The 126,418-nt window shown below is 57.2% G+C and overlaps 4 protein-coding genes across 4 annotated transcripts; 1 reads left to right on the forward strand and 3 right to left on the reverse strand.

Moving 5' to 3' along the window:
• Positions 1–5,578: 5,578 nt before the first annotated feature.
• On the reverse strand, positions 5,579–21,165 carry LOC128831363 (uncharacterized). The gene is given in 6 exon segments (XM_054017675.1): positions 5,579–5,769; positions 7,704–7,768; positions 10,474–12,025; positions 12,410–14,102; positions 14,104–14,252; positions 21,059–21,165. Coding segments are annotated over 6 exon segments (3,747 nt in total). The 5' UTR covers positions 21,156–21,165.
• Positions 21,166–38,054: 16,889 nt separating this feature from the next.
• LOC128831365 (zinc finger protein 585A-like) lies at positions 38,055–70,892 on the reverse strand. The gene is made up of 11 exons (XM_054017676.1): positions 68,710–70,892; positions 68,015–68,128; positions 66,287–67,280; positions 57,891–57,955; positions 51,987–52,261; positions 45,804–45,912; positions 45,350–45,463; positions 44,526–44,645; positions 42,489–42,590; positions 41,936–42,043; positions 38,055–40,859 (listed from the first exon to the last, which is right to left on the reverse strand). The coding sequence occupies exons 1-11, from the start codon at positions 68,858–68,860 to the stop codon at positions 39,475–39,477; spliced, it is 3,537 nt and encodes a 1,178-aa protein (XP_053873651.1). The 5' UTR covers positions 68,861–70,892; the 3' UTR covers positions 38,055–39,474.
• Positions 70,893–72,173: 1,281 nt separating this feature from the next.
• On the reverse strand, positions 72,174–85,599 carry LOC128831366 (zinc finger protein 773-like). Its single transcript, XM_054017677.1, has 6 exons — positions 85,588–85,599; positions 84,402–84,528; positions 83,191–83,324; positions 82,694–82,820; positions 82,328–82,426; positions 72,174–74,834 (listed from the first exon to the last, which is right to left on the reverse strand). The coding sequence occupies exons 1-6, from the start codon at positions 85,597–85,599 to the stop codon at positions 73,711–73,713; spliced, it is 1,623 nt and encodes a 540-aa protein (XP_053873652.1). The 3' UTR covers positions 72,174–73,710.
• A 17,854-nt stretch (positions 85,600–103,453) lies between these two features.
• LOC128830965 (transmembrane protein 176B-like) lies at positions 103,454–111,675 on the forward strand. Its single transcript, XM_054016958.1, has 7 exons — positions 103,454–103,588; positions 106,338–106,553; positions 107,740–107,850; positions 108,419–108,475; positions 109,557–109,754; positions 110,562–110,672; positions 111,350–111,675. The coding sequence occupies exons 1-7, from the start codon at positions 103,469–103,471 to the stop codon at positions 111,446–111,448; spliced, it is 912 nt and encodes a 303-aa protein (XP_053872933.1). The 5' UTR covers positions 103,454–103,468; the 3' UTR covers positions 111,449–111,675.
• The last annotated feature ends 14,743 nt before the right edge of the window (positions 111,676–126,418 follow it).

Below are 126,418 nucleotides of genomic sequence, written 5' to 3' on the forward strand. Positions count from 1 at the left end.
TAAACAAGAGTCTGGGTTTGGTATGCAGAGACCTCAGCCTGCTTAATACAGTGGCAAACCCACCATTGGAAAGTCTTCTAACCTTTTCTTAAACATACAGAAAAGGAAAAACAGTTAAAGCCTTTGAAACGGGAAGTGTTCACTCAGGCGTTTGTTTTAACAATACCCTTGTTCCCTTTCCTTGTAGGTGCAGAGACTCTTTAGAAAGAACCAACCCTCCCCCTTGTCTGCCAATCTCTAAGATGGTATTAAGAATGGTTAGAACATAAAAATGGCCACAGTGGGTCAGACCAATGGTCCATCTAGTCCAATATCCTGTCTCTGACAGTGGCCAGTGCCCAGATACTTCCGAGGGAATGAACAGAACAGGGTAATTTTGGAGTGATTCTCCCTTGTCATCCAGTCCCACTTCTGGCAGTCAGAGGTTTGGGGTCCCCCAGACTATGGCTTGCACCCCTGACCATCCTGGCTAATAGCCATTGAAGGACCTGTCCTCCATGCACTTAGCTAATCTTTTTTGGACCTTCACAACATACCTTGGCAATGAGTTCTGCAGGTTGACTTTGTGTTGTGTGAAGAAGTACTTCCTTATGGTTGTTTTAAACCTGCTGCCCATTCATTTCAGTGCATGGACCCTGGTCTTTGTGTTATGTGATGAGATAACACTTTTTCGCCATGCCAGTCATGATTTTAAAGACCTCTATCATATCCCTCCCTTAGTCGTCTCTTTTCTAAGATGAACATGAACAGTCCCAGTCGTTTTAATCTCTCCTCGTATGGAAGCTGTTCCATTAGGTTCGCTTTTTTGACTGCCGCTGCACAACAAGTGGATATTTTCAAGGAACTGTCCACGATGACTCCGAGATCTCTTTCTTGAGTAGTAACAGCTAATCTAGAACCTATTGTTTTGTATGGATAGTTGGGATTATGTTTTCCAATGTGCTTTACTTTGCATTTATCAACATTGAATTTCATCTGCCATTTTGTTGCCCAGTCACCCAGTTTTGTGAGATCCTTTTGTAGCTCTTCGCAGTCTGCTTTGTCCTTAACTATCTTGAATTAATTTTGTATCCTCTGCAAATTTGGCCAGGTAACTGTTGACCCCCTTTTCAATATCAGCACTGGTCCCAGTATAGATCCTTGTGGGATCCCTCTACTGTATTTACCTCTCTCCATTGTGAACACAACCCTTTGTTTCCTATCTTGTAACCAGTTACCGATTCATGAGAGAACCGTCCCTCTAATCCCATGACAGCTTACTTTGCTTAAGAGCCTTTGGTGAGGAACATTGTCAAAGGCTTTCTGAACGTCCAAGTACAGAGGAACCCCGCTATAACGCGCCCCGCGATACCGCGAATTCGGTTATAACGCGGGGCGAGTCTGGCCCCGGCGGCTGCAGCGGGCGCGGGGCGTTTGGGATCCATGCCCCGGTGGCTGCAGCAGGAGCGACTCTCCCTGCAGCCCCGGCAGGCCCCTGGGGTTCTCACCTCTGTCCCCGGCAGGGCTGGCTCCAGCCCGCCCTGGCGGCTGCGGCGGGCAGTCTGGCCGGGAGAGCGGGGCTGCCGCGGTCTGGCCGGGGTCGCAGGGTGGGGCTGCGGGGCTGCCACGCTCCGGCCAGTGTCCGACTGGCGTCACCGGGATGCAGGGATGTGGGGCTGCTGCGCTCTGGCCAGCGGTCTGGCCGGCTTCGCGGGGCTGTGCGGCTGCCGCACTCCGGCTGGAAGAGCGGGGCTGCTATGCTCTGGCCGGCGTCACGGGGCTGCCGCGGTCCGGCCGGGAGAGCCGGGCTGCCGCGGTCCGGCTGGAGGTCTGGCTGGGGGTGGGCTGCGGGGCTGCCGCGCTCCGGCCAGCGGTCCGGCCAGTGTTGCGGGGCTGCTGCGCTCTGGCCGGCGTCGCGGGGCTGCGGGGCTGCTGCGCTCCATCGCAGGGCTGCGGGGCTGCTGCACTCCGGCGTCGCAGGGCTGCGGGGCTGCTGCGCTCCATCGCAGGGCTGCGGGGCTGCTGCGCTCCGTCCGGCGCTCTGGCCAGGGGAGCGGGGCCCCCAAAGGCGACCACCGCCGGGGCGAATCAGCCTAAAGCCGGCCCTGCTGGCCGCCCCCCTTCTCTCTCTCCCCCCGCTCCCTCCCTCCTGCTAGCCAGGGCGCACACTCTGCTGCAAACTGAACACAAGTGCAGTGGAACCCCGCTATAACGCGACCCCGCATTGACCGCGATTCAATTTTTTGGACCCCAATGATCGTGTTATAGCGGGGTTCCACTGAACACTAAATCCACTGGCTCACCCTTCTCCACATGCTTGCTGTTGACACCCTCAAAGAATTCTAATAGATTGGTGAGGCATGATTTCCCTTTATCGAAGCCATTTTGACTCTTCCCCAACAGACTGTGTTTGTGTATGTGTTATGCTGACCGGCTTGTAATTGCCAGGATCGGCTCTGGTGGCTTGCGAGCTTGTGCGGAGATTGACACTTATTTTCCCTATATTGCCCTAACCTATTGTCTAGTTTCTTCCTAATTTATTTTTAATTTACAAGTTTTGATATCAAATTGAATTATAGTTGCTATAATCTAGTTAATTCACTGAGTTTATTCTTGTTATCTGATACTATGTCTAAATTTAGCTATTGAATGATGTTAATGCTTAGCTACTAGTTTATCTGAATTAGGGTAACCAACCTCTTTGAAGCTGTTCAGTAATTAAATGAATTCCAGTGTAGTTAATGGTCATAGTTTTTGAACTTTATACTCAGTTTTATAACACAAGTCTGTTCAAGATAGTTAAATAACCTTGTTTCAATGTACTTTATATTTGACAATTACTCTCCTCTTCATTATTCAAGTCATTAATGAAAAGATTGATTGAACCGGACCCAGGACTGACCCCCTGTGGAACCCCAAAAGATACGTTTTTGCAGGCTGATAGCGAACCATTGACAACTATTCTTTGGATGGTTTTGCCAACAAGTTGTGCACCCACCTTACAGTAATTTCATCTAGAGGATATTTCTCTGATTTGCTTTTAAAAAATGTCACGTTGGACTGTATCGAAAACCTTCTTAAAATCAAGATCTGTCATGTCTACTTTTACCCCCATCCTCTAGGCCAATAACCCGGTCAAAGAAGGAAATTAGGTTGGTTTGGCATGATTTGTTCAATGTAATATGCTATTTTTTAACAAAAATACTGATTTTAAGACAATCTTATGATTTTGGGGTTTCACTGGTGATTTTTGAATGCCTGAAGTTGGCAATGCTGCGCTGTTTTATGTGATCGTGCCTATGCTAAAAAAAGGTGTTTTAACGCATTAACACAAGTTAATGAACATGTTAAACTCATAGTCTAGACCAACGGTTTCCAAACAGGCGTCTGGGGCTGCCTGGGGGGCTGCAAGGAAGTTTCAGAGGAGCCACCAAATAAACCAGAGAGCAGGGCTGGCGTTAGACTCGCTGGGGCCCAGGGCAGAAAGCTGAAGTCTGAGCCCTGCCTCCCGGAGCTGAAGCCAAAGCCCCTGCAACTTAGCTTCATCGGGCCTCCTATGGTGGGGCCCTGGGCAGTTTTCCTGCTTGCTATCCCCTAACACCGGCCCTGGCTTTTAATCAACTGGATATGCAGGAACAGTTGTTGTGGCACAGGTGGGCCATGGAGTTTTTATAGCTTGTTCAGGGATGGGACAGGGACTCGGAAAGGAAAAGGTTGAGAACGCCTGGTCTAGACAAGTCATGCTGTAGTTTCAACACGTGTGAACTGGTTCAGATAAACCTGTGGTGTATTGGGGGACTGTGTGGAATTACAAGCTATCACTTGAAGAGTTGGGGGGTTTCCTGGTCTTGCTTGCAGGCGGGGGGCTCTCTCACTGCACGCTTTTCTACAGTCAGTCAGCAGAGAGCCAGCCTAGAGTAAGGTGGGGTGAGTTGTGCCTGTCTGTCAGGGAGCAGCCTGCTTTGTCTCTGTTATGGATCCACAGGGTCTGGTCTATGCCCAGTCTGTCATCAGTCCCTTGGGAGTCACCCCTTTAGTGTGTCAGGTCCCAGGGACCCACAGTTTCACGGGGACAGCCTGTGGCCCCCCAGGACCCTGAAATTGGGTCTCTGGGCCGAGCAATCCCTGTCTCTGTCTGCAGTGAGTCCAGCCCAGCCGGCGTCCTGGGCGCGGCTTGTCCTGCTCCCCTTCAGGGCGCAGTGCTCTCAGGGAGTATTTACAGCGACACCAGGCAGCCTTTTTAAACACGGTAACAATTTATTGGTCACTGTCCCCACCCATTCTGGAGTCCTTAGGTTAGCACAGAGACAGGGGTTAAGATGGATTCAGACTGGCCAGCGCCAGGCCAGAGCTCCCTTGAGCCATGCTGCCATCAACGCTATCTTGGCTCTCGCCCTGTCTCTGTCCCTGTGTCCTTAGTCCCAGGTATGCATGTGTCTCCCCAAAGGTCAGCTATGAACCCCACTCCCCTTTGTTCTCCACTGGGGGCCTTGGTTCTGCATCCCTGCAGAGAAGTGGGGAAAATCTCCTTCCTCTTGGCTGCTGGCCATTGGGGTGACACACACACCTCATGTCCCCTGCACTGCCTCAAGAGCAGCTATTTAACCCGTTACACGCCATGCACAGCAATGCAAAGCTCAGAGGGAAACTGAGGCACACAGAGGGATCATAAAAAATATTACCAAAATTCCCACTTTGTCACAGCGCCTCCCCTGCGATTTCACTTGGCTTCAGGAGTCTCCTTCCAACATGGCTGCTCAGTGTTGCTATGTGGCTGTTGAACAGCTTATTTGATTTTTAAGGTGTCTCAGGACCTTTGGCATCAATTTTGCACACGTCTCCCCTCGCTCCGAATGTCTGTCTCCCATGATCCCATGGGGCTCGAGCCACAGGCTGACTCAGTCAAGATGGTTCTTTACAGCATGTGCACGTGAGACTGGCCCTACTAAACAGGGCCGGCTTCAGGCACTAGCTTAACAAGCAGGTGCTTGGGGCGGCCAAGGGAGAGGGGCGGCATATGCGGCAATTCGGGGGCTGCAGGTCCCTCACTCCCTCTAGGAGCGAAGGACCTGTCGCTGAACTGCCGCCGCCAATCACGGCTTTTTTTTTTTCCCCCCCAATTGCCGCCGCCAGTCGCGATTGCGATCGTGGCTTTTTTATTTTATTTTTTGCTTGGGGCGGCAGAAATGCTGGAGCCGGCCCTGCTCCTAAACATGGCTCCTAGTGTTTCCAGTGGGACCAAGCCAGGCTGCCCTCCGGGCCCTGTGCTCCATGTCTGGAAACTGGGCAGGGAATGAGGAGTTTGGGGGGGAGGTGGGGGCAAGAGGGAGCCAGCAGAGTGCAGGGGACTATGGGATAGGGTTGTAAATATGGCAGTTGGGGGCAGGTGGGGCCAGGAGATGAGAGCAGATGGAGAGGGACAGAAAGGCAGTTCCCTAAGCTCAGGGGAGGTTAAAGCGAGCCCCATGCCCAGCAGTCAGGAGGGGAGATGGGGATGGGGGGCCTGTTCCAGTTTGTATTTATGGCCTGAAATGCTCCCACACAAATGGGGGCAGAGCGGCTTCCCCCGAAAGGCCCCTGGGATAAACCTGCCCGCTCCTTACTGGGCGCCGGTAACCAGCAGCACAACCTCCAGCCCGCCCGGGGCTCCGTAACCCACGGCACAGGGAGGCCGGGTCTGCAGGGGGCAGCGGGGCCCTGGTGCAGGAGGGGGCCGGAGGTTGTGTGAGGGCAGGAGCCGCAGGCCCGAGGCAGCGGCCTGGGAACTGGCTGTGGAGCCAGGCTGGGCGGCTTAGGAGCGGGAGGGAAGGGTGGCTAGCTGGGCACAGCCTGGTGCCGGCAGGGGCGCAGGGATAGCCAGGGCAGGGGGCTGCTTGGGAGGGGCCTGCAAACAGGAGTGTGGGGTCGGGTCTGAGCCAGAGGGACCAAGGGACTGAACTGCGGCTGAGGGATCTTCAGGCCAGTGCACGACGCCTTCTCCAGAAGGTGGTCCAGGAAACGATATTCCCTCGCCCACCTTGTCTCTCTGAGGCCCAAACACGTGATGCTGATCTTTGGGGGGTGCCCTGAGGGGGAGAGGCAGCTGTGGCCAGCTGGGACAGGGGCTTGGCATAATGTGGGATTCATTCCTTTATCAGCCCTGACGGTTCTGTCACCTCAGAAGAAATTATTACTATGTTAAAAAATCATAGTAATCAACACAGTAATAATCAAAAAATGCCTGAACGGGTGAAGGGTTGATTGAGGTCTGGGGTCGTCCCTCCCAGTGGTTTGGTGTTAGAATGAGGTCTGGAAAAGACAGACACAAAGGCCTGATCCAGATCAAATCTATTTTTATTAAACTATAAAACTACTGCGACATGATTTAATAAACACTCAAAATACATGAACACACAGGGAATGGACTAAAACATACTGAGTGTGGATACACCCATCATCGAATAAAGCTTGTCTACTTACATGGGTTATTAAATGCAGATTGTTACAAACACACGCACTGGTTCTTGATTCTAGGCTATACTGGGAGAACAAGCTAATCGAGAGAAGGTAGAATTTGCTCATAAGAAACACCAGCTCCCCCAGCTCCCCCAGTGCGGTTCTGAACAGAACCAGGTAAATCTGTCCCAGCAGCGCCGGGTCTTATCACCCAGCAATGCAAATAATGAGCACGAGCAGATAAGCAGGTGTGAGTAAAATATCCTCCGTGTGAACGGCGATTTCAGCTGCCAGCGTGACTGGGCACTTTCCACCCGCCAGAGACCCTCGGATGCAGCTGTAGCAATTGGATGCTCTAAACCCCTCCCCGGTCAGAACCGTTAGAACATGAAAATAAATGGTCTGATCAGCCTTCCCGCCACTTCCCTTCCCTCCCAGCTGCCGCTCCTCATCCTAGCGGCCTCAGGCTGTGTGTACACTGCAATTCGACACCCGCAGCCGGCCCGGGCCGGCTGACTTGGGCGTCTGGGGCTGTTTAATTGTGGTGCAGATGTTTGGGCTCGGGCTGGAGCCCGGGCTCTAGGCCCCTGCACGGTGGGAGGGTGCCAGAGCCTGGGAGCCCAAACGTCTGCACTGCGGTTAAACAGCCCCTTAGCCCAAGCCCCCCGAGCCTGAGTGAGTTGGCAGGGTCGGCTGCAGGTGTCTAACTGCAGTGTAGACAGACCCCGAGAGCCCCTTTTCTCTAGTCTCGTGCCCCGTAGCAGAGGTGAGGCGCTAAGGCTGGGCTGTGAGTATCATCTCTATCCTGCTCTTCAAGGGGTCACTGCTCAGCTCCCCCCTTTTCCCCCCGCTGCTGCTATTTGCTGCCCCATCCTGAGTTCTGTAACTCCTGCGTTTCTCCCTGTAACACTCTCACTCTGGGGACTTTCCAGTGCTGGGCTGACAGCAGCTGAGCTCCCAGCCTGGCTAATTCACACTGTGCTTCAGAGCCAGACAGTCCCCCACTGTTAGGGCAAAATTCTCCTTCTGCAAAGGCCTTGATCCAAAGCACTAAATGAACATAAGAACATAAGAATGGCCCTCCTGTGTCAGACCAAAGGTCCATCCAGCCCAGTGTCCTGTCTTCCGACAGTGGCCAGTGCCAGGTGCCCCAGAGGGAATGAACAGAACAGGGAATCTTCAAGTGATCCATCCCCTGTCGCCCATTCACAGCTTCTGGCAAACAGAGACTAGGGACACTATTACCTTAGCTCCCAGCCTGGCCACAGCTCTGGCCTTGGCCTCCTTACCCTGTCCGCGCCCCAACTCCAGGAGCCGCAGCCCTGCTCTGGGCCCCTGTTCCCGACAGTGGCTCCTGGGGGGCACAGACAGGGGCATGGGGGGAAAGTGACTTGAAAAGTTTGGGGACCACTGGACTACACTAGGCCCCCCTGCCTTGTGCATAGAGCCAGGGACCAGGAGTTGATCAGTCTGTTCCCTCTGTCTCGGTCCCCATTCTCTGCCATTCTCTGGAGTGAGGGCAGGGCATGGTGCCAGCCAGAAAGCGAGTTCTGTCCATTTCTCTGCCCCAGACCAGGGAAAATGTGCAGATTGAATAACTTTACACATAACCACCAGGGAGAGATTTCCAAAGTTAGTTGTGTCCAAACCTCCTGTGCAGTTACCCAGGAGGGACTTGGCCCAACAAGGACAAGGTCACATTTATGAGTTGTTGTTGTTGTTGTTGTTTTCTCTGTTGTTTTGTAGCACCAGTAGTGCACTACGTGCTGTAAAGTTCATGAAATCTTATTTATAGGGTAGTTAGTCCAGGGGGTTAAAAGGCCTCTCCCGATCCACTGAGGAGAGAGAACCAGGGGGAAATAAGGTGCAGCTGGAAAAGGGGTCACTTGGGAACTAATTAGGTCCAGTGGCTCCAACTGCTTGTGACCTTTTTAAACCCTCCCCGGCATGGAAGTGGGGGGCGGGGGGAAGAGTGAGAGAAGCAGGGACGTTGCCAGTAGGCTGGGGGCAGCAAGACCCTGAACCCTTCCAGCAAGGAAGGCTGCACTCCCTCCCCAGAAGGGAAGGAAAACAAGCACAAGGGATGGACTGGGGAAAGGAATAGCCAGACCCTGTGCTACCTGTAAGGATTTGCCTTGCCCAAGCCTGGGTCTCCAAGGCTAAAAAGGACTGAGCCTGCTGAGGAGAAGAAGGTGCTTTGCCACACAGGTTATATAAGGTTAATCCTCGATTCCATTGAAGCTGATGGTAATTTGGGGGCAGGGCAAGAAATGCAGAATCAGGCTCTGACTTTTCTATTTATTGAAGACAAAATGCCCTTCCCTCACCGATATTGGAAATCATTCGCCTTGCTGGGTAACCCTGGGGCTGGGATAAGTGGGTGTCCCAGGCAGACAAGGGATAAGATGTTAATGCAAAAGGGAACCAGGGTTTTAACATTAAACAGTTAAATGTGGCCGGGGGTTTCGGGTCAGGTTATCACTGGCAACCCCATTGTAACAACCACCATTAACAATCTCTTTAACCTTTTCCTAAAGACGCAGGTGAAGAAAGGAAAACAGTTAACGGCTTTGAAATGTAGAGGATTAAGTAAGACTTCCATTCCAACCACATCCCTGATTCCCTTTAGCTGCAGAGAGCCTCACAGAGTGGGGAACTCTTGCCTGACAGTCTCTCAGCTGGCATTAAAGACGGGCTTCACTGTACCTTTTGGGGCAGGGGGAAGAGAAAAACTTTGTCCGGATGCTCTGAAGCAGCTGCTGTGATTGCTGAATTCCCATTCTGTGTCCTTTAGAACAAAACAGGACAAACACACACACAAGGGGAGAGAAAAGAACAGGGAAGAGACATTGCAGCTGCTGACAGAGGTGCCGACTTTCCCTTGCCACCTTGCTGCTGCTGAAACACAGCTCCCACCACGCTCTGATTAGCCATTCGGAGACCTGGCAAATCGGTACCTGCTTTGGGCTGTTTAAGGCTTTGCTTAATATATACACTGGACCGGATTGTCCCTTTGCAATAGTTTTACTCAGGGGTAACTCCACTGACTTCAGGTGAGTCGCTCTGGTTTCCAGGAGCGGGAGAGAAGACGGGTTCAGTGTGATCTTCCTTTTGGCTGCGATTACTTATTTCTTGTCATCTTGTTTAGAACTCACGTAAACCTCCAACACTGAGAGTGCTCGGGTATTAGAAAAAGAAAAGAAAAGTGTTGTCCCCACTAGCACCTGAACTTACACTGGTGCAGCTCCAATATGGACAGTGACTAAGGCTTGGTCTACACTGGGGGGGGGGTCAATCTAAGTTATGCAACTTCAGCTACGTGAATAGCGTAGCTGAAGTCGATGTACTTAGATCTACTCACCGCGGTGTCTTCACTGAGGAAAGTCGAGGGCTGACGCTCTCCCGTCGACTCCGCCCGCGCCTCTCGATCTAGTGGAATACTGGAGTCGATGGGAGAGCATTCAGCGGTTGATTTATCGCGTCTAGACTAGACTAGTCGATCCAGCGGGGAATGTAGACAATGGTAATGTAGAGAGAGCACTCGTATAGACAGAACATACGTTTCTAACCCTGATCTGAGAAGTTTCCACGTGAACATTCGATAGTGAAGCAATTTCCTCCTAAGAAATCAAATTAGCATTTTTGTTGTTTTTACAAAATGTTTTTCCCCAGATTGAAGGGGCCAAAGTTACACTGGTATAAACTGACGACAGTGCAATAAAAGTGGGGTAAGTCAGAGGAGAATCAGGTTATTGAATCTTAAAAGAAAATGTTATACAAACAAGCAGAAACACCAATCTTGAATCACGGCTAAGCTACGTGCTTTGGTTAAACTGGCGATTTCTTTTTCATGGGTAAACTGCAGTTAATTTTTATTCAAACCAGCTTTTAACAATATCTACTTTTCCTTTCACATATTTTTTTAATGGATTATTTTTTCCTTCAAGCTTCTCATACATATCCTTCTCTCCTGGCAGCAGAGCCTCCTTATTGGCAATCTTTCTTACTATCTCAGCTACTTCCCTCACTTCCCTCAGTGATTTTATTCTTTCTTGGTACCTGGGCTTTAGTTCCTGTCGTTCCGACGTGATCAGCAGGTCAATGTATTCCGGAGTGGACAGCGGGTTGGGTTTCAAAGCAATTGCTTGCAGACGCTGGAGGCTGCGAGATGATTTATCAATGAGATTCATTAATATCTCTTCCACTGCAGCGTATTCCTGAGACAGCTTCTCAACCACACTCTGTGTCGATAACACCTCTCCAGACGCCTTCTCATACTTTTCTTTCAGTTGTGCATAGGTCTGTTTCACTTTTACTACTTTATATCCCCACTTGTACTTTTGATTGAAATGAACGTTCCAGTCACATTTACCAGGGCAAACTGTGCAACATCCTGTATTCCCATCTATAGCCGCACACCCGCGCTTACCACCATCATCAGGGATTGCACAGGGATAGTGACACGTACAGTGACACTGCTGGCAGTTTGTTATATAGACACCCGTACCAGAGATGTCCTCCTGCACTGGCACTGTTTTCTCTACCTCATACTCAAAGTCTTTATTGGCCTCCATATCACCCTTATGCTGTTCCAGAGCTCGCTGAGTCTGTCTTAGCTCCTCTAGCTTCACCAGACCGGCTTTGATTTGTGGCTGCAGCCCTTCCACAGCCGTCTCCAGCTCCTTCTGCTCTCTGAGAACTTCCTGCGTTAAAGTTAAACTTCTGGTTTCTAATTTAACTAAGGATTCAAAAAATGTCTTCATGCTCATGGCTCCCATTTTCCAGAACATTTCATCAAAATTAAAACTGCCCTCGTCAGCTCCAGCATTACAGGCAAAGAGCGTGGAGTTATTGAATTTGAAATGAATAGGGTTGCCCTTAGCATCTTTAGCACAAGGGACGTCAGCTGTTTTAATGGCCTCTAGAACAGGGGGTGTCTGTCCATCGCCGAAGGTGATCAGGATTTGTATATTGTCTTTTATATCCTTCCCAAAGATAGAGAGCACAGAGTCAAACACGTACTTCTGGGAGTGTGTCAAACGAGCTAGTGAGGCCTGAACTACGACGCAGACGGCGTCTATGTGATCAATGGCCCCTCGGGTGGAGAAAAACTCTTGAATCTGCCTTGTTATCGCTTTGTCTTGCTCTATCCCTCTGGGGTCGCCAAATCCCGGGGTGTCTATTATAGTCAGGGAATAGGGGACTTTGAAACCCTTTTTGTGACTAACTTCATAGGCTGTCACTTCAGATGTCTGGCTCTCAGCTTGGCTTCTGTTTGTAGTTTCATAGATTAGTTTGAATCGGAATTTATCTTTCCACTGCACACCCAGGACATAGTTGATCATCCCATTGATGAGTGTAGTTTTTCCTGACCCAGTTTCTCCCAGCACCATAATGACTTTGTTAGGGATCTGTTGGTTCTCTTTCCCCAGTCTATACTTTGGATGTTTTGCGTTAGAATTGAACGCTGCCTTCTCTATTGGAAGTGCATAAACTGAGGGCTGCCCTGTTTCTATCAGAGTGCTCTTCTGGAAGAAATCTTGTGCTAGTGTCCTTAATTCTTCTGATGTGGAAATTGATACCTCCTCACCTGGGTGACTCACAGTCCCATCTGCACACACAGCCGACACCCGGAATCTGTAGGGCGTCTGAGGCCTCAGTCCATCAATGGTACAGAACTCGGTTCTCTTTCCTGTCCTTCGTTCCAGCCATTTGTCTTTCCCCTCATGACTTTCACCTCCAGCTTCCTCTTTATATTCCACCTTATACTCCCTTATACTGACTCCATCTCCAATATCAGGGGGTAGCCGTGTTAGTCTGTATCTACAAAAACAACAAGGAGTCTGGTGGCACCTTAAAGACTAACAGATTTATTTGGGCATAAGCTTTCGTGAGTAAAAACCTCACTTCTTCGGATGCAACCGAAGAAGTGCGGTTTTTACTCACGAAAGCTTATGCCCAAATAAATCTGTTAGTCTTTAAGGTGCCACCAGACTCCTTGTTGTTTTTCCATCTCCAATGACACTTGGACTCTCCCAGGTGAGAGTTACGGCAGATGAATCTACAGTATCTGTTACAGGCTTCCCAGGAGGGCTGGTTGGAGGGAGAGTCTTCACAGGATCACTCATGTCGCTGCTCTTGCTGAGCCCTGGTTTGCTCACGGCAGCGTATCGGAACTGGTACTCGGTGTTTTCACGTAGCCCTGTTACTGTGAATGTCTCTTGTGTGTTATTTACATCCACAGCTGTCCAGTTCTCCTGCCCTACAATTCTGTACTCTGCCCGATAGCCGGATATCGCAGCCCTGCCATAGGCTGCTGGGTTAAATGTGAGCTGCACACGGTCATGTTTGATTCCACCAATCAGGGCAGGAAGAGGCTTTGATGGAGGCTCAAAGTTGGTGCTGATCAGCTCTCCATCTCCATACAGGTAAATGGCAGTGCCTGGATTGTCCTTGTCTGGAACAGACGCCACAATGAACCGAGTCTTCCCGTTAGATTTGTTGACACTGACAAAATGTGAAAGGGACCTTGCAGATTTTCGAGCTTTTTGATACATTTCTTTTTCCTCAAACCACAGTTTGGATTTTGGTTTCTCAGCGACAGAACTGGCTGATGCAGGATCATGAGTTTCCTTTATATACTGGTTCTGAAGCCATTGTTTTAAATCTGATAAATATGGCTCCTCTTCATGCAGTGAGGTGAATGTAAAGGAGACGATGAAGTCAAGCTCAGGGTCGAGTACTATTTCACGTAGTTCACTCTGAGAGGACACAACTCCTACATTGCTTAGGATCCTAAGGTAGGAATTCACATAATCCATCTCTTTCTCCTTTGTATCCAGAAATTCACTGAGTCGCTGGGTATTGAACAGTGACTGGTTTTTACATGATAAAATATCCACCAGGGCCCCTTCCTCTTCTCCACCTTCACGGATAGATGGCAAGAGTCCTGCTAGCTGTTTCTGGAAAGTCTGTCTGTGTTGCTTACACAGATCTCTGAATTGCTCGATTTTCAGCTTGATTTCGGGGAAGCTTGTGGCGATTGGATTCTTCACCATGTCATTGCATCGCATGTTTAGTTCTGCCAGTTCCTCCATAGCAGTCTGAGCATCAGAAATCAGTGTTAAGCTGATCTCACTCACCAGCCGAGCAGCTCTGGAATCCAGCTTGGTCAGCGGGTACAGCCAGACTCTCACTGGTACGGCCTTCTCCCCGCTGTCACCCAGCAGCTTGGGGAGGGTGGAATAAATTTTCATGGCATCTTGGAAATTAGTTGGATTTCTCTCAAGAGCAAAATCACCATGGAACTTGCAGTTAAAATTTTCAGCATTTAATTTTTCCTTTTCATCCATTTTGACAGCTCCTTCCCCTTCTATGGAAAACAGGGGTAACTTTTTCATCACAATCTGGAGCTTTCCCTCTATGTCACGTACATTCTCAGAAGAAGAAACTTCCCGATCAAACACGAAGAAAGCCTGAGCCCCATACAGCACAGCCGTGACCACATGGGTGGCCGTGCCTTGGTCAAACACAGCAGGATAAGAGACATTCTTTGGTCCCAAATGTCTCACAGTTAGGTGCTCAAACCTTGTTGTGGCAGAGTACTGGAGAGTAACTCTGGCCTGTTGTTTGGATTTTTTGGTGTCATTTAAGTATTTGGCAGATCCACTTACTTCAACCAACCCCCCCCAGGAAACTGGCCTTCAGCGATGCTGTGACATTGAGGGCATTGGCCTTGTCTTCAATGGTGTCGGATGCAATGATCTCATAGCTAGTCCAGGGTTGTGGTTTTGTGTTTACATCCTTGAGAAGCTGTTCCGGGTCCCACAGCATGATCCCTGGAATAGTAGAGACAAACACATGGTAACGTAACTGATAGATGCACAGGACACAGAGTCTATCCATGGTTTAATTGTGTCTCATTTCTGAGATTGAAAAATAACGAGTGAAGGACATCAAGTAAACTGACCTGGTAACGTACAAACGTGCCAAGTCAAGGCTGAACTATGCCCCTAACAACCTTCCCTTGCCCCCGGCTTCTTACAGGACTTTGGAAGACGTGATCTTCTCTGATTTTTTTTAATAAATCCCTCTCCAGAGTGACTGAGTTCACTCCCCTTCAGGAGTACACTGCTCCAGGCAGTAAGTGCTCTAGTTAGGATTGAAATGTCACTTCATTAGAAACATCTGGTTTATTCGATTTAAGAAGCTAGGAATTGCCACGCTTGACCTGATCCGTGATCCATCTAGCCCAGTATTCTGTCTCGGAGCGTAGCCAGCACCAGATCCTTCACAGGAAGGCGCAAGAAACTTCTGTATTGTTGGAAAATCTGTCCTCATGAAGGTCTCGTCGATCTCTAATAGTTGGAGATTGGCTTAAATCTTGAGCATGAGGTTTTATATCCCTTCCTCCACTTTCTTTTCATTGTTATAATCCCCATATTCCTGTTACCCATATAAACTTCCAGTCCCTCTAAATGTCTAATCCTGGCCTCCGGACACATGGCTGGTGAGACGAAGGCACCTGGGAGACTAAGGGAGTAGCCGGCTGAGTTTGCCAGGGAAGGAAGGCAGGGAGGTCGGGTTTTAACTGCAAAAGGAAAAACCTGCAATGGTGCATTGCCAACACTTCTGCTAGCTCTTAATCTGCCTGCAGCTGTGGGGGCCCTGGCCAGACAGCCATCCTGACTGGAGGCTTCTACCCAGATCCTCATCTTCACTTGCTGGGAATGCAGCCTGCATGTCCCTGCTGAAAACAGCCAGGCCGGGGAACCAGCTGGTGTGAGAGGCGTCTGTCTGGGGAGTCCCTCAGGGAGCAGGTAAGAGAGCTGCGGGAGGAGGTGGCTCATCGGTGTAGCATCCAGGAGCGTGAGGACTTCATCACCAGGATGCACATGGAGACAGCCGGGATGGAGGATGCCGGCTGAGTCGGGATGGCTACAGAGGCACCAGAAGAGGGAGGAGACCCGGCTGCTCTGCAGAAAGGAGACTCCTGCTGGTCACCTTAGACAGTAGGCTGTGCTCCACCCCACCCCGCTCCTCCATCCGTCGAGGTCAAGAACTGGCACGTGCTGCACTGGCCACAGGAGGAGAGGAGCAGACCCCAATGGCTGAGGGAGAGGAGCCACCTGCTCCCAAGGCTGGGAGGCTCACGGCCCCCACACCCACCAGGAGGGGACGTAGGGAGTAGTGGTCTGGGCTCCCTGCTGAGAGTGATGGGAGCCTCCATTTGCTGACCTGACCTGATGTCCCAGGAGATGTGCTGCCTGCCTGGAGCCACATCCCAGGTGTTATGGAAAGGTTGCCCAGGCTCATCCATCCATCTGGCCACTGCCGCACACTGCGCATCTACATGGGCACTGATGGTACTGCCAGTCTGACCCTGCACAGTGACTCCTGGGCTCTGGGAGTGAGGGTGAAGGAGTCACGGTCCCATGTTGTGTTCTTGTCCATCCTCCTGGCTGAGGTTAAGGGCCCAGGCAGGGACGCGCACCCTGGAGATGATGCACAGCTGTGTGGGTGGTGTCAAATGGTGGACTTTGGCTTCCTAAGCCCTGGGAGGCTGTTTCGGGAAGGAAATCTGCTGGGAGAGATGGGGTACAGCCGACCAAGAAGGGGCGCACCATCTCCGAGCACTGACTGGCCAACCTCGTGAGGAGGGCTCTAAATTAGGATCAAAGGGGCAGGTGACAAAAGACCACAGGTAAGTATCAAAAAAGTGACCTTCACAGAGGGCGAGATGTTGCTGGGGTGAGGGGGAAGGGGAATGGAAAATTTACAGTCGGGTCATAGGAGCAACAAGCGGGATAACAGAGGGGGAATCTGCTCAATATCTTAATTGTCTATACACAAATGCCAGGTGTATGGCAGAGGTGGGCAAACTACGGCCCGTGGGCCACATCCAGCCTGCAGGACCGTCCTGCCCGGCTAGTCCCCGGCCCCTCCCCTGCTGTACCCCCTCCCCCGCAGCCTCAGCTCACTGGCTCCGCCGCCGGCGCAATGCTCTGTGCTGCGTGGTGGTGGCGGTGGCGGCGGCGGCGGCAGCGTGGCCCAGCTCGAGCGGGGTGGCACGGCTGTAGTGCCACCAGGTAGCGGGGTAAGGGGGCATGGAGCAGGGGGGGTTGGATAGAGGGCAGGGGAGTTCGGGGGGGTGGTCAGGGGGCGGGGGTGTGGATAGGGGTCGGGGGGAAACAGGGGAGTTGAATGGGGGCAGGGGTCCCAGGGGGCAGTCAGGAAAGAGTGGGGGTTGGATGGGGCGGCAGGGGGCAGTCAGGGGCAGGGGTTTCGGGGGAAGTCAGGGGATGGGGGGGTTGGATGGGGCAGGAGTCCCGGGGCGGGCAGATAGGAGGTGGGCGCTGGGCCATGACCCCCACCCCTAACCAGCCCTTCATACAATTTACGAAACCCGATGCGGCCCTCAGGCCAAAAAGTTTGCCCGCCTCTGGTGTATGGGGAACAGACAGGAAGAACTGGAAGTCTTAGTACATAAGCTAATTTATGTTTAATTGGCATCACTGCGATTTGGTTGGATAAATCTCATGACTGGAATATTGGTGCGTAGCGTGTTGAGGACGGAAAGGCAGCAGAAAAGGGAGGGGGGTTGCAGTATACATCAAGAGTATTTACACATATGCTGTGGTCCAGGAGGAGGTGAGAGGCCGACCCAGTTGAAGTTCTGGGTAAAGATAAAAGTGGGCGGGGAAAACAGGGGGGATGTTATCGTAGGGGTCTTCTATAGACCTTCACATCAGGAGGAAGAGACGCATGAGGCATTTCTAGAGCAAATAACAGAAATATCCAAACCAGAAGACCTGGTAGTAATAGGGGACTTCAGCTACCCAGACATCCGTTGTAAAAGTAATACCCCAAAACACAAAGTGTCCAGTAAGTTGTTGGAATGTGTTAGGGACAACTTCTTGTTTCAGAAGGTGGAGGAAGTAACAAGGGGGCAGCCCTTTCAGACGTGATTCTGACTAAAAGGGAGGAATTGGTCACAAATCTGAAGGTAAAAGGCAATTTGGGTGAAAGTGTTCATAAAATGATAGATTTTATTATTTTAAGGAAAGGAAAGAGTGAGAGGAGGAGAATAAGACAGTGGACTTCAAGAGAAAAAACAGACTTCATCAAACTCAGAGAACTGGTAAGTAAGATCCCCTAGGAAGAAAATCTGAGGAAAAAGAGGAGTTCAGGAGAGCTGGTAGTTTCTCAAAGACACAATATTAAAGGCACAATTGCAAACTATCCTGATAGATAGGATAGGTGTGTAGTGGGGTCCTGCAGGGGGGTCTGTCCTGAGTCTGGTGCTAATCACTATTTTCATCCAGGACTTGGATGATGGGGTGGAGAGCACACTTATACAATTACCAGATGACACCAAGCTAGGAGGGGCTGCAAGCACTTTGCAGGACAAGATTAAAACTCAAAATGACCTTGTTGATTTCAGATCAATTCTCCAGTTTATAAAGATGAAATTCAATAAAGAAAAATGCAAAGTACTACACTTAGGAGGGAAAAATCAAATGCACAAATACAAGATGGGGAATAACTGGCTAGACAGTAGTACTGTGAAAAAGGAACTGGGGTGATAGTGGTTCACAAAGTGAATAGGAGCCCACAGTGGGATGCAGTTACACAAAAGGCTAATGTCATTCTGGGGGTGTTAACAGGAATGTCATATGTCAGACATGGGATGTAGTCGTCCCACTCATCTCGGTACTGGTGAGGCTTCTGCTGGAGTATTGTGTCCAGTTTTGGGTGTCGCACGTCAGTAAAGATGTGGACAAATTGGAGAGTCCAGAGGAGAGCAACAAAAATGATAAATGGTTTAGAAAACATGACCTTTGAGGATAGGTTAAAAAAACAGGTATGTTTAGTCTTAAGAAAAGGAGACTTAGAGGGGACCTGATAACAGTCTTCAGATATGTATCGGGGGTAGCCGTGTTAGTCTGTAGCCACAAAAACAACAAGGAGTCTGGTGGCACCTTAAAGACTAACCAATTTATTTGGGCATAAGCTTTCATGGGTAAAAAACCTCACTTCTTCAGATGCATCTGAAGGTTTTTTACCCACGAAAGCTTATGCCCAAATAAATCGGTTAGTCTTTAACGTGCCACCAGACTCCTTGTAGACTTCAGATATGTTAAGGGCTGCTATAAAGAGGACAGTGATCAGTTGTTCTCCATGTCTGCTGAAGGGAGGACAAAGTAATCGGCTTAATCTGCAGCAAGGGAGATTTAAGTTAGAGAATAGGAAAAGTTTCTAACTACAGGAGTAGTTCAGCTCTGGACCAGGCTTCCAAGGGAGGTTGTGGAATCCCCATCACTGGAGGGTTTGAAGAACAAGTGAGACAAACACCTGTCAGGGATGATCAAGGTGCACTTAGTCCTGCCTGAGCACCAGTAGCTGGACTAGAACCTCTCCAAGTCCCGTCCAGCCCGACATTTCTGGGATTCAGTGATATCGAGGGGCAGAGAGTTCGTCATGCTGATCACATTGCTTTACGTCTGTCCTTTTGTTGTTTAAATCAGTTGTATTTTAATTTCATGGTGTCCCCTTGTCTGAGAGAGTAAATAGATCCTGTGTATTTACCTTCTCTAGCCCATTCATTCTTCTGTATCCCTGGAGCATTTCCCCTTATTCTTCTCTCCGTATGAAATCTTTTGTTTTGTCGATCTCTGCTCCTGTGAAATTCTCCCCAGGCCTCTAGTCATTCTCATCATCGCTGTCCAACCCCCCTCGGTTTCTGTTAGATCCTCTTTGTGCTGGGATGGCCGGCACTGAACACGCATTCCAGGGGAGGGTGGCCCATTGATTTCTATGGAAGCAGGGTTTGAATGAGCTCTCCCCTGATAGCTAGCTGGGGACAGGGAAAGGCTTCAGGACCAGACTGTATTGACATGAACACACCCACTCGGCCGAGGTATCCAGCAGACAGAGCCGGGCTGCCAAAGGGATCAGCTCTGGCTGGTGTTGGGTTACAATCACTTTGTGTTGAATGCAGGGGAATGAAACGTTGTTCTCCTGGTTATAGGAGTAAAGGGCAGCAGATCTGTGCTTAGCCTGGCCTGTCTGAGGGGGTCGTCCTCAACTGAACTGAACTCGCCAAGCAGGGGGTTCGGGTGCCAAACCCCCGTGAAAGTAAGAGGGGGCGGGGTCAGGTGTCTCTGCTGGGAGGAGTGGGCTCTGCCTGAGAGTTCAAGCCATGGTTTAACCTGCCCCTTGCCACTGTTCAAAGATAGAGATAATTAACACTCTATTAGGAATCGTTTGGTTTGTTAGGTGATCACTAGATCTGAACTCACCTGTTGTGGGACAGCATTTCTGCCCAACCTGCTTCAGCAATGCAGCTCCCCCACTAAGAGCTGACAGTCACTGAGCGCTGGGTGGAGCCTCAAGAGACTGACCTGCAGAGGTCACAGCAGAGAAGCAGGTGGCAGCAGAAGGGGATGGTGGCATCGGTGGCAGGGCAGCCAGAGGAGCGGTGAGTGGGCAGCCAGTGGAGCAGTGAGGCTGGGGAGCAGGCAACGGAGCAGCTGGCAGAGCAGCGACTCCAGAGCAAGCGCTAGGATGGCAGAGTGAGCAAGATGCCTTTTCTTCCCCCCAATGCGGGGGAGGGAGGTGAACTCACCCAGATGCACCTCTGAAGTCTGGCTCTTCACTGACCAAGGACAACCCCTGTGAGTGGGGTGTGGTGGAGGGAGAAGGGACAGGCACGTTGAAGGAACTTTTGGAACCTGAGGCAAAGACCCTGCCCAATGCACTCTGGGGTGGGGTGTGGGGTGTTTGCTCCTGGTTTAAGGTTTATGAATCCTGCCTGCAGCACTTTCCCAAATGAATGTCAGGTGACTTCCCTTCTTTCAGTCAAAATTTATTTTTTGCACTCAGACTCTGTGCTTGGGAGTGGGGAAGGACAGCCGCTTCCAGGCGCCCAGGGGTGTGTGTGTATAATTGTCCCGGGTTATTGGGTGGGAGCTTGAGCCGGTTCTGTGTTGTACTGTTGAAAGGGAACCCCTGGATATTGAATCCGGCCCTGGTTGCTGTCAACTTCCCCTGGCAGAAGGGTTACCTCTGTAATGCCATTGGAATAGCTCTGGTGGCATTTTCCATCCCGTTCCTCGGGCACCCTGGCACCGTTTACTGCTTGGGCGGCGACTGGACCCAGAGTGGGTGTTTTCACTGAGCTGCCCACACCGATGCCCAGGCCTTTTCCGGGGTGGGAACAGTTAATATAGGACACAGTGATGGGTGTGAATAGCTGAAGTTTTTCCTTCTAATGGGTCCCATCATGCCCCGAAGATCTGTGTGTAGAGAGGAACCTTCTCACCTGGACCTCACCCCTCCCATGTGGAAATGGGGGGATGAGCCAGCTCGGGGGCACCGTCCCCCTTTCCTAGGCCGACTGCGGTGCGGGGGGTGCTGCACAGATACTGCAGTGGCAGGGGAGCGGATGGGGATTTTCTCGTTTCTCCTAGTGCAGCCAGGGCTGTAAGTAGGGTCGGCAGTACCCGGGCAGGTTTGGATGCCCTTTATTTTTCCCCCAACTCAAATCCCAAACCCAAATGTTCCTCAAATAAACAGGTGCCAAATGCTTCTTTTTTCTGAAACACTAAGTTGGGCCCCGGGCTCCTCCCGGGGTGACAGTTACCTGTGATGAGCGAGTCTTTGCGGCAGTCGTACAGCATCCCCAGCTGGAACGGGCGGCCCAGAGCCGGCATCTCAATGGTGTCAGCTGACCCGGCCATTGTTCCACACCCAGACGCTCTCCCCTCTGTCTGACCTGCAAGAAATAACTGGGTTACATTTAAGTTTCTGGGGAGCAGATTTAGAATCGAGTCACTGGCTTCCGTCTTCAAAGTTTTTTCTGAACATTGCCTTGGCTGTAAAAGAAAGACGTATCTTCTAGTCTCCACAGGGGACAGGAGAGGAAGAAAGTCATTCAGATTTACCTCTCCCTTTTCTCACCTCAGATTATGAATTCTAAATGTTATGTTTCAAAGCAGTGCCGTAACTAGGGCGAGGTGAGTGAGGCACTTGCCTCGAAGTCTCTCCTTCAGCGACAATTCGGCGGCAAGCCCTTCCCTCCAAGAGGGACTGAGGGACCCGCCGCCGAATTTCCGCCGAAGAGCCGGACGTGCGGCCCCTCTCCCTTGCCTCGGGTGCAAAACTCTCTAGTTACAGCTCTGTTTCAAAGGAATTGTTCCTTTTAGCAAGAATGGGAAATAGTTATAATTTGACGCAATTAGAGAGATGTGAGCCACAAAGCAAAACTCCTGTTGAATTTTGCAGCTCTCATGTGCGATCCCAGACGTGTTGAACGAATGCTGTGACATGCCAGCAAGCTGGATGTCCTGATAGGTGCTAAGCTGCAGCCCAGGAAGCCACAAATACCTGCTGCCCAATGGTTAAGAAGAGAGGCAACAGCTCTTACTTAACACAAGCCAGAGCATGCCTCTGAAGCAGGGGTGGGCAAACTACGGCCCGTGGGCCGAGCCGTTTTAAGCCGGCCTGCGAGCTCCCACTGGGGAGCGGGGTCTGGGGCTTGCCCCACTCTGGCGCTCCAGCCGGGGTGCCGGGTTGGGGGCCGCTCCAGCTGGGGCGTCGGGTCGGGGGCCGCACCACACAGCTCCTGGAAGCAGCCGCATGGCCCCACTCCGAGGGTCGGGGCCGCTCCACATGTAGGAGTCGGAGAAGAGACATCCCCTCCCGCACCCCAACCCCAATTTTGTGAGCATTCATGGCCTGCCATACAATTTGTATCCCCAATGTCGTACTCCACAATTGTAGCTGAGAGATTTCAAATGATTTAGGAAATTTGTCTAGTATTAGGAATTGTCACTGATTTATAGTTAGCAGGATGAAAATGTGATTGTTAACTTATACATGAGTAAGTCTGCGAGTCTTTCATGGAGGTCATGGAAGTAACGGATTCTGTGACTTCCCAGGACCTCCGGGACTTCTGCCCCCAGGGCTGCCCCAGCACCTGGGTGGCCCCGGGGCCAGCCACACCGGACACTGCTCCGGCGGCCCCAGGCAACTGATCCCGGGCGCTGCCACGGAGCAGCGGTCCGGGAGCAGCAGTGGCAGGGCCCCGGGCCGCCCCCCACCCGGAGCAGCAGCAGCACTGGGACCACGCTCCCCCACCCCAAGAAGCAGCAGTGACTGCCGGAGCACACACACCCCCAGCAGCAGCCTCCGCTGGAGCACCTCTCCTCCCCCAGCACCTAAGATTTAGGTAGGGGTATTTTTAGTAAAAGTCATGGACAGGTCACTGGTCGTGACTTTTTTTTATTGCCCTTGACCTGTCTGTGACCTTTACTAAAAATATCCATGACTAAATCATAGCCTTATATATGAGTATTAAGAAAAGTATAATTAGTTGGTATTAAGCTGTTGTTTGTTTGGGGGATAATAGAACATAGGACTGGAACGAACCTCCTGGGTTGAGTCCAGTCCTCTGATATTGTAGGCAGCCCCGTCATATCGTCCCGTTCATAAACTTACCAAGCACCTTCTTAAAACTAGTCCGTCTGCCCCCACTGTTCCTATTGGACGTCTGTTCCACAGCCTCAACCTCACTCCACTGAGGGTTAGAAAAACCCACTTTCCAACCTGAATTTACTCATGGCCAGTTCATGGCCATTTGTTCTTGTACCAACATCATCATTTGGCTTAAATAGCTCTTCACCCTCCCTCTGTAAGACCTGGGGGTCTCAAACGCAGGCCTGCAACGCAGCCAACATCTCCATGCAGCTACAACCAACTTGCACTCGACTACCCCGACCCTTTGTGATCACAGACCATGGGACGTCCCGCCTCCATGGGTCTGTCAGGCAGAAGCCTCCTGGCTCTTGATTGGCTCCCTGCCCTATATAAACCCAAGTGGTGCTCCAGGAAGTGTCCAGGCAGCTGTGAGGATCTCCCGTAGCTGCCATGACCGTTCCTACTCTTCAACTCCTGGCTTTGACCTTGGCTTGACAAGGACGTCACCTCCTGACCCGAACCCTCAAGCCTGACTTGGACTCTGACCCTCAGTATCAGCCCCGTCCTGGAACCTGACTACAAACTCCTCCGCTCCTCTCTGCCTCAGGTTTGACCCTGATCTGACCCTTGCTCCTGACTGCCCTGGTCAGAATCCCGGCACTCTGGTGCTCACCCTGCTGGTGTTTTATAGAGACCAGTCCCAACCCCTCCCAGCCTTTGTTTTACTAGACTACACAAGCCAAGCTCTTCCAGTCTCCTTGTAAGAGAGGCCCTTCGTTCCCCCCATGATCCAGCAGCCTTCTCTGCACCCGTCCCAGTGTGAGTTCACCTTCCTTGAACATCTCTGACGAGAATTGCACATAGTACTGTATTCTAGATGAGGTCTTACCAGTACCTTGCATTAATACTCCCCTATCTCTACAGGAAATGCCTCACTCAATACGTCTAGGATTACATTTGCCTTTTTCATAGCGTCATCACATTGGTGGCACATAGTCCTTCTGTGATAAAGAGAAAGACCTGGCTGCATTAATTCTTTGTCATTTCCAGCTGATGGACCCTCCACTTATAGCAGAAATTCTTGGTAATAACCTTAAATGCATTGCCGTGCACTATGTAAATAGTATTCCATTTCAAACATGCGTCTGACGAAGTGAGTATTCACCCACGAAAGCTTATGCTCCAATACGTCTGTTAGTCTATAAGGGCCACAGGACTCTTTGTTGCTTATTCCATTTCTATCACTCCAGTCCTCCAGGTTATCTGATTCTGTGTGATATTCCTGTCCTCCTCTGAATCCACAATGCCTTCCAACTTTGTATGCAGTGTTGTTGTAGCCGTGTTGGTCCGAGGATATAAGAGATGAGGTGGATGAAATAATATGTTTTATTGGACATCCGCCTTGTCTTTCCAACTGTGTGTCATCTGGAAATTTCATTAGCAAACTCCTGCTTTTTGGGCCAAGATCATTAATGAAAGTACTAAATAAAATATTTCAGGATCTCCACTAGTAACCTGCCTCCAGCCGAAGAGTTCCCCTTTCAGCGCAACTTGTTGTCTCCACTTTAGCCAGCTCCTTACCAACATTACAGTCCTTGTAGCAATCCCCACTTGCTCGTACTTCTCTAGTAAAGGTAGAGTTGTCCAGAACAAAATATACAGTAGCTAAGAAGATGTGAGATTATTTGGAGTAGAATGTTGAACTTAATTAAGAATTATGGGAAATGATTAAGTAGAGAATCAAAATGTTGGGAATAAAATTCCTGTATGTGAAGCTGCAATAGATAAATTCCCCTTTGAAAGAAAAATTATTAAAATGATGAAGAATAAATATCAAACTCCAGAATTAAAGAAAAACTGTGAGAGAGCTGAACTGACATACCACAGAATGTGAAAAGACGGTTATAACCATGTCGAACTTTGTGAGAATTATCGGAACAACAGACCTAAGAAGACTTTAAATAGATTCTGTTTACAAGTCAGGAAGTTAAGAAAAGGCTTAAAGACAGGCTTTCATGAGTCTACATCGCCCTCTCCTGGACACATACAAATAGTTCTCCTCTCCTGACCTGTCTTCAGAAAGATGCATCACCAGCCCGGTTGCTCCCTCAAAATGTGCAAGTATCCAACAGAAAGGTGACAACATTCGCACCTGACCCGTTTTGGGTAGGACCCACCTCTCCCTCTGCACTTCAATGGGAAACAATACACATGTAAAGATTGGATCTACACAGCCAAAGCAAAGCAGTAACCATAGCAACCAGGGTACCAAAGATCAGTGCTCCTGCCATGAAGAAACTGCCTTGAGTTCTGACGACATGGGACGTGCTCACTTCTATCAAAGTGAATCACCTTAGCCTGCGTCTAACACTTGGGAATCCTCTTTAACCACGTCCTTCCTAGACAAAATCCTTGGAGAAACTTGGGCCTATTCCTGCATTCCTACCTGAAATCCCAGCCTGGAGAAGGAGGTTACTTTCCTGAAGAAACAAAGACCTCGAGAAATCCATTGTTCTCAAACGATCATTGTCTCCAAACTGAATGGTGAGAGAGAACTATCCTGCTTCAATAGAGAGTGCGGTAATCACAGCGAGTTAAACTTCCAATGACAATTGTCAATACCATGAATTCTTTGATCAAACACCATAGCCAGACTTCAGAGACACACACAGACATGGGCAGTGGGTGAACCACAGGCTCAGGGAGGCTGCCCCCGGCCCACCCCTTCCACCTAGGGCCCCGTGCGGCAGCGCATGGTCCTCCCCTCCCCTGTAGCCCTGGGCCACACAGCTCCAACTGGGGGTTCCCCCAGCGCTGGGCAGCATGAGCCACCCCAAGTCGGGGCGGAGCGTGGGCCTGGCCATGCAGGACAGTTTGGGGAGGCACAGCCTTCCCCTGCCTGTGCTATCTACAGCCCACGCACACAGACCAGTGTGCCCAGTGCCAGGGGCTGGTGCAAGGGGGTAGCTCATACCCTCAGGGCTGCCTTAACTTGTGCCCTGCTTCAGTGGTTCCTCTGGGCCATTGCAGAGATGTAAGAACGCCCCGTCATGTCTCCTCCAACCCCTGGCGCTCCGCAGAACATCCCCGATACCCCCCTGTGCTGGGGTCTTGGAGAGGGGGCCCAGGGGCTCTCTGGGGTGGGGGTTTTATCTGAGTGACTGTACATTATAGGGCACCTTTGAACCTGGTCCTTTGTCCATCTCCCAACTACTGTATCAAAATCTGCAGCGTCCCTGATTCACCTCCTTCCCCTCCAGTCTGTCACCAATGCTGCTGCTAAAGTCAGCTCCTCTGCTTCCTCTCCAGGCGCATTCTCTCCTCCTCAGTTCCCCTCACTGACTTCTGCTCTGTTACCACGTCCAATCCAAGTGCTGTGGGCCTGAGCCCCATTGCCCTGCACCTTGTCACTCACCCCAGTGCAAAGGGGATGTAAAGCACTGGCCAGTGGAATGAAAGTGCTTCACCCCTCAATGTGCACTGGTGTAATTCACTTCACAAAGTGCCGAGCGACAGGAAATCAGAGCCAGTGAGTGAACAGAGCCGTAACTAGGTTTTTTTGCACCCGAGGCAAGAATATAAAATTGTGCCCTCCCCCAGGGCCAGCAATTTGGCAGTGGGTCCCTCAGTCCCTCTCAGAGGGAAGGGCCTGCCGCCGAATTGCTGCCGAAGAATGAATGAAGGGGCGGCGGTAGAGCCTGTGATTTTGGGGGGTCTAACTCATGATTTTTGACTGCTTGGGCTGGTAATGTTGCTTCCAAGATGGTCTTTGGTTCCAGTCCAGTTCCAATCCCGAGAGGTACTCACAGGGTAAGGGAGGCGGGAGGTGCTGGATATCAGCAGTGGCCACTAGGGATCACCGTGTGTCCTGGGAATGCTGGGAGTTCGGGTCTGCAGGGCAGGATCAGGGGTGGCAGGTTTGTAGAAATTTTGGTGGTGCCCAGAACCCGCCCCCACCCAAACTCTGCCCCTCCACCCGCCCAAGGCTCTGGGAGGGAGTTTGGGTGAGGGAGGAGGTCTAGGGTGCAGGCCCTAGGCTGGGGCAGGGGATTGGGGTGCAGGCTCTGGGAGGGAGTTTAGGGATGGGAGAGGTGCAGAGGGATGGGGTGCAGGGGTGAGGGCTGTGGGTTGTGGCTGCAGATGAGGGGTTTGGAGTGTGGGAGGGGCTCAGGGCAAGAGTAGGAGTGTGGGGGTGAGGGATCTTGCTGGGGCTGGGAGTGGGAGGTTTGGGGTGTGGGAGGGGCTCAGGGCTGGGGCAGAGGGTTGGGGAGTAGGGGTGAGGGTTCTGGCTGGGGCTGGAGATGAGGTGTTTGGGGTGCTGGAGGGGCTCAGGGCTCAGGCAGAGGGTTGAGGGTGCAGTGGGGGGGTGAAAGCTCTGACTGGGGTGTGGGCTCTGGGGTGGGGCAGGGGATGAGTTTGGGGTGCAGGCAGGCTGCTCCGGGACAGAGGCCAGAGAGGAGGACTCCCCCCAGGCTTTTCCCTGCTGGCAGCAGCAAGTTCTGAGGGAGGAGCCCCCCTTTCCCACCCCCCCAGCAGCACACTCACCCCCACCACTGTCACTGCATGTGCTCCTAGGGCCCCTCTCAGGTCCAGGAATCTCCCTCGCCTCCCCCGTGGTGGGTGCTGGGTAGGGTGACCAGACAGCAAGTGTGAAAAATCGGGACGGGGGTGGGGGGGGGGTAATAGGTGCCTATGTAAGAAGCTCCAAAAATTGGAACTGTCCCTATAAAATCGGGACATCTGGTCACCCTAGTGCCAGGGGGTGCTGCGTGCACCTCCTCCCCTGCTGTTGCCTGCCCCTGACTGTAGCTTCACCGGGGGTGAGGGATGGGGCTGCCCAGCATGGGGCAGGAGCGGTGACTGCGGGTGGGGGGGCCCCCTGTGCTGCTGGAGGGTCCCATTGGAAAATGAACGGTTTCAGAGTAGCAGCCGTGTTAGTCTGTATCCGCAAAAAGAACAGGAGTACTTGTGGCACCTTAGAGACTAACATATTTATTTATTATTATTCTTCGGAAGAAGTGGGCTGTAGTCCACGAAAGCTTAGGCTCTAATAAATGTGTTAGTCTCTAAGGTGCCACAAGTACTCCTGTTCTTTTTATTGGAAAATGAAAGGGTCGGAGGGGGAAGGGCAGGCTCAGAGTCAGTCTGCCCTGGCAGTGGAGCTGGGGGGCACTAGGACCCTGCGGCAGCAGTTGCTGCAGGGGAAAGACAGGGACTCTCTGCCAGTGGCATAGCCAGTTTCTGAGTGCAGGGGGAGCAACCATAAAAAAGGTGCCCCCCCCCGGCTCCTCCTCTGGCCACGCCCCCCTTGGCTCCTCCTCCAGCCGCTCCGCGCCCTCCCGGCTCCTCCTCTGGCCACGCCCCCCTTGGCTCCTCCTCCAGCCGCTCCGCGCCCCCCCGGCTCCTCCTCCGGCCACGCCCCCCTTGGCTCCTCCTCCAGCCGCTCCGCACCCTCCCGGCTCCTCCTCCGGCCACGCCCCCCTTGGCTCCTCCTCCAGCCGCTCCGCGCCCCCCCCCAGGCTCCTCCGGCCACGCCCCCCTTGGCTCCTCCTCCAGCCGCTCCGCGCCCCCCCCCCAGGCTCCTCCGGCCACGCTGCACCTCCCCTTGGAGGGGCGGGGGGTGGGCGGGCGCTGCTTGCTTCTGCCGGGGGCTGGGGGGAGCGGAGCAGTGGGGCGGGCAGCAGCTGGCGGGCAGATCCCCCCTCCCCGGCAGCTTCCTGCCTCCCTCGGCCCGGAAGCAGGGAGCTGCCGGGGAGAGGGGATCTCGCCAGCTGTGGAGCGCTCGGCCGGCGAGCCCTGAGCTGCCGCAGGAGGTGGCCGCGGCGGCGATGTTGGGGCCGCGTGGGGCGCGATGGCCGAGGAGCCAGCCCCTTCGCTCCTCTGAACCCCCCTAGCTACGCTACTGCTCTCTGCTCCTCCGGGGCTAGGAAGGGGCGGGGGAGCAAATCGGGGCCGGGGGCGGGAATCACCTGGGTTATAAATATCTCCATGCCTGCAGCTTTTTTTCTTTTCTCTCCACCACTTTCTGCGCCCTCCCCCTCCACCCCCACTCCACTCCCACCCCCCGCTCTGTGTGCACGAGGCAAGTGCCTCACTACCTCGCCCTTGTTATGGCGCTGAGTGAAACCAGCGTGTTCTATGTATTGTCCCCCTGTAACCTGCTGCCTTGGGTTCATCTCTCGCGCTCGCTCTGTGGCTCTGGCTCGCTGCGTTCTCTTTTTATTATTTAAGTCCCCAGGATGTGCAGGTGTCTGTATGGCTGTATCCTTCCTCCTGCCGTGCCCCCTCCCTCCCTACGGTTGGGTACCCGTATTGGTCACATCGTTCTAAACCCAGACTGGATCCATCTGGGGTGGGGACCAAGGTCTTCTATTTGTAGCCCAAGCTTTTCAGAAGTGGCTAGTGACTGTGGGTGCCTCAGTTTTCAGGTGCCCAACTGGAGACACTTAAAGGGGCCTGATTTCCAGGGGTGGGGGCTCAGCACGTTCTGGGAGTCAGGCTCCTCTGAGCTGGGTCAAGCTGGGCCCCCAGCCCCATGAGTCACTTTTGACAATCTTGGCCATAGTGTGAAGTGCCCAGAACTTTAAGGCTGTAAAAACACCAATTGCTATTAACAAACAACCGATGAGAATTTTCAATGCAGTCACTGCTGTCACAATCCTTCTGTCAAATGCTGTACCCAAGTTTCAAACCCACAGAGAACACTGTACCTTGGGGCTGCTGATTCAGCTCGGAGACCCAACGCGTATTCTTCCTTCAGAGTGTGCTGGTCCCTGCAGCCTGTCCACCGCAGCCGTGGGGCTTTCACGGAAAAGTCAGATGTTTACATGGTTTCAGATTCTATCTGACACAGTTAAACTGTTTCCCTTTCACTTTCTATATGGGGTCACGCCCACGGGCTGTAGGAGGCCGTTACTTGGTCCGTGGACTCCATTGACAGGAAAACAGCTTGGAGCTGATTTACCAGAGTTGTTTTCTCAGATCAGTTCTCAGAGAACGAGACCCCAGGAGACAATCTGGCAAGCGCAGCTCTGTTCATGGTTACTCAGGGGGACGAGTTGTATGGGCCCCTGGTGCCCGGGCTCCAGCAAAATCAGGGCCTGGGGGGGCCCGGCTCCACCGATGTTTGGGGCTGGGTCTCTCCGCTGGCTCCGCCTGCCGTCCCAACCCCCACGCACACCCCCTCCCCCGAGCGTCCACGGCCTCGTGTGCCCCCACCCTCAGACTCCCCACGGAGGTGATGTGACACCTCAGGACTTCAGGCCTCTCCAGGAGCCTCCAACCCCAAGGGTGCGAAGCCTGATTGTTCCCCCTGCCCGAGTGACTCTGGGACCCACCTTAGCTCCCTGGAGCCTTCCTGCTCCTTGGGTGGATGGTAAATCTCAGGCCGTAGCGTGCTGGTCTCCTGGGACTGTTCCCCTTTCCCCTTCCGTGGCCTCCAGGCCTCACCCGCTTCATTTAACCACCAGCCCCCCACGTCCACCCGGGGTGCACCTTGCTGAGGGGGCACTTCTGGAGCAGGGGTGTCCTGTCCCTCCCCCCCCTGCAACCGCCCCTGTCCCTGTCCCTTCTCACCCCCAGAGCTGCTCCTGGCCAAGCTGCTCCCGGGAGCCTCCTGATGTCAGGGTGCCCCATCCCCCTGCCCGTGTTCCCTGCCTCCGCTGAGCTGGGGGCGGGGGGACAAGAGTTTGTGCGGCTGCCTCTGGGGCAGGAGTGGGATGGATCACCTGGTGATTTGCCTGTTCTGTTCATTCCCTCTGGGGCACCTGGCACTGGCCACTGTCGGCAGACAGGACACTGGACTGGATGGACCCTTGGGCTGACCCAGTACGGCCGTTCCTATGAATCAAATTTCAGTGGTTGCCCTTTTTCTTTCTCTTCCACTATGAGCTTATATTATTTTGGTTAATGTCCATATATTGAACAGACAGTTGCAGTGAATACGGAAATTAAAAGAACTTGCATTGCACTTGTACTTTTACTTATAAATACACAAGTACTATTTCCACACTATACGTGTTCTTATAAGTGCACCTGGCACTTATACGTAAGTCCTGAGGACACAGCAAAGAATAATACGAACTCAGAGAAAGATCATTTCAACTGGACTGGAGCAGGGATGAGGCTGCATTTTGAGCAAAGGAAGTGATTTGTAGGTGTATATTGGGTTCTTTATTAAAGTTACAGTAATTCACACAAGAAACACCCCTGCACCATTCGGTCTGTCTCCCCTCGAGCTCCCGTTTCGTCTCTAGCGTGCGTTACCCTTGCTCCCTCGGGGGAAATCATCACTGTGACCCAGACTAGGTCAATGGAGCATTGAAGCAGGTGCTACTTAAGGAGCACATAAGCCTTGTATGAGTCCTGTGTGAAGGTGGGAATTTTACCCTGCGTTGAATTAGATACAACAGATCTTTATTTAAGAGAAAAAATATTCAGCCTGAAATCTAAAGAGTCTATTAATTCTCAGACTTTAACATAGCTGGTCTGCGATCAGAACTGGTTTTGGGTGCTTCTGGCACATACAGAACGTAGCCATTCATCAAATAAATACTTCCCATATAAGGGAAAAGAAACAGGCAGGACTGAAATACCCCAGAGCCTTACCTCCCGCAGCTGTGCCTGGGTCCCAGGCCTGCCCACCCGCACACTGAATCGCACCTTACGCTTCAAGTGACCTGCTGGGACTGACCGGGGAGTAAGGTCCTACACACAGTGACCAAGGGCTCCGGCTGCCCCACGGAGGGGCGCTAGGTGAGAACCTAGGTTGAAATGAATGATGGCTACTTCCGGAGACACTGCCTTCACTTCTTCCCTGCAGTGCTGCTTTGCAAAGACAAGATACACAAAACGTTTGGGTAGGGACGGGGAGGACAACCCTGTAAAAACAGCTACTATGGGATCACTTGGCCCATATGAAATATTTAACTGCTTTCTCTATGGTCTAAAGCAGTGGTTCTCAACCAGGGGGATGTGTACCCTCTGGGGGGACGCAGAGATCTTCCGGGGGTACGTCAGGTGAGCTAGAGATTTGCCTAGTTTTACAACAGGCTCCGTAAAAAACACTAGTGAAGTCAGTACAAAGTAAACTTCAGACAATGACTTGTTTATACTGCTCTATAGACTATACACTGAAATGTGAGTACAATCTTCATATTCCAATTGATTGATTTTATAATTACATGGTACAAGAGAAAGTCAGCAATACTTCAACAATAGCGTCCTGTGACACTTCCGTATTTTTAGGTCTGATTTTGTAAGCAGGTAGATTTTAAGTGAGGTGAAACTTGGGGGTGCACAAGACAAACCAGACTCCTGAAAGGGGGGCAGTCGTCTGGAACAGTTGAGAGCCACTGGCCTAAAGCAGCGGTTCTCAAGCTATTTACCACGGTGGGCCGCACATGCAGCTCTCTGTGTTATGTGGGCCACATCCACACCATATACATAGCACCTGTGTGGCCCTGAGGAGGATACATGGGCTGTAGCTGTGTGTGATTGGGCCACAAGCAGCCGCGGGTTGAGAACCACTGGTCTAAAGCAAATCTAATATTCAATCCAGCACCACAGCAAATGAATCACTGCAGCAGAGGCAATCCCGTGGTTTTGAAAAATCATTAACAGGAGAGATCTTAAGACTGGATGTGAGAACGCGCCATCCCAGAGCAGGGAGGTCGGGATTTTCAGAACAGCTCAGAAACGGGGTACGGGGCACTCTGGAAAATGTGTCCCCTTGTTTAGGTGCCGAGTGCTTTTGGAAATCTGACCCCAGTGACGGGTGGTGCATGTGAAAAACCCAACCCCAAGGAAGGGCGAACACAACAGGTACTTCCTTACCAGCCGGGAGAGAGACAGACGGAGCCGGCAGCTGCTAGCTGGGAAAAGGGCACGTTATGGCTCAGGTGAGTTTGAACTGCCAGCTCCAGAAAGGCATGCTGGGAACAAAGCTTCTCTAAAAGGGCTACCTGGCGCTAGGGGAGTTAATAGGAGCCGAGGCAGGGGAAGGAGACTTGCTTTGGTGGTGAAATAATGCAAATGAAGCACTAATTGGCCAAAGAGGAAAGAAGAGGGAGCCGACAATTCCTGCCTTGTCACTGTTGCCTCTGTACCTAGTAACACAACAGAACGAGTGCGGGGGGGGGGAGATCCCGCTCCAGTACTGGAAACGTGCGCAATGAGCAGCAATGGGCCCAGGACAAACGGTGCCAAAGCAGAGGGGGCTTGTTTCGTTTCTAACCTTTTATTAGTTTCTAGATTAGAAAAAAGAATGAAAATATAAATACATGTGGACCTTGCTCTACGGCAATCGAAGGGCGGCTCTGGAGAAATGCTTACACATCCACGCCCAGTGAAGAGCAGTCCCTAGGCCACGGTAATAATAATACTTAATCTTCCTGCCACACGCTCGACAGCGTCTTCCCAGCACTGTTCAAACAGCCGGTGATTAGCGACCCTCACAACACCCCTGTGAGGTAGGTGCAGGACGTATTATTATCCCCATTTTACAGATGGAGGAACTGAGGCCGAGAGATTAAGTCACTGGCCCATGGCCAGTGTCAGAGCCAGGATTAGCGCTCAGGTGCCCTGGATTCCAGGCGTTCCCAAAGGCTAGGCAGCAGTTCTCACGCTATGGGGCGGGCCGCCCGAGGGAGGCACAAGCTGTGAGCTGGGGCTGACAGCACCCGGTGGCTGGGGCTTGTGCAGAAGGGCCGTGCATGCCCGGGAGGTGGGGGGCCACCCAGGCTCAGGCTCTCCCCCCTCCCCAATCCCTCCCCAGGAAGCAGCCCGGACTTGGGCTCTCCTTGCCCCCCACCCCTCACCGGGAGGTGGTGGGGCTCGTCTGTCAGCCCCAGGGCAGCGGCAGCAGCACACAAGTAAGGGTGCCAATGGGGCGCTAAGTCTGCTGTGAAAAGTCACTTTTCACATTGACACCCTTACTTCCGTGCTGCTGCTGATGCTGTGCTGCCGTCAGAGCCGGGCGCCCGGCCGGCAGCCGCTGCCCTCGGCTCCGCCGTCAGAGCCGGGGGCCCGGCCGGCAGCCGCTGCCCTCGGCTCCGCCGTCAGAGCCGGGCGCCCGGCCGGCAGCCGCTGCCCTCGGCTCCGCCGTCAGAGCCGGGCGCCCGGCCGGCAGCCGCTGCCCTCGGCTCCGCCGTCAGAGCCGGGCGCCCGGCCGGCAGCCGCTGCCCTCGGCTCCGCCGTCAGAGCCGGGCGCCCGGCCGGCAGCCGCTGCCCTCGGCTCCGCCGTCAGAGCCGGGCGCCCGGCCGGCAGCCGCTGCCCTCGGCTCCGCCGTCAGAGCCGGGCGCCCGGCCGGCAGCCGCTGCCCTCCGCTCCGCCGTCAGAGCCGGGCGCCCGGCCGGCAGCCGCTGCCCTCAGCTCCGCCGTCAGAGCCGGGCACCCGGCCGGCAGCCGCTGCCCTCCGCACCGCCGTCAGAGCCGGGTGCCCGGCCGGCACCCGCTGCCCTCCGCTCCACCTCCGGAGCTGGGTAACGATATATGTACTTGGGGAGAGGGGCGAGGGGAAGGCACAAACAACCACAGACACAAAGAAGGGGGGGGCCAATCAAATATGTTTGAGAACCACTGCTCTAGGCTACACAACCTTTCAGCACAATGACCCTACGATCACAATAAGAATAGTCAGAGGGGAAGATTTTTGCATAAGAATTGTAAATACCATCAGTGGGCCCTGTCCTGACCCGCGCTGGAGCCGAGGGGAATTTTCCCATTTGACATCAGAAAGCCCAGGATTAGAGCCCAATAACCAATGACAAACGAGTAATTTTACATGAAAATACATTTGCAAAATGTCCACCACACACACTGATTCATTGGCTATCTATCGCTAGGACCGTCATGCAGAAGAGGTCAGTGAAGAATTCTGTCCAAACAGCCCAAAAGGAAGTTACAAATAAATGAGACAATAGGCAACAAAATAACAATATTAGTAAAGAACTAGCCACCCTCTTTATAAATCTGGCAGGTCCAGACGAACAGCTCCTGCCTGGTTTATCGCCATCCCCGAGTCACAGATGAGATTCTAGCAGCCAAAACTCCTTTAGCGGGGGCAGTATCTATCAAGAGGAGCGTCACCCCTTGCTAACTCGTCCTCAGTTGAGCTGGGTTAATAACTTTGAAGGCATTTGTGGGGTATCCTGAGCTGGGATCAGAGGAAATTCCTTTCCCAAGGAAGATGGGAACAAGCTGCTTCCTAGCAAATTATCTCCGAGACTTTAACTATTGGACCCTGGCTCTCAGCACCAGCTAGAAAAGAAGGGTCCTGAAGATATGATTTAGTGAGGGGTGAAATTCACCCTGTGCAAAGAAGCCTGTGACGGGGCAGCTGCCCCTCACTGGCTGGCAAAGGGTTAATAGCAGCCCTTGGAGTGGCTGTGCAGAACCCAGCCAACCAGAGGAAGGCTTAGAAGCAGCCAATCAGGGCCAGGCTGGGTCCTATAAGAAGGGCTGCAGGGCAGCACGGGGCTCTGACTCTCCCTGGAGCTCGAGGGAGAAGGCCTGGCTGCCCCATAGAGAGAAGTACCTGGGACAGAGCAGTGCGGGGCAGGGGCAGGGGAGCAAGCGGAGCTCCAGCCTGGCTGGCTCCCGGACTGAGGCCTTGATACAGGGGCCGAGGCGGTGCTGGGGCTATGGAGAAGTGGCCCAGGGAAAGCAGGTAGCGGCAGAGGGGAAGGAGAGGCTGTGAGCGGCTGCCAGTTATAGGGTCCCTGGATTGCCCCCCCCCCTTTTGCCCCACTGGCCACCGAGGGATGTGGACAGCCAAAGGACTGCAGTTTGCCCCTGAGCGAGGGGCTGGACTAGGGGCTGCAGTTCACCCAGAAGGGGGGAGACAACGGAGTTGGGGCGCAGCCGGAGGGCCGTGCCCTGAAGAGGACGCCGCAGTCCGGGAGCGACGCGGGTCCCCACAGACAGCGGAGACGGTGGAGAAGCAGCGACGGAGAGTGAGATGCCACTAGAGGAGGGCGCCCTGCTGATGGACAGAGCGAATTCCCGGAGCAACCAGCAGGAGGCACCACGGTGGTGAGCACAACCCGTTACAGAGCCAGAGAAGGCCTAGACACCACTTAAGCCCTATAGAAACCCCCCTTGTTCTCCTTTCCCCCATGTGGGATTTTGGTCTCCTGGACCAACGCACCCATCGTTTCACCGTCGCTCCGGCCAGTCCCTTTGGCTGCCATTTCCCCCACAGGTATCAGAGGGGAGCTGTGTTAGTCTGAATCTGTAAAAAGCAACAGAGGGTCCTGTGGCACCTTTAAGACTAACAGATGTATTGGAGCAGAAGCTTTCATTCACCCACGAAAACTTATGCTCCAATACGTCTGTTAGTCTTAAAGGTGCCACAGGACTCTCTGTTGCATTTTCCCTTCAGTCGCTTACTTGGCCCAAACCAACGCCCTTCACGCGGTGTCTGTAAGTCAAAAGTTGACGTGAAATGGCTGGATCATGAAAAGTTCATGAAAAGGTTTGTGGAAAAATTAGAAAGGGTCCAGTGGAGGGCAACAAAAATGATTATGGGGCTGGAGCACATGACTTATGAGGAGAGGCTGAAGGAACTGGGATTGTTTCTTCTGCAGAAGAGAAGAATGAGGGGAGATTTGATAGCTGCTTTCAACTACCTGAAAGGGGGTTACAAAGAGGATGGATCTAGACTGTTCTCAGTGGTAACAGAGACAGAACAAGGAGTAATGGTCTCAAGTTGCAGTGGGGGAGGTTTAGGTTGGATATTAGGAAAAACTTTTTCAATAGGAGGGTGGTGAAGCATTGGAATGGGTTCCCTAGGGAGGTGGTGGAATCTCCTTCCTTAGAGGTTTTTAAGGCCCGGCTTGACAAAGCCCTGGCTGGGATGATTTAGTTGGAGTTGGTCCTGCTTTGAGCAGGGGGTTGGACTAGATACCTCCTGAGGTCCTTTCCAACCCTGATCTTCTATGATTCACCTAACGCCTGCCCCCTGGGCTCCTTTAACAGAGGGATTTGGGGGTGGGGGTAGAGTAGACCCAACATGGGACTCTCTCCACATCCCATCCCCTCCTATTTGTTGTGGTTCTCGGTCAGTTATTCATCCGTAACCTCTGGTTGACCAACCCTACGGACGGTCCATTTTCTCAAGCACCCCAGCCCAGAGCACGTCTCCGCCACGGTGGGAAAAGAGCAGCACAGGTTGGAGCAGGGAGAGCCAGAGTGTCTTAGTTCCCGCTCCCAGAAGGCGTCTGGGGTAGGGAGGCGGCAGCAGCAGGCAGTGCCCGAATCGCTTCTTCTGACAAAATCAGCAGGTGGAGGGAAAGCGCTAGAGAAGACACACTTGGTTGTGAGTAAAGCACTTGACAGAGCATCTCAACAAAACGTATTGTCCCGGCCGACCCAGCGTCAGCAGAGACCATCCCACGGCCTGAACGCTGGCTGAAGAAGTGTTCGCCAAGAGTTATAACAACAGGCCAAAGTACGGAGCTGGGAGCAAGTGCTCAGCGGGTGCCAAGTCTGTGTTACTGGGAGCTCCAGATTTACGCCATTTCTTCACGAACCACCTAGCAGAGGCGGTAAGAGCCTGTTATTAGGGAAGCAGCATCTGCCCTGCAAAGAGTCAGTGGGAAGGAAAGAATCCAGGAAGCAGGAAACACTGATAGGGACCTGGGGAAGACAGTGAACAGCAGCACATTAGCCAGGAGCTTCCAGTCCAACATGGCAGCTCAAAAGGCCAAGACACAGAGGCTTTGTGCAACGGGCAAAGGGGTGACAGCACCCAGCTCTCTGCCTTGGGATAACCCACTGGAGACGGCGGGCTGTTCGGGACCCCTCAGGAGAGCTGGAAAAACACCGATGCCCGTTCAGAGAAGAGCCACAAAGTGATCTGGGGGCACGAGGGACTGATTGGTGAGGAATAAGCAAAAGAGACAAATACAACCAGCTTTGCTGAGCAGTGACCTGACAGGACCCGATAACAATCCGGGGGAAACATGGGGCGGCCCACGGGAGACAGAGTTTTACAGTAGTGCAAGGTGGGGATAACTGGACGAAACTGAAGGCTTAAAGCTGAATGTCAGAAAAAACTTCCCAACCGAGAGATGTTTCAGGCTGTGGAACCATCTCCCCAGAGCGGTGACACCCCAGAGTTTGGGACACGGACAGAGCACTGGAGGGAACAGGCGTGCACTGGCAGGGAGAAGTACTAGATTTTATTAGAAGACTTATTAGTTCTTTTCCAAATCTAACGACTAGGATTCTAGGATAGCCACACGGAGAACGACAAATGTTAACTTTAAAATGACTCTTTTCCTAACTACAAACTAGCAACTAAACCCAAGTCCTTTTATACAAGATGAGAAGTAGTTAGTGTCTATTGGAGCGTGCACAGACCTCACAAGGGAGCGAGGGAAGACCCATCGCTGGAGACGTTTAACAATAGGCTGGACACATTCCTAGAACATACAGAGTAGAGACCGACCCTGCATTGGCTAGGAATGTGCAAAATGACCAATAGGTCTTTTCCAGCTGTAACTATTCTCTGGCACTGGAGGGTTTTAAGCATAGGTTGGACAAACCCCTGTCAGGGATGGTCTAGATAATACTTAGTCCTGCCGTGAGTGCAGGGGACTGGACTAGATGACCTCTCGAGGTCCCTCCCACCCTACGACTCTGTGATTCGCTGTAAGATCGCTAGGTGGTCTCCGTGAGATGGTCACCTCTCAGGTCAGGGATCAGGCCGTACTCGGTTGTGAAGCCCAGTGCACACTCCTGGTGGGTAAATAGAGTCAGTAAGAGAAGAGAGAGTAAACAGCACTACAGTAATTATTGCTCCAGGGCCTTGCACCTGGAGTTCTCAAGTCCACACTCAACTGAGATTTTCTTTCATTTCCCAGACTGTCACCGGCCCGGCTGGAACAGGCGCCGTCCGTCAGGTCTGTCCAGTAGTTCCACTGAGGAGCTGCTGGCATAAGCCATAACCACAGCGCAGTAGCAAAGCCTCGCCCACCCCCCAAGTACCCACTGAGCCTGACCTAACACCACCACACAGCACAGCACCCCCCACCCTGAGAAACCACTGGCCTTCGCCAGAACACCGCTGCTATGTTTGCTCCACACAGGAACCGGCTGGAGAGTCCTGCCAGCACCGACAGCTCCTCTCAGTAGTAAGACGTAGATCCCACATCGGTTAACCCAGGCCGTGTCATTTCCAAGCGCTGCTCCATAAACCACAGGTCCCTTCCCAGAAATCTCCCATCCCCCATGTCAGACGTTCTCTCTAGCACCTCTGGGGGTATTTCCCACCCAGCAAATGGAATTAGTACAACAGCTTTGGCATCCTTCAGGGCAAGACTCGAGCCTGCGTTTGCATTTGAACTGGAGCTGCGTTGTGTAGGGAATGTGCAGTTGGGTTTTCCTTAGGGATGCACGGTTGGTTCGTCAGCGCAGGCCTTCAGCCTGGTTGCTCCCTGTGGCAGGGAGCCGGTTATTTCATCAGCACACTGTACAGCACCACGGCATGTCCAAATCCTAAATTACAGCATTGTTCCTCCTCTGCTCCTGCTCAGGGGACGTAGCATTTCTGTAACTCCCGCCTTATGTACATGGCGTTACGGCTTCCAGAGGCACTTGGCTTGGGGCACAGACAGTAGGAGCGGGTGCATCTGGAGGAAGGGGTTGAACGACTCCCCGTCTCCGTAGCAGGACAAGAGTCTCTCCTCCGTGTGGACGGCCTGGTGCACCGTCAGCTCCTTCTTGTGGCTGAAGATCTTCCCGCACTCGGTGCAGGGGTAGACCCGCTCCACCGTGTGGGTGAGGTGGTGTGTCCGCAGGTTGCCCTTGTACTTGAAGCTCTTGCCGCACTCCACGCAGGTGAAGGGCCGCTCCCCCGTGTGGATCCGCTTGTGCTTCATCAGCGTGGTCTTCAGGTTGAAGGTCTTGCCGCACTCGGCGCAGACGAAGGGGCGCTCCCCGGTGTGGATGCGCTGGTGGGTGATGAGGGTGCCCTTGCGGTTGAAGCTCTTGCCGCACTCGGTGCAGGTGAAGGGCTTCTCGCCGGTGTGGATGCGCTGGTGCTTGATCAGCTCCCCGTTGTGGCTGAAGCACTTGCCGCAGTCGGCGCAGGCGAAGGGCCGCTCCCCGGTGTGGATGCGCTGGTGCCGGGTCAGATCCCCGTTGCGGCTGAAGCTCTTGCCGCACTCGGAGCAGCCGAAGGGCCGGTCCCCGATGTGGATCTTCTGGTGCAGGATAAAGGTCTTCTTGGCGCAGAAGCCCTTGCCGCACTCGGCGCAGACGAAGGGGCGCTCCCCGCGGTGGATCTTCTGGTGGGTGATGAAGTTGGCCTTGCGGTTGAAGCACTTGCCGCACTCGGTGCAGGAGAAGGGCTTCTCGCCGGTGTGGATGCGCTGGTGCAGGATGAAGGTCTGCTTGGAGCAGAAGCTCTTCCCGCACACGTTGCATTCGAAGGGCTTCTCGCCCGTGTGGATGCGCTGGTGTCGCATCAGGTCGCCCTTCTGGCTGAAGCTCTTGCCGCACTCGGTGCAGGTGAAGGGCTTCTCACCCGTGTGCACCCGCAGGTGAGTGATGAGGTTTCCCCGGTGCTGAAAGCTCTTCCCGCACTCTGTGCACGTGAACGGCCGCTCGGCAGCGTGGGCTCGCGGGCGTTTCGCCGGCTCGGTGCTGGCAGCTACGGCCCCCCCGCGGTCAGAGGCCGAAAGGGATTTCTGGCTGGGGTTGCTTGTCGGGACCGTTGGCCCCTTTCCCTTGGGCTCAGGGGCTGTCTGCGGCCCCTCCGGAGCCACCGCGTTTCTCTGGAGCGCAGCGATGTTTCCCTGGGCGTGTTGCACTTTCCAGTGATTAATGCTGGGTTCTGTCCTGAGCAAGCCCGAGGAAGCCGCCTCTAAGCCTCTCATCAGCAAAGCCCTGTTCGGTTTCACATCCTCAGACTCTTCCCCGGGGCGCTCCCGCTCGCCGGCACCTCTGCTCCCATCGCCTGCTGGGGAAGAGAGAGGCCAGAGGTTATTCCATGTGCCGGGGACGGGGGAATTCCCAGTGTTCACCGCAGAATCCAGCTAAGTGCCAGGCGCTGACGCTCGGTGGCACACCCCTGTGTGTACCGAGACGCAGGCTCTAATGCCCTGCACCCTCGGAGCTCGCTGACCGAGAAAGCAGCTGCTCCCAGGCACTGACTGTCAATGGCAGGTGGCATCTCGCTCCCATTTGTACCTTGGAAAATCAACCTTTGACCCGTGCTGGGTTGGGTCACAGCCACACCTCCCCCAGCCATGAGAACGCCACCATGGGCATAGGCGGCGACGGGCAATTTTCTTATTAGTCTTAGGCCATGTCTGTGCTTATCCACTTACAGTGGCACAGCACCGATACAACTGTGAGCGCGCTCACGGAGCCGCGTGACGCCCCCGGGGGGGAACTCGCGGGTACAGACGTGCTGGAGACGTGCTTGGGAAGGAGGCCAGGGAGCCGGCGGAGGGCAGCCCTGTCATCGTCTGAGCCGGGAGCCCCACCGGAGGCCAGGCCATCGCACTCGCACAAGGCAGTGGAGGAATTTCTCTTGGCTTCTCGTGGGGTCACCGCCAAGGCCGGCTCCCCCCACCCCGCTGGGTCAGCGTCACAGCCAGAAGAGGTGCACACAGCCAGAGACCCTCGGGTAATTTTCACCAGGTCTCTCGTCACGAGTCAGAGAGCTCTCAGCAGGCACAGACCAGTCCCGGGGCCCGGCTGCATCTCTCCCAGCTGCAGAGGGCCAGTGAGGAGACCTGCCTCCTGTCTTGAGGGGGCCGTTCAGGCCTCTGGACAGCACTGCAGTGAACAATCTCTTAACGCGAGCGCCCCCAGGTAACCGGGGCTTAGCCTCCGGCCTCCCTGCAGGGGGACGGTCACTCGCGAGGGCAGAGAGATTTGCAGTTCTGGGCTCCACTGCACCCAGTGGCTACCCAGGAGCCGGCACAACACAGCAAGCCCGGCTCACCAATTCCATACCGGGCCCCACTGAGTTCCCAGCTCTTCCCGTCCTCCCATCCCCAGAGCTGCTCCGGGATCCGCACGGCTCACCTGGGCTGGGGTAGCCGGGAATTCCGCCTTCGCTCAGGCCCTGGGGATAACCAATGGCCAACTCATCGTCCGGCTCCACTTTCACGATAATCTCTGGGTTTGCATCACCTGTTCACAGGAAAGAAAAAGCCTGACCCACTATTTCCTGTGGTCACTCGGGGCTGGGGAGGGAGAACTTGCAAAATAGCTTTAAATTGGATTTGATTGCCCCTGGGAACACAGGCTGGGGTGTGTGTGTCTGTGTGTCATTCTGCAGTGTGTGGCAGACACAGCAAGAGACCTTGGATCTCCTGTCCCTGCCTGTGAATATATCCCCAGGCCCCCATCCTGTCCTCCTCCCACTTACTACAGTCTGCCCCACATCCCCCAGCAGCAGGGTGCCCCGGCTTCTGGCAGCTCCTGTAGGCGAACCAGGACGCCAGACACTGGAGCGGTGTGTGCCAGGAGCTGGCTACAGCAGGTGCCACCGTGAGGAATCTACAGGCGGGTCCCTGAGTTCTTCCCCTCGCACCTGCCCCCGGAGACCGTCCCGATGGATCCCAGCACCACTCACAGAAGGGGTCGTCGGGACTGTCTCCTTCACCGTAATGCTGGGCACACTCGCCGTAGGAGTCGTCCTCGGGCTCCGTTTTGACCACGATCTCCGCTTTGATACCTGCGGAAAGCCAAGCACGTTGCACGTTCCCTGCGCCCACGGCACGGCTGCGAGGGACAGACTAGCTCCAGGGCAGCGTTGGACTCCCGCTGAGCTGCTCTCCCGCGGTCAGCGGCGTTCATTTCTAGGGATCTCTTCCCTGCAGCGCGTTCATCCCTCGGGCACGCCAGGGAGGTCTTATCCCCGGTTACCGTCAGGGAGCTGAAGCACCAAGGGACCTGTCCCCAGCCAGAACCCAGATCCCCTAATGCCCCGGCCACCCGGCCTGTCCCAGTTACACTCGGGGATGTGCAGGGCACTGGGGGAAACGCAGCCTCGTGTTCATCGTGTCACTTCCTGGCAGGGATTCAGCCAGGCACCTGCTGCCCCCCAACGTCCGTGCAGAACTCGTCGGTTTGCTGCTGCGCTGGGGGAGCCAGCCCCAGTCCCAAGGCCCGGCCAGCGCGCTCGCGCCGTGGGGAGACACGGAGACGCCTCTGCATCCTCCCAGCACGAGGGCAGAGACGCCCGGCGGCACCGATTGGGGCTGCCCCATTGCTGCCGGGCAGGGAGCCGGAGCGGCTCCAGCTAGAGTCGCCCCCAGCACTGGGCAGAGGGGCAGGCCGACCCCATAGCCCAGCCGGCTCAGTGGGGCCGCCCTGCATGCCCTGGGGCGGGGCGGGGCCAGTGCCAGTGGGACGGGGCGTGCTGTGCTCCTGGGCAGAGCTGGGTCACCCGCAGCGCGAGGACAGGACGTGCCTGTGGTTCTAACCCTCCTCTGAAGACATTGCCCAACTGCTAACCGCCTGATCCCCTCCCCGCCCCTCCAGCCCTTCCCCCTCTCCCAGCCGGCCTCCTCGGCTCTTCCCTGCACCTAGACTGGGAGCACTGGAGGGCAGGGCCTGGCCTTGCCCGGCTGGGAAGTGTCTGCGCCTCCTTTTCCAGGGGGGAGTAGGGGGGCCGGGCGCAGCCAGCCCTGACCAGCGTTTAGCCGGGCTGAGCCATGGCGCAGAGACAGCCCTGGAGGACGGAGCAGACAATCTCCAGCATAAGGACAATAAAACGCTGCTCTTGGTGGTTGTCTTCATTGGCCTCTGGCCACTGGGGCCGCGCCCATCCCGTGTGGGGAGGCTGCCCTCCAGGGGCTGGCCGTTCCCCGGAGTCTGGGGCGGGACCAGCGAGTGGTTAAGGGCCCTGCTCTGGGTCCCACAGAGGTCCCTCATACAGGGCTCCGGAGCTCCACTTGCCTCTCCCGGCTATTCGACGCCTACGGCAGCCGCGGGGGCAGACAATACGGGTCCCTGGGCTGTGGGGCAGCAGAACCCTGAGCGGGGCTGGCCACACATTCTGCAGGGCCCTGGGCACAGACACTCGCTGGGTCCGATCACACTGCCCTCCACGGCCAGTCCCCCCCAGCTCCGTGCACCCATTGCTCCCCATGCGTGGGGCCCCTCAGCTGTGGCGCATACCCAGCCCCGCACACTCCTGTGCGTGAGGCTCTGGGCACCTCCGCCAGGAGCCGGAAGGAGACACCCACGCACAGCCGTCCCTGCGGCCGCCCATCTCCACAGGAACAGGAGGGGAGCTCGCGTGGGGGGCTGCGATGGAGCTCGGCAGGGGGAGTTCTGGGGGGGGGCATGCCCCCTCCCAGCTGACACGGGGGGGGAGCAGGAGGAGCTAGTTGGCACACCGAGTCACCATCTGCCAGGGCAACACCCCACACCCGGCCGGAGCCAGCCGCTCAGCGGTGGGGTCTGTCCCTCCCCTGCTGCAGGGGAAGCCACGCTCACAAGGCCAGGGGGACTCACGCGGCTTCGGGTTCCACTGTGCCCAGGGCCAGCCAAGGCTCCTGCCCCAGGAGCCCGACTCCAGGGGTTCACACAGGTCCCTGCTGGGTTTCCGGCTCGCCCCAGCCCCCTTCCCTGAGCTGGCCTGGGGGCGGTTAGCATCACTCACCAGTGCTGGGGTAGCCGGGGAGGTCTCGGTCCCCCAAACCCTGGGGATACCCCACATATGACTCATCGTCTGGCTCCACTTTCACCACAATCTCATGCTTCACGTCAGGCCAGCCTGCGCCTGGGAGGGGAAGAGAGAGAGAAGGGGAGACGGAATCACGTCCCAGGTCCCCTCGGGTCTGTGGGACAAGCTGCCACTAATGCTGGGACAGTCCTGGGCTGGACTAACCCTTGGAGACTCTGGGCTGAACAGCCCCGGCTGGGGAACCTGGACTGGGACTTTGGGGTTCTTGCGTGTGGAATATTTTGTGCCCGTCCTTTCCCGGCCCAGGGCAGACAAATAACGCTTAGTTCACCAGAGAGAGCACCGGGGCCCTTTGGCTCAGGAAAGCCAGACCTGCCGCGCGAGGCGTCCCTGTGCCGGGGCTCAGACCCACTCCCTGGGGACGGGCCCACGTCCGCGCTCCTCAAGGAGGGGTCACGCCTTGCTCTGGGAAGACGGGTCCTGTCTGCATGAGCACAGGGGCCGCGCTGCTGCTTGACGAGCCCCTAGGTCTGGTCAACTCGTCTAGCTCCCGGTCAGTCCCAGCTTCCCTTCTGTGGCAAAGGCTCCAGCGCTGGTAGCGACCCTGCAGCTCCAAGCACACCCGGCTTTGATCACCTTCTGGTGCAGCTCGGTCGCTCGGGGGCCGTTCCATGGTCAGAACCAGCTGGCAGGACGCAGGCAGCCCGACTGCAGCAGTTTATACGGGTTCCCCCAAGATCCTGGCTCTGCCTGGCCTTCCTTTGCCGGATCAACTCCAGGCGGAGTTCAGCAGCACTCACCTGTGCTGGGGGCACGGAGAATTCCCCCCTCTCTCTGCTCTGGGGGCGCCCCCGTGCATGGCTCCTCTTCCTGCTCCGTTTTAATAAACACCTGGGGTCTGACGTCAGCAGAACCTGCAAGGACCGAGAGTCACAGTCTGGTTCCCGGGGCACCGACACTGGCAGATACTTTTCAACCTATTTAGCTCATCCAAGAGCAGGTTCAGAGGTGACTCCACCGCGCTCTCGAAGCACCTCTGGCCCGAGGGAGCCGTTCAAGCCACGGCAGAACAGCACTCGGGGGCTGGAAGCTGAAGTTAGAAACATTCGTGTAAGCGCTGCGGGGCGGGGGATGGACCGGTCGTTGGCATCGCCTCCCCGGGGGTGGGGTGGGGTCTCCCTGGCCTGGAGTTGGTAAAGCGAGAGCGGCCGGTTTCCTGCTGAGCAGTTCGGGGGGGCTCAAAGCACCACTCACCTGTGCCGCAGGCGTCCGGCATTCCCCTCTCTCTCCTCTCCCTGCGCTCGCCCACACGCAGCTTGTCCCCTCGCTCCATCGGAGACGGGCTTTCCGCGTCCACCGGGGCCTGCCCAAGGGAGAGACGAGTCACGCTCTGGGCCTCCCCGGGTCACCCAGGGCGCGGCAGGAATGATCCATAACCCAACGCCCAGGCAGCATCTGCCTTTAACCAGAGACACATTTCCCCCACGGGCTCAGGCCAGGCAGTGAGGACGAGGGGCAGGTTTGCAGCGTGAGGATTTGAACTCCCCACACATTGGGGTCCCAGTAACCCAGGGCCGTGTGCTCCCCAGTGTCTCCCCTGCCCACGCCCACAACCTGTGCTATGCTCAACCCTCTCTAGTTCCTACCTTCCCGCTCCCCGCCCTGTTCCTTCCCCTGCCCCCCTTCCCCGGCACCACACGATCTCCCTCTTCCTTCCCCTGCCCCCCTTCCCCGGCACCACACGGTCTCCCTCTTCCTTCCCCTTCCCCGGCACCACACGATCTCCCTCTTCCTTCCCCTGACCCCCTTCCCCGGGCACCACACGATCTCCCTGTTCCTTCCCCTGCCCCCCTTCCCCGGCACCACACGATCTCCCTCTTCCTTCCCCTGCCCCTCTTCCCCAGCACCACACGATCTCCCTCTTCCTTCCCCTGCCCCCCTTTCCCCGGCACCACACGATCTCCCTCTTCCTTCCCCTGCCCCCCTTCCCCGGCACCACACCATGTCCCTCTGCAAATCCCAGCCTCCCCTTCCCCTGCCCCCCTTCCCCGGCACCACACGATCTCCCTCTTCCTTCCCCTGCCCCCCCTTCCCCGGCACCACACGATCTCCCTCTTCCTTCCCCTGCCCCCCTTTCCCCGGCACCACACGATCTCCCTCTTCCTTCCCCTGCCCCCCTTCCCCGGCACCACACCATGTCCCTCTGCAAATCCCAGCCTCCCCTTCTCCTGCCCCCCTTCCCCGGGACTGGCCACTGACGGGGGTCAGGAAGAGGCAGTTAGACCAGAAGTGGGCAGGGGTTTGCAGTGGGCTGTAGGAGCCAGCCTCCAGCTAACAGAGGCAGAGGGAACTGCCCAAGGGCCCGTTATCCCATCGCTGCTCCCAGCGGAGTTCTTGCCCCTTCCTTTGAAACGACTGGCCACAGTCAGACCCAGCACTACAGTCCCTGCCCCTCCCTGAACGCACGGCACGCAGCCATCGCCGAGCTCCCTGGGGCGCCGGGCAGCCACGCGGGAGACAAACCAGAAACACCCGAGCTCTTTGTTAGTGATGAACTCCCTGGGGCATTTCCCCGTCTCCTGCCATGCCCTTGGGAGCCGCTCCTCACCGCGTCATCCCTCCAGAGGAGACTGGCTACTCAGGGCGCGGGATGCTGACTTTCCAGCCGCCCAGAGACCGGGACTCACGCTCTGCTGGTCCCTTCCCACACTTGCATCTCAAAGGCCCCTTTGTGTCATTTCTTGCTGGTTTTCCAACCCCTCCCAGTACAGCAGCAGCGAATGTAGCCCACGCCGCGTTCACCCTCCTCCCACATCACTCACAAAGCCATTAAATAAATCCAGGCACCCCGTCCATCTGAGAGGCACCCCCAGCAGAGCACTCCAGCGGGCACGTTACTGCCTCCCTTGTCCTTCGCTTATGGTCCCGCCACCAGCCTAAGCCAGAACTATTGCCAATTAGCTGCCACCCTGTGTGCTGGTCTGTGCCAGTCACCAGTGAGCTCTGCTTCGCGCCAGCCAGTGACGCAAAGCAGAAGGAACGTGAGAAGAACACGGGTGTCCGGTAGAGCAGCCAAGAGAACAGGGGCTACAGCTCGGAGACCGACACGCCCGCCGGCTGCACCGGGAGCCAACTAGACATGGAGCCATTGATCACTACGTGCTGAGCCCGACAATCTAGCCAGCTTTCTATCCACCTTACAGTCCATTCATCCAGCCCATACTTCTTTAACTTGACGGCAAGAATACTGTGGGAGACCGTATCAAAAGCTTTGCTAAAGTCAAGGAATAACACATCCACTGCTTTCCCCTCATCCACACAGCCAGTTATCTCCTCATAGAAGGCAATTAGGTTAGTCAGGCACAACTTCCCCTTGGTGAATCCATGCTGACTGTTCCTGATCACTTTCCTCTCCTCCAAGTGCTTCAGAATTGATTCCTTGAGGACCTGCTCCATGATTTTTCCAGGGACTGAGGTGAGGCTGACTGGCCTGTGGTTCCCTGGGTTCTCCTTCTTCCCTTTTTTAAAGATGGGCACTACATTAGCCTTTTTCCAGTCATTCGGGACCTCCCTCGATCACTATGAGTTTTCAAAGATAATGGCCAATGGCTCTGCAATCACATCAGCCAACTCCTTTAGCACCCTCGGATGCAGCGCATCCGGCCCCATGGACTTGTGCTCGTCCAGTTTTTCTAAATAGTCCTTAACCACTTCTTTCTCCACAGAGGGCTGGTCACCTCCTCCCCATACTGTGCTGCCCAGTGCAGCAGTCTGGGGGCTGACCTTGTTCGTGAAGACAGAGGCAAAAAAAGCATTGAGTACATTAGCTTTTTCCACATCCTCGGTCACTAGGTTGCCTCCCTCATTCAGTAAGGGGCCCACACTTTCCTTGACTTTCTTCTTGTTGCTAACATACCTGAAGAAACCCTTCTTGTCACTCTTAACATCTCTTGCTAGCTGCAACTCCAAGTGTGATTTGGCCTTCCTGATTTCACTCCTGCATGCCTGAGCAATATTTTTATACTCCTCCCTGGTCATTTCTCCAATCTTCCACTTCTTGTAAGCTTCTTTTTTGCGTTTAAGATCAGCAAGGATTTCACTGTTAAGCCAAGCTGGTCGCCTGCCATATTTACTGTTCTTTCTACACATCGGGATGGTTTGTTCCTGCAACCGCAATAAGGATTCTTTAAAATACAGCCAGCTCTCCTGGACCCCTTTGCCCTTCATGTTATTCTCCCAGGGGATCCTGCCCATCTGTTCCCTGAGGGAGTCAAAGTCTGCTTTTCTGAAGTCCAGGGTCCGTATTCTGCTGCTCTCCTTTCTTCCTTGTGTCAGGATCCTGAACTCGACCATCTCATGGTCACTGCCTCCCAGGTTCCCATCCACTTTCGCTTCCCCTACTAATTCTTCCCTGTTTGTGAGCAGCAGGTCAAGAAGAGCTCTGCCCCTAGTTGGTTCCTCCAGCACTTGCACCAGGAAATTGTCCCCTACACTTTCCAAAAACTTCCTGGATTGTCTGTGCAATCCTGGAAGGCAGGACTAGGCCTCCAGCTGGTAAATGCAGCAGGTAAGGGACACACACTCGAACTGGGGTGGTTAAAATTAGTCCTGATCTGAAGCCAAGTGGAGCATTTCACAGATTTCAGCCATTCTTATCTTTACCCCGTGAAACCACCAGCTTGTCTCTCTCCTGCCTCCCGCCCGGTAAAGCTCCGGCGGCCGTTCTGCTAACCGTGCCCACTCCTCTAGGGAAAAATGGACAGTGACATTCTCAGACGTAGCTGCACCCCGCTCCCTGCTCCCCACCGGGCACAGCGCCGGCCCCGAGAGGTCGCTGTTGCAGCGCAAGGAAAGCTCCATCTTTTGCTCATTTACGACGAGTGTTTACACGGCGCCAGAGGTGGGAGCTAGGAGCTTTCCAGACACATCGATCCAGTGACTGTTCCTGCCCCTGGGAGCTTGCAACGTAAGGGCTGGATTCTGCTCGCCTCCCGCCCCACGCAGTGTCGTTCGCACGGGGAGAGATGCGCATCTATGGATTCGGGGTTTGCCGGTTGTTGTTCCGCCCCCTCCATTTTTTTGTAAATCTCCTTCCTCTGAAGCATCGGGTGCCACGGCTAGAGACGGGACGTCGGGGGTGGGCCGGGGCGCACAGGGGGCACCGAGCGTTCTCGCTCTTGCTGGGCTGCCTGGTTCGTGCCCACATATTCGGGGTTTAACTCATCGCCATGTGTGGGGTGGGGAAGAATTCCTCCCCCCCCAACTCGGATTGCCAGTCACGTCGGGGGAGGGGGCGCATTGCCTTTCTCTGCAGCCTGTGGGGGCCGGTCCCTTGTCAGGATTATTGGGGTGTCTCACATCAGCATTTCCCTGACACTGCGGTGCACACGGGCACTGGGGCCCCTCCAAGGCTGTAGTCTCCCGTGGCAGCGATGCTCTGGTCTGATCTCGCCGTTGGGGTCAGTGCGCGGGTGCTGGGGGGCGCTGCTGGCCTGTGTGGCACACAACATCAGACCAGCCGATCGCGTTGTCTCTTCCGGCCTTAAACTCTAGGATTCTGTGACTCCGAAAGGTCTAGGGCTGCTCTCCACCTCTGCCTTTATCCTGGGCACGCCCCACATTTTAACAGCGTCATTTTAAAAAAACAACATAAAGAAAAGGGGGAATTGTCGAGCCGTGTCTGTACCGCTTAGCACAGGCCATTAGTACATTGTTATTCTCTTTGCAGTGTCTGGTGCAGGGCGCTCTGCGAAACAAGAACCTGGTCCCCGCGCCAGATGGCTCAGTCCCTAGGACCCCGATACTGCAGCCCGTTGGGAGCGGCTGACCTCTGGGCCCGCACGGAGCCCCACGCAAGGCAGCTGCTTCACAGCAAGTTGTGGGAGCAGGGCCGAAGTGCAGGACCAGAGACAGCAAGGGGCTGACACAGACGAACAGGGGCAGGGGAGCAAGAGGACACGGCAGCACTGAAACGGGAACCTTTTGCACACTCGGCGATAGTCTCTGGCCCTGTTTAAACCCTCGTGTGAGACAACCCCTTGATGGCCAAAGTCGGAGAAGTCACCGTCTACACGACGGGCAAACGGCACTGGTACTAACAGCAGTGGACAGCGTTTACCCAGCTGCAGATGGCTGTAATCCCCAGTGTAAACACACACACAGCTCGCCACCTGCCCAGCCATCCCATGGCCGCTCTCTGCGGGGCTCTCCCCTCCCCAGGGCTGCCACCTCTCGTGAGTCTATCACCGTGTTTGTTTAAAGCCCCAGCCGCCGGAGTCAGGAGACTCTCCGCTTTCACGGCTTGTGAAGAGAAGCTTGACAATGTGAAGCAAAGACACCGTAAAGGGTAGGAAGCAAATCAAACAAACCCAAGGTTTAAAAGCCTCTCGCCAATCCCATGATGCTTTGCAGCCTGACTCATGATTTTTGATCACATGAGGCTGCTGGCAGTATGGCCTCCCCCCTCCGTTTATCATCATCCCTCTCGGTGTTATGTCCAATCGAGACCCAAACCTTCTTTATCGCCCTCCCACGGTGACTGGCCAGGCCTGGACCCTGCCGGCCGAGGACGCAGCCCCGCAGGACAGGGAAGCAGATAGGGGAGGATTTCCAGAGGGAGAGAGACTATTACTGTCACATGCACCTCTTGCTACCTCCTCTTCTACCCTCTCCACAATAGCAGGGTTGGGAGGGACCTCAGGGGGTAACTAGTCCCACCCCCTGCTCCAAGCACTTGCCAGGCTAGGGTGCCCGGAGGCGACAAGGGAGTTCAGGGACGGAAAATAAGGCCCCGATCCGGCAACTGGATCCCCACCAGCAGATCCAATTGCAGGACCAGGGCCAGATCCTCCGCTGGTGTCGATCCAGGGAGCTTGGCTGCCATGGATGGAGCTGGTCCGATTTCCACCAGCGGAGGGTTTCTGGCCCATCCCCTTTTGCCCCCAGTCTCAACTACAGTTAAACACAAATCACCATTTCCCCCCTCTCCAAAGATCCCCTCCAGGAGCCGGCGGTGCCCGGGGCATGGGGAACATGGGAAGCGCTGGTAGCGGATAGCGGGGGAGCCCGGGGACCCCCGCGTGCAGCGCTGCGGCCCAGCCATTGTGCTCCGGGCGGTGCCTTGTCCTGGCCCCCGGCCCAGCCCGTGCACCCCCCGTGCGGCCAGGGGCGAGCCGGGCCAAACGTGCCCCCCCGGGAAGGGCTCTGCGGCCGGGGTGGGGCGCGGGCGGCGAAGATTCAGGTCCCCCCCACGGCAGAGCCCACGGCACTTGCAAGCCCCGGGGGGAGCAGGCGAGGGGCCCATTTGCGGGGGGGGGGGAGCGGCTCCGCCCCACAGATCCCCGGCAGCCCCACCGGGAGAGCGGCTCGGTGCGCACAGCCCAGCCGGGGGCTCCCCAGGGCGCGCCCCGCGCAGGGAGCCGGAGCCCGGCCACTCACCCGCTGCGCTGCGCTGCGCCCGGCTCCCCTATGGCCGCCGACTCGGGAACTTCTCCGGCCCGATCGGCCGCGGCAGGGGCAGAGACAAAGGGCTCCGCGCCCGCTGCATCCTGGGAGCCGTAGTCCGCGCGTGGACACGAGCTGCGCCGGGGCGCAACAGGGGCGCAGGACGCGCGCACCTCGCCGGGACGCGGGGCCAGGGCGCAGGGTTCCCAGCGCAGCGCCGGGCTGGGGGCGCTGGGAGCCCGGCCGCGCGGGACTCGGATTCCCCCGGGCTGGGGCCGGGAGGAAAACTACAGCTCCCAGCTCCCAGCAGCCGCGGGCGGGGCCGAGCCTCCGGCTCCGGTTTGGCACCGGAGTCTGCGCCCCGCTCCCTCCCCGCTGCCCCAGCGCCGGGACCGCCTGTGTCCGGCCTGCGCTGCGGGACCGAGAGGCTGCGGAGCCGGCCTGAGCTCTGCAGCCCCCCGCCCCGCTGAGCCCAGACTCTCCAAACCGGATTAGAAATAACCCGGTGTGAACAGACCCGGCCTCTCGCAAGCAGTGCCGGGTGGAAGGCAGAGCAGGGTCGCTGCGCCCATGGGCCGGCCCGCTCAGTCTCCTGCTGCTGGGGCTGGCTGGGTTTTCATGCTGCTTTGCAGAGACATGCATGGCTCAGGGTCCCCTTCCCGGGGCACAGAACAATCAGCGTCAGCAGTGCTTCGAATTTGTCCTATTCCGGCCCCAGCCCCACGTGCGGGTCCCGGTGCTAGGGGCTGTACAGACAGGAGCAAGGAGACAGGCCTTGCCCTAGCCTAGAGCACTTGTAGGCCTGGGTGATGAGCAGAGGCCGGGGGGGATGATGCAGACAGGCGGGAGGGCCAGGGAGAGGAAAGGAAGAGGTATCCAGTCACCTTTAGCTATTGGATCCCAATGACAGAAAGACCCTTCCAGCCAGGGGCAGTAGCACTGACCCCATGTGCTGGGCGGGCTGCGTGGAGCTGGGTTCTGCTTAGTGCAAGCCTGTGTCCCGGACCCAACATTGGGTCACCGCCAGAATGTTTCCAAGGGTCGTGTGGCAGCTCCTGACCCACGGCGCTGGCTGGGCTCGCCTCCCTGCTCCAGGCACGGCAGCCTCCGGGGTCCCAGCGCCGCTCGGGTCTGGCCCAGGTGTCAATATGACCGGGGTCCAGGTAGGCCAAATGTGAGCGAGTAGCCCCGCAACCCCCGGAGCCAGGTCACAGCTCCACTCGCACAGCTTTGGTCCAGTCATGGGGGCGGGGCCAGACCTAAGTGATGCTGCAGCCCCCGACTTTGGAACGCCCGCAGCGGAGAGCCCAGCCCCACAGCACGGGGGCTGCAGGAGCCGGCACTGTGGGGTGAGTGCTGGGCAGGACCCAACCCCCGCGGAGGCAGGATGTGACCGAAACCACCCTAGGGCAGGGCTGTTACCGGGCAGGGCGAGCAGGGCAGCTGCCCAGGGCGCAGAGCCGCAGGGGTAACTCAGCTGGTGACACCAGGTGGCTCAGGCCAGCCCCACACGGGGAGGGAACATCACCTCCACCCCCCGACTCACCTCACCAGGCCACCCAGCCTGTCTGGGTTGGGGGAGATGCAACCAAAAAATCGGGGGGGGGGGACAAGTGACCCCCCGCATGTCTCCTCTGGTCGGGGGTGCAAATCTGCTCCCCCAGCCTGAGCACTAAAATGCCTAGTTATGACTCTGCCCTGGGGTCTCCACCCCCAGACTATTTCCTGGGTCACGATGGGCCATAAACATGACAAGTGGGTCGAGAACCCCTGTCGTAGAGCATGTGCAGAAACACACAGCCTGCCCTGGGATGGGGCCAGGGCGCAAACCCCAAGTCTCAGCCGGCGGTTTGGTCACTGGCACGAAGGCTGCGGAGGTGCTGGGTCTCTGGGCTCAAACCTGGCGCTGTCCTGGCTGGTGGCAGCCAGAGGGAAAGAACTGGTTCTGCCACTGGCTGGGGCTTTCAGGGGCCGGGTGCCAGCTGGCTTTAAGGAAGCTATTGCAGGATTCTCAATCCTACCGGTTAGACCAGAATCTCACCACCCCGCTCTCATGCTGTGACTGGTTTGGAAAGTTTAGATGTAGGTGAGGCAGGGACTCCTGCCGCCCGGCCCGGGGGCAGAGTCTGGCGGCGTGAACCTTTCGGGGCCCCATGTTCAGAAAGGCGGGTGCAATCCATGTGCCGTACAGTGCGTGCAAACGTTCCTGTGCAGCAGGGCATGTCTGTGTATCGGGGCTGCACGGGGCGGGATAAAGGTTTGATTGGCGTTTGTTTGCAACGGTTGCGTGACTCGTGCGTGGTGAAGCCCATTCTCCATGGGAGCTGCTGGAGGCTGCTCCGGGATTTGGATTGGTGACGTTACCGAGCGCGTCACTATCCTGCGTATATTACGTAATTCCGTCAAATCCAGTTCTGCACCTACCTGGGCTGTGTAACCGCTGGCGTTTCTCCTCTTCCCGCTTTGCTTGTTACGCCCTCTGGTTCATCTTGCCTTCGAGTGCCAGCCCTTTAGGGCTGTCTCTTGCCATGTCTTAGCACAGCAGCTAGCGCGGGGCCCCCTCCTCACTGGATATATAATACATCTATAGAATATGGAGATATCCCATCTCATAGAGCTGGAAGGGACCTTGAAAGGTCATTGAGTCCAGCCCCCTGCCTTCACAGCAGGCCAAGTACTGTCCCTGACAGATTTTTTTCCCCCCCAGATCCCTAAATGGCCCCCTCAAGGATTGAACTCACAACCCTGGGTTTAGCAGTGAGGGTAATTAACCACAGGAACAATTTACCAAGGGTGCTGGTGGATTCTCCGTCACTGACCGTTTTTAAATCAAGACGGGATGTTTTCCTAAAAGCTCTGCTCTAGGAATTACTTCGAGTAGCTCTCTGGCCGAGCTACACAGGAAGCCAGACGAGATGATCACAATGGGTCCGTCTGGCCTTGTGATCTGTGAATCTGTGGCTCTGTCTATCAGTCCATCCCAGGATGACTCTGAGGCACCTGTGATGTGGCTGTGCATAAGGCAAAGGCGACCCTAGGCTGCATCTGGCCTGGCAGTTCCCGTAGTGATGGAGACGTGTTAGTGCCCTTGTACAAGGCACCGGTGAGACCTCCGCTGGAGCGCTGCGTGCAGTTCTCGTCACCCGTGTTCAGGAAAGAGGAATCCAAATGGGGACAGCTGCAGAGACGGGCTGGGGGCGTGGAGAGCCTGTCTTCTGAGAGGAGCCTGGGAGCTTGGCTTGGAGAAAAGCAGTTGACTCTCAGAGACGAGGCTAGCACCAGAACAAATGGGGATGAATTCAGGCTGGAAATGAGAAAAAGGTTTCTAACCATCAGTCAGAGGAGTGAGGCTCTGGAACAGTGTGTCCCCCCCCCCCCCCCCAGGAATAGGGGGGCAAGAAACCTACTGGCTGCGAGAGGGCCCCTGAACAGGTGGAGATGCTGCGGTGGCCTCCCGAGGCAGGGGGCCCTTTCAGCCCTTTGTTCCTGTGAGAGGCGGCGTCGAGGGGTCAGGGACACAAACTGGCTGGCAGGGAAAGGGGAGACTCAGTGCCCAGCCCTGCCTCACCCAGCAGCTGGCCAAAGTGGGATCCCCAGGAGACTGACCAGGGAGCCAGAGCAGGCCCCGCACCAGAGAGCCCAACGGAGGCCAAGGATCCAGACAGCAGGCCAGAACCAGAGCCCCCAGCAGGGAAAAGGCTGAGAGCCAGGTGGGCTAAGCACCCGGCGGGGCTGTGAGCCAACTATTAACACGGGTCCGTCGGGGAGAGGGGCACCGTGGGGCATGCGTGGCCCTCGCCTCAGCAGGGACCTGGGCCAGGCAGGTGCACAGCCAGCCCCCACCGATCCCCTCCGACAGGGTGGCCCGCCGAGTGCCTTGAGCTCATCACCTGGCAGCCCTGCCTCAGTTGCCCACCCAGCCCCCTGGTGTGCCTCACAGGCACCCCCTGCCTGGGAACAAGGGCGGGCTCGGGGCAGGAGTGGAGGAAGCCCCCTAAAAGGGGGGGACCACTGGCGCCCAAATCGTGGCCCTGCCCCTGCCCCACATCTCCCCCCAAGGCCCCGCCCCCATACTACCCATTACCCCCGAGGCCCCGCCCCTGTGCTGCCCATGGCCCCTGAGGCCCTGCCCCCATGCCACCTTCTCCCCATGCCACCTTCTCCCCGAGCCCCCACCCTCACACCACCCATTCCCCCCGAGACCCTGTTCCCATGCCTCCTCTTCCCCCCAAGACCCTGCTCCCACGCCGCCTCTTACCCCTAATACCCTGTTCCCACACTGCCTCTTCCCACCCCCAAACCCCTGCTCCCACGCCGCTTTTTCCCCGTAAGGCCCTGCTCCCACGCTGCCTCTTCCCCCCGAGCCCCCACCCTTACGCCACCCATTTCCCCCCCTGAGACCCTGCTCCCACGCCGCCTCTTCCCCCAAGACCCTGCTCCCATGCTGCCTCTTCCCCCCAAGACCCTACTCCCATGCTACCTCTTCCCCCTAAGGCCCTGCTCCCACACCACCTCTTCCCCCCGAGCCCCCACTCTCACACCACCCATTCCCCCCGAGACCCTACTCCCACGCCGCCTCTGCCCCCCAAGTCCCTGCTCCCATGCCACCTCTTCCCCTCGAGACCCCGCCTCCCGCTCGCTCCGATCCACCACCTCCCGCCCCCGCCCCCCTCTTGCCCTTACGGCCAGTAAAAAGTGATGGGGCCTGTGACGGTGCTGCCTATGGGAACCAGCTGAGGTCACTCAATCAGGGTGAACTGCAAACAGAACGGGGCAAACAAACCCCAAACACTGGTGGATATTCCAATACTTAGATTTACCAACCAGCCCAAAACAGCTTCTGTAGTACCTCACTGGTTACTCAGAGTCCAAACAACACAGTTCCCTTAAAGTGCCCAGCCTCAGGCCTCCGTCCAGACACACCTGTCAGATATGATGACGATTACTGAAAATCTGATCTCATCATATAAAAGAAAAGGTTCTTCCAACCCCAAAGGATCAGCCACATACCCAGGTCTAATTATAACTTAGATCTGACCCAAAATACACACTATAGTCAATTCTTATTAACTAAACTAAAATTTATTAAAAAAGAAAAGCGAGAGAGTGTTGGTTAAAAGATCAATATACAGACAGACTTGAATTCAATTCTTGAGGTTCAGATACATAGCAGAGGTGAGCTTGTAGTTGACAAAAGTCCTTTTAGAAATAGTCCAGAGGTTATAGTCCAATGTCCATATTCAGGGTGACTCCAGTCAGTGACTGGGGATCTCAATCCTTGTGGCTTAAGGTTTCCCCCTCTTGAAACCCAAAGCAGATCTGAGATGAAGCAGGATCGTGTCCCAGGGTTCTTATACATTTCCAGCAGCCTTTTGGCCTGAGAAAACAATAGGCTAAACTCTCCTTCCAAACATCCTGGCAATTAGCACAGGGTCATTTATCCATTAAACAGTTCAGATACAGGTTACCTCAACCTTCAAAGAGACAGAGACAATAATACAATTTTCCTCAAGTATCATCATAAATGTTAATATTCCTTTTTTGATCTTTGAATTAAAGTTATAGCAATAGACAAGACTTGTTTGCTGACATCACAAGCCCTGAGCAAACATCTCCCCTTCGATCTCTAACAATGCAGACTTGCACTTCACAGCTCTATTCATTTACACGTCTTCCTAACCAGTCTCTAAAGTTCGGCCACGTCAGGACAGTCTGTGAGTTAATTAACTCTTTCTGGCCCTGTCAGCTTCCAATGAGATATTAAATTACACTCATAACGTCACAGGGCTATGGCCCCCTAGGACACACACACACACACACACCCCGTTCCGGCGCTCCTGGTTCATTGGCCACCAGGGCCGAGCAGAGGAAGGTGCTTGGGCCAGGCCTGGCCATTACCTGTGACGGGCCTGATCACAGCATTGTCCAGCTGCAAACAGAGCAGCACCGCCGAGTCCCAGTTCCTGGGGGGGGGCTTGGGGCCAATACTCCAGGGGGCCCGACAGCCACAGATCGCAGGGCACGGCGGCTGAGTGGGAACGGCCACGAACCCTCCAGCCACCCTGAGAACCACCACGTCTCAGGTGGGCCCCTTCTCCTCGCCTACTGTCCAGCGAGTCCACATCACCCTCTCCCCCGCCCAGATTTGGGTTTGGAATCATGGTGGTCAGGAATAATTTTAACCGTCTTAAAACCGTCTAAATCACAAGCGGGGGGAAGCCGGAGGGGGAATGAGGCAGCAGCAGGAGAAGGAAGGCAGCATTTGGCTTATAACCTTTGAACCGGATCCTCCCATCCTAGGCTGCGAAGCTGCTGAACAAGGTGTGCTGTGCACAACTGCCCCGTGCTTTGCACTAAGCAGTGGCCAGTCACTGATGGAGATTAAAGCCAGACGAGACCATCCCGTCCGACAGCCTGTCCAGCACAGGCCAGGGTCACCTGCTCTGAGCCCAGCAACGTGTGTGTTGGCTAAGGCACCTCCCAGACGGGCAGCCACGTCCCTTGGCAGTGTGCGCCAATGGTTACTCGCCCTCCCTGGGCGCAGCGTGGGCCTCGTCTCTCCGCTGAATTTGGTTTCAGTGAAGCTAAGTGGCCCCTGGGGACCCGCACAGCAGCTGGGCACGTGCAAGAGAACATCCAGATGGCAACAGGAGCCCAAGGCTGCCAGCGGGCTCTCCCCAGCAGGTCCAGAGCAGAGCGTGAAACAAAGGCAGCTCTAAGTTACGTAGCAAGGGGTGAGCGGGAGCATTGCACTGCACCAAAGGCTCCGGCTAGCACAAGCTGCATCACCGTCCAGCGCCCTCCGGTCCCTGTTGGCATCAGCAAGTAGCATGCGCCCGGCTGGTATCAGGCTGACCTTTACCCCCCACCTCATTGGCGTTGGCTCTGCAGCCACGTGGCATCTGACGGAGCCGGGCACGGCGGATGCACATGAAGCCCAGCCAGCACCGGGCGCTTAGTGGGGTGTTGCCCCATGTCCCCGTGGTTAGGTGGCGATAGATGTTTGGCTGCGTGTGGGTTCCCTCTGTGCCGCCCCAGCCCTGCACAGGGAGCTGGCACGGCAGCCCTGGAGCGAACCGCCCAACGACCACATCCCGGATGCACTGGCCAGGAGTGCGGCCTTTTGTTTAAGCCATGTTACTGCCCTGGCCGTTACGTGCACTGTACGGTTTTCACGTTTGTTGTTTCGAGATGTGTTTGCTCAGTCCTTGGTGACTCCTTAGCAACGTGTGTTTCTGCAATGTCCGCCCTGGTCCTGCCAGACTCTGCGAGCAGGGCCTGCCTCAGACCAGGCCTCTGGTGCAAGGGCGTATGTCTCAGGCGCTCGTCCTACTACGGTCACGTACCATTGTGGTGCCTGATTCCCACTAGTCGCTGGCGCGTCGGGGCTAGTCAGGCTGCAGGGTGCCGCACAGTGTGACGGGGCAGCAGGGTAAGCCCCGGTGTTTTTCAAAGCTCCACTATTTACCAGGGACGCCCATCCCGGAGAATTGTGTGACACGTGGACTCTGCCGGGCGGGAGCAAGCCTGGGCCACTGCTCATGGCAAGAGGAGCTGCCAGTGGTTTGCGATACCCGGGACCCTGATGCCAGCTCAAGGCTCAGCTCTCTGCTCCCGTCCTAGGGTTTCACGCTGACTGGGGAGGCTGCTATTTGAAAGCTGATGAATAATTTCCCAACTACAGAGACCTCCCTGAGCTCTGTAACCTGCGAGTGGGAGCTGATGACAACCGGTCCCTCTAGAGAACAGGAAATCGCTAGCTTAGCATTAGTCTCTGGAGGGTTATGTGCCAACGGATTCACACCTGGCCAGCCGCCCAGCAGAACTGCCTGTTTCCTTAGCGGCTAGCCATTGGTGGTGGAAGAAAAATTGACAGTTGAGAAATGGATCATCAGACCACTAGTCCACAGCACGGGGCCCTCCTGGGGCTGTGAACGTTTCCACTTGGCGGTTGGCTCTGACGGCACTGGGCTGGCACCAAAACACTGCAGCGAGCTCATCTCCCTGGCCAGCCGCTCTGCCCGTATCACGCCCTCTCTGCGTCCGTCCGCTGGAATCACGCAATTCACACGGGCAATGAGAGGCAAACGTTTCACAGCCAGGGCACCTAGCCATTGGGCAGGGCTGTGCTGAGTCTCCATCCCTTGGAGCCTTTCAGTAGAGACTTACGCGTTGTCTCCACGGCCATTTGACAACACGAACCCGCTCGTAGGGGGTGGAAGTACTGCCGACAAACAGCATTTACTCTGCCCGGCTGCGTCACTAAACGCCGTGTAATGTAGGCAAAGCCTGACTCGCTCTCTAACCACGAGATCAACCCGGAGTTGCTGCCCTCAATGCCCGGGTGTTGCTGGGTGAGGGTCTGTGCTGGTCTGTGCTGTGCAGATCCCACGATCAGTCACAATGGTCCCTTCAGGAATCAGACACAAGCTTCCTGTCCCTGCCTCGCAGGGCGTCTGCAGCCTTCCCCTTCCTACTGATCTGGGCTCAGCCGGCTGCCCCCTGCTCCTTCCCCGTCCTGCAATCTAGGATCCACCTAACCCGCACAGCCACAAACACACGGCAGACGTCTGAGCCGTGTGCTAAGGGCGGCGTGTTCAGCCTTCGCCTCTGAAATTCCCTGCGTGAGCCCGTCGGGCCCGTCTCACCGTTGCGTTGATGCCAGGGGAGGTTGGCGCTGACTATTAGCACTTGTGTCCTGGCCGGGGTGGAGATCCGGTTTTCCGGCTCTTACTCCAAGTCTCTGCGCAGAGCCCTGCAGCATGCAGAGACAAAATCGCTCAAACGCCCACCGATCGGCGCTACGTGGCATTGGGGAGAGAGAGTCCCCAGGGGACCCAGCTCAGCCAGGCGTCCTAAGCCTCTTTCTCCCTCTTTGTAACCTGCTGGGTCCTCAGGAAGGGCAGCGTTAGACAGGCACCTCCAGCCGGGCACCGGCTCCGCTTCCCAGGGAATCTGAGCGGCCCCGAGATTCCTCTGGCCCAAGGGGGCCCGTCCTGCCAGGAACGCCAGGGCTGGGGAGAAGCCGGCTCCGCGGCAGGACCCCGGAGGGAATCCAGCCACGCCAGGAGGTGGCAGGGCAGCTGGGCTCCCAGCAGCAAGACGCCGTCAGCCCCGCACCGGTCCAGGCTCCTCAGGGAGCCAGAGAGGAGTCGGCCCAGCAGTAGGTGTCAGTAGGTGACCAGACGTCCTGTGTATAAAGGGACAGTCCCGTATTTCAGCCGCCTGCTGGGGCCCTGACTTCCTTAAAAACGGGCAAATTGTCCCGTGTTTTCTGTCTCCCCCCCTTGGTGCTGGCAGGTCCCTGCTCGCCAGCTGCCCGCCCACCAGCAGTGAGTGGGGGGGTCCAGTGGCTGACGATGGGGGTGGGTGTGCAAGGCTGGTGGGGGTGCAAGGCGGGACGAAGCTGCAGCAAGAGGGGCCGGCCCCTCCCCCTGCCGGTCCGTCAGCCCCTGCTGTGGGCCGGCTCTCGGCCAGCAGGGCCCCGCCCGCCGGCCCGTTTCCGACCAGGGCTGCGGTGGCTGGTGAGTGCTGGCAGGCGCCAGGCAGAGGCCGGCCATGTGTCACCTCTGCTGCCGACCCGTCGGCCCTTTATGTGCTCCCCTCTCGCTGCCCTCGCCCTGCTTTGCCCCTTCCCCCCCAGCCCTGCTGCTCCTCCATACCCCCCGGCAGGACGCGTCCTGCTCCCAGCGCGTGCAGAGATCCAGCCCCTGGTCGGAGCGCTCAGCTCACCCACAGCCTGGCCGGCAGGTTCCTTCCTCCCCCGGCCTCTGGCTGGGCCAGCGCCTGGGAAAGCCCAAGTCCCTCCGTCCCAGGGCGCTGCTCAGGAGGGGCCGAGCCCTGCACGTGCCAAAGCCCTGCACAGCGCTGGCACGGGGCAGCCTCCCCACCCCTCAGCTAAGCTCAGGGGAGGGGGGGCAGCGATTTCCAGCCTGTTCACGCCCTGAACTTGCTGGCTCCCCAGCAGCCCCCTGGGGAGGGGCTTAGCCCCCCTTCACCCCCTAGGCCCCCACCCTGGGTCCTGTCCCCGGGAGCACGGGGCTGCTCCGTCCCCTAGGCACCCTCCCCTGCTGAGCCACCCCTCGGGCCTGTTCACTGACACCCCTGCAGTCAGGGGCCCTGGTGCACAATGCATCCCTTGGGCTTAACCCCTTCCTGCCCATGCTGTAGCCAGGGGACAGGAGGCGCTGGGTGACATCCATGGCCAGCAGCAGCCTGGGGGTTTAGCTGCCTTTCCACACAGTGTGGGCAGGAAGGGCCAAGCTGCTTCCAGCCACAGGGGAGCAGGGGCAGAAGAGATGAGCTCTGCAAAGCCACAGGCCAGCTCATCCTTCCCCCTCTCCCCCCCGGCCCCTGCGGCTGGAAGCAGCTCCCTTCCCTTCCCTCTTGCCCAGGGCCGGAGGGCTGCTGCTGGCCACATACTGGTGTGAACCGTGGCAGAAGTCGGGGCGGGGGGCGCAAGTGTGTGTGTGTGTGTGGGCTCATCCTTCCCCCCCCACACACACACACACATTGCCTTGGGAAGATATGGAGCCAGGACCCAGGAGAGGCGGGCAGGCACGGAGGGCAGAGAGCACCAGGCAGGGATGGTTGGATTGGTCAGTCACACATCTCCCCCTCCCACCCCACGTGAGAGGTGTATCATAGCATCATAGACCATCAGGGTTGGAAGGGACCTCAGGAGGTATCTAGTCCAACCCCCTCCTCAAAGCAGGACCAATTCCCAACTAAATCATCCCAGCCAGGGCTTTGTCAAGCCGGGCCTTAAAAACCTCCAAGGAAGGAGATTCCACCACCTCCCTAGGGAACCCATTCCAGTGCTTCACCACCCTCCTAGTGAAATAGTGTTTCTGAATATCCAACCTAGACCTCCCCCACTGCAACTTGAGACCATTGCTCCTTGTTCTGTCATCTGCCACCACTGAGAACAGTCTAGATCCATCCTCTTTGGATCCCCCTTCAGGTAGTTGAAAGCAGCTATCAAGTATGCGAGTGTGTGTGTCACCTCTCCCTCTGGGTGTGGGTGTGGGAGGGGGTGTCGGGGGGTGGCCCCCCTCCTGTGAGAACCCTGAAACCTTCAAGAGAAGAAGGTAAATAAAAAGACTCCAACGCCGCAGTGTTTCTTTTTAACGGGCTCAGACAGCTTGATGTTAATGTGAATAACAGAAGTATCGGAGCATGAGCTGTCGTGGGTGAATGGAAATGTCCACCACACGCGTCTGACGAAGTGGGTATTCACCCACGACAGCTCATGCTCCAATACATCTGTTAGTCTATAAGGTGCCACAGGACCCTCTGTTGTTTTTTACAGATCCCGACTAGCACGGCTACCCTCTGATACTTAATGTGAATGTTTGTCCTGCACAGTCTGATCCATCGCCATTGAACTCGCTTGAATACGAGTCATTTCCCCGGGGGGCCGGTATTCAGCAGAGGGAAGCGTGGCCACCCTGGTCTCAGGCAGGACTCGGGGGCTCCCGGAAGGAGTCCTAGCACCGGAGAGGGTTGCAGTTAAGCTGCGGAGCAGAGGGGCCAGTTCCCAATGAATGAAACCTCCCCGGGAAGAAGAGGCCGAGCGTGTCCAAGGGCAGGTGGAAGGAAACTGCTGAGTGAGTCTCACAGGAAAAGTTCCTCACTGATGGTTTGACTTGAGCTCTAGAAACCCAGAACCGATGATTCAACTGCACAGAGGGAGTTCGGCCTTGAACTCAAGGAGCCAATATCACTGACTCCGACTCACGACATGTTTATTCATTACCCTGAGGTTACCCAGTAACAGGAAATAGCTACCGCGGCGACGCCCCACCTGACACCAGCCCCGCGGCTCAGCTCTGCCCAGGACACGTGGCCAGAGCCCCTGGAGTTGTTATAATGCAGTATCTGGGTTACTGCAGGGCCCACAGCCTGCAAGGCATCACCTGCATGGCCAGGGAGACGCAGGCCCAGCTCCAAGGAGCTGACAGCTCGGGGCCTCACGTAAACATACAAAGGGTGGGGAACTGAATAAATACACATGGACTACACCCAACTGCCCCCGCCCCCTCACCGCTGTTAGCTGGCCACAGTCCTGGAGGCATGACCCGGCCTGGAGGAGAGACATGCGGGGGGGTGGGGGAGGGATGGCCTCAGAGATCAGTCCAGGGAGGGGGTTGCAATCGTGTAGGAGGTCAAGGAGAGAACAGCTGAGAAGCAGACAAGTAGGCAGTCAAAGCTGGCATCATCGGTGGGGCAGAAGGGGTAGGGGATGGCATCAAAACGGCCAGGCCGGGTCAGAACAAAGGTCCATCTAGCCCAGGATCCTGTCTGCCGACAGTGGCCAGTGCCAGGTGCTCCAGAGGGAATGAACCGGACAGGGCAGTGTATTGAGTGATCCATCCCTTGGCGTCCACTCCCAGCTGCTGGCAGTCGGAGATTTAGGGACACTCAGATCATGGTGTGATGTCCCCGACCATCTCAGCTGATAGCCACTGATGGACTGATCCTCCAGGAACTGGTCTAGTTCTTTTCTGAACCGTTATAGTTTTAGCCTTCACAACATCCCCTGGCAAGGAGTTCCACAGGTTGACTGTGCGTTGTGGGGAGTACCTCCTTAGCTTGACATGATAGGAGACCAGAGTGGGGAAGCCGGCAGGAACGGTTTGCAGATAGCGTTCTGTGGAGAGCCCCAAGCAACCAATAACTCCATCTATGGCAGGACCTGCAAATCCCCAGGTAATGGTCTGTTTGCAGCCAGATTTACACGAGGTGCCCAAGACGTTCTGTCTGTTGAAACAAACAGGAATTTGTGTCCCCAGCACCATGGAGGTGGCCTGCCAGGAATGGGTTCCACGCAGAATGGGAACTGTCCTTGCAATTTCAACCCGACTTGCAGCGCTGGCCCCCATCGGGGGGGAATTCTGGAAGGCAGATGGCCACTTCCGCTCCACAGGGCCTCAGGAAACCTCTGCACGTTCGGGGTGTGGAGCCAGGACACACAACGCTGTGCAGTTTCTCCCTGAAGGAGGGTGGCCACTATGAACATAGGTCACCTCGCTCCACTACTGCAGCCTGGCCTGGAGGGGTATATCTGCCCTTAACTCTGCATAGAGTTCACGGTCTTCCCCACCCCCAGAACCTGTGGGGAACCCTCCCCCCCACACCCCTCTGCTGCGACAGGGGGCAGCCCTGAACTGCTCTGGAACTACAGAGCATTTCCAATCCCTGCACAGTTATAACGTGTGCGGACCCGGGTACAGGGCTGTGGTGAAACCACCAGGGCGGGCGCCCCACCCAGTGCAGCCAGCGTGCTGTGACGTGCCCCACAGGGCCGGTTCTATGGGGAGAACCAGTCACACCGGGAACAGCAGCTAACGGAACCTCACGCGCAACCGTGGGAATAGGGGTGAACTTCTACGGCCCGGGCTATGCCGGGGCAAACCAGATAATCCATCCATTTATCTGGCCACCGTCACCATGGTATCTGGGCTCCCCATTACTGTATTTATCCCCACCCCACCCCCCATGGGCAGGGTAGGCTGGTATCCCCATTGCACAGCTGGGGCAGCGAGGCCCTGAGAGGCTAAGGGACATGCCCAAGGTCACCCAGAAATCTGTAGCAGAGCAGGGACATGAACCCAAGGCTTTGGCTAGTGCCCTGACCTCTCTCAGAAACTGCCCAGTGGTCCTTCTGAGGGGGCTGCAGGAACGCCAGGTGAGATTCTCTGCCCTGGGTGAAGCAGGAGGCCAGACCGGATGGTCAGAACAATCTCTTCTGGCCTTCGCTGCTACGACTCTCTAAGCCCATCACCGCCTCTGGTGGGCTGGGTAACTGGGGGGGGGCGCTCAGGACGCCCACTGGCACGCCGTGGGACTGCCATTTGAGGAGGGGGATGTAGCTCTCAGGGCGCCCAGGCCCAGGGCGAGTCTGGTGCCTTACAATGAGGACGCACTGCAATATACTGCCGAGCAGTGAAATTCACCCCGGGAGAGGGCTGGCTGGCAAGGCCTCGGCACCGCTTGAGTCCTGCATGCGCGCCAGCCCTCAGCCCTGGGGTGAATTTCACCCCCATCCTTAGCAACGGCAGAACCCCCCCAGAGTGACCCACCCAGGGCTCTGCAAGACAGCAGAGCTTCCCCTCAAAGGCTGGGGTCTTGCTCCATGGCCCACGGGACCCCCAGGCTGAGACAATGCCTAGGCCTCGCCCCAGCCCTCTGCCCAGGGGCGAGTTTCGCCCCCGGGCCTTAGCAACGGCAGAGCCTGCGCAGCCTGCCAGGCCCGGCCGCAGCCTGCAGGAGACAGAGCGGCCGGGGGCTACTGCTCGTCCCCGTGGGCCCTCTGATGGAGGAGCAGCTTGGTCTTGAAGCTGAAGCTCCTCCCGCACTGGGTGCAGGCGTAGGGCTTGAAGCGCCGGTGCAGCTTCCGGTGGGCCATGAGGTTGGCCTTGTTGCAGAAGGTGCGGTCGCACTCGGGGCAGGCGTAGGGCCGCTCCCCGGTGTGCACCCGCTGGTGCATGAGGAGGTTCCCGTTGCGGCTGAAGCTGCGGCCGCAGTCGGCGCACTTGTGGGAGCGCTCCTGCGGGTGGCTGCGCTGGTGGATCATCAGGCTCTCCTTCCAGCTGAAGCTGCGGTCGCAGCGGGCGCAGACGAAGGGCCTCTCCTCGCGGTGCGCCGCCTCATGCTGGGCCAGGCTGGCCGGGTCGCCGAAGCTCTGCCCGCACTCGGGGCACCGGTGGGGCGTGTCCCCGACGTGCTCCTTCCTGTGGGCCAGCAGGTTCCTCTTGTGGCGGAAGCTCTCCCCGCACAGGCTGCAGGCGTGCCCGCCCTCGCCCGCGTGCCCCGCCCGGTGCCGCAGCAGGTCGCCCTTGAGGCAGAAGCTTTTCCCGCACTCGGTGCAGGCGTGCCGGCTCTTCCCCCGCCGCTTCTTGTGCGTCAAGAGGTTGCGGCGGTGACGGAAGCTCTTCCCGCAGGCCTGGCACTCGTGGGGCCCGGCGCCTGGGTGCAGGCGCTGGTGGGCGCTCAGTGAGGCCTCGTCATCAAAGCTCTTCCCGCACTCGCAGCAGATGAGGGGGCCCTCGCTCCCCGGGTGGATCATGGCCAGTGTGCCGCCCAGGAATACACCGTCCCTCCCCTCCCACTCCGGGGATTGCTGGGGGGCGTCTCCCGCCAGGTCCTTCTGCTTCACCTCGCACCACAGGGCAGGATATTCCAGCACAAACCCCTCGGCTTCCCCGGCCAGCGACGTGTGTGGCACCCACTGGTCGTTGTAGCCCTCCACAGACAGCTCCTCCTTGACACGCCTTCCCCAGCCAGCTGTTGGACAGACCAAGCCAAACAGTTACACCCTGGGAAGGGGCTGGGGGAGGCCAGACGCTCCACTGGTGCCAACGAGCGTTAACATCTCACGCCTTTGCCAATTCCCACTGGTCCTGGGCTCACACAGCGCCCAGAGCCACACCTCTGCCCCCGCACCGCACTGTGGAGTGAGTTTAGGGGGGGGGCTGGGCTTTAGAGATAGGACAGTGTCTCTGCCGGTGCCCGCTCTGCGGCAAACGCGGGGCAGAGATTCAGGGCACAGGCTGAGGTGTGTGTGGTCACGGCACGCTCCCCCTCGGGGATACGACCTGGACTGGCACACAGGGCGTGGGTAACGAATGGTAGATCAGTGAGCTCCCTGACCGTGTGCCCGATCTCCCTGCAGGAACGGCCTTGCCGCAGATCTCATTGCAGAGCAAGGAGCCCAGGGTGATCGGGGGCCACCCTCGCTGCCCTGCTCTGCCCCCGCAGCACAGAGCAGGCAGACAGCCGCCGTGAGCGGCAGAGAGCTGGCACCGGCACTCCTACCCCCAGCCCCCCTTTTAGCCCTAGCAGAGGGGCCTGGCCCAGGCCACTGCTGCATGAACGTCTCTTGGGGATACTGATCGGCCAGCGCAGGCCTGAGTCCCCCTCTGCTCATCTGCCCCCGGGACAGGGACTGAACGTTGCACAACGTTTCTGCTCTTTTGTCTCTGAGCAGTTTGCAGGGAGGGGGAATCGGTGCCGCTCACCTGTGCTGGGGGCGTCCAGGATTCCTCTGTCCCTCTCACCCGGGGGAGCGGTGGCGTGTGGCTCTTCCCCTCGCTCCATTTTACAGATCATTTCCGGTTTGGGGCCTGCAGAACCTGGGCATGGGGAGAGACCCACAGTCTGGGTTTCCTGTGTCCGCCGCCGGAAGAGGTGATTTGCAACGCGTCGGATGTGAGTGGGAGATGCTGTCACGGGGGCTCTTCGTTCCGACTGCAAACCCCTTGGGGCAGGGACACACGGGGGGCTACTGACTGGGATGTGCCCAGCTCCCGCAGTGCTGTGTCCACACGTAACAGCAGTGTGTGAACCGGAGCCGCCCTGCGAGGTGCAGCCCACGGGACCTGGAGCGGGTTTGAATTCCTCACCCCCGCTGGGAGAGGCAGCTGCCGAGGGATGGGAGGTACCAGCAGCCCCTGGGCCCGGTGGAGGGGACAGAGCGGTTCAGCCCGTTTCCCAGGCATGTCTGAAGGGACGTGTGGGTGCCCTGCAGGATTTCAACATTCCCTTGAAAAGGACTGGCGTGGGGCTGGGCCGTGCCTGGACCATGCACAGAGCTCACTCACTGCCCGAGAGGCGCGGGCTGAGACTGGCTAGAGGGTCTCCCTCGGGGTGGATTTCATCCCACTCTGGCACCGGCCAGGGCCTTTCACAGACTCTAACAGGGCCTGATCCTCACCCAGCGAGGCGATGAGCTCGTAATTCTCCATCATCACGTCCCGGTACAGCTCCCGCTGCCATTCGGCTAACGCCGCCCACTCCTCCGGGGAGAAATAGACTGCCACGTCCTCGAATGACACCAGGGCCTGAAACACAAGAAGAGTCCCCATTCGGGACCTACGGATTCAGTGGCATCTTTATCCACCATCCTCAATGGGGGCAGGCGGGAGGGGAGTCTGTGGGCACCGTACATGGTCACGTCCTCCAAGCTGCCCCACTCACCGCCCCCAGCCTAGGGCCCCACGGCCGTTTGAGTCACCTCCCTTTATCTTCCCCAAGACAGGTTCTATCTCTGATCTTCTGCGAACCAGCCCCATGTGGCTTCAAGCCTGGGGGTGTCCTGAGCTTGTCCTATGAGGGGTGGGGCAACTGCTCAGGAAGGCTGGCCTGGTGGGCACAGGGTGGGCTGGCGCTCAGGGGACCTGGGGTGGTGCCTGGTTCTGCCACAGACTCCTCGTGTGACCCTGGGTACGTCACTTAGTATCTCCAGTGGCCAAATGGGAGGTTAACTCTTACCTCCTCCCTACCTTTGTCTGGGTTATTTAGATTTGCCTATAAGCACCTTGGGGCAGGGGCTGTCTCTGACTCTGGGTATATCCAGAGCCCACCACAATGGGACGCTGATCTAGGGCCATTAGAGCGTCACCGTAATACTGCCAATTACCGCGTCCAGCCCTGGTCTGTGCCTGGCTGAGAGTAGCCCCTGATCAACCCAGCCGGTACGCAGACCCGCCCGGCCGGCACGCAGACCCGCCCGGCCGGTGTCTAGATGAGAACATGCAGCTGCAGGGGAGGGAGAGATCCCAGGGGAGAGAGTTCGCAGCAGGCTCACTCGGGCTAAACTTAAAGGTGCAAATCTGCAAAGCGGAAAAAATTGGACTTCTGCCCTTTCTCATGATGCATAAAGGGCAGAGAGACTAGAACAGAACAGGAAGGGGTCAGGGGTCTGCTTGTTTTTTACCTTACAGCTACGTCAGGAATATCAAGTCTCCTCTTCCCTGATCTTTGGGCGGACTGAGAAACGTGGCATGAGCTTCTCAGCCTCTCCTGGAAGGGCAGGTGGCACTGAGCCAAACTTTAGCTCAGAGAGCTTTTCTCGCAAGTCCTCCTTGGGCACTGGAGTTAAACAGGTGCCGGCACCACAAAAACAGACTCCACTGTGTTTTAAATAGCCACTGCCCCCTTCTTAGCCGGGCTTCGCTCGCAGGGCACCTCTAATGCCCGATCTAGCAGGTCGGTCTGGTTTATTACCCTACGCTCACCCCAAGGCTCAGCGCTCCCCACTCGGGCAGTCAGTCTGGACGCTCTCCGGTCAGCCAGAGACCCCCAGGGAGACCAGCCCCTCGTTCCAACAGAAAAACAAGCAGAACGATAACGTACAAAATTCTTTGTGCATCATAAAGACACAGAGGCCACAACAAACCGGTTTTAAAACATTCGCAGGTCCCCAGGAAGAGGCAGAGCCCCCAGAACTCAGGAGGTTTCGAACTCGGCCAGTGGGATCACTTCGTTATTCGTTACGATTCGTTTAGCACAATGCCCCATCAGCCCCCAGGTCCAAGGAGTTCTGGGAGCAGGGCTGGATGTCAGAGAGCTCCCCGACCCTGGAGACGGGGGGACTCCGGCACCTGGGCACCCACAGGCCTGGTCTACCCTTAAAAGGCAGGTTGACATGGCTACCTCGGTCAGGGTGTGAAAAAGCCACCCCCGCGCCCCAGCTGTGCCCAGCATCCCGCCCCCGGGGGACGGAAGACTGTCCAGCACCGGGGCTGGGCACGGTCCTGCCCTGATGGTCCGGCCCCTTCTGTGGCTGCAGCCCAGGCACTGGGGCTACGCTGGCAGAGCGCCGGGACCGCGCTGTGCCAGGGCCGTGTCTGCAGCACCGTTTCCTGCCCCTCCAGCAGCTCCCGGGCCTGGCCCAGCCTGCGTGGGGCTGGCAGCGGGCGGGAGGGGTGATTTCCGGGAGTCCCGCTGAGCCCACCCGGCAGAGAGCAGGGCTGCCCGGCTCCCAGGGACCGGCCCCTGCCCCAGGCACTGGCAAAGGATGCTGAGGGCAGCCCCATGCACAGGGCAGGAGCCTGGCCCTGCCCCCGGGGGCACCGGGATGTTTCTAGGGGATGCACCGAGCTCAGACTAGATGATCTAACGGCCCCTGGCCCCTGCCCCGGCCCCCGCAGCCCCCAGCCGAGCCGCCCGCCCCTACCTGCGCAGCGCTCCCAGCGGCCATGCCCCCTGCGCGGCCCGGGGCTCGGCGCTGCTCGGCTCCCGCGGAGCCTCCCGGCGCCGCTGCGCTTCCTCCGCCGGGCTGGGCCGGGGCCGGGGCCGGAAGGAGGCGGGCGGGGACGGGGGAGGAGCCGCTCACACAGCCCGGCCCAGCGCCGGGGAGGAGCAGCCCGGGGCTCGCTACCCACGAGCCGGTTCCCTCCACCCGGCCCCAGCGGGGCTCGGCTCTGCCCCGGCCCGGCCCAAGGTCCCCAAACTCGGCCCTGGCCGGGGACCTCGGGCACCGAACCTGCGGCGGGGGCGCAGACCCCGGGGTCCCTCCCTTAGCCGGTCCGGTCCCACGGGGCTCCCCAGGGCCCCCCTCCCTTAGCCGGTCCAGTCCCACGGGGCTCCCCGGAACGGACCCCGGCTCCCCTCCCTTAGCTGACCCAGTCCAACAGGGCTTCCCAGGGCCCCCCTCCCTTAGCCAGCCTGGCCCCACAGGGCTCCTGGGGGCCCCCCTCCTTTAGCCAGGCCGGCCCTGCAGGGCTGCCTGGGACAAACCTCGGCTCCCCTTCCCTTAGCCAAGCTAGCCCCGCAGGGCCCCCTCCCTTAGCCAGCTCGGCCCGACACTGACGGGGCTCCCCAGGGCCCCCTCCCTTAGCTGACCCATTCCCGCAGGGCTCCCCGGGGACAGACCCGCCCCTACACCCAGGCACCACTGGCCCTGCAGGGCTCAGGGGGACAGACCCCGGCTCTCTCTCGCCCAGCCCTGCCCATGTAACGGGGCCGGGGAATAAAGGCTTGGGCAGCCGGGGAGCCCGGGTTACTGGGCAGGCATCGCACCTCTGCATTGCCAGCTTCACTTCCTTCGAAGGCCGAGTCCCTGAGTCCCTGCTCAGCGCGGGCAGAAAGCCGCTTTGGGTGATTCTGTACCATTACCCCAGGACAGCAGAGGGGTGCAGAGCTCCCCGCCGGGTGGGTCACACACCGGATGCATGCAGAGGCCTGGGTAGGGCTCAGGAGGGGAAGGGTGGAGCTGGGTAGGGCATGGCCCGGCCCTACAGAAATACAGCACAAACAAGGGAGAAAATCTGATTGACCCTTGGCCCCCGGCACATGCATGGGAGGTGAAGATCCCAGAAAAGCCGGTGCTGCACCAGGTTCTCCTACACCCCGGGGACTCCACGATTTCACAGACATGCTGCGCCGGAGCCCAGCGAGCGAGAACTGGACGGGTTTATTGGACACTGGGTCTGACAGCGGGAGAGTGTATTTATGTACCGCGCCGAGTTTCAGTGCATACGCTGCTTCGTCAGCCAGCCCTTCCCTTCCTGCGTGAAGGTGGCACATTTCTCACCTGAGCTGGTGAGTTACAGTCTTAGTAAAGAAAATGTTCTTTAAGCAGGACCCCGTTGGTGCTGCTAACTCGCCTCGCCCGTCCCTCCTCGCCCACTCGAACTGCAGCATCATTGGCGCCGCCAAAGCCGCCCGGGGGGACACGGCTCGACCCTGCGAAACGCGGCGTTCCCAGATTTCAGAGGGGACCCAGCACTGGCTCAGGCTCTGGCCAGGCTGAGAGCTGCAGCTAAAGCCAGCTTCAAACTGAAGTGGGGGACGAGGGTGATTTCGGTCGCTAGTAGCAGAAACTGTCCGGGCAGCGAAGCTCTGGGACAGGCCCCAAGGGAGGTCATGGAGGTTTTCAAGAACCCGCTGGATGAACACCTGTCAGGGCTGGGCTGGGCTTTCGTGGTCCTGCCTCAGCCGGGCTCTGGACTTGGTCACCTCCCGAGGTCCTGTCCAGCCCTGCATGTCTATGGTTGTTACAAGGCAAGAGGGTCGTCAGAAGGGCGTGACCGGAGGCTGGACGGGCAAGGCTGGCACTGCGGCTAGGACACGCTGGCGGGCAGCTGGGATTCACAAGCACCCACCGGCGAGTCGGTCCTGGCTGGTTAACGAGACCGGAGAACGGAGACTGGTCAATGGTGCCCCTAGCCAGGCTTTCGCCAGGTCGGCTACAGGCCCTTTACCAGCGAGCCAGGCTGCTCTGGGCAGCCCCTGTACTGCGACTCCGGACAGACCCTGGGGTTCTCTCGGGCTAACCCAGCCTGCTGTCGCCTGCACTCCCCTGAAACCCCAGCCTAGAGCCAGCAGTCGTGGGCTGGAGTACAGCAAGCTGCCATCTGCACCTCCTCAGCAATGCTGCCTTCTCTCCCTGACGTGGGCCTTGCTGCAGCGAGATCTGCCCCTCAGGACCCCCGGAGCCTGCGTGCCACCTGGGGCTCCGCCGGAAGATTTCTCCTAGGCCCCGCTCTTCTCTGCTAGGTACTGGCTATCGGGGCATGTCCAGCAGCCTCTCCTGCCAGGGTCGGCGACATGAGAGCTCAGAGAGCAGCACTGGGAACGTGCCGCAGGACTTCATGGCTAGGAGTCAGCGGCCTAAACAATGGGACCAGTGCACCCCAGGGGGCAGCTGTCACCCTCCATCCGGCAGCAGCAGCCGGAACTAACTGGATGGGAACCAATAAACAGCCAAAGGAAAAATCCTGGGGGAGGAGCTTGCACCGAGGAGCTCCAGAGCACTCCCCGCACCAGGGTCGTGCTCCCCCCACCAGGGTCGTGCTCCCGGCCGGGCTGTAGCCCCGCTGGCGTACCTGCATTGCCAGGGTCATCTATCCTGCCACGTGCTGGGAGACAGGGCTGGGCGTCCTCCCCTGCTCCCGCGCTGCCCGAGCCGCCCCAGCCCTGCAGCCAGCTTTCATTTGTACTTGGTGAGGGCACCCAGGGGCTTGCGGGCGTGCGTGCGGGAGATCAGCATCTCGTGGATCTGGAGGAACTCGCTGAAGGTCTCCCCATTGCCGTAGCCGGTCAGCAGCCCGCCGCCCGCGTGGGCCCTCTGGTGCCGCAGCAGGTCTCCGCGGTTGCCGAACCGCTGGCCGCACTGGTGGCAGGCGGAGGGCTGCTCCCCAGCGTGGCTGCGCAGGTGGGTGGTCAGGTTCGTCTTCCAGTTGAAGCTCTTGCCGCAGTGGGCGCAGGGGAAGGGCCGGGCCCCGGAGTGGGCGCGGCGGTGCAGGAGCAGCGAGCCCTCATGCAGGAAGCTCTTGCCGCACTCGGGACAAGTGTGGGGCTCTTTGTGCACGTGGGTCTCCTGGTGGCGCACGAGGTTCTCCTTGCGCGTGAAGCTCCGCCCGCACTGGCGGCAGGCGAAGGGCTTCTCCCCAGTGTGCACGCGCTGGTGCGACAGGAAGGTCTGCTTGGTGCGGAAGCGCCGCCCGCACTCCGCGCAGCCGTGCGGCTTCTCCCCGCTGTGTAGCTTCAGGTGCCGCAGGAGGTTGCCCTTGTTGCTGAAGGCTTTGCCACACTGGCTGCAGGGAAAGGCGCCCACCCCAGCGTGCTGCCGCCGGTGCTTGGCCAGGGAGGCCTGGCTGCCAAAGCCCTGCCCACACTCTCCACACTTGTAGGGCCCCCCGCCCCCAGGGGCAGCATGCTCCTCTGTTGGCTTCCCGCCCTGCCCAATGCTCCCCCCACACGGCCCCTCTGCAATGGGGGTTACAGGCACGGCTCCCGTCCCCACGCTGCCCCCCAGGTTCTCAGGCGCTGGGCAGGGTCTCTCTGGGGCCCCGTTGCTCTGGAGCTCAGCGCTGGCTGGGGAGTCCCTGACCCGCCTCTTGCCCCACAGGGGTTCATCGTGTCCGTTCCCCACAGGCCTCCCCTGGCCCGGGCGCCCTTTGCGCTGACTCCGACTGGCACTGGCTCCGGTCCTGGCCGAGCCCAGGGAAACTCTCGCTGCGTCTCTCCCCGTTAGCATCTCGCTCGGGCCCAGTCCTGCCGGCTCTTCCTCGTGACGCGTCCCCTCCTCATCAGCCCCCCGGGTCCCACCACCTGCTGGGAGAGGAGCGTCCAGGCGTTATTCCGTGTGCTGGGGAGTCGGGGAGTCCTGGGGGCACAGCTACGGGCCCCGGGGACTCTCTGTGGGGCAAACTCAGGTGGAAACTCCCCCGGGACCAGTCCCTGTTTACAGCTCTGCCAGCTCAGAGCCTGCCCCCAGGTCCTCCCTGCATGTGACGTCCCTGCCCTCAGGCGCATCTCACCCACACCCGCTCTCTACCAAGGGAAGGTCCTGTTGGGTCGCTGCTAGCCAGACTAGCTCCAGCCTCTGCCCGCCTTGCCGTGATGCTCTCACAGCGTGACACTGTCAGAAGGGAGAGGGAAACTCCTCCCGATTCTGTCTGCGCATCCCACAGGACCGGTCCCCCCTGCTGGCACTGGCGGGAGGGGACGGAGGGACCTCATGGAGTCTGCTCCGGCAATGACAAACGCACTGACTGACCCGCTGCTTGGAGCTCAGGCCCGTGCCCTCCTCAGCGCCAGGCACCGCACTAGCAGGGCCGGAAACGTTCCTGAACTGGGCACCACTGTGGCCAGCACAACAAAGTGCCGTGTGCCAGGAGCTGGCACAGGGACCCTGTCATAACTATAAAGGGAAGGGTAATAGCTGTCCTGTGTACAGTACTATAAATCCCTCCTGGCCAGAGACTCCAAAATCCTTTTCCCTGTAAAGGGTTAAGAAGCTCAGGTAACCTGGCTGGCATCTGACCTAAAGGACCAATAAGGGGACAAGATACTTTCAAATCTTGGGGGGGGAAGGCTTTTGTTTGTGTTCTTTGTTTGGGAGTGTGTTCGTTCTCCGGGAATGAGAGGGACCAGACATCAATCCAGGTTCTCCACATCTTTCTAAACAAGCCTCTCCTATTTCAAACTTGTAAGTAAATAGCCAGGCAAGGCGTGTTAGTTTTCCTTTGTTTTCTCAACTTGTAAATGTACCTTTTACTAGAGTGTTTCTCTTTGTTTGCTGTACTTTGAACCTGAGACTAGAGGGGAGTCCTCTGAGCTCTTTAAGTTTGATTACCCTGTAAGGTTGATTTCCATACTGATTTTACAGAGATGATTTTTACCTTTTTCTTTAATTAAAAACCTTCTTTTTAAGAACCTGATTGATTTTTTCCTTGTTTTAGATCCAAAGGGGTTTCGGATCTTGATTCACCAGGAGTTGGTGGGAGGAAGGAGGGGAATGGTTAATTTCCCCTTGTTTTAAATCCAAGGGGTTGGATTTGTTTTCACCAGGGATTTGGTGAAGGTTTTTCAAGGTTTCCCAGGGAGGGAATCCATTGAAAATGGTGGCAGCCGAACCAGAGCTAAGCTGGTAATTAAGCTTAGAAGTTTTTATGCAGGCCCCTACATTTGTACCCTAAAGTTCAAAGTAGGGATCTCAGTCCTGACATGGTGAATAGCGGTGGGATCATTTTAAACCCAAAAGCCAGTGAGATTTTTTTTTCCTTCTAGCTGCTTGGAAAGCCGAGCTGGAAGTAGATAGATGCATATCTTATCTCTCCTTGCCTGAAGGCAGAGGTGTTAAGTTTTTTTTACAGGTCCTTTGTTAAGAGAAGGGTTCAATTAGCAAATGACTGGTAAAAGGTATTTACAAGCTGAATTGTTTTTTTTTTTTTCTTTTTACATCCTCGGGAGTAGCTAGTTAGAAAGTTACTGTTAACTCTGCAGCAGCCAGAGCTGAGAGCTTCCCAGTTTGTCAACTGCAAAGGGGGTTACCCAGCACAAGAAAACAGGAAAAATGACTACCAAAGAAGTAGCTAACAAAATAGAACTGGCCAAACTAGAAGCAGAAGAAAATGAAAGAAAACATCAGAGACTGCTTCAATTAACAAAACTCGAGACAGAGCAGAGAGAAAGAGAAGAAAAAGCCAAAGAGGAGGCCCACAAGAGAGAGATGGAGCTGAAAGAAAAAGAGATGGAGCTGAAAGAAAAAGAGATGGAGGAGAGAGAAAAAGAAAGGAAGCATGAACTGGAAGTAGCAAAGGCTAAGCAGGATGCACCAGCCAATGCTAACAACCCCCCTCCAGGTACCACTTCCCATCCCAGAAGATTCCCCACCTACAAGGCAGGCGATGATACTGAGGCCTTCTTAGAAAATTTTGAAAGGGCCTGCCTTGGATACAGCATCGCTACAGACCAGTACATGGTAGAGCTGAGGCCGCAGCTCAGTGGACCCTTAGCAGAGGTGGCGGCTGAAATGCCTAAGGAACACATGAACAGTTATGAACTTTTTAAAAACAAGGCCAGACTCAGAATGGGGCTAACACCCGAGCATGCCCGTCGGCGGTTCAGAGCCCTAAAGTGGAAACCGGATGTGTCATTTACCCGTCATGCCTACCACATTGACAAAAATTGTGATGCCTGGGTATCAGGAGCAAATGTTAAATCTCTGGAAGATCTGCTTTCCCTAGTAAAAATGGAGCAGTTTTTAGAGGGTGTTCCTGAGGAAATAGAAAGGTACATCCTAGATAGGAAGCCCAAAACTGTAACTGAGGCGGGGGAGATTGGAGCCCAGTGGGTGGAGGTGGCAGAAAAGAAAAAAACTAGTAGCAGTTGGAGCGAATATCAGAAGGGGCAAGCCGAAACAAAACCTTACCACCGGGGACAACCCAAGGCCCCACCCACATCCCAAGGGAAACCCCAGACGCCTTCTCACCCCACCACACCAGTCTCCACCAACCAACCTCGTCCCGGTGATACCTTAGCAGGGCGATGTTTTAAATGTAATGGACTGGGACATATAAAGGCTCACTGCCCCAAGAACCCCAACCGATTACAGTTCATTACACCCCAATCACACCAAAGATCCCCAAACCCAGATGCCTCTCTCATACCCTCGGAGCGAAGGGAAACCTTGAGAGTGGGCGGAAGGAAGGTTACCGCTTGGAGGGACACTGGGGCTCAAGTGTCAACTATCCACCAATCCCTAGTGGACCCCAAACTCATCAACCCAGAGGCTACAGTGACAATTCAACCCTTCGTGTCACAATCTGTAACCTTGCCTACAGCCATGTTGCATGTCCAGTACAAGGGCTGGTCAGGAATGTGGACTTTTGCAGTCTATGACAATTATCCCATTCCCATGCTGCTGGGGGAAGATTTGGCCAACCATGTGAAGGTAGCCAAGAGGGTGGGAATAGTCACCCGCAGCCAGGCTAAGCAAGCTTTCACCCCCATCCCTGTTCCTGAGCCGTCCACCAGGGCCCCGTCTGTGTTACCGGAGACCCAGACAAAGGTGGTGGAACTGGATCCTCTGCCAACGACTGCAACAGCCGTAGTGGATCCAATCCCAGAGACCCAGCCAAAGCCAGTCCCAGAACCGGAACTGGCAACGCAACCAGCACCAGAACCATTGCCAGCCCTGAGTCCAGCGCTTGCAAACCCGTCTACAACTCCAACGCCAGAGGGCACCAGCGAGCCTGAACTGGCAGAAGCAGCAGATAAGCCTACCCAAGAGGCTCAGCCAGAGCCTGAGATACCACATAGTGCACCAGCGGACAGCGGTTCACAGTCAATGGAAACAGCCCCAGCACCTGCATCGCTTCCAGAGGGACCAAGCCCCAGTCCACAGTCCAAGGAGGAACTGATGTCTCCAGCATCAAGGGAACAGTTCCAGGCCGAGCAGGAAGCAGATGACAGCCTTCAGAAAGCTTGGGCGGCGGCGCGGAGCACCCCACCGCCTCTCAGCTCTTCTAACCGATCCCGGTTTGTTGTAGAACAAGGACTTTTATACAAGGAGACTCTTTCTGGTGGGCACCAGGAAGACTGGCATCCTCAAAGACAGTTGGTAGTTCCCACTAAGTATCGGGTAAAGCTCTTGAGCTTAGCCCATGATCATCCCAGTGGCCATTCTGGGGTGAACAGAACCAAGGACCGGTTGGGGAAGTCCTTCCACTGGGAGGGAATGGGCAAGGACGTTGCTAATTATGTCCGGTCTTGTGAGGTGTGCCAACGAGTGGGAAAACCCCAAGACCAGGTTAAAGCCCCTCTCCAGCCACTACCCATAATTGAGGTCCCATTTCAGCGCGTAGCTGTGGATATTCTGGGTCCTTTCCCAAAGAAGACACCCAGAGGAAAGCAGTACGTACTGACTTTCATGGATTTTGCTACCCGATGGCCGGAAGCAGTACCCTTAAGCAACACCAGGGCTAAAAGTGTGTGCCAGGCATTAACAGACATTTTTGCCAGGGTAGGTTGGCCCTCCGACATCCTTACAGATTCGGGAACTAACTTCCTGGCAGGAACCATGGAAAACCTGTGGGAAGCTCATGGGGTGAATCACTTGGTTGCCACCCCTTACCACCATGAAACCAATGGCCTGGTGGAGAGGTTTAATGGAACTTTGGGGGCCATGATACGTAAATTTGTAAATGAACACTCCAATGATTGGGACCTCGTGTTGCAGCAGTTGCTTTTTGCCTACAGGGCTGTACCACATCCCAGTTTAGGGTTTTCACCATTTGAACTTGTGTATGGCCGTGAGGTTAAGGGGCCATTACAGTTGGTGAAGCAGCAATGGGAGGGGTTTACGCCTTCTCCAGGAACAAACATTCTAGACTTTGTAAGCAACCTACAAAACACCCTCCGACATTCTTTGGCCCTTGCTAAAGAAAACCTAAAGGATGCTCAGGAAGAGCAAAAGGCCTGGTATGATAAACATTCCAGAGAACGGTCCTTCAAAGTAGGAGACCAAGTCATGGTCTTAAAGGCAATCCAGGCCCATAAAATGGAAGCATCGTGGGAAGGACCATTCACGGTCCAGGAGCGCCTAGGAGCTGTTAACTATCTCATAGCCTCCCCCACCTCCAACATAAAGCCTAAAGTATACCATGTTAATTCTCTTAAGCCCTTTTATTCCAGAGAATTAAACGTTTGCCAGTTTACAGCCCAGGAAACAGATGACGCGGAGTGGCCTGAAGGTGTCTACTACGAAGGAAAAAAGGATGGTGGCGTGGAAGAGGTGAACCTCTCCATGACCCTTGGACGTCTGCAGCGACAGCAGATCAAGGAGCTGTGCACAAGCTTTGCACCAATTTTCTCAGCCACTCCAGGATGGACCGAACGGGCATACCACTCCATTGACACAGGTAATGCTCACCCTATTAGAACCCCACCCTACCAGGAGTCACCTCATGCCAAAACTGCTATACAAAGGGAGATCCAGGACATGCTACAGATGGGTATAATCCGCCCCTCTAAGAGTGCATGGGCATCTCCAGTGGTTCTAGTTCCCAAACCAGATGGGGAAATACGCTTTTGCGTGGACTACCGTAAGCTAAATGCTGTAACTCGTCCTGACAACTATCCAATGCCACGCACAGATGAGCTATTGGAGAAATTGGGACATGCCCAATTCATCTCTACTTTAGACTTAACCAAGGGGTACTGGCAAGTACCACTAGATGAACCCGCTAAGGAAAGGTCAGCCTTCGTCACCCAGGCAGGGGTGTATGAATTCAATGTACTCCCTTTCGGGTTGCGAAATGCACCCGCCACCTTCCAAAGACTTGTAGATGGTCTCCTAGCGGGATTGGGAGAATCTGCAGTTGCCTACCTCGATGATGTGGCCATTTTTTCTGATTCATGGGTAGAGCACATGGAGCACCTGGAAAAAGTTTTCGAGCGCATCCAGCAGGCAGGGCTAACTGTTAAGGCTAAAAAGTGTCAAATAGGCCAAAACAGAGTGACTTACCTGGGGCACCAGGTGGGTCAAGGAACTATAAATCCCATACAGGCCAAAGTGGATGCTATCCAAAAGTGGCCGGTTCCAAAGTCTAAGAAACAGGTCCAATCCTTCTTAGGCTTGGCTGGATATTATAGGCGATTTGTACCCCACTACAGCCAAATCGCCGCCCCGCTGACAGACCTAACCAGAAAGAAACAGCCAAATGCAGTTCAGTGGACTGATGAGTGTCAAAAGGCCTTTAACCAGCTTAAGGCAACACTCATGTCTGACCCTGTGCTAAGGGCCCCAGACTTTGACAAACCGTTCCAAGTAACCACAGATGCGTCCGAGCGAGGCGTGGGAGCAGTTTTAATGCAGGAAGGACCGGATCAAGAATTCCATCCTGTCGTATTTCTCAGTAAGAAACTGTCTGAGAGGGAAAGCCATTGGTCAATCAGCGAAAAGGAATGCTATGCCATTGTGTACGCGCTGGAAAAGCTACGCCCATATGTTTGGGGACGGCGTTTCCAACTACAAACAGACCATGCTGCGCTACAGTGGCTTCATACCGCCAAGGGAAATAACAAAAAACTTCTTCGGTGGAGTTTAGCTCTCCAAGATTTTGATTTTGAAATACAACACATTTCGGGAGCTTCTAACAAAGTGGCTGATGCACTCTCCCGGGAAAGTTTCCCAGAGTTAACTGGTTAACAATTGTTTTTGGAATGAAACATATTGTTAGTTTTTATATAATCAGTAGTATGTCTAAAGGTACATGTGTCTTATTAACTCTGTTTTCTCCTAGAACTCCAGGAAGAAATCACAGCCAGTGTGGAACCGAACATCCAACACTATCTGTGATTTGGGGGGCGTGTCATAACTATAAAGGGAAGGGTAATAGCTGTCCTGTGTACAGTACTATAAATCCCTCCTGGCCAGAGACTCCAAAATCCTTTTCCCTGTAAAGGGTTAAGAAGCTCAGGTAACCTGGCTGGCATCTGACCTAAAGGACCAATAAGGGGACAAGATACTTTCAAATCTTGGGGGGGGAAGGCTTTTGTTTGTGTTCTTTGTTTGGGAGTGTGTTCGTTCTCCGGGAATGAGAGGGACCAGACATCAATCCAGGTTCTCCACATCTTTCTAAACAAGCCTCTCCTATTTCAAACTTGTAAGTAAATAGCCAGGCAAGGCGTGTTAGTTTTCCTTTGTTTTCTCAACTTGTAAATGTACCTTTTACTAGAGTGTTTCTCTTTGTTTGCTGTACTTTGAACCTGAGACTAGAGGGGAGTCCTCTGAGCTCTTTAAGTTTGATTACCCTGTAAGGTTGATTTCCATACTGATTTTACAGAGATGATTTTTACCTTTTTCTTTAATTAAAAACCTTCTTTTTAAGAACCTGATTGATTTTTTCCTTGTTTTAGATCCAAAGGGGTTTCGGATCTTGATTCACCAGGAGTTGGTGGGAGGAAGGAGGGGAATGGTTAATTTCCCCTTGTTTTAAATCCAAGGGGTTGGATTTGTTTTCACCAGGGATTTGGTGAAGGTTTTTCAAGGTTTCCCAGGGAGGGAATCCATTGAAAATGGTGGCAGCCGAACCAGAGCTAAGCTGGTAATTAAGCTTAGAAGTTTTTATGCAGGCCCCTACATTTGTACCCTAAAGTTCAAAGTAGGGATCTCAGTCCTGACACGCCAGGCACCGCACTAGCAGGGCCGGAAACGTTCCTGAACTGGGCACCACTGTGGCCAGCACAACAAAGTGCCGTGTGCCAGGAGCTGGCACAGGGACCCCGACTCCAGGAGCTTTGCTGGCCCCACTCACCCACGCCGTGGGGACCAGGAACACGTGTCTCTCCGGGGTCGTACGGCTCTTCCCCGCGCTCCAGCCTAGAGACAATCTCCGGTTTCTCCACGGTGTCTCCTGTTCGATGGAAGACAAATGGATGGCCTGTCAAAAGCCTGTCAAATGGCTTAGCTAGCCAGCGCCCCGACGGGAGTCGAACGCACACGCTGGCTGGCTTCTGTCTGGGCTGGTGTGTTTATGACACACCTGCCTTAGGAAGCCACCGAGTCTCACTGCGAAATGAAGACTAATCGGGGCACGTTCTGCCCATGTTCCAGGAGCACAGGCTACGAAGCCAGCCCTGGGTAGCAGACAGCGCCACTGCCCCAATAAAGGGCTCTTTACCCACAGAGGTGACCAGCTCGTAATTCTCCTTCATCACGTCCTGATACAGCTCCCGCTGCCAGTCCTTCAGCTCCTTCCACTCCTCGGTGGTGAGATAGACCGCCACCTCCTCGAAGCTCACCGGCTCCTGCAACAGAACAGCCCTGCTGAGCCACGCCCCAGGGACCCTCTGCCCTCACCCCCCGTGGCACGGCAGCCGGCCGCCTGGACGGGAAAGGCCCTGAGCCGTCTTACGTGCTTATGAACCAGCAATTAACGATGCTCCTAAAGCAGAAATCAGGGAAGCCCCTCAGAGCCAGGAAGCCCCAGGCACTGACAGGGGCATTAGGCTGCCGGCTGGTGTTAAAAAAGGTTTTCTGCTACCCAGAGGCCTAAAACCTAGCTGGCACTGTGCTGGTGCCCCACCCCTTGGCCAGCCCGGGGCCTTTCCCTTGGTCCCCTCTTGCCCAGAGCCTGAGCGTCCAGCACTTCGCTCTCCTTACCGGAGCGGGTCTCACCTCGTTTGGGGTGTCGTTCCCCTGTGCTGGAAGCATCAGGACTTTCGCTCTCGAGTACTGATGGTCCCAGACATACGGCGCCTTCTCTCGCTTTGCTTTTCTAGCCGATGCCTTGGGCTTGGGGCCCACGGAGCCTGTTCATGGGCAAGAGAACACGTGCTGTGTCCTGCAGTTGCAAGGGCCTTGCCAACACGCACTGCGCCAGCCATTGTCTGCAACGGGAATTTCTCTTGCGAGCTGCCCCAGCTGGTAGTTCCCGTGATAGGATACTGGCTGCCTTTCAGACAGCTGGGTCCCGGGCCATCTAGCGCCCACAGCCAGCACCCAGCCCCTTGGATTGCACTTGGGAGTGAACAGGCAGCTGGTGCAGGGCACAGGGTACGTGCCCACGGCTGCTGCTACGGCATCCTTCACCAGCTCAAGCCCCTGGGAACTGCGTGAAGGCAGCTTGGCAGTAACCCAGCGGAGAGGTCACAGGGACCTGGATCACTGAACAGTTCTCACAAGCTAATCCCGAGAGTCCAGGAGCTGGGTCCAACGGGACAGCACGCCGTGCCCCAGCACCTCCAGTTGGCAGTTCATAGCCCTGGCACCTTTGGGCTCCCGGGCAGCAGCCGCCTCTCTCCGAACGCCCAGCTCTGAAGGCAGCGCCCCTGCCAGCGGCCGCGCAGAAGGGTGGCAATATTGCACACCATACCACCTTCCCTTCTGCGCTGCTGCTGGCGACAGCGCTGCCTTCAGAGCTGGGCGTTTGGCCAGCAGCCACCCCGCAGTCGCCCGGCCGCTCTCCGACCGCCCAGACAGTGCTTAATTTGTGCTGGGGCTCAGCTCCAACCGGTCTTTCATTACACATTAAGCACCGACAGCCAGGCTATGCACTCTAATGGCAGAGGGTGGGGGGACATGCCCTCCATTAGGAGGCACCCCCCGGCTATCGGCATACCCCTGCTGGGATGGCACCAACAAATAGGGGGCTGAAAGTGATGGATGAACTGCCCAGGCACACCAGCGCACTGGGCCCAGAACACGTCCCGCCACGGAGTACAGCACTGCAGCGCCCTCGTCAGGTGGGACGTCTCCGATGTTCAGCCACCCGCCAGGCATTCTACACATACGTCAGTGCCAGAGTCCCATGGGAATGGGAGATCCCCCTAAAGCCAGCCTTGGCATGTCCAAGACGCTGCTGCTCCTGCCAATAAAGGGATCCTCACCCAAAGATGCCACCAGCTCGTAATTCTCCATCATCACGTCCCGGTACAGCTCCCTCTGCCATTCCGCTAACGCCGCCCACTCCGCCGGGGAGAAATAGACCGCCACGTCCTCGAACGTCACTGGGGCCTGAAATGCAACCGTGGCCCACTCAGCACCGTCGGCTCCAGTCCAGCCAGCCAGAGGCAGGGGTTAGAGACACACAGGCTCCCCAGGTGGTTCTCTAACCTCTCACGACTGACAGCTTGTGCTAGAAGAACGATTATCCCAGCCTGGTGCCCGAGTCAGGCCAAGCTCCCAGGGACGTCAGAGCTGGGGGGGGGGGGGGGGGGGGAGGGCGCATTATATTAGCCTCTTTCACACAAGGCTAGTCCGGCTAACGAGCCCCTAGTCCTGGCTCCGTGCCACAATGGATGGAATTCCCAGGGGCTGGGGCCAACCCAGGAGGGGGGGACAGGATGTGGGTCCCCTGGATTCACACTGATGCACGAGGAGCACCTCAGGGCTCCTTCCAGACAAAACACGTGTTACTGCTGCTGCAGACACGCCGCCCCGCCCCCCCCAGGGGCGCAGGTGCGTATCTCCGGAGATCCTGCTCGTCTGTTAGCGGGTCTGGCTCCCCTCCCTCTGTGTGTCTGGCCATGCAGGATCCCAGATGCAGCCCAGCAGTTCTGGGGCTGCCCTGAGTTGTGCAGTGGGGTCCCACCCCCTGGCACCAGCCTCTGCCCTTTGTGTTTTGCCTTGTGGTTGCAGAAGGCCCCTGGCTGTGAGACTTTCTCAGGCGGCTCCTCGCTCCCCTCCCAGGGAGACCCCGTCAGGCTGGGCTGGCAGGGGAGACCCTCACCCTACAGACAAAGGTGGGGCCCGATAGTCACACCTGCTGCAGCTCCCCCGGCCCAGCGCTTCCAGGCTACCCTACAATAACAAACCTGCCAGCTGCTCCCGGGCAGGACAAGCAACGCAGCCAGGTCAGGCCCGGGACCCGATTCTCGCCCGGCCTCGGCGTGACCGCCCGGGGCTGGAGACTGACACACCGAGGCAGGGCGAGAGGTGCCGGGGCCGCCTGCCACGGCAGGGACCATCCACGGGCAGGGCAGGGGGCCGAGCGCGCACAGAGCGCCGTGCTCCCCCGTTCCCCGCAGGCCGGGCTCGGCTCCCTCCAGCCCCACGCCCCCGGCCCAGCCCTACCTGCGCCGGCATGGCCCGCCCGCCGCCTCCGGCCGCTGCGCTGCGCTGCGCTGCGCTCCGCTCCCAGCCGCGACGCGACCCCAACGGCTGCGCAGGACCAGCGCGGCGCGCCCTGGGCGCACGGGAGGGCGCAGGGGCCGGGCCGGGGGAGGCGGCGGGCCGGGGGCCGATCCCCGCTCTGGGCGGGAAGGGAAGCGGTCGGCCCGGCGGACGGGCTGGGCCCCTGGGATCCAGCGCGCGGCGGGACCGGCCCGGGGGCGCTCCGGAGCCGGGAGCTGGAGCGGGGCTCGCCGCTGGGGCTTTGTTCCGGCTCGGTGGGAAGGGCAGAACTACAACTCCCAGCATCCCCCGTGCCAGGGGAGACCCCGGCTAGCGCCCCTAACCCCCCCCCCCGGCCGCCTGGCTCCAGCTGGAGTCTCGCCTCCGGGAGCCCCGGGGAAAGGGACCGTCTCCGGGGGGTGTGCAGCGCCTGGCGCAGCGGGGCGAGGCCGGGACTGGGCTCCTGGCGCTAGGGGAATACAGAGAACTCATCCCCCGCCCCTCCGGATTCCAGCCACCCCCAGCCTAGGGTTGCTAACTTTCTAGTCCCACAAAACCGACCAGCCTAGCCCCGCCCCCTCCCCGAGGCCCCAGGCTGGGGGGTGGGGCCGAGGGATTTGGGGTGAGGCAGGGGGTCGGGGTGTGGGAGGGGGCTCTGGGCTGGGGCAGAGGTTGATGCAGGCTGCAGGGGGGTGAGGGCTCCGGGCTGGGGCCAGGGGTGAGGGGTTCAGGGTGTGGGAGGGGGCTGTGGGCTGGAGCAGGGGTTGAGGTGAAGGGGGTGAGGGCCGGGGGTGAGGGGTTCAGGGTGTGGGAGGGGGCTGTGGGCTGGAGCAGGGGTTGAGGTGAAGGGGGGTGAGGGCACAGGCTCTGGGCTGGGGCCAGGGATGAGGAGTTCAGGGTGTGGGAGGGGGCTGTGGGCTGGAGCAGGGGTTGAGGTGAAGGGGGGTGAGGGCACAGGCTCTGGGGTGGGGCTGGGGGTGAGGGGTTCAGGGTGTGGGAGGGGGCTGTGGGCTGGAGCAGGGGTTGAGGTGAAGGGGGGTGAGGGCACAGGCTCCGGGCTGGGGCCAGGGATGAGGGGTTCAGGGTGTGGGAGGGGGCTGTGGGCTGGAGCAGGGGTTGAGGTGAAGGGGGGTGAGGGCCGGGGGTGAGGGGTTTTGGGGTGCAGGAGGGTAGTCTGGATTTGGGGGGGGCTCAGGGCTGGGCAGGGGCGCAGGCTCAGCTTGGGTGGCTCCCGCCTAGGAGCCGGACCTGCTGGCCGCTTCTGGGGCGCAGTGCGGTGCCAGGATAGGTAGGGATTAGCCTGCCGACCGGACTTTTAACCGCCCAGTCAGCGGTGCTGACCGGAGCCGCCAGGGTCCCTTTTCGACTGGGTGTTCTGGACACTGGTCACCCTACATGAGCCCCCTGCTAATCCGAATCCCGGAGACCCCCGGCCCAGCCCCACCCTAGAACAGACACTCCCCCAGCCTGGCGCACTCGGGGATCAGAGACGCTCTCCCCCTGAGAACGCGGCAGGAGACCCAGCTGGCAAAGCAAGGGCTGCCCAGCACCGGCATGGACAGGGCCCCTGCAGGATACAGGGTCCGAGACACAAACAGGGCCCAGGCCCAGGGCGAGACGGGCTCTAAGGAGCTGAGGGGGAAGGGCTCGATGAACGGTGCAAGGAGAGATGGGGCCTGCCCCCAGGTCAGCATGTAAAGCCATGTGGGGCGAGCTGGTCCCACCCAGCGATGCAACAATCTGCCCACAGGCAGGGAGAGTAGCTGGCATGGCTTTGGGAACAAGAGACCTCGCCCCGAGTTAGCACCAGGGACAGAAATACCTCAGTGCTGGAGCCGGATTCAGCCCGTTGGTGGGAACGCTGATGCGCTGCGGCTGAATCCGGCTGCCAGGAAGGGGCTTTCCTGGGAACATTTTACATTTTAATCAAAAATTTCTTGGGAATTTGTTGGGGTTTTGTCAAAAACAAACAAACAAATGTTTTTTGGCAGCTGAAAAGTGGAACGTTTTGTGCGTACGCTTTCCAACACCGGCCTTGCAACGACAACACAACCCTTGCCATTGAGTCAAAGAACGTTTTTCCGTGGAAAAAGCTTGGCTGAAAAATGTGTGGCCGGCTCTAGACACGTGAGGACCGAGCTCCGACCCTGCACTGCAGAGCCGGCTTTAGGAAGTGTGGGGCCCAATTCGAACAGTTTTGACGGAGCCCCGGCAGGGATGACTGAAAAAAAAAAAAACCCGTAAAAAAACATGTGGGGCTTGTTCTCACCGGGCGGCACTCGTAGTCTTCAGCGGTTTGTCCTTCACTCGCTCCGGGTCTTTGGTGGCACTGAAGGACCTGCTGCTGAAGTGCTGCCGAAGACCCAGAGCGAGTGAAGGACCCGCCGCTGAAGTGCCGCCGAAGACCCGGAGCGCTGCCGGGTGAGTAAAAATTAAAAAGGAGCCTCTAGCCAGGGAAGGGATTCTCGGCCACTTGCCCCCACCCCGGCGGCCCTGCCACTGGGCGCGGGGCCCTCTTAGGCGCGGGGCCCGATTCGGGGGAATTGGTGGAATTGGCCTAAAGCCGGCCCTGCTGCACTGCAGCCTGCTGGGAACTGTGGTCTTTCCTTCCCGCCTGCTGAGAACCAAAGCCAAGTTCTCACAGCAGACAGACACCAAGGACGACTACCAAGGCCACCCAGATGGGGGGAGGGCAGAGGGACAGTTTGCCCTGAGCCCCCCAGTTGAAAGAGCCCCCAACCTCTGTGCCCCGGTGCACCAGGCTACGATGCTCAAAGTGGGGAGTTGAGCCCAGCCCCACAGGACAGGAGCCACAGCTGTGGGGCCAGTGCCGGGGGTTCAATCTCCAAGCCCCTGACCCCAGGGCCTCCCTTCAGTGGTCATGTTTTGGGAGGGGGCGTGGCGGTGCCCCAGGTTCCCCCAAAAGCTCGGGGCAGACAGGCCTTGAGGACTCTCAGCTATGGGAGCCCAGGGGTCTTGGACCCGCAATGACTGGGCCCCACTGTCACCCAATGCGCTGGCTCCACTGGGATCTCATCCCCTTTGCCAGGATAATCGAGATCTTTCCCCCACCCCCCAAGTTACTGGCTCTGGCCTGGCTTCCGGATCCCACTCCCTCCCTGTGACGGGTTGGATCACAGAAACCCCCTTGGGAGCTGCCACCCAATGTGCAAAGACTACCCCTGCTTCTGTTTTCCCTGCCAGCTCAGGACTCCAGCACCCTGTCTTGCTGAGCCAGACACTCCCGTCTGGCTCCAGACACAGACCCAGGGTCTGAATCACTTGTCCCAAAGCTGCAAGTTTACCTGAAAACAGCTCGCAGTAGCGTGCTTGTCTTTAGCACTCAGATGCCCAACTCCCAATGGGGTCTAAACCCAGATAAATCCGTTTTGCCCTGCATAAAGTTTATGCAGGGCAAACTCATAAATTGTTCGCCCTCTATAACACTGATAGAGAGATATGCACAGTTGTTTGCTCCCCCAGGTATTAATACATACTCTGAGTGAATTACTAAATAGAAAGTGATTTTATTAAATACAGACAGTAGGATTTAAGTGGTTCAAAGTAGTAACAGACAGAACAAAGTAAGTCACAAGCAAAATAAAATAAAATGCGCAAATCTATGCCTAATCAAACTGAATACAGATAATCTCACCCTCAAAGATGCTTCAGTAAGTTTTTCTCAGACTGGACACCTTCCAGGCCTGGGCACAATTCTTTCCCCTGGTACAGCTCTTGTTGCAGCTCAGGTGGTAGCTAGGGGATTCTTCATGATGGCTTCTCTCCCTCTGTTCTCTTCCCCCCTTTATATATCTTTTGCATAAGGCGGGAACTCTTTGTCTCTCTGGGTTTCCACCCCCCCTCACTGGAAAAGCACCAGGTTAAAGATGGATTCCAGTTCAGGTGACATGATCACATGTCACTGCAAGACTTCATTACTCGCTTGCCAGCACACACATATACAGGAAGACTCGCAGGTAAATACAGCCATCTGCAGACAATGGGAGTCATCAAGATTCCAAACCATCATTAATGGTCCACACTTTACACAATTACAATAGGCCCTCAGAGTTACATTTTATATTTCTAGTTTTAGATACAAGAGTGGTACATTTTTACAAATCAGATGATCATACTCAGTAGATTATAAGCTTTGTAATGATACCTTACAAGAGACCTTTTGCATGAGGCATATCCCAGTTACGTTACATTCACTTATTACCGTATTTTCTCTAAAACCAGCTCAGTTACATTATATTGACTTATTATCAAGTTTTTATAAAACCATATAGACTGCACAACGTCACACTCCCCAACAGCTGCCTCCCACAGCCGCTGCCCCCCGTGCACTCGGCCCACACCACTGCTGGGGGAGGCGAGTCCCAGGCTGTGGCCCCTGCAGCGAGGCAGACAGACAAAGGGAGAGGAGGTCTCGGGCCAGCACATTCTGGCCTGTTGGAGGCTCTTCTCCCGTAATTCCCGTCCCAGTCACCCTGGTAGCCCTGTGCATTTCAGGTGGGTCTTTGGTCTGCACACCTGGCCACGGTAGCCCTCTCCACGGGTGCAGGTGGAGCCCTGCACCCGTCAACATCTCTTGTGCTGCTAATGAGCCTGGGTAACGCAGAACCCTGCTAGCATCTCAGGGCCTCACCCAGGGGCTCCCTGGAGCCAACCGGGGTCTCTGCACTGGCTTGCACCGTCTCTGGCTCACACGCAGAGTCAGGGGCGGCTCTATGGTTTTTGCCGCCCCAAGCACGGCAGTCGGGCAGACTTTGGCGGATTCGGCGGTGTTTCTGCAGGTGATCTGCCGGTCGCGCGCCTTCGGCGTACCCGCCGCCAAATTGTCACCGAAGCCGCGGGACCGGCGGACCTCCCGCAGGCATGCCGCCGAAGGCACCATGAGTGCCGCCCTCACAGCAACCGGCAGGCCACCCCCCGCGGCTTGCCGCCCCAGGCACGCACTTGCTGCGCTGGTGCCTGGAGCCGCCCCTGCCCAGAGTGAACATGTCACTGGACCTGCCTGGAGCTGGGGGAGCACAGGGAGGGCACCAGGAGCTGCTGGAACAGCTGCAGTCCCACTGCCCGTGCACCCTTGTGAGCTGGCCTCCCGCAGGGATGGGGGGATTGGTCTGGGACCCCCAAACGCACACACCTTAAACTAAAATCATTGGCTACAGGGTTATCATTCATTTATTGTGTGCTGTTCTGATTAATTAACATGTCATGTATAATCTTTGTATGCTAAATAGAGTTCAGTTATAGGAGAGAGGTAAATAGTGGTGTCCCCCAGGGGTCTGTACTGGGCCCAGTCCTAGTCAACATATTCATAAATGGTCTGGAAAAAAGGGTGAACAGTGAGGTGGCAAAGTTTGCAGATGAAACAAAATTACTAAAGATAGTTAAGTCCCAGGCTGACTGCGAAGAGCTACGAAAGGATCTCACAAAACTGGGTGACTGGGCAACAAAATGGCAGATGAAATTCAATGTTGATAAATGCAAAGTAATGCACATAGGAAAACATAATCCCAACTATACATACACAATGATGGGGTCTAAATTAGCTGTTACCACTCAAGAAAGAGATCTTGGAGTCATTGTGGATAGTTCTCTGAAAACATCCACTCAATGTGCAGCGGCAGTCAAAAAAGCGAACTGGCTGTTGGGAATCATTAACAAAGGGATAGATAATAAGACAGAAGATAACATATTGACTCTATATACATCCATGATACGCCTACACCTTGAATACTGTGCGCAGATGTGGTCGCCCCCTCTCAAAAAAGATATACTGGAATTGGAAAAGAACAACAAAAATGATTAGGGGTATGGAACGGCTGCTGTATGAGGAGAGATTAGTAAAACTGGGACTTTTCAGTTTGGAAAAGAGACGACTAAGGGGGGATACGATGGAGGTCTATAAAATCATGACTGGTGTAGAGAAAGTAGATAAGGAAGTGTTATTTACTCCTTCTCATAGCACAAGAATTAGGGGCCACCAACTGAAATGAATAGGCAGCAGGTTTAAAACAAATTCAAGGAAGTATTTTGTCACACAACGCACAGTCAACCTGTGGAACTCCTTGCCAGAGGATGTTGTGAAGGCTGAGACTATAACAGGGTTCAAGAAAGAACTAGATAAGTTCATGGAGGATAGGTCCATCAATGGCTGTTAGCCAGGATGGGCAGGGATGGTGTCCCTAGTCTCTGTTTGCCAGAAGCTGGGAATGGGCGACAGGGGATGGATCACTTGGTGATTACCTGTTCTGTTCTTTCCCTCTGGGGCACCTGGCATTGGCCACTCTCGGTAGACAGGACACTGGGCTAGATGGACCTTTGGTCTGACGCAGTATGACCGCTCTTATGTATAGAAGTATAAGACTGATCAGTAGTCAGAAGGGATAAGTATGTATTCGGTATCTAAGTAAGTAGGGATGAAACACAAGGCCTGTAGGCTGAGGCCTGCAAGATTTTAGCTTGGCTATTTTAGGCCTTGGAGCTAAGAAATGCCGACATAAGTAAGTGACCGAAGAATAACCCGATGCCCTAAGGTTGTGGGGAAAGATGAACCAAGTGGTGATATTGTGAAAAATTAGATTAATTTTAAATCACAAAAATGCTGTAGAGGCACCTCTGTCTCCACCACGTGCCTGACCCAGGGGATACAGGTTGTGCGTCAGTGCTAATGAGAATAACGAGAACCTACACAGCCTATAGAAACCGGGGTCCCTTGAGTCTCTAGGAGACACCAGACCAATAAGAAAAAAGAGAGTTGACACTTTTATGGACATGCGCAGAATGTAGGAATAGGCAGAATCTCATTATAAAAAGGTGGTGCCCAGAGCAGGAAAATTGGGCTTCCCATGGGAAACTCCATCAGGAACCATCCCTCTACTGGTGATCAATCCGTGAGAGACCCATCAGACCCTACGTCTATCCAGGAGGATGCGAGTATAACTGTATTTGTAACTAGTGCATAGGTCTGTATCGAATTTCGATGGGCTTGGGTAATCAGAACTTTCATTGCAAGTTTAATAACACTTGTCAAACAGACAGACAAGCCCTCGTCCTTGGGACTGTGCGTGCGGTCGCTGCCCTTGGTCTGTCTGGGTTCCTAGAGACTCGAACTCGGAAGCAAGTAGCAGACGTGACTTTCCCTCTGTTAAGCTTGAGACGGTAGCCACCGTAGAGCTGGGGCCACGGTGGTGTAATACCACATTACGAAATTCACACTTGACCCAACCTCTCTCCTGGCTGCCAGGTGCCCCCTCCCTGCTCCTGCCTGGTGTGGGAGGCAATGGCTCCCACCCACAAGGGAGCCGCTCTTTGCGAAGGCCCGTTTCCGAGGCCCCCAAGGGATCAGGGAAGTGGCTGCCCTTCTTTGCAGGCCCCCCACTGCCAGCTAGCAGGCCCAGGGACTGGCCAAAGCAGGTGCCTCCCTGCCCCCGCACTGCGTTCAGAGGTGGAGCAGGACCGGCGACACCACCAACGTCCCAACCTCGTCCACCTGCAGACACCAGGGGCTGTTTGACTCCGGGCCGCGACGGCTTGGACTTCTCTTCCAGTTCTTGGGGTGATGCCCTGGGTAACACGGCCGCATCTCCCCACAGCTTGCTGTGTATGCAGCACAGAGGGGCCAGGAGCTGGGGGGCGAGGGCAGGTAACAGGAGCAATGGGTTCTGGGTGCCAGGCACTGGCACAGAACGGGGCATCACCTCACTGGCCATGGCTAGGCGCTGGGTGGGACAAGGTGGAACCAGCTGCACCAGGAGCTGAAGTACCTTCCTTCTGCCTCTGGGGGATCCAGCGTCACTCACCTGTGCTGGGGGCATCTCCCCCCACCAAGATCCCCGACATGTGGCCCTTCCCCTCGCTCCAGCCTAGAGACAATCTCTGACTTGGCTGCTCGGTAGCCTGGCACAGGAGAGAGAATCACATGGAGCTGGCCCAAGATCTGCTCTCAGTTACACCAGCCTTCTAGACCAGTGGCTCTCAGCCTTTCCAGACGACTGTCCCCCTTTCAGGAGTCTGATTTGTCTGGCATACCCCCAAGTGTCACCTCACTTCAAAACGACTTGCTCACAAAATCAGATATAAAAATACAGAAGTGTCACAGCCGCACTGTTACTGAATCATTGCTTTCTCATTTGTATCTTGACGTTGCTAGTAGCCTGTCGTGTTGTAAAACTAGGCAAATCTCTAGCTGCGTTGATGTAGAGCCTGGCACACCCCCTGCTTGGGAACCGCTGTTCTAAGCAATCCAGTCCTGGGGGTAAGAGAACGGGAGACCCCAGGAATCCAGCCAGCACAAGGGTGTCTGAGCTGCTGCTGCTAACGAAGGGCGGGGCAGAGATCCTCACCCAGCGAGGTGACCAGTGCGTAATTCTCCTTCATCACGGCCCGGTACAGCTCCTGCTGCCATTCGGCTAACGCCGCCCACTCCTCCGGGGAGAAACAGAGCGCCACGTCCTCGAACGCCGCCTGCAATAACAAACGGCTCGGCTCGGCCTGCCTGACCTCTGCCCCGGCCGCTGCCTGGGGTCCGCTCTGTGTTTGTGTGAACACACAGGTCACATGGTAACAGTCACATTCCTGGGGGCCAGCTCTGAACCAGAGCAATCCACCTCCCCTTTCGCATGGGCTTGTTGCCGGCACAGAGGCCCGAGGACAGCAACAATGGGGTTCGTTGCCCGGTGTGCTTCGCGTCAATAAACATACTGGGGTGGAGAAACAATCAAAGTTTATTTGAGATCTCAAAGCGATGCAAGGAGACTGGCACGTCTCAAATCAAGCACACCAGCAAAAACGGTTTCTCTCTTCTTATACGTTTTACAACTAAGCCCCCCCCCTCCCCCTCTCTACCACTCCCCCTCTACTCCCCCTCCCCTCTCTACCAAAGGCATGTTTATACATTTAAGCAATTAAATCATTCTAGGGCTATAAATCTAGCTTGTTAGTAACACTCCTCTAAACAGTTATTTGGTTCTGTTTGCCCTTAGTTTATTACCCCTTCCCCAGCTAGAAACATGCAAACCTCATCATTATCGTTTGGTACCAGGTATGAGCAAGGTCATAATTGCTAACTGGCTGTTTACACATCGCAATTCCTGTCCTTGGCTTTTGAGGTCGATCAGAGTTAAACATGGAAGGACAGAGTTTAAACATGGAAGAACTTTGGCTCAGGTAGGCCTAGTGACCCCAACAGGCTCACTGAGCAAGGGACACAGAGCCCATGAGAGACCAGCTCGAGATCTGCTTGTGCATGGAGCTGTGGGTGAGCTCAGGGCGCCCACGACTGCTGAGTTAACGAGCCCCTTGGGCCCCTTCGGGTACCTGGGCGCCATGATCCAGTCACCTCTCAGTCTTCTCCTGGCACCGCTAACCAGAGCGAACTCTATGAGCCTCTCACAGCCAGGCACCTTCTCCAGCTCACCAACCCTTTTGTGACTCTTCTCTGCCCTTCTGCAATAGTGCAGCCTCTTGTTTGCAGTGTGGCCACCAGAGCCGTGCACGTGTCGGCCCCACCAAGGCCCTGCACAGAGGGAAAATCTGTTCCTGCTCCTGGTCCCCACTCGCCCATCCATGGGGCAAATACTTCTTCTGCGCAGGGCCAGGGAGACTGGGGGCTGGAGACGTCTCCTCTGGTACTTGTCAGCACAGGGGCCTGAGCCTGGACTGTGCTGCCTGGCTCCCGCCCCAGAGCTGGCCAGCTGGGCTTTGGCCTGGGGGCAGGGGGCAATTCCTTGTCTGGTGCCAGCCTCCGCCCCCCCCTTTGTTTCCTCCCATGTCCTCTGAAGTCGAGGCTCAGCCGGGGTTCCCCACCATCCCCTGGTGCTGCGATGCGCCAGGGTCCCCTACCCCACCGGCTCTCGCCTTCCCCCGGCTTCTCCCCACTCAGCCCCACCCTGCACCCTGCCAGCCCTGGGGAATCCGTACTGGCCTGCACCGTCCTGGGTTGCAAACCAGAGCGGCCTATGCCGGGGCCAGCCACGTCTGGCATGGGCCAGGGAGGCTCATGATCCCCAGGTGCAGGGGGTAACACCCCCCCCCCCCCCCCCGCCAGGGCTGCACCCCCAGCTCCCCACCTCACCTCTCTGCACCAGGTTCCCCCTGCCCCGACCCGGGCGGCGCCCACAGCCCTGCCCGCCCCACCGGGCACTCTCTGGGGAGGAAGCGAGCCCAGCCAGGCCTGGGCTGCGGGTTCCCTGCGGGGCTGCCTCTGGGCCGAGCCCCCCGCACACGGGGGAGAACCTGGGCGCCCCGCTGCTCTGGCTGGGTCGGGACTGCCCGCTCGGGGGCCCCACGGCCTGGCACAGCCCCGGGGCTCGCTCAGCTTCCAACAGGAGCCCCCGGGGCCACCCCAGGGCAAACCCCGGCAGAGATGCGGAGCTTTGCACTGCCCCGAGCCCGCCCCCTACAGCCTGGGAACGAGCTGCGGCGAGCTGGGGCGGGGCAGGTGTAGTGTAGTAAACTGCTCCCCGTAGTAATGTGCGACCGGTAACAGTTATTGATACATATAGATTGTAAGAAACTGTCATTGTAGTAAACTGCTACCTGATGTAGCAAATGCCTACAGGTAGCAGTTTCTTGCACTATAGTGTATGTGAAATTGCTACGTGTAGAAAAGTGCTATCTCTAGCAGTTATTGATACGTACAGATTGTAAGAAACGGCTTTTGTAAAAAGATGCTACTTGATTTTTACATACTTGAAAACTGTTATGTTTCAATCTTCCCTCATAGGTCACGTTTTCTAGACCTTACTTTTTTTCCCCTCTTCTCTGGACTTTCTCCAATTTCTCCACATCTTTCCTGAAATGTGGCGCCCAGAATTGGACACAATACTCCAGCTGAGGCCTAACCAGCGCGGAGCAGAGCGGACATCCCAGAGTGATGTTCTCTTTTTTTGCAGCAGCGTTACACTGTTCACTCATATTCAGCTTGTGGTCCACTAGGACCCCCAGATCCTTTCCGCAGGACTCCTTCCTAGGTTATCATTGTGACGAACTGGGCCTGTTCTCACGGTGGTCTGTGAATGCTGACAGGGGAGTGTTCTGGGATAGTCTGCATTGCAGGATGGGATCTGCCCGAGGGCGCCCGAGGGCGCATACCTGAGTGTGTAACATGAGAACCCAGGAAGGGGTTGAAGGGGAGGCGACTCCTTAGCCCGGGAAACTGAACAAAGGCTGTGGGAGGGGTCGCTGAAGGCAGAGTGCTGGAAGCAGGCAGGGAGAGAGGGCTGGGGGGCATAGATGGCTCTGACCTCCCAAGGGGGGCTGGGCTTGGATGCCCGGGGACCCCAAGATGGACCTAACTGAGGGGGTCCCTGTTGTCTGTGCCTGCAAGACCTGTCTTGGACTGTATTCCTGTCATCCAAATAAACCTTCTGCTTTACTGGCTGGCTGAGAGTCATGGTGAATTGCAGGAAGCCGGGGGTGCAGGGCCCTGAGTCCCCCAATACTCCGTGACAACTGGTGGCAGCGGTGGGATCTACTGCACCCCGTGGACGGCGCTTCCTCGGCGCTTCCTGCAGTAAGTGACTGGGGAGCAGTAAAACGAAGGGGGATTGACGGGGACCAGGCGTGCTGAAGAGTGAGAGAGAGACGGTTATTACCCCTGGGAGTGTGTGACCAGCGAGAAGGACTTTTGCAGTAACAGGGTCCCCCGAGGGGATCGCAGCGAGTGGTCCCAGGGGCGGAGGAGTCTGCAGCTCGACCCTGGCAGAGAGGCGGTGACCTCGAGAAGGGCTGGCACACTAGGGGTCCCCCTGGGAACTGTGGGGAGCTGTGAGCACACAGGCCGGTGAGTGGGCAGCAGGAAGATGTATGCCAAGCGGCTTAAGAGCGACCTGGTGGAGCTGTGCAAGCAGAGGCGGCTGCGCATTGAGAGGCTCACCAAAGAACAGCTCATTGCCCAGCTGGAGGCGGAAGATCGCGCGAATGAACTGATCCCTGTGTCTCAGGGAAGCAGCCTGGCAAATGCAGCGCAGGCACCAGTGTCTGTCCCAGCTGGGAGTGGTCAGCCGGCTGCTGAGGGCTTCCCGAGACCCCTCCTTCCTATGCCTAGGGGAAGGGTGGGGAGGAGCCCAGCAAATACCGAGGGCGCCGTGACCCCCCCGGCCAGCAGGGGATCCCCCCGGCGAAGCCCGCCGGCCAGCAGAGGATCCTCCCGGCGACGTTCGGCATCCGGGGAGCGGAATTGGCTGGAATGGGAGAAAGAGCTAAAACTGAGAGAGCTGGAGGATCGTGAACAACAGAGACAGCATGAACGGGAGGAGAAAGAGAGACAGCATCAGCGTGAACGGGAGGAGAAAGAGAGACAGCGTCAGCATGAACGGGAGGAGAAAGAGAGACAGCATCAGCGTGAAGAGAGACAGAGACAGCATGAACGGGAGGAGAATGAGAGACAGCGTCAGCATGACCTGGAACTGGCGAGATTGAAGGGCAGCGAACCCCCGGCTGCGGTGAGTGAGGGGGGACCCAGGACTGCACGGAGCTTTGATAAGTGCATCATGGCCCCATACAAGGAGGGGGAGGACATGGATGACTTCCTGGAGGCCTTTGAGACGGCCTGCGAGCTGCACCGTGTGGACCCCGCGGACAGACTCCGGGTCCTTACCCCCTTACTGGACCCCAAATCCGTGGCATTGTACCGCCAACTGGGAGAGGCAGAGAAAGGGGACTACGAACTATTCAAAAGGGCCCTGCTACGAGAGTTTGGGCTGACTCCTGAGATGTACCGGGAAAGGTTCCGGAGTCAGGATAAAACCCCTGAGATCTCATATCTGCAACTAGCCGCCCGCATGGAGAGATACGCCAGCAAGTGGGCTGGTGGGGCCCAGACGAAGGAGGACCTGATTAAACTGCTGGTACTGGAGCAACTGTATGACCGGTGCCCATCCGACCTGAGGCTGTGGTTGGTGGACAGAAAGCCAGAGAACCCGCGACACGCCGGGCAGCTGGCTGATGAGTTTGTAAAGAGCCGGTCAGGAGATAAAAGGGAGGAGTCCCAAAGGAACAGTCCCACCACAACGCAGAGAGAGAGTCACCATGGGACCTCCCCATGGGAAAATACAGAAAAAACCCATCAGAGGGGAGCATCCGGCATCAGGACCATCCGACCTACTCAAGGGGACCCATGGGACATGGGCTGCTACCACTGTGGCCAAAAGGGCCACATACGGGCCCAGTGCCCTAGGCTCAGGGACAGACTGAGCAGACCGAACCCACAGAGGGTTAACTGGGTAGAGACCCAGCCCGGCGAAAGGCAGCATTCCCAGGGAAGAGGGGCTGGCAGAGTACCACCTGCTAAGGAGGGAGGAGAGCTCCAGGCCAGCTCCTCTAGGGGGCTGGATGCTCCAGACTCAGGGTTTTTGGTTTATATGGTAGGCGCGGGGCTGTCCCTCCGGAGAGAGTACCTTGTTCCCCTGGAGGTGGATGGGAGGAAGGTCAGTGGATACTGGGATACGGGCGCAGAGGTGACGCTGGCCCGGCCCGAGGTGGTGGCCCCAGATCAGGTGGTGCCCAACACCTACCTGACCCTGACGGGGGTGGGCGGAACACCAGTCAAAGTACCCGTGGCAAGGGTACACCTGAAGTGGGGGGCCAAGGAGGGCCCCAAGGATGTGGGGGTACACCCGTATTTGCCCACTGAGGTATTGATGGGGGGGGACCTGGAGAACTGGCCAAGCAACCCCCAAAAGGCACTGGTTGTGACCCGCAGTCAGAGCCGGCGAGGGGCACTGCGCCCTGGCCTTGGGGGGGGTGCCTTGCCTGAGGCGCAGGACCCTAACCTGGTGGGGAGGGAACGCCCAGGGACACGGCTCAGGGAGGCTGCAGCTTCAGGCCCAGCGGGCGAGGAAGAGCAGGTGGCCATCCCTGTCCCAGCTGCTGAGTTCCAGGCCGAGTTACAGAGAGACCCCTCCTTGCGGAAGATAAGGGACCTAGCCGACCTCAAGGCGGTACAGACCATGGGACGAGGTGGCCGGAAAAGGTTCCTGTGGGAGAAGGGGTTCCTGTACCGAGAATGGGCTCCCCCAGGGGAAATGGAGTCAGGGGGGATCAGGAGGCAGCTGGTGGTACCCCAGAAGTATCGCCGCCAGCTGCTGTGCCGGGCCCATGATATTCCCCTCTCAGGGCACCAGGGAACCTGGCGTACCCAGCAGAGGCTGCTACGGAGCTTTTACTGGCCTGGGGTCTTTGTTACTGTCCGACAGTACTGCGGATCCTGTGACCCCTGTCAGAGGGGGAGGAAGGCCTGGGACAAGGGGAAAACAGCTTTAGGACCCTTGCCCAGCATAAAGGATCCTTTCCAGAGGGTGGCCAAGGTTAAAAGGGCGGCTCTAAACCAAGAGAGCCCAAAGCACAGACCTCCAGACTGGAGCGCTGGGAGAAGACCACAGCCCAGTTGGAACCCCAGAGGTATGGGGGTGGGAAAAGGGCACAGGCCGCATAAACCTTCCCACATGCGAACTGCGAGTGCCATCAAGCACCCCGACCTAAGGGGGGGCGTGAAACTGAAGGGGCCTGGTGTAATTCCCACCAAGGAACTGGAGGGATGCGGGGGCATCCATGGGAACGGGGGTAGGTTCGAACTTCCCCGGGTCACTGGCTAAAGTGACCCTGCTCAGTTCGGTCTCGAAGGGGGGAGAGATGTGACGAACTGGGCCTGTTCTCACGGTGGTCTGTGAATGCTGACAGGGGAGTGTTCTGGGATAGTCTGCATTGCAGGATGGGATCTGCCCGAGGGCGCCCGAGGGCGCATACCTGAGTGTGTAACATGAGAACCCAGGAAGGGGTTGAAGGGGAGGCGACTCCTTAGCCCGGGAAACTGAACAAAGGCTGTGGGAGGGGTCGCTGAAGGCAGAGTGCTGGAAGCAGGCAGGGAGAGAGGGCTGGGGGGCATAGATGGCTCTGACCTCCCAAGGGGGGCTGGGCTTGGATGCCCGGGGACCCCAAGATGGACCTAACTGAGGGGGTCCCTGTTGTCTGTGCCTGCAAGACCTGTCTTGGACTGTATTCCTGTCATCCAAATAAACCTTCTGCTTTACTGGCTGGCTGAGAGTCATGGTGAATTGCAGGAAGCCGGGGGTGCAGGGCCCTGAGTCCCCCAATACTCCGTGACAACCATTCACAGACTTTATAAGTGTACTCTCTATGCCATTATCTCAATCATTGATTAAGATTTGGAATAGAAACTTATCCAGAACTGATCCCTGGAGAACCCCACTCGTTCTGCCCTTTCAGCCTGTGAATCACTGATAACTACTGTCGGAACTGTTTTCCAACTCGTTTTTCACCCATCTTATTTTAGCTCCATTTAGGTTGTATTTCCCTAATTTATTTATGAGAGGGTCATGCGAGACAGCATCAAAAGCCTTACTAAAGGCAAGATAGTCCATGTCTACCGCTTCCTCCCTATCCACAAGGCTTGTTACACTGTTAAAGAATCATAGACTCATGGACTTTAAGGTCAGAAGGGACCATTATGATCATCTAGTCTGATCTCCTGCACAACGCAGGCCCCAGAATCTCACCCACCCACTCCTGTATCAAACCCCTAACCCATGTCTGAGTTATTGAAGTCCTCAAATCGTGGTTTAAAGACTTCAAGGTGCAGAGAATCCTCCAGCAAGTGACCCGTGCCCCACGCTGCAGAGGAAGGAGAAAAACCCCCAGGGCCTCTGCCAATCTGCCCTGGAGGAAAATTCCTTCCAGACCCCAAATATGGCAATCAGCTAAACCCCGAGCATGTGGGCAAGACTCACCAGCCAGCACCCAGGAAAGAATTCTCTGTAGTAATTCAGATCCCACCCCATCTAACATCACAGGCCATTGGGCATATTTACCGCTAATAGTCAAAGATCAATTAATTGCCCAAATTAGGCTATCCCATCATACCATCCCCTCCATAAACTTATCAAGCTTAGTCTTGAAGCCAGATATGTCTTTTGCCCCCACTACTCCCCTTGGAAGGCTGTTCCAGAACTTCACTCCTCTGATGGTTAGAAACCATCGTCTAATTTCAAGTCTAAACTTCCTGATGGCCAGTTTATATCCATTTGTTCTTGTGTTCACGTTGGTACTGAGCTTAAATAATTCCTCTCCCTCCCTGATATATTTACAGAGAGCAAACATCTCTCTCCTCAGCCTTCTTTTGGTTAGGCTAAACAAGCCGAGCTCTTTGAGTCTCCTTTCATAAGACAGGTTTTCCATTCCTCGGATCATCCTAGTAGCCCTTCTCTGTACCTGTTCCAGTTTGAATTCATCCTTCTTAAACATGGGAGTCCAGAACTGCACACAGTATTCCAGATGAGGTCTCACCAGTGCCTTGTATAACGGTACTAACACCTCCTTATCTCTACTGGAAATACCTCGCCCGATGCATCCCAAGACGGCATTAGCTTTTTTCACAGCGATATCACTTTGACGGCTCATAGTCATCCTGTGATCAACCAAAGCTATCAGGTTGGTTTTACATGTGAGACTGCTTGAATTAGCTACATCAGATGGCCTTTTTTAGCAAAGTAGGACGTGTCACTGATGCAGGCAGCATGATCCTACAGAGAGCATTTTCACACACACACACACGTATAAGAAACTGCAATCTGTAGGGATGTGCTACTTGTTACACTGCTATATCTGTGATGAAGCGAATTCCTACAGGTAGCAGTTTCTCACGCCATAGGGATGGGAGACTGCTATCTGTAGCAATTTGCAACCTGTAGCAGGGAGATAGTGAATTCTTACCATTAGCAGTTCCTGAGAGCTGCGAAGGGCCGTACCTGTGGACGCTCAGGTAAACAGTGTCTCATGGCCAGCTAGCGGCTTTCCCTTACAAGCCGCAACGCATAGTTGGAGAACCCCTGGCCTAGCAAAATAAGCAAACCTGCCCTGCTATTGTCATTAGGAGCAAAAGAAACTAATGCTGAAGACTACAGCTGACGGAATGTGATGTAAACAAGCATCACACAGATCTCTCTCTCTCTCGTTAGAAGAGCTTTCTGCCTTTGCTGAATATTTGAGAATCAAGTTGCACACAATGGCATGCGGAAAAACACTAAGGGCCAGACTGAGAGGCAAAATAACAGTTGCAAAAATGCAATCCCCATTGGTGGATTGACTCCAAACAAAGTTTTGACGCTAGGCCAGAAAGTCAGTCGGAGAGGAAGTCAGATGATCCAACAGGATAAACATCTGCTCTAAAAATGAGAGGAAAAAATGAGAATTAAAAATTCAGGGAATCCCAGCAGCAGATAAAACAACTTGGAAACTGCTGGGAGACACACCCACACCCACCCCCCCAGCGCAGCAAGTTTGAGCACTTTCAGGCTCGGCTCCGGGCGCTCGGCGCTAAGCCCCTCGTCGAGGCGGGTTGCCAGGAGCACCGCCACCCGCGGCAGCGCTTTGAACTTTGTAGTGTAGACGGAGCCTGGGTCGGTGAGATCAGACCGAGGGGCGGCCGTGACAGCCGCGGGGTGCCTGTGCCTTTGAGAACCCAGCCCTGGGAAGCCCACGCTGAGAGGGGCTGGCTGTGGGAGTGGGGGAAAAAAAGCCCCTTTGCCCCCCACCATTTTTGCAAACAGGGGTGTCTCAGTGCCACTGGGGTAACTTCTCCCCCCCGTGCCCCTGCCTGGGCTGGGTTTTGCCTCTGTCACCCCCTGCCAGCGCCGCACCCCTGGGTTTAACCCCTGCTCCCCCCCCCCGCCTTCCCCGACCAGTCAATTCCCGCCCCCTTCTCAGACCCTGCCCCGATTCGCCCCTTTCTAGCCCCTGCCGAGAGCCGCCTGCGGAACCCTGGGCTAGTGAGGGCAGGGGAGGGGCAGTGGCGTCAGCAGATGCACCGCGCATGCTCCGTGCACACGGTCCGTGGCCCATTGCTGCGCAGAGCGATTTACAGCGCGGGGCTCGGGCCGCGCATCTGGGGGTCCCGGGAGCTGCGCGGCGCGTGGCGGGGCCGAGGCCGGCGGTGAGCGCGGGGCCGGGGCCGGGTTTGTCTTTTCAGACATTTGCTTTGACTCCGGTTTGGGGGGTGGTGCTGCAGGGAGGGCGGGGCTGTGACCTGCCAGCTGCTCCCTGCCCCCCCCCCCGGCTGCCCCCCGCGGGGAGCTCCCCGCAAAGCCCCCCCCACCCTCCTGTCCCGCTGGGAGCTTGTGTCTCGCGCTGCTCAGCATCGGCCCAGGGACTGTCCCCCCCCCCCGCCCCCGGACAGGGTGTTTACCCCCCCGCCCCCGGTCTGTCTGTCTGTCCGCACCCGCTGGCTCTTGGCTCAGACTGGCAGCTCCTCGGGGCAGGGACCTGCCTGGCACCTGGAGCCCCTCGGTGCTACTGGGGACTAGGAACAGTCTCAGGGAGCGGGAAAGTGACACCAGATTGAACACCCCTGGCCTGCCTGTGCCCCGCGTTACCCCACCCCGGGGGCTGGCCTGGCGGGGGGTCTGGCCGCTGTGCCGGGCGTGCTGGGAGCGAGGCACGGGACTGGGGAGAGGTGTGAGGGCCGAACTGGGGGTCGGGGGTTTGCAGGAGGGAGGAGCAGGACTGGGGAGAGGTGTGACGGCCAGGTGGGGGCCGGGGTTTGTAGGAGGGAGGAGGGGGACTGGGGAGAGGTGTGACGGCCAGGTGGGGGCCGGGGTTTGTAGGAGGGAGGAGGGGGACTGGGGAGAGGTGTGACGGCCAGGTGGGGGCCGGGGTTTGTAGGAGGGAGGAGGGGGACTGGGGAGAGGTGTGACGGCCAGGTGGGGGCCGGGGTTTGTAGGAGGGAGGAGGGGGACTGGGGAGAGGTCAGACAGCCGGGTGGGGGCTGGGGATTGTAGGAGGGAGGAGCGGGACTGGGGAGAGGTGTGACGGTCGGGTGGGGGCTGGGGATTGTAGGAGGGAGGAGCAGGACTGGGGAAAGGTCAGACGGCCGGGTGGGGGCTGGGGATTGTAGGAGGGAGGAGCGGGACTGGGGAGAGGTGTGACGGCCGGGTGGGGGCTGGGGATTGTAGGAGGGAGGAGCGGGACTGGGGAGAGGTGTGACGGCCGGGTGGGGGCTGGGGATTGCAGGAGGGAGGAGCGGGACTGGGGAGAGGTGTGACGGCCGGGTGGGGGCTGGGGATTGTAGGAGGGAGGAGCGGGACTGGGGAGAGGTGTGACGGTCGGGTGGGGGCTGGGGATTGTAGGAGGGAGGAGCGGGACTGGGGAGAGGTGTGACGGTCGGGTGGGGGCTGGGGATTGTAGGAGGGAGGAGCGGGACTGGGGAAAGGTCAGACGGCCGGGTGGGGGCTGGGGATTGTAGGAGGGAGGAGCGGGACTGGGGAAAGGTCAGACGGCCGGGTGGGGGCTGGGGATTGTAGGAGGGAGGAGCGGGACTGGGGAGAGGTGTGACGGCCGGGTGGGGGCTGGGGATTGTAGGAGGGAGGAGCGGGACTGGGGAGAGGTGTGACGGCCGGGTGGGGGCTGGGGATTGCAGGAGGGAGGAGCGGGACTGGGGAGAGGTGTGACGGTCGGGTGGGGGCTGGGGATTGCAGGAGGGAGGAGCGGGACTGGGGAGAGGTGTGACGGCCGGGCTGGGGGCTGGGGCCGGGGTTTGCAGGAGGGAGGAGCGGGACTGGACAGGAAGCTGCAAGAGGCCTCTGGGGCTTTCCCACGCAGAGCTCTGTTCCGCTCCCATCTCCTGCACAGCACCCGAGCGCTGCTTGCGTGGAGGCTGGGCCATGCGAGCTGAGCAGGACGTCCCCGTGGGTGAGCAGAGCAGGCGGGTGGCTACAGCAGAGAAAAAGGCATCCGAGGTTAGAGGGCCGGGGACACAACTCCTCATTGGTCGGGATCTTGTCCTGGCTATGGATAGTTACATACCAGAGTTAGTAGTTCTGCAACTTCACATTTGAGTTACTTCCGAGCTCTTGAGTGAATCCCGTCTGGTCTGGTCACTGTTTCCTTGTGCTCCCCGGCTGTCTCTTGTCTCATACTTAGGTTGTCAGCTCCTTGGGGCAGGGACCATCTCTTTGTTCAGTGTTTGTACAGCACCTCACACTGGGGTCCTGGCACATCGAATGTCCACAGGATACGTACCAAATCACTCCTAATATCTTGGTCATTTTTAAGTGTGATTAGAAATTTGCTGGCACAATGGAAAGAAAATAAGATAGTGCTGGCAGTGGGTGGATGAAAGGAAATAGTTTTTCAAACCACACGAGTTAGATCCTGTGGCATTGAGTTCCACAGGCTAACTGAGGCCGAACTTAGAATGATTCAGAATAGACTGGCCGTATATATGGCTAATGAGAACATCCAGAGTCAGTGTGGTGAGGATTCGTGTGGGAAGGGCTATGAACCCGCCTGCTTCAGGGCATAAACTGACCCCTAACACCAGGGGAGAGGAAGGAGCTGACCCTGTGGGGAGATCCCATCTCTGGTTATCCCGTCACTGCCCACTGCAGCGGTGGCAGCCCCTTCCCTGCCACTGCTGGAGATGGGCCCTGGGCTGATCCCGTCTGGCAAGCCCTTGGCATCCAGCAGCCGTTGGACTGTTCCCAGGCCTGTTTGAAAAGGGGGCTTAGAAATGGACCCTTCCCAGGCGGCCAGGAGGTGTTGGCATTGCTGGGCCCAGTGCTCAGTGGGGCAGAGTGGTCTGGGGAACCTCCTGTTCTAGTGGGCGTGTCGGCACGGGGGCTGCGCAGGTCGGGCCTGGGGGGCACACAGGTTGGGCACTGCTCTCACTTCCCTCCCTGTTTCAGAGCGGGGTCAGGATGCCGACTAGCGTGGTGAAGGTGAACAACATGGAGGTTTCCACTGAGGGCTTGGACAAGACCGTCATCAACATCAACGTCAGCCAGGAGTCGTCGCTGGCCTTCCTGGTCAGGTCCGTGCAACGGGCAAGGGCCAGGCTTGGGGCGCCCGCCAGCAAGGGCCTTGCCAAGGGCTGCTACCGCGGGGAGCCGAAAGTGCTGGGGGTAAGTGCCAGCGTGGCAGGACGGGGCTGAGATCGGGGCGCCGCAGGGACAGAGAGGTGCTTAGGGGAGTGCCCAGTGAGCAGGAGTACGTCTAGAGCAGGAGTGCGGCTTACAATCCGCTGGTAAGCACCTAGAGGAAAATAGGGTCTAAGGAACAGCCAGCGTGGGTTTGTCATGGATCAATTATCCCAGACCAGCTGGATTTCCTTCTGTGACAGGGTCCCTGGGTGGGGGAAGCTGTAGACGGGATAGATCTTGATTTTGCAAGACTCTGACACTGTCTCACATGATGGTCTCATAAGCAAACTAGGGAGATGTGGTCTAGAGGAAATTCCCATCAGGTGGTTGGAAGACCGAGAACGGAGCTGTCGGTGGTGCACTATGAAACTGGGAGTGCGCATCGAGTGGGGTCCCACAGGGGTCAGTCCTAGTCACTCTTCTCATTACGGCATGGAGAGTGTTTACTTACACCACTTGTGGATGACCCCAAGCTGGCAGGGGCCACAGGCACTTTGGAGGACAGGATGAGACTCCAAACGGCGATAAAGACAGGAGCCTTCACATGTGTGCAGGGCGGTTCGGGTCAGGGTGAGAAAGAAGACAGGGATCAATTGTTCTCCAGGGCCGCTGGAGGTCGGACTAGGAGCAATGGGTTAATGTGCACAAGGGGGAGTTCGGTTCAACGCTGGCGCACCATTCTAGCGCTCAGGGGAGCTCGGCTCTGGACCAGGCAGCAAGGGAGGAGGTGGGATCCCCGTCACTGGAGGTCGGACTAGGAGCAATGGGTTAATGTGCACAAGGGGAGTTCGGTGCGATGCTGGCGCACCGTTCTAGCGCTCAGGGGAGCTCGGCTCTGCACCAGGCACCAAGGGAGGAGGTGGGATCCCTGTCACTGGAGGCAGGACAAGCAGCAATGGGTTAATGTGCACAAGGGGAGTTCGGTGCGACGCTGGCGCATCGTTCTAGCTCTCAGGGGAGCTCGGCTCTGCACCAGGCACCAAGGGAGGAGGTGGGATCCCCGTCACTGGAGGTGTTTAAGAACAGGCTGGACAAACCCCTGTCAGGGCTGGGCTAGGGTTACTCGGTCCTGCCTCCGTGAGAACTGTTTCCGGCTGTGGGGGGGAACGGGGAGGGGCAAGGCAGGCTGCTGTGTCCATCTGCTGACTCCTGGGGGCTGGTCTTGCAGGCCTGCCAGGTGCTGCTCGGGATTGTGTGCGGGGCCATTGGCGTGATGCTCGGCTTCGCGCCGTACACGCAGGAGTTCTGGTCGGGATCCCCGTTCTGGACAGGCGCTCTGGTGAGTGGCACACAGCCCTACCCTGCCGCTCGGAGCAGCAGCTTGGCCCAGTCACTGGCTGCCCCGCTCCAGACCCCACTCGGGCCTGTTCCTGGCAATGCTGTCTGGCAAACGAAGAGCCCGTGGGGCGGGATTTCTGCAGCTGCTCCTCGGCCCAAAGCCGGCCCTGTCTCCCCGGGCGTGGGCTCTCGGGCTGGGATTTGGGGGTCTCTCTGTAATGCCCAACGCCGCTTCGCAGCTGCAGTTCTTGGGCTCCAGTGGCTGCCGGGGCTCGTTGGAGGGACATGGCTCGTCAGCGAGTGACCGGTTTTCCAGTCCCCTCTGGCATGGGCCAGTCCGCGGTCTGTCCTGATCCCCACCACGCTGTGCTCCCGTGGGCCCCAGGGACTGTCGGCCAGCACGCCTTCAGCCCTGGCCCAGGCAGTCCCAGAGGAAACCCCAGGGCTACCATCTGCACAGCAACCCCCTGCACCTTTGCTGGGGACCTTGGGGTGGGTGCTCGGGGTGAGGTCTCTCTCCTGGCAACGCCCCAGCCTGCACGGCGCTCACCCTGGTTTCCTTTCCACAGCTCATCATCTCGGGAGTCTTTTGCATTGTGAGCGAGAAGCGTGGCACCAGCTGCTGGGTGAGTGAGTGCCCGGGGGACTGGGCACCGGCTGCTTGTACTGAAGGGAAGTGCCTGGGGTGTGGGCCCCAGCAACCTGCTACTCCCAGCCTGACCCGTTTCCCCGTGAGGGCAGCCGCACTGCCTGGACCCCAACGCCCAGGTGTGGAGGGGGAGCAGGCCGGACTGACGTTGGCACTTCCGGAAGGATGGTGATTAATGGGAAAGGGTCAGGAAGGAGCCACAGGGAAGAGCCGAGGGCTGGGAAACCTGCCTCCCGTGAGGGGCTGCCGGAGCTCACTGGGTTAGTGCCTCCAGGGGAGGGGTCAGCGGAGCCATGAGTGTGGGCTGCAGGAGCCCGGTCTGGGCAGGGCAGGGGTCAGCGGTGCCGTGAGCGTGGGCTGCAGGTGCCCGGAGCCCGGTCTGGGCAGGGCAGGGGTCAGCGGTGCCGTGAGCGCGGGCTGCAGGTGCCCGGAGCCCGGTCTGGGCAGGGGAGGGGAGGGGAGGGGTCAGGGGTGCCGTGAGCGCGGGCTGCAGGTGCCCGGAGCCCGGTCTGTGTAGGGGCTGGGGGGGCTCTGCGGCAGATGGCCCTTGGCTCCGGCCGGCAGGGCCCGGACAAGAGCCGCTGGCTGGAGCTGACCTGGCCCCATCCCAGCTGGGAATAAGGAGCCGATTTTCCCCAGGGAGGGTCGCCCCCATTGGAATGACTGACCAGGGCGGGGGAGTGGGTGTCTCTGTCACGTGGGGTCAGTGACTCCGGGCTGGGCGTGTCTCCCACAGCCCCGCTCTACCTCAGCTGGCGGGGCCGGATGCAGGAGTCCTGGGGGCAGGACCCTGTGGGAGGCCGAGCAGGGTGGGCAGAACAGTCCTGGTGCTGGGAATCTACGAAACCCCGTCTACTGTGTGTCGGGGGGGGTGGGCAGTCTGACTGCCCTGATGCCCCCACCCTCTTTTCACACGTCTGTACACCTACCCCCGGGGGCTCCAATACCCCCCCATGTGCCCTGCTCCCTCAGTCGTGGCCCATCTGCCGGTGGGAGGGGCTGGGCCAGGGCGGGGAGGAGAGGCCCCTGCCTCACCCGGTGGGTCCCCTGCCCCGCAGGTCTGGCTAGCTGCGTTGCTCACCCTGGCCAGCGCCGTCTCGGCCACCGTGGCTGTGATCGTGGGGGTGCAGGATGTGGCGTGGTATTTCCGCCTTGACGAAAGCTCCAACCTGTGTGACTCGTACCCATCGCCGTCCCCGGACTCCAGCGACTCCTGGAGGCTGGAGCGTTGCAGGAATGAGGTCAGGAGGCTTGAGGTGAGCAGCCTCCCCCGGCGCGGTCACCACAGTGCCCCCAGCCCCCCACGCTGCAGCAACGGGACCCCTCTCTGCGGGCACCAGCAGGGGCTGGGCTGTCCCTTGCCCCGGCCAGCCGAGGGCAGACCCCGTGCTCAGCAGCTCTGCACGGGTCCCACGGGGACTGGAGCCCCTGCCGGCTGGCCAAGGGTCACTTCCAGGGATGCTATTTCCTGCCTCAGGGACCCTGTGCAGAGGAGGGTCACCCCCCGCCCACCCCTGTGGCGAGGATGTCCGGATCACTGAGCGGCAGAGTTTAGCCGGTGGGACGTGCGTCTCCTCCTGCAGGAGTGGGAGGCCGCTGTGCTGTAGTGATCCGAGCCCCAGGACTCCTGGGTTCTATCTGGACTCTGCCACCGGCTGCCATGTGACCTTGGGGCCGGGTCCCTCCTCCTGATCGCGGTGTCCCTTTGGGAAGTGCTGGGTGAGGCTTGGCTGGAAGGACCCGATGCACAGGCTCCGTACTGCCCCCTGGGGGCAGCCCCCGGGATGGCCTCCGAGGGGCTTGCCCCCCAGCAAGGGGCATGAGAATTAGAATGAGGCCCATGGGGCTGAAATGAGGGACCGGCCCCTGCAGCCCCTGAGCCCAGCCAGGCCCCTCCCCTGCTAGAGCCGGCCTGGTACCAGGCCCCCGACAGAGCCCCCGCTGTGCGCGCTGCTCCGGCCGTTCCAGCCGCTGTCTGAGCACGGAGCCCTCGGAGCTGCCTGGCTCCTGGCCGGGCGGGACCCCGTGACTGTGGTGCTGCCTGTCCCCTCTCCCGTTCCCAGAACCTGTTCCTGGGCGTGCGGCTGCTGCTGCTGCTCACCATGGCCACCGGCCTCTGCATCGCCTTCTACTCCTTCCTCTACGGCTGCTGGGCCCTGTGCTGCAGGAAACAGGTAAGGGGGAGCGGGATCATCTCTAGGGGATCCAGGAGACTTCTCCCCCCCTCCCTCCCCGGAGTCCCCACAGCATGGGGCACGAGTCGGGGAGCAGTGGGCCCATCGCCCCATCAGTGCCACCTACTGAAAGCTGCGGTGTAACCTGACGTGCCGGGCTCAGTACAAAATGGGTGGAGCGGAAGGAACCATCTGATTGGCTGGCAGAGATGAGGGAGCTGTCTGATTGGCTGGCAGCACCTACCCCCCATGAAGTGGGGTAGCCCCATCCCATTAGCATCAGAGGGCTACTTGTGATAACGGAAGGGGGCAGGCAGTCCTGGGGAGCCCTTTCTGCTCCTCCCCCCGCCCTGCGGGTCTGCCCAGCCCAGCCCCTGGGGCGCGCTCTCTGAGCCCCCGAGCTCGGAGACCCTCAGTGTACGGGGAGCTTGGGAGCGGCAGAGCGAGAAGGGATCAGGACCAATCTGCTCACTGGCTTCTCCTCAGCAGAGGGGCCCAGGCCACGGCAGGACTCTCCCCTCTGCCCGTGGGGGCCTGCGCCAGCCCCGTGGGGTGCGGGGGGGCAGACGCTTGCCCAGGCCGTGCGCGCTGTGGCAGTGCAGCGCTATGCTGGCCGTGCCATTCGGCACTGGAGCCCTGAGCCCCTCTGAAGCCTTAAACCTCTGCCCTGCTTTCAGGCCGGGGCCGAGGCGGTGGAGAGCAAGGAGCCGCTACTGGCCTCTGACTCCATCCTCCCGCCGGATGAGGAGAAAGCCCAGGAGGGCCGGAATATCTGAGCTCCCGGCCAGGCTCCAGCTTCGCTCTGCCGGGTAACCGCTCTGCACAGCCTGCATCCCTCCTGCCTCCCTGTCCTGGCTCTCGAGCTGGGGCTCCCCTCAATTCCCACTCCTGTACTAACTGGGTACTACTACACTAACTATAGCCATGTACTAGGGCCATGGCCTTCCCAGGCCCTGCTCCGAACAGGGCAGCAGCTGCTTGGAAATAAACCGTCTCTCATGAGTGTCTGTCTTCGCTGGTCCTGCTGGATCTCTGGCACTTGCAGGGAGTGAGCGGTGTGTGAACGGGAGCCCAGGACCCTGCACGCAGGCTGCGCCGTGCCTCCTGCCTTCACAGCGGGGGAGGAAACGAATGGCAAAAAGGCCACGTGGAGCGACTGATGGCACTGCAAAGAGAGGAATAGAACCCAGGAGTCCTGGCTCCCGGTTCCCCCCCACTCCCCTCCCAGAGCCGTAATAGAACCCAGGAGTCCTGGCTCCCATTCCCCCACCGGCTCTAACCAGTGAACCCCACTCCCGTCCCAGACCTCAGGAAAAATACACCCATGATACTTGCTGCTGCCCAAAGCGTGATGCCACCAGAGGGCCCTCGCGAGCCGGGTTATGTCAAGGTGGGTTGAAGGGCAGAGAGGGGGAAGGGCTCTGAGTCCCCCTGCTGGGGGCACAAGCTGAGCCTGTACTGAGGGGGGTTTGGAAAGGGGCCGGGTTCCAGGCCCTGTCCTGGGACGCAGCGTGAAGGATAGAGGGAAAGCAAGATGGCTCTTGAGATCAAATGAGGCGAGCGGTGTGTGGCCAAGAAGTGGCTTTGCTGGGGGTGCGAGTGTTCCCAAGGGGTCAGGTCCAACCGTGTCACTGCAAACTGCAGCAATGGTTTCAGCTGGACCCCCTGGGCCAGGCCAGCTTGGGAGCGCGCTGTGAGGGGGTGTCTGTGCCACCTGGCTGCGGACTGGCACCGAGCAGCGCGGCTGGCAGGGCGCATGGGATATAAACGGGGTCAGGGCCCCGCTGAAGGGAAGGGGCCTTGCTCTCTGCTACTCCACTGGGCAATGGCCCTTGTGCCTGTGGTTCCTGGCTGGGCACAGCTCGCCAGCCCCGTGGTGCCGGCTGGGAACAGGGACTGCACCATGCTGCCCGTTTCCAGAACCCGTTCCGGGGGCCCTGGGCTTCCCACAGGGGCCAGGCTAGCACCCGTCCCACTGACGAGCGCTCTCCTAGTGCGAGCAGGCTGTGAGAGCCGGAGAGGGGGCTGGCCCGGGGGCCCTGGGCTTCCCACATGGGCCAGGCTAGCACCCGTCCCACTGACGAGCGCTCTCCTAGTGCGAGCAGGCTGTGAGAGCCGGAGAGGGGGCTGGCCCGGGGGCCCTGGGCTTCCCACAGGGGCCAGGCTAGCACCCGTCCCACTGACGAGCACTCTCCTAGTGCGAGCAGGCTGTGAGAGCCGGAGAGGGGGCTGGCCCGGGGGCCCTGGGCTTCCCACAGGGGCCAGGCTAGCACCCGTCCCACTGACGAGCGCTCTCCTAGTGCGAGCAGGCTGTGAGAGCCGGAGAGGGGGCTGGCCTGGGGGACCTGGGCTTCCCACAGGGGCCAGGCTAGCACCCGTCCCACTGACGGGCGCTCTCCTAGTGCGAGCAGGCTGTGAGAGCCGGAGAGGGGGCTGGCCTGGTGTTGCGGATTGTGGGGGAGTTAGGGCCCTGCACCCCTCTTCCCGAGATTCACTGCGACTCTCAACCAGCCAGTAAAGCAGGTTTATTTAAGGACAGGAACACAGTCTCAAGCAGAGCGTGTAGGTACGACCAGACCCCCTCAATTAGGTCCCTCTGGGAGGTTCAGGGAGCTTAGACCCCAGCTTGGGGTTCCCTGCGTTGCACCACCCAGCCCCAACTGAAAACTAAACTCAAAACTCCTCCCGCTGCTCCTCTCCTTTGTTCAGTCTCCCGGGCAGAAGGTGTTAATTCTCCCCACCCCCGTTCCTGGCTCAGGTTACAGCTCAGGTAGCTTCCTTCAAGGGAAGTCCCACATCTCCACTGCAACCCCCCTGCAACATTCCCAGGTCAAATCTGCCCTGCTCCCTGCTCCGTCACATCTCTCCCCCCTTCGAGACTGAACTGAGCGGGGTCACTCTGACCAGTGACCTGGGGAAGTTCAGGGCTCCCTCTCCGGGACAATGCGTCCGCTATCAGGTTGTCACGTCCCTTCACATGGACCACGTCCATGTCATAATCCTGCAGGAGCAGGCTCCATCTCAGGAGCTTGGCGTTGGCTCCTTTCATCTGGTGCAGCCAGGTCAGGGGAGAGTGGTCGGTGTGCACGGTGAAGTGATGCCCAAAGAGATATGGCTCTAGTTTCTTGAGGGCCCACACCATGGCCAGGCATTCCTTCTCGATGGCCGCGTAGTTCTGCTCCCGGGATAGCAACTTCTTGCTCAGGTACACGATGGGGTGTCTCTCCCCCTTTTCATCCTCCTGCATTAACACCGCCCCCAGTCCTGTGTCTGAGGCGTCGGTGAACACCATAAAGGGCTTGTCAAAGTCTGGGTTTGCCAGAACTGGGCCACTGACCAGAGCCTCCTTCAGCGCCCGGAGAGCCTCCTGGCACTCCTCGGTCCAGACCACTTTGTCTGGCTTCCCCTTCTTGCACAGCTCAGTGATGGGGGCGGCTATGGCGCTAAAGTGGGGCACGAACCTCCGATAGTACCCTGCCATCCCAATAAAGGCTTGGACCTGCTTTTTGGTTTGAGGAGCGGGCCAGTCTCTGATCACCTCCACTTTGGCTGGTTCCGGCTTTAGGCAGCCGCTTCCCACCCGGTGGCCTAGGTAGGATACCTCAGCCATCCCCACCTTGCACTTCTCCGGTTTTACGGTCAGCCCAGCCTTCTGGAGTCGGTCCAGCACTTGTCTAACCTGGGATATGTGGTCCTCCCAGGTCTGGCTAAAGACACAGATGTCATCGATATACGCCACGGCAAAACTCTCCATCCCCCTCAGTAGCTGATCCACCAGGCGCTGGAAGGTGGCCGGCGCTCCCTTGAGGCCGAAGGGCAGGGTCAGGAACTCATAGAGCCCCAGAGGGGTGACAAAGGCCGATTTCAGCCTGGCATCTGCATCCAGCGGCACTTGCCAATAGCCCTTTGTAAGATCCATGGTGGTAAGGTACCGAGCACCTCCCAGCTTGTCTAGGAGCTCGTCCGGCCTGGGCATGGGGTAGGCATCGGCTACAGTGATGGCATTGAGCTTCCGATAGTCCACACAGAACCGGATCGACCCGTCCTTTTTGGGGACCAGCACCACCGGCGAGGCCCAAGGGCTGGAAGACGGCTGGATCACCCCCAAAGCCAGCATGTCATTGACCTCTCTTTCCAGGTCCTGAGCAGTTTTCCCTGTGGCTCGGAAGGGGGAGCATTTTATAGGCGGGTGCGATCCTGTCTGCACCCGGTGGACAGTCAGATTAGTGCGTCCAGGCTGGTTGGAAAACAGCTGCTGGTACAGATGCAGCACCCCTCCGATCTCAGCTCGCTGGGCAGGGGTTAGCCGATCAGAGAGGGGAATTGCTTCCAGGGGGAAGCCAACTCTTGTCCCAGGGAATAGATCTACTAAAGGGTCATCTCCCTGCCCCTCCCACTGTCCACACACGGCCAACACCATATTCCCCCTGTCATAATATGGCTTCATCATATTCACATGGTACACCCGGTGGTGGTGTGCCCGGTTCGACAGCTCCACCACATAGTTTACCTCGTTTAGTTGCTTGACAACCTTGAAGGGCCCTTCCCAGGCGGCCTGGAGTTTGTTTTTCCTCACGGGGATGAGGACCATCACCTGATCCCCAGTGGCGAAGGCGCGGGCCCGTGCTGTGCGGTCATACCAGACCTTCTGCTTCCTCTGGGCTCTGGCCAGATTCTCCCTGGCCAGGCCCATGAGCTCGGCAAGTCGTTCCCGGAAGGTCAGGACATACTCCACCACCGACTCTCCGTCAGGAGTGGCCTTCCCCTCCCATTCGTCTCTCATCAGGTCCAGGGGCCCCCTTACCCGCCTTCCATATAGCAGTTCGAAAGGCGAAAACCCGGTAGACTCCTGGGGTACCTCCCTGTACGCAAACAGCAGGTGAGGTAAGTACTTGTCCCAGTCCTGCGGGTGCTGATTCATAAATGTTTTCAGCATCATTTTTAGCATCCCATTGAACCTCTCCACCAGCCCGTTGGATTGGGGGTGATATGCTGAGGCCCATTTGTGCCGGACCCCACATCTCTCCCACAAGCACCGGAGTAGGGCCGACATGAAGTTGGACCCTTGGTCCGTCAAGACTTCCTTGGGGAACCCCACTCGGCTGAAAATGGTCAGCAGCGCATCCGCCACAGTGTCTGCTTCAATGGACGATAAGGGCACTGCCTCGGGGTAGCGGGTGGCGAAATCGACCACCACCAGGATGTATTTCTTCCCAGACCGGGTCGTCTTGCTGAGAGGTCCCACTATGTCCATGGCCACCTTCTGGAAAGGCTCCTCTATGATGGGCAAAGGTCTCAATGCTGCCTTCCCCTTGTCCCGGGCCTTCCCCACCCTCTGGCAGGGGTCACAGGATCGGCAGTACTGCCGGACGTTGGTGAAGACCCCGGGCCAGTAAAAGTTCTGTAGCAGCCTCTGCCTGGTGCGCCGGATCCCCTGGTGCCCTGCGAGAGGGATGTCATGGGCCAGGTACAGTAGCTTGTGGCGAAACTTCTGGGGAACCACCAGCTGCCTCCTGATCCCCCACGACTCCACTTCCCCGGGGGGAGCCCACTCTCGGTACAGGAACCCCTTCTCCCACAGGAACCTCTCCTTGCATCCTCTCCTCAGGGTCTGTACCACACTGAGGTCAGCCAGGCCCCTTAGCTTCCGCAGGGAGGGGTCCTTCTGCAACTTGGCCTGGAACTCGGCGGCTGGGGAAGGGATGGGGACCTGCTCCCTCTCGTCGGCTGGGTCGGAAGCCCCAGCCACCCCGCGGCCTGTCCTTGGGGTTTCCCTTCCCACCCGGGAAGGGTTCGGTGCCTCCGGTGGGACATCCTTCCCAAGGTCCGGGCGTAGTGCCCCTCGCCGGCTCTGGCTACGGGTCACGACTAAGGCGGTCTGGGGGCTGCTTGGCCAGTCCTCTAGGTCCCCACCCATCAACACCTCAGTGGGCAAATGGTGGTGCACTCCCACGTCCTTGGGGCCCTCCTTGGCCCCCCATTTCAGGTGTACCCTCGCTACGGGAACCTTGAATGGGGTCCCGCCCACCCCGGTCAGGGTCAGGAAAGTGTTGGGCACCACCTGATCTGGGGCCACCACCTCGGGCCGGGCCAGTGTCACCTCTGCGCCCGTGTCCCAGTATCCATAAACTTTCTTCCCATCCACCTCCAGGGGAACAAGGCACTCGCTCCGCAGGGACAGCCCCGCGCCAACCCTGTAAACGGAGAACTTTGAATCCGGAGCATCTGGCCCCCCAGAGAAGCTGGCCGGGGGCCCTTCTCTCTCTTGGGCAGTTGATAAGCTGCCAGCCCCTCTTGCGTGGGAAGCCTGCCCCTCGTCCGTCTGGGCCTCTACCAAGTTAACCCGGTGTGGGTTCGGTCTGCTCAGTCTGTCCTTGAGCTTGGGGCACTGGGCCCGAACGTGGCCCCTTCGGCCGCAGTAATAGCAGCTCAGGTCCCGTGGGTCCCCTCGAGCCGGTCGGTTGTCCCTGATGCTGGGCATTCCCCGTGGGAGGGGATTCCCCATATTCCCCCTTTGGGAGGTCCCAGGGTGACTCTCTCTCTGCATCGCGGCGGGCCTGTTCCTTTGGGGCTCCTCCCTGCCACCCCCTGACCGGCTCTTTACAAACTCATCTGCCAGCTGCCCGGCGTGTCGCGGGTTCTCTGGCTTTCTGTCCACCAACCACAGCCTCAGGTCGGATGGGCACCGCTCATACAGTTGCTCCAGTACCAGCAGTTTAATCAGGTCCTCCTTCGTCTGGGCCCCACTAGCCCACTTGCTGGCGTATCTTTCCATGCGGACGGCTAGTTGCAGATATGAGATCTCAGGGGTTTTATCTCGACTCCGGAACCTTTCCCGGTACATCTCAGGAGTCAGCCCAAACTCACGTAGCAGGGCCTTTTTGAATAGTTCGTAGTCCCCTTTCTCTGCCTCTCCCAGTTGGCGGTACAATGCCACGGATTTGGGGTCCAGTAAGGGGGTAAGGACCCGGAGTCTGTCCGCGGGATCAACCCGGTGCAGCTCGCAGGCCGTCTCAAAGGCCTCCAGGAAGTCATCCATGTCCTCCCCCTCCTTGTATGGGGCCATGATGCACTTATCAAAGCTCCGTGCAGTCCTGGGTCCCCCCTCACTCACCGCAGCCGGGGGTTCGCTGCCCTTCAATCTCGCCAGTTCCAGTTCACGCTGATGCTGTCTCTCATTCTCCTCCCGTTCATGCTGTCTCTGTCTCTCTTCACGCTGATGCTGTCTCTCTTCATGCTGTCTCTGTCGTTCACGATCCTCCAGCTCTCTCAGTTTTAGCTCTTTCTCCCATTCCAGCCAATTCCGCTCCACGGATGCCGAACATCGCCGGGAGGATCCTCTGCTGGCCGGCGGGCTTCGCCGGGGGGATCCCCTGCTGGCCGGTATTTGCTGGGCTCCTCCCCACCCTTCCCCTAGGCATAGGAAGGAGGGGTCTCGGGAAGCCCTCAGCAGCCGGCTGACCACTCCCAGCTGGGACAGACACTGGTGCCTGCGCTGCATTTGCCAGGCTGCTTCCCTGAGACACAGGGATCAGTTCATTCGCGCGATCTTCCGCCTCCAGCTGGGCAATGAGCTGTTCTTTGGTGAGCCTCCCAATGCGCAGCCGCCTCTGCTTGCACAGCTCCACCAGGTCGCTCTTAAGCCGCTTGGCATACATCTTCCTGCTGGCCACTCACCGGCCTGTGTGCTCACAGCTCCCCACAGTTCCCAGGGGGACCCCTAGTGTGCCAGCCCTTCTCGAGGTCACCACCTCTCTGCCAGGGTCGAGCTGCAGACTCCTCCGCCCCTGGGACCACTCGCTGCGATCCCCGCGGGGGACCCTGTTACTGCAAAAGTCCTTCTCGCTGGTCACACACTCCCAGGGGTAATAACCGTCTCTCTCCCACTCTTCAGCAGGCCTGGTCCCCGTCAATCCCCCTTCGTTTTACTGCTCCCCAGTCACTTACTGCAGGAAGTGCCGTCCACGGGGTGCAGTAGATCCCGCCGCTGCCACCAGTTGTTGCGGATTGTGGGGGAGTTAGGGCCCTGCACCCCTCTTCCCGAGATTCACTGCGACTCTCAACCAGCCAGTAAAGCAGAAGGTTTATTTAAGGACAGGAACACAGTCTCAAGCAGAGCGTGTAGGTACGACCAGACCCCCTCAATTAGGTCCCTCTGGGAGGTTCAGGGAGCTTAGACCCCAGCTTGGGGTTCCCTGCGTTGCACCACCCAGCCCCAACCGAAAACTAAACTCAAAACTCCTCCCGCTGCTCCTCTCCTTTGTTCAGTCTCCCGGGCAGAAGGTGTTAATTCTCCCCACCCCCGTTCCTGGCTCAGGTTACAGCTCAGGTAGCTTCCTTCAAGGGAAGTCCCACATCTCCACTGCAACCCCCCTGCAACATTCCCAGGTCAAATCTGCCCTGCTCCCTGCTCCGTCACACCTGGGGGACCTGGGCTTCCCACAGGGGCCAGGCTAGCACCCATCCCACTGACGAGCGCTCTCCTAGTGCGAGCAGGCTGTGAGAGCTGGAGAGGGGGCTGGCCCAGGGGCCCTGGGCTTCCCACAGGGGCCAGGCTAGCACCCGTCCCACGGACAAGCGCTCTCCTAGTGCGAGCAGGCTGTGAGAGCCGGAGAGGGGGCTGGCCTGGGGGCCCTGGGCTTCCCGCAGGGGCCAGGCTAGCACCCGTCCCACGGACGAGCGCTCTCCTAGTGCGAGCAGGCTGTGAGAGCCGGAGAGGGGGCTGGCCTGGGGGCCCTGGGCTTCCCGCAGGGGCCAGGCTAGTACCCGTCCCACGGACGAGCGCTCTCCTAGTGCGAGCAGGCTGTGAGAGCCGGAGAAGGTGCTGGCTGGGATGGGCAGGGCTTATGGCAGCAGTCAGCAACAAGGAGCTGCCCCCAGCCCCCGGGGCAGACACCACATGGTGTTCCCCCGTTCCCCCTCCTCCTCACACCCCCCTCCAGTGATAGTCCTGAAACAACCCCCCCACCCCCAGCTACCACTGCTCAAACTGTGTGGGAGCTGCCGGCTTGCCCCTGCCCCGTGGCCGGCGTTGCCATCAGCTCCTGCAGCAGGACCACGGCGCCCAAACTCAAGGGCTTGCAGGCGAGGAATGGAGACACCGGTAGGGTTACCATACGTCTGTTTTTTCCCGGACATGTCCGGCTTTTTGGTAATCAAACCCCGTCCGGGGGGAATTTCCAAAAAGTCTAACATATCCAGGAAAAATACTCCCTGGCTTACCTTAGAGCGGGCGCCGGGGGCTGCTGTGCTCCCTGACTCCTGGACTCTGTAAGAGCCGAGCGCTACCGGCTTCGGGCAGCCCCCATGTCTCTGGACCCTGCGCCGCCAGCCGGGCACTTCCCCTCCCAGGCTCCGGTGGCGCAGGGTCCAGAGGCATGGGGGCTGCCCGAAGCCGGTAGCGCTGGGGCAGCTCGGCGCTTACAGAGCCCAGGAGTTCAGGGAGCACAGCAGCCGCCAGAGCCCGGGAGGGGAAGTGCCCGGCCGGGGGTGCAGGGTCCGGAGGCATAGGGGCTGCCCGAAGCCCGAGCGCTACCGGCTTCATGGTTTGCCGGGCAGCCTCCAGACCCTGCGCCCCCAGCTGGGCGCTTCCCTTCCCGGGCTCCAGCTGCGCTGGGGAAGCGCCGGCCGGGGCGCAGGGTCTGGAGGCTGCCCAGCAAACCGTGAAGCTGGTAGTGCTCAGGCAGCCCTTTTCGGGTGGCTGGGAGGGAGGAGGAGGAATGCGGGGCACTCAGGGGAAGGGACGGAGTTAGGGCGGGGCCGGGGGTGGGAAAGGGGTGGGGCCAGGGCCCCATGGAGTGTCCTCTTTATTTTTTAAATATGGTAACCCTAGGCACCGGCTCTCTGTCCTCGGGCTGCATGGCCTGCAGCTGGGTAACGTGGTGCTGTGACCAGCGCCTGTGCACTGCAGCCCCACAGAGGCTAGGCCGGGGCCTGTGCGTGCAGATCGCTGCTCGAGGAGCCGGTTACCACGGCGCCCTGTCGGCCGTGGAACGTTCGGTATCCGGGGGCCGGTGCTTCCTTGTGCAGCCACTTACACGCGTGCCGAGGGGTCGGGCGCTAACTGATCCGGTGCCCGCTGTGCCCAGGGTGAGGGAGGTCACGGAGCAAAGGGCAGAGGAGAGCCAGGCCATGTGTGTTCAGGACAGGCTGGTGTGTCAGAAGAAGTGGCCAGCTTTCCTCCCGACAGAAGGTACCAGTGGAGCTTGTGGCTAGTATATTAACTAGTGATTGGGGAGCCGGGGGGAGCATGGGAGCAGCGACATTTGCCAGTGACACAAAGGTGTGGAGGTTAGTTAGGAGCTGAAGGGGCCGTGAGGGGCTCAGAGACCCCAGACCCAGTTGGGCGAACGGGGTCACAATGGCACAGGGATCCCATGCTCATTAAATGCAGAGTGAGACCCGCTAGACGGGGAAAAAGCAACTCTCCGTCCGCCTGCTGGGGTCCCGATGAACCGGCTCACTCCGGGCAGGGCCTGGGTGTCCCTGCAGACAGCTCGACGGAGATCGCCGCTCCACGCAACACCGGGGTCCAGAAACGCTCGTGAGAGTCAGGATTCAACAGGCCCGGGATGGACAGAATATTCGACTCCCTTCATGCCGATCAGTGGTGCTGTCAACCCCTGGATCCAGTGTCAGCCGGGGGCTCCTCTCGCAGCCAGGATAGGGCAGAACGAGAGGCTTTCAGCCGAGGGTGGCGAGAGGGATCAAAGGACAAACTCTCCTGCGAAGAGATTGAACCGACTCGGAGGGTTACCGCAGCGAGCAGACGCAGGAGAGGGGACGTGACCAAAGTCTATAAAATAACGACTGGCCTAGAGAAGGGAGGTGGGAGGCTGCTGTCCCCTCGTCTCCTCACACAAGGATGACAGGACTTTGCACGAAATTAAAAGTTGAGACATTGAAAACTGATCGGTGGAAATACTTTTTTAGTGGAGACATAACTAGCCTGTGGAACTCACTGCCACAGGACGTAGTTGAGGCTAAGAATTGAGCACAATTCAAAACGGGATTGGCCGTTTCTCTGGATAACAAGACTAGCCAGAGCGCTGAATGAAATAATGGTGCGAACGTTGGCAGCGACACTCGACTCCAGCTTCCGGGCTCAAGCCAAGCTCTAGCTATTAGAGATGGGATCAGATCCATGTGCAGGGCAGATTAGCCCACACCTGCTGCTGTGGGGTTTTGACGCCTTCCTCTGAAGCACCTAGTTCTGGCCCCTGTTGAAGATGGGACCGGCCTAGATGTACCTCAGGCTGATCCCGTCTGGCAATGCCTATGTCGCAGTGAGTCTGAGGCACAGTAACCCACCCCTGGCTGGACACGGATCACCATGGAGCCTCGCACACTTGGCTGATGGTTGCATCATTAACAAGGGGCCCACAGTTTATGAAACAGTTTTGCAGCAGAAAGGGGCTCCTGGGTGAGCCTCGAAAACACCTTCCTAGTGTAACACCGACAGACCCCGGTGTGACGGTGCTGCCCGTGGGAGCCAGCTGAGGTCACTCAATCAGGGTGAACTGCAAACAAAACGAGGCAGCCAAACCCCAAACGCAGGTGGATGATTTAGATTTACCAACCAGCACAAAACAGCTTCTGTATTACCTCACTGGTTACTCAGAAGTCCAAACAACACAATTTCCTTAAAGTGCCCAGCCTCAGGCCTCCGTCCAGACACACCTGTCAGATATGATGATGATTACTGAAAATCTTATCTCATCATATAAAAGAAAAGGTTCTTCCAACCCCAAAGGATCAGCCACACACCCAGGTTCAATTATAACTTAGATCTGACCCAAAATACACGCTATAGCCAATTTTTATTAACTAAACTAAAATTTATTAAAAAAGAAAAGCGAGAGAGTGTTGGTTAAAAGATCAATATACAGACAGACTTGAATTCAATTCTTGAGGTTCAGATACATAGCAGAGGTGAGCTTGTAGTTGACAAAAGTCCTTTTAGAAATAGTCCAGAGGTTATAGTCCAATGTCCATATTCAGGGTGACTCCAGTCAGTGACTGGGGATCTCAATCCTTGTGGCTTAAGGTTTCCCCCTCTTGAAACCCAAAGCAGATCTGAGATGAAGCAGGATCGTGTCCCAGGGTTCTTATACATTTCCAGCAGCCTTTTGCCCTGAGAAAACAATAGGCTTAACTCTCCTTCTCCCAAACATCCTGGCAATTAGCACAGGGTAATTTATCCATTACACAGTTCAGATCCAGGTTACCACAACCTTCAAAGAGACATAGAGACAATAATACTATTTCACTCAAGTATCATCATAAATGTTAATATTCCTTTTTTGATCTTTGAATCAAAGCTATAGCAATAGACAAGACTTGTTTGCTGACATCACAAGACCTGAGCAAACATCTCCCCTTCTACCTCTAACAATGCAGACTTGCATTTTAAAGCTCTATTCATTTACAGATCTTCCTAGCCAGTCCCTTAAAGTTCGGCCATGTCAAGTCAGTCGATGAGTTAATTAACTCTTTCTGGCCCTGTCACATTCCGATGAAATAGTATATTACACTCATAACGTCACACCTGGTTGCCGACGGGCAGGATCGAACCTGGGACCTCTGGCGCTAAATGCATGAGCCAATGAGCTAAAAACCAAATGGCCCTTAACTGAGGCTGTAGCAGACTCATTAATCTCTAAGTGGTCTCGGTGCCACAAGGGGGGACAGACACGACCCCCAGGAGGTGTGTGGGTTACACTTGGAACACGCCCCAGGGACTGTTGCTGTCTGACAGGCCGGGAGGCAGCAGGCGCATTTTGGACCGATGGCTGCTGGAGTGCTTCAGAGGTTTGATCACAGCAGGGGTTGGGTTGCAGAAGGAAACAGAACTGGGTGTTTCACAAACACCAGCGTCTGACACGGGGATGGTGGATGGATGGGGGAAGCTCTGACACAGGGGCTCTTGTTCCTGGCACAGTCGTATGATTTAACATGGGCAGTGTGCTAGGCACCAGGTCACTGGACTAGATTGGGGTCCTGCATGACTCCCTTTTCCCAGCAGGACCCCCCTCCTGTCTAGCAGCAGGGAAGGCCAGTGTGCTCGGACCCCTGCTTAGGGACCCCTGAACTGGAGCCTTTTTAGCTTTGGCTGATTAAGAAGGGAAGTTTCTACCTAACTTGCTACAGCAACAAGCCAAACGCTCCGGTATCACTAAAAAGGGACTGCAGTGAGGGGTGGGGGGGACTGCAGAACTCAACAAGGTGTTTGGGCACAACAAGAAGTTACCGACATCCACCAGGGTGACCCCAAATTAGCACGTGATGTGATGCTGCATGGGGCAGGGGAGGAGGGCAGTGACATCGCTCCAATGGGACTGAGTGGCCGTTCATTTCACAACTGATCGTTGTGATAGGAAACCCGAAGGGAGACAGACACCCAGTGGAAATCAGAGGCAGCCTGTTTAAACCCGACCAAAGGCAGTGTTGTTAACCAGTGGAACTCACTGTCACAAGATTTCAAGGCAAGATGGGAAGTAGCATTTGGTGCCTGTTTGGCACTGGAGTCAGTGACTGGGCCAGGCCCAAGGCCCAGTGGGAATGAAGTCCAGGGGGTAGAAACCCCTGGGGCTTGGAAGCCAAATCTTGGCTGGATCCTGGCCTTGGAGCCGGTTTCACTCTGGCAGCCCTGGGGGCGTCGACCGAAGGCCTGGCACACGGGGGCTGCCGGCTTTGTTTGGTACAATCGTGTTTCCGATGAAAACCCAGCAGGAATTCCCACCGCACCGGACACGGTTCCAGCCCCATTTCATGTGGGGTGAAAGTTTCTGATTTTTGTTTTAAATGAAAAACTGGAACCTGGACGTGTCCAGCCCCATGGGCCGGGTTCTCACGGGCCGTTCGAGGGACAAATTCATGTTTATGAAAATTGAATTTTTTTTTAACCAAAACACATTTTTAAAAAAACCAAAAACCTGGTAAGGAAGGAAACGGGGAGGAAGGTGGCGGGGGCGGGTTGTTTATCTGGGGTCGCTAAAAACCCAACATCTATTTCCATGGTGTGACAATGCGGTTCTGGCGGAACCCAACTGAGAGTGCCAACTCAGGACAAATTGCTCAAATAGGGCAGTTACAGCCCAAGGCTGGGGTTTTTTCCACCTCTAAGGCAAACCAAACCAGCCAGACTAAGAGGACTTCAGTCTCACCCCACTGGCTAACTGCAAGTCTCACAAGCAATCTCCTTAGACACTCCAGTTTCCCAGTATTACCACCAGTACCACTCGTTATAGGGACAAATGGTTATGAAAACCAATACCCCAGTAAAAGAAAAAGGTTCTCCTGATCCCAAAGGACCAAGCCCCAGACCCAGGTCAATATACAAATCAGATCTTACCCACAAATCACGCTGTTGCCAATCCTTTAGAATCTAAAATCTAAAGGTTTATTCATAAAAGGAAAAAGATAGAGATGAGAGTTAGGATTGGTTAAATGGAATCAATTACATACAGTAATGGCAAAGTTCTTGGTTCAGGCTTGCAGCAGCGATGGAATAAACTGCAGGTTCAAATCAAGTCTCTGGAACATCCCCCGCTGGGATGGGTCCTCAGTCCTTTGTTCAGAGCTTCAGCTTGTAGCAAAGTTCCTCCAGAGGTAAGAAGCAGGATTGAAGACAAGATGGAGATGAGGCATCAGCCTTATATAGTCTTTTCCAGGTGTAAGAACACCTCTTTGTTCTTACTGTGGAAAATTACAGCAAAATGGAGTCTGGAGTCACATGGGCCAGTCCCTGCATACTTTGCTGAGTTACAAGGCGTATCTGCCTTCTCTCAATGGGTCCATTGTATAGCTGATGGTCCTTAATGGGCCATCAAGCAGGCTAGGCAGAGCTAATCTCAGCTTGTCTGGGATGTCACCCAGCAGCATAGCATAAGTTTGCCATACAGACAGTATAGAGCCAATACTCATAACTTCAACTACAAAACTGATACACACATATAGACAGTATAATCATAACCAGTAAACCATAACCTTGTCCTAAAAAGAAGAACAGGAGTACTTGTGGCACCTTAGAGACTAACAAATTTATTAGAGCATAAGCTTTCGTGGACTACAGCCCACTTCTTCGGATGCATAAAAGTGGGCTGTAGTCCACGAAAGCTTATGCTCTAATAAATTTGTTAGTCTCTAAGGTGCCACAAGTACTCCTGTTCTTCTTTTTGCGGATACAGACTAACACGGCTGTTACTCTGAACCTTGTCCTAGACACCCCATTTGACCCCCTTTATACAAGATTTGGTGCCACTACAGGACCTTGGTTGCAACAATGATCTATATGGTCCCAGTTTATGTCAATAACGTCACACATGGGAACGCGGGGTGTTTGTTCGGCTCCTTCCCACGACCCAGCCGGCTGGACCGGACCGGACCGGACTACAGCTCCCGGCATGCACCGAGCGCGAGCGGGGCCGCAGCCTCCGGACCGGACCGGACCGGACTACAGCTCCCGGCATGCACCGAGCGCGAGCGGGGCCGCAGCCTCCGGACCGGACCGGACCGGACTACAGCTCCCGGCATGCACCGAGCGCGAGCGGGGCCGCAGCCGCCGGACCGGACCGGACCGGACTACAGCTCCCGGCATGCACCGAGCGCGAGCGGGGCCGCAGCCGCCGGACCGGACCGGACCGGACTACAGCTCCCGGCATGCACCGAGCGCGAGCGGGGCCGCAGCCTCCGGACCGGACCGGACCGGACTACAGCTCCCGGCATGCACCGAGCGCGAGCGGGGC

The sequence above is a fragment of the Malaclemys terrapin genome, chromosome 2, assembly GCF_027887155.1.
Source record: "Malaclemys terrapin pileata isolate rMalTer1 chromosome 2, rMalTer1.hap1, whole genome shotgun sequence".
Taxonomy (NCBI): Eukaryota; Metazoa; Chordata; order Testudines; family Emydidae; genus Malaclemys; species Malaclemys terrapin.

Bases quoted from the DNA above. Each gene is read 5' to 3' on its own strand.
- LOC128831366 (XM_054017677.1), bottom strand. The intron at 83,325-84,401 runs GTGAGGATCCCT...GCCCATGAACAG, and splicing joins CGAGCTGGTGGCATCTTTGG to GCTCCGTGGGCCCCAAGCCC. The intron at 82,427-82,693 runs GTAAAGAGCCCT...TCCATCGAACAG, and splicing joins CGAGCTGGTCACCTCTGTGG to GAGACACCGTGGAGAAACCG.
- LOC128830965 (XM_054016958.1), top strand. From the start codon at position 103,469: ATGCTCCGTGCACACGGTCCGTGGCCCATTGCTGCGCAGAGCGATTTA. The intron at 106,554-107,739 runs GTAAGTGCCAGC...CTGGTCTTGCAG, and splicing joins GGGAGCCGAAAGTGCTGGGG to GCCTGCCAGGTGCTGCTCGG. The intron at 107,851-108,418 runs GTGAGTGGCACA...TCCTTTCCACAG, and splicing joins CGTTCTGGACAGGCGCTCTG to CTCATCATCTCGGGAGTCTT.
- LOC128831365 (XM_054017676.1), bottom strand. From the start codon at position 68,860: ATGGGGACTCTTCTTGTGTTTCAGGCCCTGGTGTCATTCGAGGACGTG. The intron at 68,129-68,709 runs GTGAGGATCAGG...CCCCATGCCCAG, and splicing joins CGAGCTCATCGCCTCGCTGG to GTTCTGCAGGCCCCAAACCG. The intron at 42,591-44,525 runs GTGAGTGATGCT...GGCTTTCCGCAG, and splicing joins CCCCGGCTACCCCAGCACTG to GTATCAAAGCGGAGATCGTG.